The sequence below is a fragment of the Euleptes europaea genome, chromosome 10, assembly GCF_029931775.1.
Source record: "Euleptes europaea isolate rEulEur1 chromosome 10, rEulEur1.hap1, whole genome shotgun sequence".
Classification (NCBI taxonomy): domain Eukaryota; kingdom Metazoa; phylum Chordata; class Lepidosauria; order Squamata; family Sphaerodactylidae; genus Euleptes; species Euleptes europaea.
Genome location: NC_079321.1, coordinates 12,692,147 through 12,835,431, shown reverse-complemented (window position 1 = coordinate 12,835,431; position 143,285 = coordinate 12,692,147). Strand labels below are relative to the sequence as shown.

The 143,285-nt window shown below is 44.0% G+C and overlaps 4 protein-coding genes across 4 annotated transcripts in view; 2 read left to right on the top strand and 2 right to left on the bottom strand.

Annotated features, from left to right (window-relative positions):
* The window catches only part of PCNT (pericentrin), a 72,955-nt gene extending 27,262 nt beyond the window's left edge, over positions 1-45,693 (bottom strand). Inside the window, exons 1-31 of the mRNA XM_056856853.1 lie at positions 44,729-45,693; positions 43,465-44,656; positions 41,899-41,991; positions 41,170-41,334; positions 37,826-38,081; positions 37,278-37,336; positions 36,328-36,502; positions 35,474-35,598; positions 32,322-32,433; positions 31,454-31,718; positions 30,730-30,817; positions 29,715-29,931; positions 26,988-27,226; positions 24,133-24,596; positions 22,405-22,981; positions 21,320-21,541; positions 20,281-20,429; positions 18,092-18,318; positions 17,439-17,647; positions 16,998-17,130; positions 15,728-15,940; positions 14,701-14,930; positions 14,428-14,544; positions 9,652-9,879; positions 8,937-9,104; positions 6,935-7,087; positions 6,591-6,755; positions 4,941-5,999; positions 3,595-4,131; positions 2,134-2,236; positions 662-813 (exon numbers count right to left, since the gene is read on the bottom strand). Coding sequence (XP_056712831.1) covers positions 662-813; positions 2,134-2,236; positions 3,595-4,131; positions 4,941-5,999; positions 6,591-6,755; positions 6,935-7,087; positions 8,937-9,104; positions 9,652-9,879; positions 14,428-14,544; positions 14,701-14,930; positions 15,728-15,940; positions 16,998-17,130; positions 17,439-17,647; positions 18,092-18,318; positions 20,281-20,429; positions 21,320-21,541; positions 22,405-22,981; positions 24,133-24,596; positions 26,988-27,226; positions 29,715-29,931; positions 30,730-30,817; positions 31,454-31,718; positions 32,322-32,433; positions 35,474-35,598; positions 36,328-36,502; positions 37,278-37,336; positions 37,826-38,081; positions 41,170-41,334; positions 41,899-41,991; positions 43,465-44,656; positions 44,729-45,693 — 9,057 coding nt within the window. The remainder of the gene's footprint in view (positions 1-661; positions 814-2,133; positions 2,237-3,594; positions 4,132-4,940; positions 6,000-6,590; positions 6,756-6,934; positions 7,088-8,936; positions 9,105-9,651; positions 9,880-14,427; positions 14,545-14,700; positions 14,931-15,727; positions 15,941-16,997; positions 17,131-17,438; positions 17,648-18,091; positions 18,319-20,280; positions 20,430-21,319; positions 21,542-22,404; positions 22,982-24,132; positions 24,597-26,987; positions 27,227-29,714; positions 29,932-30,729; positions 30,818-31,453; positions 31,719-32,321; positions 32,434-35,473; positions 35,599-36,327; positions 36,503-37,277; positions 37,337-37,825; positions 38,082-41,169; positions 41,335-41,898; positions 41,992-43,464; positions 44,657-44,728) is intronic.
* A 9,159-nt stretch (positions 45,694-54,852) lies between these two features.
* C10H21orf58 (chromosome 10 C21orf58 homolog) lies at positions 54,853-68,210 on the top strand. Its single transcript, XM_056856775.1, has 8 exons — positions 54,853-54,967; positions 56,701-56,758; positions 61,353-61,426; positions 62,458-62,619; positions 65,328-65,439; positions 65,737-65,876; positions 67,122-67,330; positions 68,159-68,210. The coding sequence occupies exons 1-8, from the start codon at positions 54,908-54,910 to the stop codon at positions 68,199-68,201; spliced, it is 858 nt and encodes a 285-aa protein (XP_056712753.1). The 5' UTR covers positions 54,853-54,907; the 3' UTR covers positions 68,202-68,210.
* A 6,083-nt stretch (positions 68,211-74,293) lies between these two features.
* Positions 74,294-91,762, top strand: KMO (kynurenine 3-monooxygenase). The gene is made up of 15 exons (XM_056856852.1): positions 74,294-74,347; positions 75,831-75,900; positions 77,747-77,844; positions 79,139-79,228; positions 79,615-79,663; positions 80,635-80,722; positions 82,571-82,724; positions 82,862-82,933; positions 85,257-85,378; positions 86,688-86,835; positions 88,950-89,007; positions 90,400-90,482; positions 90,560-90,661; positions 90,753-90,812; positions 91,592-91,762. Exons 1-15 carry the CDS (start codon positions 74,294-74,296, stop codon positions 91,760-91,762), a joined length of 1,419 nt encoding a protein of 472 aa, XP_056712830.1.
* A 2,728-nt stretch (positions 91,763-94,490) lies between these two features.
* Positions 94,491-120,770, bottom strand: ITGB2 (integrin subunit beta 2). Its single transcript, XM_056856461.1, has 13 exons — positions 120,707-120,770; positions 118,318-118,488; positions 114,215-114,456; positions 111,315-111,470; positions 109,968-110,063; positions 107,884-107,973; positions 105,035-105,175; positions 103,347-103,534; positions 102,203-102,447; positions 100,997-101,216; positions 97,059-97,261; positions 96,528-96,694; positions 94,491-94,556 (listed from the first exon to the last, which is right to left on the bottom strand). Exons 1-13 carry the CDS (start codon positions 120,753-120,755, stop codon positions 94,491-94,493), a joined length of 2,034 nt encoding a protein of 677 aa, XP_056712439.1. The 5' UTR covers positions 120,756-120,770.
* Positions 120,771-143,285: the final 22,515 nt, after the last annotated feature.

The following is a 143,285-nucleotide window of genomic DNA, read 5'->3' as shown; positions in this document are numbered from 1 at the left end:
GTGATGTTTCTACTATACTGCTGGAGCATTTCACCTTCAAGGTGAAATGCAGAAAGGCCATGTAAAAAAAGAAATGGGAAAGATCTGGTACACCGTTCCTGTCCTGATTGCCCTCATGTCCCGCCCTCCTACTTCAAGATTTAGGTAAGGCCTTGTCTACAAAAAAACAATCACTGCTGGAAGTTTTAAGAAACCCTATCAAAAAACAAGCCAAGCATATTGTTTTCTTAAAATGCTGTAGCAAAGTGGTTAGACTAGGACCAAGAGACCAAGGTGCAAATCCCCACTGATCTATGAAACACCTTGGGGCAGTTGATTTTTCTCCGTCTAACCTGCCTCACAGGGTTATTTTAAGGATAAAACGGAAGATGGGACAACCATACATTCTGTCTTGATATCCTTAGTGGAAGGACAAGATTTTTTTTAAAATGCAAGTTTTACTTAGTTTTAAATTAATATTTTTCTTTGGCTAGAGGAATTAATACCCTCTTGTTGAGGAAATGTTTGAAAAATAAATGGAATTTTCTATTTAAAGTAATCATTCCATGTGATTTAAGTCAGTGAATTAAACTGAATCAATGCTTTATATTGTCTTGATTTAATCAATGTATTTTATTTTAGACCTTGCAGAAAGGAATTCAGCAGTCTTCTTGAACATTACCTTTATCTGTTGTGAAAACACTTCTCTGTCTTTCATTCCTGGTTGAGTGACATCTGCAACCATTCCAAGACACTGCGTGATGTTGCCATCTTGGTGTACTGTCCTTTCTGTAATTTCGTTATTATGTTGAAATACTAAATCTGAACTGGTACCTGAAAAAACAAAGTGGCAACCATGTTAAAACTATGGACAGAGAACCAGCGGGAATGGAATTCCCTCTTGGGGGGAACCAGCATCCTGCCATTATTTGTCCTAAGGCACTGGTTCTCAAACCCCAACTATTTTAAACAACATTAAAGGTTGGACTATCTAGAACAGAGACTAAGATTTAAGATGGACGCTAACCATGCAATCCTGAATGGGGCGAGCCGCAGCTGCATAGGAGCCAGTGTGACACCTATGCTGGCGTCCGTGCCACTTTGCATAATACAAAGTGGCACCAATGCCGGCAAGGGGGCACTTACACCAGCCCCTGAAGAGCAATGCAACAGCGTGGGCCTTGGACTGCCGCATTCCTGGAAGCAAGTAACTGCGCCGGTGTCCGAGGGGGCGGTCGCAGGTGTTCTCAGGGGCGGAGCTGCCTTTAGGCAGCATCCAATCCCGTTTTGGCCTGGGAACGCCCCTTTGCGCTGTGGCGGGTTTTTTTTAAGAACATTATTCATGTATTTTCCAGCTGGGGAGCCTCTGAGGAGGAGGCACAGTGGCGTCATTCCCGGCCATCACCTATCTACCCCCCCTTCAGGAATGTCCTAGGGAGAGTTACTCCAGTCTCTCATTCATTTCAATGGGCTTAAACTGGAGTAACTCTCCTTAGGATTGCAATGTAAATGTCTTTAACTTTAATTGCAGACAACGCAACGTCTTAATTAGCAAACAGCAAATAACTTCATGACTCAGAACATCAGTCTAAGCCAGCAATTCCTAAATTACCATTTTGGGCACACGAATACGCCAGACCCATAGTGGGATGCCCCATGGAGCAATGATCCCCCTACATATGGGCAGCAATCATTCTAAGGAAGTAAATGATGCATTAAGATTCTCAAATGCAACCCACCGACATGGAGGAATCCCATGTCACTATTACTCAGAAAACAATGGGCAGGTAGCACAAAGGAAGATGCCTGCATACTGTTCTCGGAGCTGACTGAAACTATATACACTTCTACTTGGGCAAAAGAAGCAGCTTCCCTTCAATTTCAGTTCAGCAAAATCTCCTGGTGCCCCAAACATTAAGAGTTCAGGAATCTTTGGGATACATATACAAGATCTCCCGACAGGGATTTTCCATTAAAATAAGTGTAAGATCTTCCAGCTCTCGAATTACTTTCCATTTCCAATTCAGAGAGAAAAAGAGGAGCATACAAAACTCAAGGCTTTCAATCTATGGCCGAACAGTAGTGTCCAAACAACATTTGACCTGGCCCATGGAAGCAAAACAAGCAAACAAAACAACCCAAAAGTTAACTTACGGCAGCCATAGTCGGTGCTTGCACCCTCAAGCCTGGACATAGTTGATCTTAAATCATTTTGCAATTCAGACGGCATCAGAGTGAAGTTTTCACCATTTCTTGCCTATTCATCAACAGACATATAAAAATGGATTATCAAATATATGTAAACTGTTATATACCAAAAGAAGAAAAATAGTACTTCATTTTCCCTGTCCTTTAAGGACTCACTATTAATTTCTTCATCTATCCTACCAATTATGAAAGGTTTACCCTTATATAAATTATTGTTCTCCTCCAAAATACAGTGAGCAACTGGAAACTGACCATGCTCCCCACTGTTGACTATACTGAAGGAAAATGCTACAATCTATTCACACATACACTGTTCAAATACTGTGCCAAACAATACTATTGAGGAAGTGACCTCAGCACCAGCAGGGAGAAAGCACATTTCATCCCATCATCCCAAGGGAGCTCTCCAGGACTGACTTTGAGTTTTGTCACTTTGCAAGTGAACCTGTTGCCAAACCAATCCCCAGCGACCAGTGCTAATACCAGATGGGCTGGTATATGGTGATATTGAACCAACCAAATGGGAGTGAAGGCCTGCTCCCTCCTCACGCCTCCCTGCCCTTTCAATCCTCAGCAGACCCACATCCTCTCCTGTACGGGGAGGTGGTCTGCATGGCCTGAGATCACAAGATTGGCCCCGACAGAAAGTTCATAACTAAACTACTGTGTGTGTGTGTGTCGTCAAGTCACAGCTGACTTATGGACACCCTGTAGCGTTTTCAGGGCAAGAGACATTAAATGGAGGTGGTTTACCATTGCCTGCCTCGCGTGGGCTGAGGGTTCTGAGAGAACCATGGCTGGCCCAAGGTCACCCAGCAGGCTTCATGTGAAGGAATGGGGAATCGAACACGGTCCTCCTGATTACAGTCCGCCGCTCTTAACCACTATACCACGCTGGCTCTGATCTGAACTACTATACGTCAGCATTTCTCATATTAAATTCTATTAGCCCTGCTAATAGAAGGCAATGCCATCCTTGCTTAGCTTGAATCAACAATTACTTCCAAAACTCTATGCTTTGATTCAGGTTTCTGTAACCTTATTTCTATTATTTTGCTTATTAGATCTCTCGACTTACACTGTGTAAATATGCCTTCAGTCTCATGAGAAAGTTGGACTGTAAATATAGAAAATTAAAATAAACAAATAAAATAAACAAATAAAATAAAGACTTACATACAACTGGTACTGAAGGATGTTGCTGTGTAATCCAGAATTACCTCACTGGCTGGCATTCATGACAAAGTGACCAAAACTGGTGACTATGACACAATACCAATTATTATTCACTCTTTGCTCATTTAGTTTCCATAGGAACTTATTGAAGGCACATGACTCAGCAATACACCAACGTGCAATGGAGAAATTTTATGTGTTTGAAAGGGCCTTTATAAAATAAGCACTTACTGAAATGTTTTCCTTCCCACCGTTGAATTCAGCGTCCAAGAAGGTAGGTCCTGAGAATGCTGGAAACTGGAAGGGGGGGCTGTTTGCTGTTTCTTGATTGTCAGAATAGGAATGGTAGCACCTCAACAATCCAGAGGAGTCTGCGTGTATGACCGAGGACTCTGAACTCATGCTTTCAAAACCTACGCTGTGCACATCATCAACTTCTGAGAAGGGCGTTAGATGAACACTTGCCTGGCGCTCCACACTATTACTTTGTTTTCTCATAATCTCAGGAGAGTCCCACAGAGTCTCATCCATAACCATCCTTTGGAAGTTTGCTGGTATTTGTTGAGTGAGCTGCATGCTTTGTGAAAGATTGTTTAAGCCGCACACCAAAGAATTTGGGGTTTGATTAAGCTGCAATCTTTGTTGACCATGCGGTTTTAAATTTGTTGTTCCTGCTTCCTCGATCAAAAGCATTTCTTCAAGATGTTTACCTTGAATATTAAGATTTTTGCTGGAGGTCTTTAGATCAGTCATTAGAACATCTCTTTCCTGCAAAACAGTACAAATGTTCAGTACTTTGCCTTAACATAAAACCACACAACAGTAGAGTGATAATTCTGGAATTATGATCTTCATTGCCCCTGCTTCACCATTCTCGGATCTCCTGATCCCTCAAATGATCCCTTTTTACCTTCCTGTCCCTTATGCCTGGAACAGCTCCCCACCCCCCGGAACAGCTGCAAGATACTGCCCCTCTTACTTCTTTGTTACGCCCTTTTCAATTTGTATAAACTGCTTTGTGCAATACAAAAATTATCCGAGAAAAAAAAATTAGTGAGTACTGCATTACATCTAGCCATTAATTGTCAAAGCAGGAAGAGGCAAAACTTTTTTACTTTAGAGAATTTTTATGGGGTTTTTCTTTTAATTCATCCCTGTCTTCTTTCCCAAAGAGAGAAAACTGCAGTTTTAGAAAGGTGCTTTAAACTGCAAGAGATGTGGAAGGACCACTCTATTTATCATGAATATACATGATGAATGTCATGAACGTGATGGATGTTGCAGCATGAAATTTTCTGGATCCAAGCTCACCCTGTCTTATAAGCACCTTGTGTACAATGGCTGACCATTTAGATCAAGCCAAGAGGGCTGAGTGTGCTACCTTTCAGGAAGGTAGAATGCAGGACAGTTTAAAATTGCAGCTATGGATTGATTGGGGCAGGCGGTAAATTAGAATTGCTTCCTGACTGCGAGTCCCTGCACAAATGAGTTATCCTTAACCAGCTTCAATAAAATACCCTATCCCGTTTCATTCTGACCATTACTGTGACATTAAAAATATTATGAGTGTTACATACCTGTTTATCACTATAAGAAACTTTAACCGACACTGGTGGCTTGTTGCTTAGTTCTTCCTCTTCTCCCCCTTCCTCTGTTTCTAAAGAAAGCTGAAAGGCATCTTCTTCTGGAATCAATTTATGAAGTTCAGTTTCTTTCTGATCATCATATTGGTCCTCTTCCACGGACAATTTCAACTGTAAGTGAAAAAGAGCTCTCTCAGACCTCAGGGCTTCCAGTTCTTCCATGGTCTTCTCAGTCTGAGACCTAAGTTTCGTAGCAGCAGCTTTAAGTTCACTAATCTCACTCTGATAAGCGGCCTCTTTGTCATGCAGGGTGCCCACCAAGACCTTGAGCTCATTTTCAAGTTGCGCGACATTTTCTTTTTCTCTCAGTACTTCAGCTGCTTGCTCTGCCTTCTTCTTTGACACAGTCTGGAGCTCCAAGTCTCTCTCTGAAAGTTTTGCTTCCCTTTCTCTCAGTTTACCTTCAAGGTCCTCAATACAGGAAGTAGCAACTGTTATTTCAGTATTTCTTTCTGTTAAGCGCATTTCCAACTGCTTGTAGTCTTCCTGCAGTTCTTTATACTGTAGTTGTAAGTCTGTCAGTTCTCTGAAGTACTGTCTAGAAGACTCCTGAACATTCTTAAGGTTTTGTTCTAGATTTTTTATCTCCACTTCAAACTGAGATTCTTTTTCTTCAAGCAGTTGCTGCAAAGTTTCTCTGTCAGCCAAAACTCTCTCTAGCTGTCCACAAAGTTGTTCCCGGTTGGGCTGAAGGAGCAAAAAGCTGGCATCTCCGTCACTGTTCTCCAGATAATTCGATGATGAGCTCTGCAATTCATTCTGAAGATTCTCTCCCTCCTCTTCTAGTACAAGGGTATTAGAATTGTCTTGGCTGTCATTAGCTTCATCACTAACAGGTTCATGAAGCTCGAGCTCTTTTTGAAGATTCTCAATTACTCCATGGAGCTGTTCTATTTCTTCTGATGTATCCCTCGCCAGTTGTTCCTTATCAGCACGAAGATGTTCTATAACTGATTTCAGGTCCTCAGTTTCAAACATCTGCATTTCCAACACCTGAAAACAAAAAAATACCCGAGACTTAGTTGCTATGATAAGCCATTCGCATACGCAGAGCTGCTATCTTGTGCCTTATTTGGAAGCTCACTTTCATTTTGTTTACTTGGAATCTTTTAGGCTACATTTTCTGTTAAAATTGTTCAAGACAAAAAAAAAGCAATACCCTGCCCTAAAACAATAAATAAGTCAAAATGATGAATGTAATAGCAAAAATGAATTTAAAGTAGCAGATAAAACATCGTGTTAAAGCAACTATGGGGAGGGTCCATGGTTCAGTGGTAGCGCATCTGCTTTGCACCAGAAGGGCCCAGGTTCAATCCCTAGCATCTCGAGTAAAAAGGATTAGGTCAGAAGCTTTGTGAAAGACCCTCTTAACTGGAAACCCAGTATTTCTTTGGAAGTCCCCTGAATATTTAGCAACCTCTTCCCCTTCTTGTGGATGGCCTGGTTGTGTTGCACCCACTTTTAAATATTATTATCAAATGCATACATGCCAATTCCCATTATAAAAACAGAACTCTTTTTAACCAAAATCCTGATACATATTAACATTTTGTCATCAAAGAATGCCCAGCCTCCATTTGTTACCTTGTTTTCCTTGTAGCTTTCAAGCTCATGTTCTAGTTGCACAATCTGCTTATTCAAATGGTCTGTTTCTTGATTCTTTTCTTCCTGTAAGGACTTGAGAAACTGGAGAAGAGCCAATTCACTATCCCCTGGACTCTGACTTGTGTGAAGTTTTTCAGTGTTTTCCTAATGAAAAGAGTTGAACACACTGAACATATGGCATTGGCCTAACATCACCCAGCAATTCTCCATGATAATGTGGAAATTTCAACCTAGGTCTCCTAGATCCTAGTCAAACCCCATAGCTCAATAAAATAAGCAAGCCAGGGTTATAGATCTGGAATTTTAAAAAAAATCAGACCTACTTTTAGGTATGCATTTTCTTCTTGGAGCTGGATTATCTTGGAGACATAATCACTTTTTTCCACTTCAAACTTTAAACTCAGGTGCAATATTTCCTCATTTTTATTTATCAAATCCTCTTCAAATTGTTTGAGTTGCTCTAACAAGTTTGCAACCTAAATTAAAGCAAAAATAAATCAATTTTGTTTAACAAAACACCTCTCTGAAGAAAATGCTGCCTTACTCTTCTGTCATAACGGAACTGCAAAAATCCACACATGACAATTCAGACACTCCACTGCCAAAACTGAACTAACAATACAAAAATAGCTTCTTAATAAGAGGAAGAAAAGATTTATTCTAAAAGGTCAAGGTAAACAGGAGGTCTAGGTTGTGACAAACCCTAAAATTTAAAATAAGGTTCCCCCCTAGAGATTTTATGCTCTTGGACCCCGCGGGGTTACATCAGAATAACCCATTAATTCCCATTCAACAGTGGGCCACTTTGCCAAACTTTATCCCTTTTTAGATAAAAGAAAACCATTTTGGATAGAACCAACTGGTTGTCATGGTAGTTCAGAGTTATTAACAGGTACTTGGAGGGAGAGAGTAATTTTCTGATTGGTATTGTTAGCCTGTGACATCAGAGATGGGACTTTACATTGCATTGGCTAGATCGGCTAATTACTCTTAGGACTAGCTCACCAACCAACATCTACAAACCCATTACTATTGTTGCTAAGAATATATCCTGTAGAACTTCAAGATGTACTATACATGGACCTAATATTTTCATTGTTAGTAGCTAGATAAGCTTTATCCTTATATTAAATAGGTCTGCCCCAAAAACACGACCTAAGAGGCGCTAAGCATGAATAAAACTGGTTGGCAAAAGAACATGTCACCCTCTAAATTACACTGACCAGTCTTCGAATATGCAATGCCTTTCTTATTGAAAGAAATCTTGCTTCAAAACTATTTAGTAACATGTTCTTTTATAGTTTATTTCACAGGTAATGTTTATGCTCTTCTCTCCCTCTCCTCTGTTATCCAAGGTTATATCTTACAGCCTTGTAAATATCATTATCACAGTGTAATGGCTAATTTATATACCATATCATTTATCTTATTTACACAATTTTTGGAACTTGGATTTCTATTTCACAAACCTTTAAAATCAACATTTTTTGGAAAAAAAATCAAGACTATCTACATATATTGACATGAGAAAAGTAATGAGGACATACTTTCTGCTTCTTGGCATATGCATGTATAAGAGAACCAATTTGCTAAAAATCCCACAAAATCAGAGAAGTAAGAAATTCTCCCACCCCACTATTTTGGGCAGAAATTACCAAACGGACACATGAGAAAGGCAAGAGTGATACATTTCACATACTCCTTAGGATAGCATTTTAGAGATATCCCAACTTGTCTCTCTAATCCTGATACAGAAGTGAAAGGTAGTTCAATCTAGCTATTCACTGAAGCCCCATATACTTTCCAGTAATATGGAAGAGAACAACAGATATATACAGAAACAACAATGAAAGTTCTGAGACACAGCTACCATTTACCAAACTGTTAAGGATTTGAGAGTCTGCATTAAAACCAAATGCCCAGTGGTACTTCGTCACAGAGGATCTATCACCATTTCTTTATACCTGCATCTGTCCAACTAGGGAGACTAGCAGGTGCCCACCCTACAGGGACTCACAGCTTCTCAGCTGTTTAGCAGAAACAAATGCCGGAAAACCCCAAAGCTCTGGGAAATCAGTGCAGTCAGCAAACCTCATATCAAAGATATACAACTCCAAATATCTGGGCATGCAAACCTACAAAGGCCCCTCATGAAAGAAAACTGGGCAACATACAGCTTTACAAAAGATATGAGTGTGAGTTTTTATATACTCTTAAAAAGGGATTTTCAACTTTTAGAACTGAGATTGACTTTCCAAGTGACAGAGAGTCAATACTGTCAATTTTGATCCCACTGGCCCTTTGATTACTTTTGCTGCAACTTACTTCTGTCTTTTTTGTTAAAAGTTCCTCTTGCGCTTTTAACTCTCCCTGTAAGATATGAGCCATACTCCCTTCTGGAATCACTCTGTGCCTGATTTCATCCAGTTTGGATTGCAGAGTAGAAATCTGAATCAAATTATTGTACTGTTGCTGCTGCAATGCTTCCTTATCCTAAAAAAAGGAATACAAGAATTAATACAGATAAGGATGTCTCATCAGATTATTCTGGTTAATGACGTTTGCACAAACACATAGATCAGTGGCAAACATAGCTCTTGTCTACCATGGTCTTTGCAACTCTGCAATTAATCTCCATTCATATATGTACGGTTGAAGCCAAAGTGCTATTGTGGTTCAAATTCAACCATCACACCTTTGATATTCAGTTAACCTGAATCCAACCTGAAAAGAAAGTACAATATTTTCCTGGCCACGCATTTTGCACAGCTGAGTAGAGAAATATCACAGCATTTTTTACAAGTATCACTTAAGAATGTTTAGTTTGAGACAAGGAAGATCTGGCTAGAATTAGCACTTGCAGGTAAGTTCCCTGTCTTATGTCCCTAAAAATCTCCACTTCAAACATGAAGCCTAATGGGCCATGAAAGGTTAAACAGATCTACTACAAACTGATATCTATCATATAATCCACTCACTAGTATCTACACATTATTAAATTACTCCATCCACGTGAAAGATTGTAAAAATCATTAGTTACTTGTTTCCATTCGGCCTCCATTTTTTTCATTTTCTGTACTTCTTGTGTCAGCTGATTGACATTCTTTGCCTCTTCTATTTTCAGGCACTCCAGTTCTCTGACCTTTGCTGTCAGTTTTTCTATTTCTTCATTTCGAACAGCAAGTTCTTTCTGCATCTGCTCTCTATCCAAGAGGAGCTTGTTGTAATCATCAGTTCTTTCTTTGATTTCATCATAGAGGGATTCTACCTATAAGAATGTACAAACAACATGTCACATGCTTTTTGAAAAATGGAAAGTTAATTTAACACACAACAAATTTATTTATAACATTTTAATTTGCCCCAAAGCCCGCAACAAGTACAGTTAAAACCTAAATGTTTTGTTGACATAGAAACCGGGGTGGAGAGCCTTATTGCTTGGGTTCTATTCTCCACGCTGCTAGGTGTAACCTGTCTACATCGTGATGTTTGAGTGTGCCCCATCTGAGCAACCCTGAGTCCCTCGGGAGTGTCTTGTAGTTGCTTCCCGCCAGTTGTAACAGTTGTGTGAACCAAATATGACGGGGCCATAGGGGAGCAATCAGGATGCAGGAGGTACGATCTGCCCTGATCTTGCCCAGCACTCTGGCCAGGAGAGGGAGTGGGGGGAAGGTGTAAAAGAGTGTGCCTGACCAGCGTATCTGAAACGCATCCCCTAGTGATTCTGGGTCGCGTACTGCTAAGGAACAGAACATCTTGGCCTTCCTGTTCTCCTTGGAAGCGAACAGGTCGATTTGGGGAAATCCCCACAGCCGAAATATGGGTTCCAGGAATGTTTCCTGAAGCTTCCACTCGTGATTGGTACGGAATTCCCTGCTGAGTGTGTCCGCCTGGCTATATGCATGGCTCTCAGTTGGATGTCGTTTGCCAAGGCCACCTGCCAGACCCTTTGTGCCTCTCTGCACAGCGGAATGGACCCCATGCCCCCGTTTGTTGATGTAGTATACTGCTGAGGTGTTGTTGGACTGCAGCAACGTTCTGGACCCTCGAAGGATATCTGCAAATGAGGTAAGTGAGTTACGGATAGCACGTAACTCTAATATGTTGATATGCAGAGATAACTCTGCCACTTCCCATCTGCTTTGTACTGACGCACCCCCATAGTGACCTCCCCATCCCTCTAGGGAAGCGTCAGTGGTTAGGGTGAAGTCAGGGTTCCAGTAACCAAAGGGCACTCCCAGGATAAGGTTGGGCTCTGAAAGCCACTACCCTAGTGACCTCAGGACCTTCCTAGGAATGGACCCTAATGGGAGTGGCGGAATTGGTCGAAGGTCCTGAGAAACCAGTTCTGCAAGATTCGCATCTGAAGCCTGGCAAAGGGGTTCACTGCTGCCGTGGAGGCCATTAGGCCCAGCAGTCTTTGAATGGAGATCACTGGCTGATGTCTGCAGCGCATGAAGTGTTCAATCTGGCGTTTGATGGCTATTACCCTTTCAAGGGGAAGGAAGGCCTTCCCCTTACTGGAGTCTAGTACAGCACCTATAAATTGGGCTTTCAATGAGAGTGTCAATTTTGACTTCTTCCAATTGACCATAAGGCCTAGGTTAGCGCAGATGGAGAGAGTCATCTCCAGATGGGAGAACAGTGTCTCGGATTGTCTGCTTTATGAGCCAATTGTCAAGGTACGGGAAAATGCTGCACCCCTTGGCTCTGAGGTGAGACATGACAACCGCCATGCATTTTGTAAAAGCCTATGGGGCTGTAGCCAGACAAAAGGGGAGGACGGTGTAGTGGAACACCTCCTCTCCATAGCGAAACATAAGATATTTTCTGCGTGAGGGGTGGATTGACATGTGAAAATAAGCATCCTTTAAATCCAGGACAATAAACCAAGTGTTTGGAGTAATGAGTTCCATCATGGAAGGTAAGGAAATCATACGGAATTTAAGGGCTCTGAGGTCTATTATGGGCGTAGAACCCCCGTCCTTTTTCTCTACTATAAAAATTCGGGAGAAGAAACCAAAACAAACTGTGGGCACTCTTTGAATGGCACCCTTCAGCAGGAGCTCCTGCAACTGTGGGGAAAACTCTGGGAAAGGGTTGTCCCTTGCCAAACTAGAGGAAAAATACTTAGGGGGGGGGGATTTGAACTCTAGGCGGTAGCCTTCTGAAACAACCTTGTAGACCCAGAAATCTGAACAAATAGAACACCAGGCATCGGCGAATTTTGCCAGTCTCTTGAGAAATGGTAGGTTCTCTTGGACGGCCTGCTGCGACAGTCAGAACCTCTGGGAGGGATGCTGTTGGTCCTTAGGTGTGGACTGTTGGTGGGCCTCTGCCTGTTATTATGCCTACGCCTTCCAGCTTGGCCCTGGTGGTACTGCTGGTGAAACTGTTGAGGGAATTGCTTTTGTTGAAGATATGGCTGGTATCTCCGATGTCTCTGTCCTCTGTAGAAGGACGTATTGAAACCTTTTGGCGTGGCTGAAATCTCTCCCTTTGCAGGGGGTTATTAGGGATGACGCCCAAGGATCTGGCTGTCTGACAGTCTTTCTTCATGTTAGTGAGGAATTCCGTCGTATTTGATGCGAACAGGGAGTCTCCCTCAAAGGGTAGGTCTTCTACTTGTGACCTGGTATCTGGATGCAAGGCGGTGTTGCGTAACCAGGAATGGCAGCGCAGTGTCACTGCTGTGGCCATAGAGCGTGCTGCAATTTCTGCCGCATGCTTGCCCGCGCTTATCTCCTGCTTCAAAAGGCGAGTCGCTTCGGCTTGAATCAGACCAATGGCAGCTCTTGACTCCTCAGGTAAAAGCTCCAGGTGAGGGGCAGCTTTCTCCCAGAGGAAAAGTTGATAGCCCCCCATGATGGTCTGGTAGTTAGCAATTCTGAAGCTGACGGCTGCAGAGGTGTATGACTTCCTGCCCAAATAATCCAACTTTCTGCTCTCCTTGTTGGCAGGGGTGGAGTGGTGGCCCTGTCTCTGGCGAGTTTGCATTTTGTCTGTGACGATAGAGGAGGGGGAGAGGGGATGGTCAAAAATTCGGTGGATTCCAGTTTGGCCCTATAGAGGTTCTCTATTTTCTTGGTAGAGGCCGGGGTGGAGGCCAGCTTCTTCCAGACCGATCTGCCCATTCCAAGACAGGGAATGCCACAATGCCCAGGGAGTCAGGGTACAGGTGACTGAGGATTCTGTCTTTTGGTCTGTTATCTGAAGTGGTGATGTTCAATTCCAGCGCTTCCACCATGCATAGCATTTGTTCACTACAGAGACGTAGATCCTCAGAGGGGGATATGGCTTCCGTGTCCCCTATCTGTTCGTCAGGAGAGGGGTCAGAAGTACACTGCGGGCTGGCTGCTGATGTTAAGGTGTCTAATTCCTCAACATCAGAACCCCACATCGAACCATGCTGGGAGTAGGACGTGGATGGGAGTGGTAGCTGGTGTGCAGCTCCCTGTGCAATCGGTTTGCCCTGTAGTGTGAGCTGTTTGAGTCTGCAAAAATCAGCCCAGTCTTGGAGAAGAGCTGGGGGAATGTTAGGTCTTGGAGTCGGATCCGTGTTCACGGGGGATTAGTCTACCGGGTCCAACATGTTTGGATCCAGCAACTGGAGGGATTCCCCGGATAGGTCAAACTCCACTTCAGAGAGAGAATGCGATGGATCTCGATCGTAAGGATGGGGTTCTCGGTGGAACCATGATCGGATCCAGTGGTAATCTCGGAACCGGAGCCGGTTGCACAGATGGAGACGGGAGAGACTTCGAGCGGCACGAGTCGATGGATTTCTCTTGGTGCTTTGTCTTGCTATTATGTTTCTTAGTCGAAGGGCCCTCCGACTTTGCTCTCTCTCGCTCACGCTTAGAGTGAGATGGATCCGAGAGGGTTTGTCCCGGATCCTACCCTTTTGGATCCGACGTGGATCCTGCTGTTGGGGCAGTTGCCAGGGAGTGAACCGACTGAGCCCTCTGAGGTGTCCTGGATCCGACAGACGGGGACGGAGCCATAAGGGCTTTTCTCCATAGTTCGGCATTCAAGCGGGCAGCTCGAACATTGCATGCCTAGCTAGAGAATTTCTGCCATATCTTGCATGTGGTGACGTTATGGCCTTTGCCTAGGCAGAGTAGACACAGGTCGTGACAGTCCGGGTGCAGAATCTTGGTATCGCACTTGGGACAATGCTTGAAAGGGGATTTGGAAGCCATTACAGCCCTCGGCCGGGGGGACTGGGCTCACAGAAATCGTTCCGCGGAGAGCAGAAGATGGGGCTGATAAGGAAGCCCTGAACGGTAACCCAAAACTCACGAGCAAACAGTTCTGACAACTTTTTGAAGAAAAAGGCGCTGAGGAAGTTTAATTACATTCCACTCCCGGCGGCGGCAAAGAAGGAACTGAGGAGGGAGGGGATGCCCCGCCCAGGAGCACGCGGTGGTTTGGTGGGAAGCCGGCCCGCCTGCCCTAGGGGAGGGGCATCCCAACTAGAGGCCTGAGGCTAGTAAAAGTTTCCGGTGGCAGGCCTGCGCGCAGGCGCAGTCCCAAATGTGGGGTGCAACAAAGACTGAAAATGAACTTTTTTGCTGAACAATGCACAGTTTAGTCCATTACAGATTGTCCGAGGAGAATGAAACACTGTCCCCATTGGTCCCTAGTTTTCCTTTGTTCGTTTCTGATTTGTGTAAAGATAAGGCCACTTAGAGGCTTGGGGTGGGGGCTATCCTTGCTTATAAATATGATGATTAAGAAAGGGGGGGAAGCCCCCCTCCACTTTATTTCATAATAGGAGAAGCTGGTAGAATCAATTCCCTGGTGTTTTACTTACCAATACTCTGGACTTCCCAGAAGCCTGGTTTTTCTCTGTTTGTTTTAACTGCATTTCTAGCTTCTGAATTTCTTCCTGAAATTCATCACGTTCATGCTCTCGTTCAGCTGCTTGTTTCTGTCAAGTAAATTAGTATAACTTTAGAAATATATATATTTCATTTGCGCAATTGAAGGAACAAGAGGAGAAATAACAAAAACACTATTTTAAGGTTACTGATTAAGAGAAACTAATACTTTGTCCTTGCAGCCACAAGCAAAGTTATTGTCTTACATCCATGAAATCCCGTTGACTCTTCAACTGTCTTTCAAGGGCTTGTATCTGCTGTGTTAAATCAACAACTTCTAACGACATCATTGCCATCTTTTGATTTTTGTTCAGCTGCTCTTCAAGTTCCATCTCTAAAATTTTCAACTGAGCATTCAAGGTGGAGCAGTCCTTTTCTGCCTGACACTGCAGCTCTAACTTTGCTTTTGAGAGACGTTCAACTTCCTTCAGTAAGTCTAAAACATATGAAAAAATAAAAATAAGCAGAGATTATTTCAGAGTAAGAACATAGTTTTTAAAAATAATGCTGACCAAAATCCAGCATCAGAGCAAGTGGGGAAATCGTGATACCCACTCCATGGGCTCAGCTGGGACAAACTGCTTCTCCTTCCAGAACTGCTTCCAGCAGCCACTATTCTAAGTAGCAGCATAAGGGGAAGATGCAAGACAGGGAGGCCCCTTCAGTTGAGTGGGCTGAGAGCATTTGAGTGGGCTGAGAGTATTTGGCTCCTTTGCTCCCACCTGGACTGTCCATTCCACCAATTTACTATGTACCCATTACGTGGATTATCTAAGAACTGCTACCAGAGTCTATTTGTTTTCCTCTTCCCTTCCTGTCCCCTTTTGTCTTTTGTGTCATGTATATCATATTGTAAGCAACAATTCAGAATCGCTGTAGCAGAAAAGCAGCATACAAATGTATTAACTAGTTTAATAAAATCTAGAGATTGCCATATTCATTTCTTTCACCAGAGTAACCAAGAAGAGTGGTTTTTATATTACTGATCACTGGAAGGAGTAGTTCAGATAATACTCAGAGATTGCCCCTATGCAAATATCTGCTTAAGAAAATCTATTCTACATTTCTAAAGTACCACATTGAGTGCTCAAATGCATGCACTCCATTTCACAAAGGCGTTGACTACACTTTTCTCTTAATGGAAGTCTTTTCCTTTGGTCTACTTCTCAAGCCTTTTTAACAACCACGTTTCAGCATTGAACAAGCCAAGTAATACAGCACTCTATTTCTTACCAATCTCTCCCTCCCCTAAATTGGCAGCCAAAGCTTTGTTTTGACTTATGATTAACTTCTGCTCCTCAATGCATCTTGTATGTTCTTGGGTTAGATTTTGGAACTGTGTTTTCACACTCTCCAATTCTACAGCAAGACAGCGCTTGGACTCCTCTTTCATATGCAGGGCTGCTTCCAAGGCATCTCTCTCTGCCAAACAGCCTTCATTGAGCCCTTAAATCCAAAAGGGGCATGAAAGTATAATGATCAGACACTGAAAGCATTTAGGCAAAGCAGTATTACAATGACATTCAATGCGTAAAGAAAAAAATGTCAAAATATACTGGTGGTTATAAACATATTTTAAATCAATATGTAATCCTGTGAATGTTAAGCTTTAAAAAGCAGATTTCTTAATTTTTTCTTATATTTATCACATTACATTTAACAATGCTTTTAATTCTTGCACTTGTCAGCTGTTGTCTTATCGTATTACTCCTGAAGCATCAGGAAGCATGAACTGTGGCTGGAAGGTAAAAACGGCACATGTATGTGTACATGGCTCATTGGAACCCAGACAGTGTTCCTAGCAACAATGACCCAAATATTCTTACAGAATACACTGGACCAGAAATAAGTCATTCTCATATACAGTGAGAAGACTCAAGCCACCTCAAATCTAAGATCTAGAACTGGGAGAGATCTGTGGACCCACACTTTGACATGGACTCTATCAAAGTCACTTGGGCATTAGCCTCTTCTATCTGGACCTTAGCAAGGACTTTTGTCAATAGAAGGAAGGAACAGAGAAGGCTCCTTGGCCAGCTCAGGCCAACACATTAATTTCTGGGGACCCAAGTCCTCTAGTTATGGGGGGGGAAGTACAAGCCTTCATGTGAATCGGTAAGGCAAAAAGATCCCAGTGCTGGGATACCAAACCAACCTGTCATTGCCAGGAAAACACCCTGTCTCTTGGATTCTCTCCATCTCCTCAACCTATTCCCTGGACAGGGTCATATGTTCCCATCACTTGAGCAAGGTAAGTGCCATGGACTTGATTTTCAAAACAAACAGTTTGGAATCTGAGGGTGTTGATGCCATGCTAGTTAGTACCATGGTCCCCAATCTTGTTGAGCCAGTGGGCACTTTAGAATTTTGACAACAGGGAGGGTGTGACCACCAAAATGACTGCCATGGGAGGACAATAACAAAATGGCTACCATCACGTGCTGGGGTCAATCACAAAATGTTGGGAAGTTCCAAGCCAAGCATGTCAGTTTATTTTCCCTACCTCTGGCTTTATGAAGCTCCAATGCCAGCTGATTCTTTGCTGCACTCTCTTCATTCAGGCACTCCATCAGCTCATGGTGCTTATTAACCACCTGGCATGCTTCCCAATTCCTACGGTTTAATTCCTGTTCACACTGAATATGAATTGAATATGTCTGAATATGTCTGCTCCAGTTTCAAAAGATTAAATAATTTAACATTCTAAATAAAAGGATACATTGTATTTCCCTAACATTTTAACATATTTTAATGTAATAATAATAATAAACAAATTTTATTTGCGGCTAGATTGCCAGATAATGTGTATTATCCACTTTTCTAGTCAGATACCCACACTAGAAAGTATAACGCTCCGGTCACATGCAAACAATCCATATATGTGGGTACAATATTTAATTATGTTGCCAAACGTTAGATTAATTAAATGTGAATATAACTTTACTTGTTTAGTTGATTCTGCAAGCAGTGCTAGAAGCTTTTCTACAGCACTATGCAAGGAATGAGAAATTTTATGGATCCTCTCTTCATTTTCAAATACCAGGTCTGGGTTTTCAAAAATACTTTCGCATAAATGCTCACTCAGCTCAGATACTTCATCAGGCACTGAAGATTCAAAGCTGTGTTCAAGTAGAGTTTCATCAAGAACTCGCCCTATTCCAGAAACAGATTAATTGTAATAAAATTGTAATTGATTAATCTTTTAAACAACCCAAATGTTATATTGTATGAACAATATTATTATTCAGAACCAAGTCATATATAAAATATATCCCTACATCAGAGAATTTTGCTTGGAAATAATTAGGTACTTATGGAACAAGATGGAAAGCATATCAAATAATTTTATAAAGAAGCATATTAGAAACTTGGAGACAACAGGAATGATGCATTCCTTCCCCACTCCCACCCTGGCAAGGCCCTTCCTCAGAAAATTCTAGAGCTGCTACAAGAAAAGCTCATTTGTTTCTTTTCTTTCTCAGATGTTTTGAAACTGATATTTTTGTGGCATACCAGTGCAACCTTGGGTGTTTTTGTTGTCATACAAATGACAAACATGGCAATGCATCAGAACATTTTTTCACTGAACATAATTACCTTTGTGAACCCTCTCACTTTTCTTCATATCCCATTTCTCCATCATTTTTTGAGAAAGTACAATTTCTCCAATTGTACTATGACTCTCTCTTGAATCTCCAGATGCCAGGCTGTCATCAAGACAAAGGCCCGTCTTCTTGCTGATAAGGCCCTCTATCTCTTTTGTGGCTTTCACCATTATCAGTAGCAATCTTAAAGCCTGCTGGCTACATTCTTGCAGTCTTTTCCTAAAAAAGCAGAGGAATATGCATAACTATCCCACAATTATCGTGGCAACAAAAGATAAAGGCCATAGAAGTAAACGAAAGCTTGCTTCTCAAGTCCATGAGCTGCTCCTTGTTTACCCAGCATTTACCCATATAGAGATATAACACAATTCCTCTCCCAAGGAGTTACAATCTAAAACAGGGGTCCTTGCCCTTATGGAAGCTGAGGGCACATTTGGAATTTTGAAAGCAGGTAGTAGACACAATAAAATGTCTAGCACTGGGTGAGTGGAACCAATCACAAAATGGTTGCCATAGGGGCTGTGTCCAATCCAATTATGTTGCAATGTTCCACAAAATGTTAAGAGGTTCCAACTCAAACATCTTCCTGTCATACGAGGGAGCTATTTCTGAATGGGTATTTTCAGCAGACACAAAGGTGATGCCTCCTGGGTTCTTCTGAAGCGGCTCCTGTTTCAGTGAAGTGGAGGAAAGACAGGGGGAGGCTCTTTGCTTCAATGAGGTGTTTTGGGGAAAACAGCAAGTAGGCCTCAACACATCATTGGGCACCATGGTGCCCATAGCCACCACAGTAGAGATCACTGATCTAGAATTTGTCATAAGGAAGACCCTGAAGGGAGAAGAGGGAGGTACAGCCATTTAAAGTTTATATTCAATTCCACGTCCCCGAATATGATGATGGAAGCCTTGACTCGCAAAAGCTTACATTCCGAAAATCCTGCTGGTCTCTAAAGTGCTACTGCACTCCAATCTAGTTGTTCTACTACAGAGCAGCATGGCTCTGTAGTTGACGGAGAGGGGAAGGACAGTGTTCCGTATCTTCTAGAAGATTTCCATATAACGTTCTCCACAGCTGGCCTGCGCATGTGCAGTTCCCATGTGGGACTGCACAGAGACCATGACGATGAACAACCCAGTTCCACAAGTTTAGGCAGCAGAAGACACAGAACAGTACAATGTGAACCAAGCCAAGCAGGATCAACTGTATCAAAAGCAACAACCAGGTCAAGGAGGACAGTAGCTCAGGCAGACCCTTTGCATGTGGCAGCAAGGACATTTTTAGTGATTTTGATCATGAATGTTTCAGTGGAGTTCAGAGGGTAGAAGCCAGACTGAGGACTGAAGGAAAGAAAGACATTAGAAGAAAACAGTATGCTGATTCAACAGCTCAGAGACGAAAGGTTAAAGTGTGGTAGTAGGAAAACATGGGTCAATTGATGGCTTTTTGAGATGTGCTTGAATGCAGTAGGGAAGACTCCAGAAGAGAGGAGACAGAATCTATAAAGAAGAATGGTGGGGCCTTGCAGAAGTCTGGTGGGGGCAGGATTAAGGGGTCATATGGAAGAGCTGGACAAGAAGGGCAAGAGGGTACACGGTTTTTCAAATGAAACATAGGAGGAGGGAAGAAAAGACTGAAGTAGAAACAGGGAGAATAGAGGTTATTGTGTGCTGTTTCAATTTTGTCATTGAATAAGAATGGGAGGGAGGTGGTAGGCAGGCGCACTAGAGCATCAAAGGAGGAAAAGTGACGCTGAGGATTTGTAGAGTTGTTTTGGACCAGAGAGTTGTAGCAGTATTGAAGTGAGCCAAAGCTGGGGATGAGATAGGCAAATGAGTCAAGAGTTAAAGTCAGGGAAGGGTGCAAGGCAGAAACTGCAGAATCTATTAAGTGAGAGAAAAGAAGACAATGTTTCTATGCAAGTCACTTGTGACAGTGAATTCCACATACACTGCATGAAGAATTCCAGAGGAGTAGTCACATCATTCTGTTGTAGACCACACAAGAGAGTGTCTTGTGGCACCTTAACAACCAGGTTGTTTACCTTTAACAGTGGTTCTTCATTCATTGTTTGAATGATATTCCCAATATTGATACATTCCCAGACTATAGCTTTGGCTTGCTAAACTAACATAAAAATTAAATGCAAAAACTATCGTTGAACTATCCTAAAGTATACTGACCGTTCGTTTTTAGAAAGTTCAATATCAGATTTCAACAAAGCTATTAATGTCTCTCCTTCCTGGTTCTCTCTGTCCCGTTGCTGTAGGTTTTTCAGTTCAGCATTGGCCTCTTCCATCTCTTTGTTTAAAGACTTGATTTTCTCCTCCAGCTGTGAGAAATTAAAGATTAAGGTATCACTTTTGCTCCAGAATCACATAGAATTTTCTTCAAAGGTTCTTCAAATAGACCCTTCAAAATACTGCAACCTTACTCTTAACATATTTGTTGTTGCTATCCATATCCTATGTAAAACTGAATGAGTAAAACATTACTTAAGTGGAAATAATCAGGAAAACTGAAATACGATCTGAAGTGGAGTCTACCACAATAGCTCCAAGACTGATCCTGGACCTGGTGAATTCACCAGAAGTGATCCCTCAGAACAGGATGTGACATCAATGGGCAAAAAACATGCCAATGCTAAGCGCAATTGAGGCTGATGCCTCTCAGCAGAGACACTGAGAAGGTCTCTCGAGTTCTGGGGGGAAAGAGATGAACATGGCCCAAGGCCTTACTACCAAACATCCCAGAGGAATACACTGACATGAAGGACAGCAGGGCCAGTTGGTCCATGACTGAGACATGTGCGCCCTCCATAAAGGGTACTTTGGTGTGACGCAACCCAGAATGCCTCGTTATTAAGAGAACCATGAAAAGGGGAGAAAGGCATCCCACATTATGAGGTTAAGCTACCAGACACTTGTGGGTAGGATCTTAGGCACACTGGACTATATGAGCCAAAGGCTGGGACTGTATTGTCTTAGGTTAAAAAAGGAGGCGGGAGGGAGGCCTTGGAGATCACATATGGTATCTGAATCAATAAATTTATCCAATACAGACAAGAATAAGATATTTTTCTTGCTCAGTTTGTTTCTCATCTATTCATTTTGTTCATATTTCTCGTTTTCAGACCATTTACAAATGCAGAACATAAGCAGAACCAAACTCAAAGTTAACTGAAGTTTTAGTTTGAACTCGTCAGATTTGTAGAATTCTCACCTGTTGTTTGTCTGAGTTTAGCTGCTCTCTCTCCCTCTGAAGCTGATGCCAATGTTCCTTTTCCTTCTGAATCTCTGCAACATGAAGCTCCTGAAGCTCCTGCATTGCTTTTTTATGCTGCTCCTCCATATGGAGGATTTCTCTCCGTAACAAATCCAAGGATTTATGATAATCGTGTTCTAATAAGCATCTTTGTTTTTCTAACTCTGCACTTAAATCTTCCTGCATCATATCAAAGGGAAAACAAAACCCCCAAATTATAGGCAGATCATATTTGGCTCTACCAAAATCCCAAATGTATCATTTAAACATTTTTAATCAGAAAATGGGCAGCCCATTCCTGGGGGAGGTCACACCACTTCCAAACGACTCCCACCCCCCGGAATGCACTGTAAATCATCACAATTCAGCTCTGATGCTCTGTTTAGAGATTACATATCTTAGAATTACAAACCAACAGCTTCCTGTTTGATCTTAAAATGTCCTCCAGTGATCAGATGCTCCATGAACAGCAAGGCCAAAAGGATAAATTTAGAACAATATCTAAATTAAATAATATCATAGCCAGATAATGGAGGAACCAACTCACATCTAGTCCCAGTGGCCTGTGGAACAAGGAATGTTTTCTGTGAAACATGCCAGGAAAGCTAGTCAAGGGTTTTTATCCACTGAAAGGGGAAAAATATTTTCTACAGGAAATGGCCTTTCCTGATCCTAGCACGAAATTACATAGGGACTTGACTATGTGCCTACATGTTGTTTTTCATGTATGTATTCTACACAGCACTGAAACCAAAACTTCATTCCATCATCCCTGTAGAATGATGATTCCAGAATTTTAATCCATTAAGGGTTAGAAGCTTTTTGATTATCTAACCTATAATTACTACTCCCTCTTGTGTTCTTCTGATCACATAAGTACAAACACTAGCATTTATTAGATTATGCAAATAACTGTTAAGATGTTGCCAATCTGTTTTACAAAAAAAAAAATAGATGAGCACACTGTCATACATGCTGCTAATAATCAACTAAAATGTGACCAAACTAAAACCCAAGAGTAATTATTCATTACTCCTATGTACCTTATGAACTTCTTCCAATTCGGCAGAAATTATTTTAAGTTCTTCTATGTGAGCTGTAGCCAGCTCTATTTTCAGATTTTCTTGGCAAACTTGCAGCTCCTCAGCATGTTTCTGTTTCATCCTTGCTAGATTTTGAGCCAGGAGCTCTTGATGTGCCTTATCTTGTCTAAGTAGCTGTTCTTGTAAATCTGCCTGTAAACTATCAACCACTTGTCTGTGCTCGTCCCGCAAGAGCTGAATTTCAGAGAGATATGCAGACTCCAAAGTGTCCAAATTTGATAAATGCTTATTCTCCATCTCCGTCATCTGGGCTTGATAATTTTTCTGCAGATCAGCCACGCTTGTTTCTAAATGAATCTGGTGTTCCCTTTCTAATGTAGATTTGAGGGTCTCAGTTTCAGCTTGGTACTGGGCCTGTAGATCTGCTGCGAGTGATAACATTTGGTTCTTATATTTATCCTCCAGCTCTTTCCCTTGAGAATCCAGATCACCAACATGCTTTTCTCTCAGCTCCTGAAGAAGAATGTCATGTTCTTCAGCTAACTTTTTAGTCATAGCTTTACTGTCTTCCATAAACCTAGAATTTTACGGAAACAGAAGGAAAATACTATCAAGAAAACTCAAAACACAGAAATGTGATGCTCTGACTAAAAAGCATGTTTGCACACGCCCTTCGTATCTTCGGGACTGTCTTTCTCAATATATAACCCAGAGAGCACTACGCTCATCTACGTACAACTTTCTGGTGATCCCTGGCCCAAAGTCGATCTGGCTGTTAACTATAGCCAGAGCCTTTTCAGCCATGGCCCCTACCTGGTGGAACTCTCTGTCAATAGAAACCCGGACCTTGAAAGATCTGGTCTAATTCTGAAGGGCCTGCAAGACACAGATGTTCCCCATGGCCTATAGTTGAGGTCAGCGACAGCTTTACAGTTGATGGTCTGAAATGAACTTTAGACTTCCTCCTGTCATCTGCTACTCATCCCTCATTAGCTTTCTGATTATCATCCAGGCAGCTGAGAATTCTTATTCCCCGAATCTTGTCAGTTGTAAATCATAATTTTAAGTGCAAGGAGGAGGTTGTGGAATTTGTTAGGTACTATCACTTCTGAATTGGTTTCTAGATTTTTCATTCATTCATTCATTCATTTATTTATTCATTCATTCTTTAGATTTATATCCCACTCTTCCCGGTCCAAGGCTTGGCTCAGAGCAGCTAACATCCATAAACATTCATATAACATAAATACATACTATATAAAATATCTTCAATTCAATAAAAACAGAGTTATCTGACATTAATACTAATCTAAGTAGCACCGTTTATCGGTACACCGGTTCGCAGCCAAACCGGGGACGAACAGTCAGGGTCCCCAATTAAAACAGCTTAAATGGAGTAAAAGGCCAGCTAAGATCTCTACCTGAAACTGTGGAGTACTGCTGCCAGTCTGAGTAGACAAGACTGGCCTTGATAGACCAATGGTCTGATTCAGTATACTGCAGCTTCATAAATGTTCATGTTATCTAGCTTCTCCCCCAGTACCCAGCAACTATAGTGCCTTAAAGCTGCACAGGAGGCTGTCCCAAAAGCTTTGCACAGGCTTGAAAACAAAATGTTGGATGGGCAGGAAAGCTGTTTTCAGATTAGAGGTTTTCAAAAGCTTGATTTCATGCTCGGAGCTCGGTCCGTGGTATTTTAAATCTTGGTCCTAGTGTACAATTACAAACCTGTTCTGTGCATCCTGAAGTTTAGCGGTGCATTCCTGTTGGAACAAACATCTCACTTTTTCTAACTCTGTGGCCATGAGAGCCTTTGAGGCAGTTAGTTCACTCTCATACTGAGCCAAAGTCTTCTGTGTGTTTGCTAAAGTATCCTCCAGCTGCCGGGCATTGTTCTGCTGCTCCTTTAGGGATTTCTCCAACTGTGTGATCCTAGCCACCTGCTGCTCTTGAAGGCCAGTCATCTCAGCCTCACGAAGTTCAAACTGCTTTTGCAACGCTTGCTTCTCATATTCTGCCTTGTTTTCAAACTCTTTATATGCCAGTAATGTCTCTTCAGCCTTTATGTTCAAGTCCTCCCATTTCAGTTTCCATTCTTCAGCTTTGGCTTTGTGGATTTTTTCTATCTCATGGACCTCTTCTCTAGCTCTTCTTAATTCGTTCACATGATCTTCAATGAGTTTACATTTAATCTGTGAATATTACGCAAAAATGTTAAGTCATGAATGGAAGTTTAATTTAGCCATACAACCAGTTCTGCTATAATGTGGTAGTTGTGTTCCTGAAGATTGCCATGTTATAGGCAACTGCCTTGTAGCAATGTAATTGCCCCAAAAGAAATAATGAAATAGGAGCTGGAAACTGTCAGGATACTTTCATTCCATCTGCTAGATTAATAATGTCTGTGCTAATATGCCAATATCAGTCACAGTGTAATAAACCAATAAAAGTCTTAAATCAGCTTATCTATAGTACATGAAGTTTGTGGTGATAGGGGAGACAGAGGGTTTAATGTGACACAGCTAGAAGGAAGGCTGCTTCCAGTGAGTGAAGGAGGGTGGGCTGGAATTGCAGTGATGGAAGAGGAGAGGACTGAGGATACTTACTCTCATTGCTTTCACCATGCTTCACAGCTGCTGCTAAACTGCACATCTGCAGCAGAATCCCCTTATCATGAGGTACAAGCACAAAGCACAGATTTTGCCTTCTGCGCCACTGATTTTTCCAGCCCAGTTCATATTCTACTTGTTCTGTTACAGCAATTAGTTCTAACTGATTCATGTTTTTTCAAATTGCATTCTAGCAAAACTGGCTGTTTGAACTCTCACTGCAGAGTTCCCCCAATGTAGCTCATTAATTTCCAATCTGAAAAATCCTGTATCTAAATTCCCAGCCAAGCCATAGATTAAACGATTACTAGATTTACGAAATGGAGCTAGGGACAGAAAGGAGGATCTCTCTACAAACTTGAAGGAAGTACCAGGTTTACAGAAAAATCTGAAATCTAAAACAAGTACACTGGGGGATTAAAAACTCCCCCAAACAATTGAAAAATCTTCAGCTTTAAGAAACAAGTACCCAATGAGCTCTCAGTGGCCATTTCTAGTTTAGGCAACTGCAATAATACTCCTGAATATTCCAAGCCTTGGTTTCTGTAAAGCAAAGTGAGGAGGGGAGCAGGGGTGGATGGGGAGCCCAAACCACCCTTTAAAAAGTCCAACCCTTTCCCCTTTGATGTCCTAAGATGGAGGTGGGCTCATCGGACCCAGTGGCTGGCATGGTGGCATGGTGGCCCCCATGCAACTTTTGCAACTTGGCAAGCCAGACTTTTCTTGCAGAGAAGCTTCCAAAGGAAGGCAAGGAGGGAAACCTGAAGACGGGGGGTGGGGGGGGAGGAAGCTAAAGGTAGGTAGGCTGGTAGGCAGGAAAGAGAGAAGGAAACAGGAAAAGGGGAGAGGCAATATGGGCTTCTGGGGGAAGGAAATACTAAACTGTGGGGGAGAGGTTACAGGGGGAAATGTAGCACTGCACTGTAAGATGCCCCCCAAAAGTCCCGAGTCCCCCATATGTATTTGTATATTTTATACAAATAGCATATTGTTGGCTGTTAATGCATGATATCAAGCAGCTGACAGTGCAGTCCTATGCAGAGTTACTCCAGTCTATGCCCACTGACAGACTGGGCCAACTCTGGGTAGCACTGCACTGTAAGATACGTTCTCTCTCTACTACCTCAGAAAACAGAAAACTGCAGAGCATTCCAAATGGAAAAGAACAAGTAAACTATGGTAAACAGGAAAAAACGGGATCCACAAAAGTCCCATTACAAATTAGGCAAATGTGAACAACAACAAAAATTAAGACTGATGTATAAAAATATGCCTATGATAATGAGGCAGGCAAACACTGCAGCACAGAGTCCCCACATAGCCGGGGTGTGAGGGGGGAGGGTTAGAGAGAATAATGGCCACCAAGCCTCAGGTTAAGGCTGCCTCTCCCAAATCAAGTAGGCCTGCATTATGACACTTTGCAAAGAGCCCATCCCCAAAATGCACATACAGAACAAATGCATGGAGGATGAAAAGATAAAAACTGCATGCATGTACACACAAAGCTCAATTTCAACAGGGATGGCAGCTTAGTGAAGAAGAAACAGCGTCAGGAAGTCACTGGTTCTACACTCACTTCAGCCACTAACCCACTAGGTGACCTAGACTACAAACCTAAGAACACTTTCCTGGGAGTAATATTGAATAAAATGGGGCTCACTTATGAGTAGACCTGCTTATGATTGCTCTTCCTATGGTCACTGTTCTCTCAGTCTAACATCCCCATCCACAACATAGAGATGATAAATATTAGCTTACCTTACAGGGCTGTTTATGGACCATTGAACTTAGTGGAACTTACAGTCAAATAAACATGTTATTTCTAGCTGAGACAGAACTCTAATAATACTGGTCTGGATCCAAAGGTGACTTTTTGCTCACAAAAAGACTCCTTCGGTGAGTAGGATACCTTTAGCTCCAAACCCAGGATTTTTCGTCTTTCCTTATTTCAGTATATTTGCATATTGCACTAACCTGTTCCATCTTGTCTTTCAAGAGAATTTCCTCCTGTGCACTCATTTTCTTTAATTTATAATTTTCCCTCCTCAGTTTTTCTACTTCTTCTTGTTGGGTGGAAGAAGATTCCCTCTCAGCTACAAGAACACCAAATTTAACTTTGTACTCATTTTCCAGTGCTACAAGTCGTTCGGCTACCTCTGCTTCTATTTGACGTGCGGCATCTTGAGCACTCTGTAGGCGAACTTTAGTCATTTCTAAAAACAGGACATTAAAGGGTGGGATGGGGAGGTGAACAAACCCTGACAATTCCAACAGCAGAAAAGCAAAGCTTATCTATTAACACACAAAAAGCAACAAAGATACCTTGATTTCAAATGTATAAATCCTACAGAAAGAGAGGAGAGAGAACAATGCCCAAAACTGACTTATATGTGACTTGCCCTTCCCTCTCATAGGGTTGTCAGCTCCGGGTTGGGAAACAGGTGGAGATTTTATGGTGGAGCCTGAGGAGGGTGGTGTTTGGAGAGGGGAGGGATTTCAATGCCATAAGAGTCCAATTGCCAAAGCTGCCGTTTTCTCCAGGGGAACTGATCTCTATTGGCCGGAGATCAGCTGTAATAGCAGATCTCCAGCCACCACCAGGAGGTTATGGCAAATAAGTAATCAGCCTGCTGTAATGTTGGTTATATCATGACTAATCTGCTTATAGAACCATGAACTTTTATAAGGTGGTTCTTGTGGAGTAAGCTACCTTCTAAAAATTATACTGATAATAATGAACAACTGATTGACAGAATGTATATGTATATTATAGCATATTCTGATATATTCTGATGAAGACCTCGGGTCGAAACTGGGCGTTAATCCGGACCCCTGTTATACACCTTGGACTGTGAAATTTGTATGACCCCAACGTCATATTGTCAGTGCAATCAACAGGATACAATTCCGTGATGCACTTCAACAACAAGGCACCCAAATGTGGCAACCTTGAAAGGATTACTTATGGACAATAACTCCAAAGACACTGGTTCTAAAAAAGAACGTTTAACTTCCGTATATAGTTCTATTTGTCTAGCTAACATCACTGTATATATCTATTCACTGTATTTGACTACTGCACATAGAATATAGCACTCTTTGCATGTAATATTTATGTGTTTTTTTGTCTTATGCTGCTGTGTGCATAAGTTTGTAACCACCAGGAGGTTGGCAACCCTACTCTCACACCACCAGTGACCAACACCCTGGCACAAGGTCACGGAGAGAGAACGAGCAACTGAAAACACAGGGTTAAATATTGTTCATCTGTGTGGCTTCTATGCAAAGTTACCTTAGGAGCAAGTAGATGAAAAGGCTGAAATAACAAATGAACAGATACTGATTATGGTCTATTACTGCCAACAAGGACTCACACATTACATGGATTCATAAGCTAAACCTGCTGTATTAAGAGAAAACTACCATAAGATAACAACGTTCTGTAACAGCTTCAAAGATTCAGTACAGTCTCAGTTTTCCCTCAGGAATTAAAGTCAGTCTAGGAATATTATCCTTTTGCTTGTCATGGGCAGCTGAGAAAAAGAATGTATAGTGAACAAGTTCCTGACATATGAAGCTGGCATGCTTTAACAGAGTGCGTCCATTAAAAGAAGGACCACTCATCAACCCTAAGAATACGGCTGTTTGCTGACTAGAATGTAATGTCAAGACACCCGTTGTTTGCTGCCTAGAATGTGTGGAGAACCAGGATTCAAATTTTTAAACTGGTGGTTGAGAACTGAGCAAGAGACAGAGAGCCTGCAAGAATTCTTGAAAGTATGGAAGATTTTCATTCACAAAATGTATTGACATACATATACAATTACTGCCTGAGTCACAGAATCAAAGAGTTGGAAGGGGCCATACAGGCCATCTAGTCCAACCTTCTGCTAAGTGCTGGATCAACCCTGGAAGGGGCCATACAGGCCATCTAGTCTAACCTTCTGCTAAGTGCTGGATCAACCCAGGGCATCCTTGACAAGTGTTCTGCCAGCTGCTGCTTGAAGACTGCCAGTGAGGGGGAGCTCACCACCTCCCTAGGCAGCCCATTCCACTGCTGAGTGTAGCAAAGCCTTTGGTTAATTCACCCTTTGGCATTCAATCCACTTACAATATGGTAATTATGCTCAACACTGAGATACTAGAATGAAGCTTGGCACACATGTTCAGGGCACAATTTTACATTTTAAGCTAGATAAGAACTCAGCCCACACAACTGTTTTCAAAGTAGGGTTGCCAATAACCTGGAGGGGGAAATGTCATGTCCTTTTCGCAGAGACTTAATCAATGGAAATGGGCAGGTGAAGCTTTTTAATGGCTCAAAGGTAAGCAACACCACCTGATTTATATTCCATGAAGCCTCTATTAAAGGGCAGAACATGCTTTCTCCAGGCAGTTGGCAACCTTATTTCAAAGGGAGGAAGAAAATGCAATACGCAAAGTGGTGCTGTAGCTTCCACGTTGACTGAGATTTTGGAATGAAATAACATGTTCATGTTCAGAATACCATTCAAATAGGAACTCCAGTTTGACTGCTATGTACCTTTTCAAATGGGAAAATTCAAAAACAGTGGAACACATCTAAAGCAAAGCCCCCTGAACATGGTGTCTTGACATTACACCATACAGAAAGCCTTTTCCTTGTAAATATCATTTTGTCAACTGAAAGTTCACAATTATTCGTAGGATAAACCACTGTACCTCTGAGGTGCTCCTCTGAAAGCTTGGCACGGAGTTGTTCAAGATTTAAGCTGTGTTTTCTATTCAATTCTTCAATTTCATGAGTGTATCTATCGGAGAGATCCATCTTCATCTTCAATAGATTCTCTTGGTATTGGAATGTGAGAGAAGAGCTCAGCAACTCTAGCTCACTTTTGTGTTTTTTATCCAATTGCAGCTGTAAACAAGACAGTTCTTCCTGAAGCCAACATGCAGAGATAATATATTATTAGGATTGACAGGAAAAGTTATCTTTTAAAATTTCCAGTGTATCAAAATTTGGAATATTCAACTGTGTGCAAGCTGTTCACGTAAGGGCCGGCAGCAATTGTTCAGGGAAAGATATGCTGCAAACATTCCTTTATGGACGTCGTGGAAAATAAATCATTGTTATTAATCAGTGATAAACTAAAATCCCTAAATTTAAATATGGCCACGACCCTGGAAGGTATTTTAGAAAGAGGAACCAAGTGAAACAAAATTGAAACCACTAGTTTGAAGGAATCTTGCAATATCAATATAGTATATTCAGAAAACTAAGAAGGAATGTATTCGCTCAGTAGGCAACCTAGAAAGGAGGTTGGGATAGAAATAAGGATCAACAAAACCTTGCTGGGCTGCAAAGGAAAGGAAGAAGCATGAGGGGAAAAGAGATAAAGCGGTCAAGAAATGCCAGAAAAAAGGAAGAAGCAAGACTAACAGTCAAAAAGGTGGGGAGAAGTTAGCTGGAAACAGGAGAGTGAGGCAAGTTTGGTCTGCCACTCTTATCGCTACGTATCCTTATACATTTCTAACCATGTTTACTAAATAGCAATAAAATCTTTAAGCAGGTAACACCAAACGTGCATTTAAGTCAACTGTGCAATGTTATTAATGCTACTGTCTTGACAAATATACAGAAACCTCACTGAGGTCAGGCCTCTGTACAGAAGCAATTCTTCTTGAAGGCAAAAATTTACTTTAAAATTTACTTTTATATGGCTTACTAGCCATTTACCTTGTGGTGCTCCAGTTGCACAGTGAGCTGTTCAAAGAGATCCCATCTCTCTTTTTCAGTCATCTCTTCTAAAAGTGTGACAGATGGGCTATGCGGAGGGAAAGACAATTTCAGGAAGGTAATTTTTTTGCAATAAAGAAAGGCATCAGTTGAGCGATGTGCTGAATTTGCAAAGTGAGGGCCCTAAAGCAGCCATAGTCCACAATCACATGGGAAGACGTTAGGCAAAACTGGGCTGTATACGAGGACAGTGGACAGCACACAGCACATGTTCATGACTGCAGCGCCACTTGCCCATTTTCCATAATCATGGGACGACAAAGCAGTATCCATTTACAACCATGTTCACACTGAGTGTTCTCCATATAAATACAGTTGTGTGGCTGCACAGGAGTTGCAGAAGCTCACAAGCAACCCCCTGTAAAGTATATGAAAGAGATCTGCTTGCTTGGACAGCCTTTTCGTGAAACCTTGAAGGAAGGAGACTGCAAGCTCCTGAGTGACCTTGTTCTACGCCTTCACTGTTAGGAGCATTTCCTAATGCATAACCTTAACCCCCGTAATTGAAAACCATCCTTCTCACGTTCTCAGTGGATGTACACTGAGTTCCATCCTGAGTGAATAATGGCCCTGTTAGAGGGGTGGGTGGGTGCTTTATTAAGAGCTTAATATTTGAAGACGAGAGACTGACACAGATCAGTATACTGTTAAATTCTGGCCTTACCCCAAATCCATATGTTCATCTTGGCCATTCTCAATCTCCAATAGAGTCTCATCCTTTCCTTCTTGCAGCCTCTCATGCAGCACTGTTAATTCTTCTCTGTAGTTTTCCTCCAGAGCCTTCAATTTCTCTTCAAAATAAAGTCTCAGTTGTTCCAGTTCATTTTCATGTTCGCTTCTTTTTTTGTCCCATTTAATCTGAAAATCTTTTTTCAAGTTTTCCATTTCTTCCATGTGTGATGTGCGAGCAAGCAGCTGTTCTTTTAACTCTGGAGGGCACGCATTGGGATGGTAAACAGGACACATTTTTCTTTAAATATGTTACTCTATATCAAACAGGGTTATTTAGAAGAAAAATAAAACTACACATACGACAGAAAATACACTCTTGCCTTCCTAGGTACCTGAGCACAGCCAGGGAGCCCCACTGAGGAACTAGGTAAACAGTGCACCAAAATCCCCTACCCTGTTCCTGAAACATAAACATGCGATCAAGGTTGGATCAACAAAACCCTGCTGGGCTGCAAAGGAAAGGAAGAAGCATGAGGGGAAAAGAGATAAAGGGGTCAAGAAATGCCAGAAAAAAGGAAGAAGCAAGACTAACAGTCAAAAAGGTGGGGCAAAGTTAGCTGGAAACAGGAGTGTGAGGCAAGTGAGGAATCTCCAAAAGAAGAAAGACTTATGGAAGATTACCACCACACTGCATCCCCCCCCCAAAAAAAGGATAATAAAGAACTAAATACCTGAGCTGGTACTAGACTGAGGATACTAATCATATCTGAATGGCACAGCATCTAAACCTACCATTCAAAAGTGGACAGAAACTTGGCTACAATTAACAATATGTTCTATTGTCAGAAATATAAACCTACCACTTAGTTCTTGCCGACTTGCTCGTGCACTGTCCAGTTGATACCAGAGTTGTTTGATTTCTTCTTGTGATTCTGCTTTTAGTTTTTCAAGTACAGCATGACATTCTTCTATCTGTGGAAGACACACGTTCATATAGCGATGAGGAAAGGACTATAGCAGAGGCATACCTACCCTTTCATGAATAAGAGGGATGTGAAAAGAGAGCGATGTGTTCGGATGTCAGCTCATTAGGGAGAAGGACAGTATATGCCGGCCTTAATCGGAGCACAGCAAGCTCACTAACAACGACTATTTCTCATTAAAATGTCAAGGAGACAGATGCTAGAGGCCCAATGGGAGACTGTATGAGTGATAACAGAACTGGGTTTAGGTACCAAGAATGATTCCCTATAAGATCCTTCTATAATTAAAGAGTGAATATGGAACAGATGCCAATGGAAACAAACAAACATTAATCCTTTCTGGAGTTGTTCTGCTCAAAAACCCAGGAAATCTTTTTCATGTGGAAACCAGAACAACTCCCAGATGGCTTTCTAGCACCATTAAGTAATGGGCATTGTGTGAGATTAAATTTTCCCTTATTCAGAAAAGTTTATGTTCATCTGCCACACCTACGTGAGAAGGAGCTTCTAACATCTACTCTGCTACATAATACATGACCATTTTTTCAAAAGATACTGATAGTTGATTACATACATCAGAAGAGCAAGGCTTGCTTTCATATAAGGAGCTTGATCTTTTTATTCATTTCCTTTTCAAGATTCCTTGACTAAGAATTAGGGCGAATGTCACACTAAAGCTATCATTCCTAACAAGATGTTATGTTGGAGGCCCTAATCTCTTGTTTAGAATTTCGCAGAAGGTCACAGAAAGGGTGCCTCTATCATCCATTTATTATGCAAACTATGTACCACAGAATTGGCCTGGAGGACATTTTTACAAAGGTCATAGGGCTGTATTAGAATCAGGAGATGTTTCAATCCAAACGCTGTAATCAAATTACAAATACTGAAATCCTTGCAAAAACAATTAATCCAAATCAATTGTTTTCTTTTCCCTTTTCTTTCCCCCCCAGGATGTTCAGTGCCTTGGTCAGGCTAGTTGTAATTTTAACAAAAACAGTATATGGAGTGTATGGCAAAGTTTTAAGCCACTTAGGAAGACTTCATGGCAGAAACACATTTGGTTTTGTTTGGTTTAAATGTATTTTATGTGATTTTCAAATTTACCTGGCCACAGGAATGCTTGTAACCATGTGATCTCCCCTGGCATACAAGTGCAATTTTACCTAAAAGGTTTTATTCACTAGGGGACAGTACATATACATATAACCAAAGATTGTTGTTTTATGATACACAGTTTTTAAGATCTGAAATTTGTTTAAAGCTTTTGGATTATAGTTTTAGCTTTTTTTGTAATCAACAGGCATAACTCTATACACAATCTTTTTTTTCAACCTTTGTGGTTACCCAGCCGGTTCTGGGCTGGAATCCCCTCCTCTGATTTTGTCCGCTTTCTCTGTTTGCATTATCTTGTTTTCAGTGCATTACATCTCTACTCACGTAATACAATTTACAGCTTGTTTCACATATGTCTAATACTTTATACTTCATTTGATATTTCTGTACTTCTAGTCCTATTAAAAAGGTAAAGGTAAAGGTCCCCTGTGCAAGCACCGTGTCATTCCTGACCCATGGGGCAACATCACATCCTGACGTTTTCTAGGCAGATTTTTTTTACGGGGTGGTTTGCCAGTGCCTTCCCCAGTCATCTTCCCTTTACCCTCAGCAAGCTGGGTACTCATTTGACCGACCTCGGAATGATGGAAGGCTCAATCAACCTTGAGCCGGCTACCTGAAACCAACTTCCGTCGGGATCGAACTCAGGTTGTGAGCAGAGCTTTTTACTGCACTACTGCAGCTTACCACTCTGCGCCACGGGGCTCCTCTAGTCCTATTACATTGCTTATTATATGTCTCATTCCAGTGATTGAATTGACTTAAACTGTGTAATACACCTCGAGTCTCAGTGAGAAAGGCAGACTGTGAACCAGGTAAATAAAAATGAAGAAATAAATAATATGAGATTGCTCCAAGCTAAAGTGCAGTTTTGTCACAAAATCTTTCAATAAACAACTTTGAAGTTCATATGTAAATATTTTTTCATTATTTTATTTTAATGTGGGGTTTGTATGTTTGATGCTCTGGTTTAAAAAGGCAGGTGTCTAGAGTTAGAAAGAGGGGGGCTCAATGGGTGACTGTAGTGTTTTATGATTGGATAGTAGCTGTACTGGTTTGGGGGGGGAGGAGAGAGAGAGAGGGAGAGGGAGAGGGAGAGAGGGAGAGAGGGAGAGAGGGAGAGAGGGAGAGAGGGGGAGGGAGAGGGAGGGAGAGGGAGGGAGAGGGAGGGAGAGGGAGGAGAGAGAGAGAGAGAGAGAGAGAGAGAGAGAGAGAGAGAGAGAGAGAGAGAGAGAGAGAGAGAGAGAGAGTTCAATGTGAGGGAAGGGGATTGAGTGATGTTCTGTGCAGAGAGTAAGGAATCTGTGTTCTTTGTGCAAGATATTAGCCTACACGGCAAGTGAGGAAAAGAAGGCTTTGTGGCTAGATCTATTTGAAGAACTTTAGAAAAAGAATAGTACCTATTGGAAACCATTACACTCATGACCTTTACTGAAACCCTTACACTATTAGACTGCTTTTTTAAGAGTGCCATTTATGTTTAAGAGAAAACAATTATTTACAGTAAAGGAACCCCTTTTACCTCACAGCCACCCCTACACGCTGACAGTTCTGTCATTCTATCAAATATAACTAAGCCATCCTATTCTTTAGGCCCAACTAAGAATTCTAAGGCAAGAGCCTTGGTGGCAGTGAAATTAAGTAGGAAACACTGAGACAGGCAAGGAGGCAGCAAAACACGTCACCTCAGAACACTACAAAGAATGTGTTACATGTGTTACATATAAAGGGTCTCAGAAGAGAGCAAAACGTTGCAGTAACTTTAACCAAACATCCAGAGCAGCACACATAATGACAACATTTCCATCTTATAGGAAAAAATTCATCATCATTACCTTTAAACTGGCAATATAAAGAACATTTGATAAAGTGCTTTCACAATATCTATAGACATGGAAAAAATGTGTATTAACCTTCAGCTGTAACTCTTCTTCACGTTTCTTGCTTTTTTCTTTCACGTCTTGCAATTCTTGGGCATGGTCGGTCTGCAGCTTCGTCATGGCAAGCTGATACTGGTTTTCCAGATTTTTATGGTCCACTACAGAATAATGTTCGGTCCAGTTAACTAAGATTATTTTCTTATAAGCCATTTAACACCAAATAAAGACCACCTTGTCCCATATGGACCTACCCAACCTTTCCAAGCATCTTTAGCGACCCTGCTTCGGGTGCACCCACCATGTAAGGCTGGACAGGTGGCAAACTGGGAAAGTGCCTTCTCGGCTGTGGCGGCAAAACTCTGGAACTCCCTCCCCAGGGAGAGTTGACTTTCTCCCTCTACTGTTATCTTCTGCCAGCAGGTGAAGACTTTTTTTGTTTTGTCTGGTGTTCCCTCATTAACTCTTATTTTCCCTCCTCTGTTTGTGTGCCTATGTCCTGTTGTGGATCTACCTATTTACTTACCTACATCGGCCTTCTCCCAGTCTTGTCCACAGCAAAATATGACCATGGTAGGCTGACAACTGAACATACAGCCACATATATAGTATTGATTTTGACTGGAAGGAACACAGTCAGTCTCCAGCATACTGAATCTGAACAAAGTTGTATCAGACACAAGCTTATACCCTCTCCTAGCAACTGCCCATAACTCCATGGCATCTGCCTCATATGTTTGACAGACATGCACCTCAAGAAGTGAGGCGGTCCTCATCCTACTGACCTCAGTGACAAAGCACCAAACACGTGTAAATGAAATAGATTAAATTCTGCATTTGAGCCCTCACAAATACTTTTCACAAACTTTTCCCAAAATAAAAATACCTACATTCAACTTGTTCTTTTGCTAGGGACAAGCTCCGCAGCTTTCCTTTTACTTCTTCAAGTTCTGATTTCAGGGTTTGATTCATCTCATTCAACTCAGCCTGATGTTTTTCAGATAACTCTTCAGATATGTTTTTACAACTGATTTCTGTATTCAACACCCATTCTTTTTTAAGACTCTAAATATAAATGAAGCTTTATTTTAACATTAAAAATTTGAACACAATATCCTGAAAAAAATGAACACTTTTTTCTTCTTCGAGAACAGTAATTCTTCCAGTCTGGGCCTTTGCAACATTCCAGTGGTTTCCCTGGGCCTCTTATCAACTCCATCTCCAACATGACCCTTTCAAAAAAGAAGGCAGCTTTCTGGGTGGACCCAATCCTCAACCCTGAGAACTCTTTTCAGATAATTGAACACATTTTCCTAAGCAACCCTTTTTGCAAAAGGAAGACAACATCTCAGCTTTAGTATCATACTTAGTTCTTTAGCAAGTGCTACATAACTCTTCTATTTCGGGAAGCTAGGGGTTCTGGATGCAGCCCCATTTAGGTCAGCCTTTAGAGATAAGAGAAGTCCGCTGAAAGCAATGACCTGTGAATACAGTGTAGGCATGTAATGAATTGACTTCTTCAGTTTTAGATATATTTCAGATGTTTTAAATATGGGTTTTAGATTTTTAAAATATACACATACAGTGTACATCGATGGACATGAAATACTTATTTATACAGCACACAGGTTTGCAGTGAGGCCTACATTATCTGCATCGCTCTCCCATGAACACACTGTAGACACTTCAGTATAGCACAGTGCCTAAGAACCAAACACATGCTCTCTGTGGGTGGGTGTGAGAGACAGAATAGCCATTTTGAGGAACTCTAAACCAACTCTAAATCAATCAAATAATTGCTATGGCAATTTGATTTATTAAAACAAGTTGAACACATTACCTCTAATATTTTGGCATGTTTTTCCTCCATTTCCAACGCTACTTTTTTCCTCTCTTTATCTGAAAAATGAAGCAATTTCAACAGGATAAAATGTATCACCTAGTGTACACAATGTATACAAACCAGGCTAACTAAGTTCTCTATTCAGCTTAAATGTAAAGCATCTAATAACTTTAACATCAGGACCAGTTCTACAATGAGGCAACCTAAGATGACCACATCAGGAAGCAGATTGGGGGGGGGGGCAACTTTCAGTCCCACCCACCAGCAGCCAGCGACCTACCTGCTGCTCTCAAATGAGAACCAGAGGAGATACCCTCCTTACTTGTTTGGATTCTTTTGCTAAGAAGTATGACTAGCACTTACATACTCAAGTCCACCCAGATTTAATGCACCTCTTGGGCAAAACCTAACATAAGTGATTAATCTCCAGGTATGGTGTACTATAACTGGGTGGCAACCATAATTTTGCCTTCAACTGCCAGCTAGAAAAGAAACAAACAGTTGGTCTAACTGCAACATGAGGCAAAAATCTATCAGCTATATACCCAGGTCACTTTGATACTTCAAAGTCATTTCTTCCTTTTCCTTCAGATTTTGTTCCTTAAGATGCTCCAGCTCAAACTGGCATCGGCTTTGAAGAACGGCTACTTCTTGAGCATGCTTATCATTGAGCATCTCACGCAGCTCCACAAGGGCCGTTTCCTTCTCCTTCCTCAGATTGTTCTGGATCAGCTCCAACTGAGAGGTGTGCACATTATTTGAACTTAATCTTAAAGCTTCCACTTTAAGATTATGTAGAGCCTACAACAAAGAAAGACAATGAAAATTTTTTTGTAATTGCTATAGACTTCTTAAGCCACAAAAGTCCTAAATGCTTCCTTAAATATTTTATTTTATAAAGAACATGTACTTAAACAATGACTAGCCACATGTCCTGAGGCCCCAGTCCGATTCTCAGGCTGCAGACCAGACACAGCACTGCTGCCCATGAGTACTAGAGGACAAGGTATCTGGGGGGTCAAGGTCCTCAAGAAACAGCAAGTTCCAGGCATTCATTCTTTTTTGAACTTTTGGGGAAGTCCCCTCCTACACTTCAAACATCCCACTCTGCTATTCAAAGGATAATCACTGGGGGTCCCAGATGGCCAACCTGCAATGCTACCCTGGCTACCTTGTTCAGGTCACCCAACCAGGAAGCAATCAAGGCTGACTACTATGGAAGCCAGGACAAGCAGCTTGTTAAGGCAGGCAGTTCCTCAGGTGAGGGACAGGTGTCAGTCAACTTCTCTACTTCCAATCCCTGCAACTGATGGTGGCGTCTTTTTTTTCTGCCCCCCCAGTAGCCTTGTAATACCCCAGACTGTCTCTCTATCCCACAGTAGACGTTTAAGTTAGAAGCAGATCTTCCGAAGCCTTACTGAGCTTTTGCCACTACATGGCACTCTATCCTGCAGTGACGTTAGCCTCCATCAGTCCCAGGCTCCCTGCTCCACCATCAAGACCCAACAAGTCTGGGCAGCTTGAAAGTTCTTGCTACTAATCAGGGTAATACGCCTTTTATTTCATTACACGCACTCAAGACAACTCCATGAAGATACAAAAGTCCCAAAGTTAAAAGAAAACCAGTCAAGCACGTCTGTACTTGCCCATAAGTCTTCTGACAGTTAATTTTAGAAAATTCCCCATACAGCCAATGCATACAGAATTATTAAGAGAAACCTGTTAACTGCACTTCTTGTTAGAAGCAGTGTAGTATTTTGAGGCCATGGATGGTCAAAGGGATAGCAAGTCAAACTCCAGGGGCTCTGACAGTTCAAGATGCTGCCTTTCTACTGTTTTATTAATGCTGCTTTTTACTTCACTGCTAGTTTTCGCCCTTTCAGGGTGCAATCCTAAGGCTCACCTGTACACTACTCAGGATAGCATATAAAAAATAGACTGACAAAACTTGGAAGTATGCCATTGTAGGGGCTGGATGCGGGGGCATGTCAAGGGAAGATCAGTTGGCATTCTAATCCTGCTCAGCTTATGTGGTAGCCCTAGCATTAAATATGCCAGCAAAAATCCTGCCAAAAGTATAAATACTCCCACCGAATTCAATGGAAGTGGGGGAAAACAACTCCCCCCTCCATCTCCTGTCATGCCTACACAACCACAGTGCAGTATACACATCTTCCCTAAACCTCCTGTCCTTAGATAACAGGGTATGCAGCATGGGGCTATATTTCTCTGTCTTCATGTAATTCATACTCAGAACACATAAACACAGCGTGTTCTCAGCCTTACTTCTATGTTGAATCATTAAATGTATTATTTAGTAGCAAATGGTTCTACCTCTTAGTGGGAGTACCACACGTCCCACTTGCAGCTTTACTCAACTATACGCTGCTACAAAATATCTTATGTGAGCAAGGAGAAGTCTTATGGTTTCTCTGACAGTTTGCTACAACTGCAATGTATGAATAGTTGAATGTAAGACCATCTGGTCTTACATTCAACTATTCACACATTGCAGTTGTGTCTCGCAATTTCTGCTGAGCACACTGCAGATCAGAACCCAAATCTTCAACACTGCACATTTTGAAGAGCAAATTGCTCTTCAAGGCAGGTTGCTGGATACCAGATCTCTAAGAACCAAAAGGAAAAGTGTCACTGGATATTCTGCAATTCCAAAGAGAATCAAGAGATGCACAGAATGCAAAGAGATACAAAGGCAGTTGGCTTCTGTATAGTAAGCAGACATTTACCATGGAGCCTTTGACAGATTAACCCATCTCATGCTTATCGAAAATACCAACAGCAACAAGCAGGACTGACTGAACAAACCTGCTTGTGCCACGGTTCATACCAGTCCAGACATCTCCAGTGTGTGAGCCAAGCTGCACACCAAGTAGCGCAATGAAGATGATCTGTAGTTGCTAAAGGAGGAATTCTGTCCAGCATGCATAGCCAAGAGTTCAGGAAGTTGTTCTTGGGGACAGACCTCCTCCACCCCTCTCTGTAAGATGAGCAAAGCATGGCATCTCGATATGATCCTCTGGTAACCAAAGCTCAATGCGATATACTGAGTTAACATGAGAACAAAATCTAGCCAATTTATAAAGATCAACCTTTCAAGATGCACATCAATGAGAATCAATGGATCATAGCATTGAAAGGCTTAGATCAGCTAGCCAATTTTTACTTGTAACTAAGAACACGTAATCTCATTCCTGTTCAGATCACCGCTCACTTGCAAATGGCAATCAGCACCCTCAAATGCTCCATGTATATCAGTTTTATTTCACATCAAAAAATGCCTGGAACCAAATCATAAATACTTTGCATACGTGTGAACTCACAATGTTTTCCCACATTTGTCCTAACCCCTAACCTCTCCCTCAAGAAAGGAAAGGCTCCTGGCTGGGGACACAAGGGAAGAGGACTAGATGGAGGAATGCTGCTGACTGCTGCCAGCCTTACAGGCACTAAAGGCACACATATAACCTAACTTGGCTGCTTTAAAGACAGATATCACATGATCCGGGACACAGTAATCAAGCATGCACTGTCAGCAAGTATACAGCAAGCCACCATACTGAATGCTGCCTTTAAAAAATATGCAAAACTGCTCACAATGCTGCTCATCTTTTATTGTGAGCAAATCATTTCAGTTCATCAAAAGTGGATTGACTCAACATACATAGGAATTTTGAACAATGTTCAAATGTCAATCAGCCTTTGTGAGGATCATAAATTCTTCATTATATCAGGTCCAAGACCTGTATATTTATAACAAGTATATGGCATTAACTAATTTTTATATATGCCTTTTTAAACACAGATGGCCTAACGTTTGGCTCCTTCTAATAGCCAGAGACCTTTCAATTTTTAGTGTTTAACCCTATACCTCTGCTTCCTGCATCTCTTCCTCATGTGCAGCCTCCATTTGTTGATGCAATTCATCCAACAACTGCTGTTGCTCTTTCATTAATTTAGCGTGTAACTCTTTCATTTCATCCTCATGCCGAATAACTAGCTCAGCTACTTCACGGTCATGTTCTCGTTCATGAAGCTACAAGGTTAATTAAATGAGAATGATTACGGCTGAAAAACACAATACAAATATTGCAACAAGCAAATATATAACAGTTGGAAAGGGTTAAAACTAGAAACCATTAATATTTTAGTAAACAACAAAAGAAAAAAGAAGCTTCCTTATTTAGACTTTGCTTCCTCATCGTCAGCTTTATCTATAAACAATACAAACATCCGCAACACTAGAGGACAGAGCAGAATTGGTGTAAACATCTCAAGCAACAATCCCACTTTCAAATACTTCCTTTCTGGAAAAACCTAATGTCTACCTATAACTTAACATGATCACAATAGTGTCATTAAATTTGGTCATTATGTTGAGCTTTTCAACAACATCTCTTCAAACTGTGGACAAAACTAACCATTTCCCCCTGTTTTACATATGTTCTCCAGAAGAATTATGTAATTCCACAATATTTTTAAAATCCTGGTGAGTTTTTGAACATTTCTAATAAAAGTTAAATCTACCTTTTTTACTGTGCTCACTGGATTCAGCTGCCATCAAATTAGCTATGCTCACTAAAGAAATTTACTTCAGTACCTTTTTTATTATTCCAATCTGTTCTTTTCGTTCCAGTTCCAACTGTTTCTGCTTTTCCATGTTCTTTTTTATTTCTGTATTTAGATCTTCTACCTGAGAGGAGAAACAAAAAGCAATTTTATGATTCCAAACACCTGAAAAACCCACCAGGTTTTTATCTCCTAATACAGAGACTATAAATGTCATTTTACGCTGTTGTTTTAAAAAAGGACTTCCGGATAAGGGAAAACATACATGCTGCCATCCCAGCATGCACATGCTGTGAAGATTGTTAAGGACAGTATGTGCATCATGTGTCTTGCATGATGGTGACCACTTCTGAGCAGAAACGAACACCATAAGTGCAGATTAAAACATACACAAGAATACCACAGCTCTGGTGCCATGACAGAGAAGGCCTCTCTTGGGTTGCCACCTGCCTAACTTCAGAAGGTGGGAACACCAGAAGCAGGGCCTCCAAAGATGACCATAGTGGTCAGGCAGGTTTATAAGGAAGTGGGCAGTCCTTTAGGTATGTTGGTCCCAAACCATATAGGTAAGACCAGCACCTTGAATTGTGCCCAGAAACAAACTGGGAGTCAGTGTAGACGATCCAAGACTGGAGTGATGTGGTTCCTACGACTCCCTCCAGTCAATGACCTGGCTGCAGCATTCTGTATCAACTGAAATTTCCCAACCTTTCTCAAGGGCAGCCCCACACAGAGAAGATTACAGTCTTCTAATCTAGAGGTAACCAGGCATGCACCACAATGGCCAGATCTTTTATGCCTGGGAAATGCCGCAGTTGGCTAACCAGTTGAATCTGGTAAAAGGCACCTGGCCACAGCTGTCACCTGCTTATCCCGCAATAGGTCTGGATCCAAGGGCACCCCCAAACTATGAACTTACTCCTCCAAGGGAAGGACAACCCCATCCAGAACAGGTGACACCCAGCTCAGACCTTCCACCCACCAGTAGCACTTCTATCTTGTCAGAGTTAAGTTCAGTTTATTAGCCCACATCCAAAACTGCCTCCAAGGCACTGATTCAGGGTTTCTCCAGCCTCTCTGGTATCAGCTAGAAGCATGAGCTAGAGCTGTGACAGCCCAGCCCAAATCTCTGGATGACCGCTCACCCAGTGTTTTCATGTTCAAGAGGACAGGGGACATAGATGCTAACAAGCAGAGGACAATATGGAACCTTGTGGGACCCAACAGGCCAAAGGCCAAGGAGCTGAGCACCAGTCCCCCCCAGGACCACCTTTTGAAACCTACCCTCCAGGTAGGACTGGAACCACTGCAGAACAATGCCTCCCAATCCCGGTCCAGAAGGACACCAAATCAATGGTATTGAAAGCTGCTGAGAGGTACAGGAGAGCCAACAGAGTCACGCTCCTTCTGTCTACCTCCTGATGCAAGTGATCCACCAGGACCACTAAGGCTGTTTCAGTCCCATAACCAGGCCTAAACCCAAATTATGCATTACAAATGCAAAACTACAAAGAACACTGGCTTTCAAAAGAAATCATCATATCATCAATTTATAAACAAAAGTAGAAATGCCCCCTGGGTAGGGATAAATACCTACCATCTTCTGGTGCTGCAATTTTATATCTGAAAGCTCAGACTGATAAAGAGACTCGGTTCTACTAAGCTCTTCCTTGTGAAATCTCCCTAACTCAGCCTGCATCTCTTTCATGTTTGTTAGGGTCTCCTCTAGACGAGTTTCAAGTTCCAACTGAACATTCCTTAAAGAAGCCACTTCTTCGCTCAACTCATTTTCCTTGTGAATATATTCCTTTTCTTTCAGTGTTATTTCAGTGCTAAGCTTCTGTAATTCTAAACTACTGGCTTTCAGTTTCTCTTCAAATGCTAGCCTTTCAGCGTCATTTGAGTCTTGAATGCTTTTCATTTTCACATTAAGCTCATCAACAGTTTGTTCAAACATCATTATTTTGTTAGTACTTTCCTCCAAAGCATTTTCTGCTTCCTTCAGATGCTGTCCTACTGCAAACAGTTTTTCTTCTAAGGCTGATTTTTCCTTAAGTAAAGATGACAAACTTTGTTCTTTGATACTGATTTCAGACTTGAGATCCTCCTGTTCTTTCAGTAAGAATTTTTCTAAAATAGCTTTTTGACCAAGAAGTTCAAAAAGTGTCTTATTCCTAGCCATCTGGGTATCAATTTGGGCTTGCATTTGATCCCGCTGCCTCTGCAAAACGGTCAGCTGTCGTCCAAACAGAGACTGTACTTCACTGGTCACAGAATCAGAGGCTGTCTTTTGCTCCTGAACATCTTTTACTAATTGTTCCTGCAGTCTCAGCTGCGTCATTAAATTTTCTTTTTCCTGCTGAAGGTCCTTCACCATTTCTTCCCATGAATGAGATGTTAAATCTTGCATTGCACACTTGAATTCTTGAGCCCAAACGATTAAATCACTATTATCTCCTTGCTTCTTTTTGTTTTCCGGTTCTAGTTCCTTCTCCATCTTTTGGCTGAGAGATTCATCGTAACTAACATGTGCCTCCTGTTCTTTTAAGTGTGCACTTGTTATTCCAGCTGTTGCATCTTCTCCGGCTTCCTGAAAAGCCTTGTCAAAAATAATTCCTTTTTCACTGCTCTGCTTTATCGGGCTAGTATCTCCAATCCCCAGGTCAATCAGATAATCACTTACACTGTTTTGCTTTTCTATTTCGTTCTTTGGTGAACAATACCCAGAAAAAAGTAAATCTATAGATTTATCACTGAGTTCCATTTCATTTAAAGTCTCCTGTAGCAAACTGTTCGGATAAACTTCCTCATTAAAATTAAAACCTGTCTTGCCATTACTGGAATCTAAAATATCTCTACACTTGGATGTCTGACAAGCAGCTTTTCCTGGGTCTGAATGTGCGGGACTGTTAAATATACCTGACTGATCCTGCCTCTCTGAGGAATCAAAATGTTTAATTAATTTCTCTGTGTTTTCAGTATCAGCCTCTAGCTCTATTTCTGCTATATGATCCTTTAAGTAATAACCAGATTCAAAGCTTTCCATGTCCTTGAGAGCTTTGGCTTTATTTAGGTTCTGCCTTGCATCTTCCAACACGTTCTTCAACGTGTCTATTCTAAAATCATGCAAACCATCCACTTCCCCATTAGCCAAATACAATTCACTTTCATATCGATGCAGTGTACTCTGCATCTCTTCAAGTTTTGTCTTCTGCCTCCCCAATACTTCTTGTAACAGCGTCGTCTCTCGCTGTAAATCTTTTAACTTCATTTTGTAGAAACAGATATCTTTATCATATTTATAATGTAAATCTTTGTTGTTTTCTGTTTCAAGGAGGAGTTTGTCATTTAATTCCTGAATTAAAGAGCTGAGTTTTTCAATCTCTTGATTTAAACATTCCTTTTCATGCTTGGATTCTCTTGCCCTTTCTTCGGTATTAGTAAGCTGTAGTATGAGTTCTTCTACCAGAGTTCTACATTTCCAATCAATTTCTGAGTGTTTCCTCACAAAGTTTTCAATGCTGTTCTCAAGTTCCTTGCAGAAGAAGGGGCTATCAATTTCTAATGCCTGTAATTTATTATTTAAATTAACAATGATATTCAAATTCTGAGTATTTCCCTCATAATTAACAGCATTTAATTCTTTTTTTATCTGCTCAAGATCATTTTTATATTTTGTATTCACTTCTTTTATACAAGTTTCTTTTAATTTTAAAGTCTCTTGTCTATAGCACTCTTCCAGCTCAGCTGTCAATTTCTGCAGTCTTCTGTTAATGTTATTTTCATCATTCTTTTCTAGCTCTTTAATATAACCCTGTTTTTCCATCTTCACAGAATTTCTTAGCTCTACAGCCTCTTCTTTCTGAAAAATAAGTTGGTTATAAATGAAAAATTAGTTCCACTAAAACTAAATCTTTAAAATATTTCATAACAATTACTTTTTTCCAACAGATTTAAAAATGTCTATATTTTTAGCTTTTTTCCTCTCATGTGTACAAACTGTTATCTTTAATAGCCCTCTGTCAAATGTGAGGCGATCCACATAGTGTCCGGGGTAGGCTCTCAACTCAATGATGGTGTGACTGATCATTATGGCTTGTATGTTTAGGGAGTTCAGCCCAGGCTGGCCTGCAACCTTCATAACCCAAAATAGGACAGCTGCAGAACCACTGTGGAATGTAAACATGGAATCTTCAAGGCAAATTATGTTTTATTAGAGTCAACACTTTCATTCAGAAATGATCTGAGAAAAGAGATCTATGTTTTCTACAACCATACCAAAAAAACAACACACCAACTTCAGACAAATAGGTCTTAGAAGAATTTTGTTTCAGCTTGCTGAGGAAGAATCAAAATTAATGCAACGTATGATTTATAGTTCTTCCTCCCACCTCCACTAGATTCAAAACGGGGAAACAGCCACTGTTAAACTTGCCCTCATCAAGGAGCAGACTATAACAATAAAATAATACTTCCCTTAAAAAAAACAGAACAAGTAAAATGGTATATTTCCTACCAATCAAACAGGTTCAGTTGAACACATCATTTAACCCACTTGCATCTTCTACAGCCCCAGTACAGCAACAACCATCTCCTAAATTATACAGCTTGTTCATATTGTCTCACTCATGTTTGGTACACTGTCATATCCTTTACTTATTCCCTGACAATTAATCCAGAGAAGCTACCAGCCCTTGGATGTATATTTCAATAGTGTCCGCCTGAGGGGGGGATAAGAACTAGCCTTCCATTGATTGTAACAGAAGTCCAAAAACTGGTCCAGTTATATTTATTGAATACCACTGAGTACAGCTGTTCATGGAGCATGGCTCTCGTGGTTAACTCCTCCTGCCCCTTTCTCCCAGGCCTTTCCCTCAAGGAAAGAGCCAGCGTGGTGTAGTGGTTAAGAGCGGTGGCTTAGAGCGGTGTAGTCTGATCTGGAGAACCGGGTTTGATTCCCCACTCCTCCACATAAGCAGCGGAGGCTAATCTGGTGAACTGGATTTGTTTCCCCACTGCTCCACATGAAGCCAACTGGGTGATCTTGGGCTAGTCACAGCTCTCTCAGCCCCACCTACCTCACAGCGTGTCTGTTGTGGGAAGGGAAGGTGATTGCAAGCCGGTTTGAGTCTCCCTTAAGTGGTAGAGAAAGTCGGCATATAAAAAACCAACTCTTCTTCTCCTCTGTCTGGGTTCAGGGAACTCTTCCAGCTCCTTCCTGACCATTTCAGCTTCCTTCCTTCTGCTTGTCTCCTGTTTCTTCTCCAATTTTCCCCCTCCCTCTCTCCCCATCGTCTAACAGCCTTTTAAACCTCTTTGTTTTTCCAACCTCCTCCACCATAGCTCTTCCCATACTGCCAGTCAGGGCTCAGCAATGGATCCAGAGTCACACTTCCCAGCCATGCCTCTGGGCAGAGCCCTGGGTTCGGCCTCTCTCCAAGTAGCCTGAATAGCCTAGCTCTGCACCAAAGTACTGGGTTCCACACATCCCAGCTGTCAAGTGGGTTGCCAGGCAGGCACCACGGCCCTGACAAAAGCCCTGCCAAGCACCCAAAACCTGATGGTCCCTTTTTCTTATCCAGCCAAATGCTGGTTCTATGGTGGTGAGGCAGCACCTTGGCCAGGGCAGTAGCAGCACTTCTGTAGTGACAGCAGGGCTGGGCAGTCACAGCATCTGTCATGCACATTAAAATTCTCATGCAGAGTAAACAGCTATCCAATCAACATCCCGACTAGAAGTAAACAGCATTAAAAAGGGCTTTGTCAAGCTCTGAACAAGTTTTCAAAGGGCTCAAAACCCTAGCGTACAACAAAAGAATATCTTCTTTGAGCTCGTCCACAGGGAGTACTGCTCCTCCCCATTATATGATAAATGCCCATAACCTATGATTATGACCAGAGGGCTTCAGATCTAGATATGATACAAGCACCAGTTTTAGCCCCAGTACTTCTCAGCTACTTGCTACAATCAAGGGATAACTGATCTTGAAATTGAAATCTGAGTCCAATGTGTATTTTGTGTGTTGAAGAGTTCGCGCTCATAGGAACATCTATTTGTTTTTGCCAAATATAAGCCTCCCTATTGTAGAAAATATTGTGATCTATGTCTGCACTTCCAGCATGCAAGACAAAGACAGATAGAACTTCTTTTGAAGAAATAACATATGTCCCAACGATCTCTATTTACCAAATAATGTCTCTATATTTCTGGAGAGGTAATTGCTCTAGCCTGCTGTACCAAAACCCGACAGCCTTGTGGCATCAAGCCAACAGATTTACAACATATAAAACTCTCACTTTATTCAATGGGACCTATACAACACAACAGCAGTCTGAATGTAGCAGAAGAATTCATGGAGTACAGCTCACTCCTCTGATAAGACGGAAAGCCTAGTTATGGGGCCACAAGATGCTTTTCCTATTTTGAGTACCTGTCTCTGGGAAATCAAGGACTTTCAGACATGTCTGTTTAAAAGAGTTCTTAGTGTGAACTCTTTTAAACAGACATGTTTAAGAATGGGAACGCCTGCCTCCATGTTCACAGAACCACTAAGTAGAGGGGCTGCATCTTACTTTCTAGCACGATGCTTGAACATAAAGGCACCAAGTAGGGAAGCTTCTCCATCATAGGTCCCAATCTGTGAAATGGGATTCTTATTTTTTATTTATTATTAAAGAATCATAGAGTTGGAAGGGGCCACCAGGGTCATCTAGCACAACCCCTTGCACAATGCAGGAAATCCACAACCACTGGAACCCCCTTCTTGGAGATCATTAGGAGGAGCTGATAGGGCTTTTGATTGGCTATGAATAACATGCATCTTTTGAAGTAGTGTAGATATTTGGGGCTTGTCCTTTCCAACTTGCAATGTTTTAATTATGACTGTCAGCCAATAGGAAAGGCGAAGTATAATGATTTTAATAGATCAGCTCCCCGGGTGACCCTGGTCATAATCTCTCAGCCTAGTCTACCTCACAGGGTTGTCGTGAAGATAAAACGGAGGAGAGGAGAACAGTGTAAGCTACCTTGGGTTCATATGGAGGAAGAAAGCATGGCAAACATTATTGCTAATTTTATCATTATTATTAATGATATAAACATAATAATTACACCACAGAAAGTTGCGGGACGGGTCGAGCGCATACAGAGCAAGCGGGAGTCTTCCCTAGGTTGCTGCGATGGGCTACAGGGACCAACTCGGGACAAGGCGCCGGCCTATGAGCGGGCCTGCCTCCCTCACACCTGGCAGCCCCCTGATCCGCTCTTCCACTCGGCAGGGCGGGCGGGATCGGTTTCTCGCACGCCCAAGAGGCAGGACCGCACGCCGGACTGAGGGGGTTTGGGGAGCCGAGCACGCGCGGAAAGCACACCTGTGCGACGAGGAGCGCCAACCGCCACTTTCGACGAGCCTCCCTCGCCGCAGCTCCGTCTCCGCTTCTACCTGGCGAGGTAAAGAAAATCTCCTCAAGGAAGCCGCTTGCGTCACCGCCCCCTCCAACTGCCGCACCAGAACCCGAAACTTTCAGCCAATGGCGTCCCTCGAGACCCTTCTCCAGCCTAAACTTGTTGTCCAATCAGAGACCGAGTCCGTTAAAACCGTTGCCCCCCGCCTTTTGAAGACCGGCGGCTCCGGGAACCAATGGACGCCGCGCGTTTCTTAGTCCCGCCCAACGCCTCGACTTGAGGATTTCCCCCCTCCCCAAGACTCCCTAAGGTAGAATGAGAAACGGAGGGGACAGAATGCGCATGCTCTGTTGTTTTCCCTTCCATTCCCGCTGGGAGCAAGTCGCCACTAAAGACGGGTGCTGCTGTACATAAACCGTTGATAGGCTGGATTTCAAAACGGGTCCCGCCTCAGTTACGAGGACAGCCAATTAGGAGGAGGAGGCTGCATTTAGGAGTCTTCCGGGTTTAAAGCATTTGCTGCTTACAAAGAGAATCAGAAGTCGTGTCGCGAAGCCTCAAATAATGGCGCGGTTTTATTCTAGGATACTTTAGGCTAGCCCGATCTAGTCAGGTTTTGGAAGCTAAACTGCTAGTTCGTTCTTGGATGGGAGACCATCAAGGAAGTCCTGGTCTGCTATGCGTAGGCAAGCAATGGCAAACCTCCTCTTTTGTCTTGAAATCCCTGGTCGGTCGGCTGTGATTGGATGTTCACAGAGGAGCATGCCTATTATCTTGGGTTCTGTGGAACACAGGCAGGATGCTGCCGCTGCAGTCGTCTTGTTTGGGGGCATCCTAGAGGCACCTGGTTGGCCACTGTGTGAGCAGACTGCTGGACTTGATGGGCCTTGGTCTGATCCAGCAGGACTTTTCTTACATTCTTATGTTATTTGCACCACCATTTTATCTATTTATTTATTGATAAATAAATTATAGTCTGCCTTTCTCACTTGGACTCAAGGCAGATTACACAGAGTTAGTACAATTGGCAAGGTGCATGACGAGGCTTTGCTGAGGTGATTAGGTTATAACAGGTGCTAAGCAGCTTAACAAAACTAGGAAAATCACATCACCGTTTGGCTAATGGACCCTGCATGATTCTTGATCACATCTGAATGTTGCATAACTACATCTCATCCTGTGCATCTTCCATTTCATAGCTGTCTGACTGCTATTTTTAATATTTTTCTTCATAACCTTATATATAAATGTCTCCTCAGAACACACTAGTAGGTAAATAGGTATGATCTTAGCCAATTGCAGGAAAATGATGTTCTGTTAGAAGCTGATCATAGAGATTCTTCAAAGCACGCTTACACTGTGCACTGTTTTCTCCAAGAGACCCCATGCCTTCTCACAATGAAACTGAAAATGGCACCTCAGCATGGTGCTCAAGTGTGCTCTAAGGAATGTTGCATGGGGCAGCAAGGCAACAATTGGCTGCTTGTTCCAGGCGTTGTGATTGGCCATGATGGTTTGTTCATACAATACATAGTACATCTAGACTGGACGATTGCAATGCGCTCTGCTTAGGCTACTGTTGCAGAGTGTTCAGAAGCTGCATCTAGTGTAGAACACTGGCTAGACTGCTAGTTGGGGCCAGCTGTTGGGAGTATGTGTCCCCAATGTTACAGCAAGTGCACTGGTTATTAATCTGTTCCCGAGCCCAATTCAAGGTATAGTTTTTTGACCTTTAAAGCCCTACATAACTTAGGACCAGGGTATCTGAAGGACCGTCTTCTCCCATATGTTCCTGCCTGGGACTTAAGATTACAGGGAGAAACTCTCCTAACTGTCCCGTCAATCAAATATGCTCTGTTGGGAACCTGAGAGAGGGCCTTTTCAGTGGCAGCCCCACAATTGTTGAACAATTGTGCCTAGCCCCCTCACTTTCATTCTTTAGGAGGCAGCTGAAAACTGTTCTATTTTATTTAAACTGCATTTAATTAAAGCAGTCTTAAACTGTGATTTTAAATTTGGTTTTATGTTTTTAAAATATTATTTATGTATTTTATTAATATTGTAAGCTGCCTTGAGCGCTGTGGGAAGAAAGGCAGCTAATAAATATTTTAAATAAAATAAATACTGCTGGGTCATTATAATGCTAGCATGCAAAAAATAATTTTTGAGGGTTCACTGCCAACCTCACCCCAAAACAAAATGGTGAAGTGGGAAGAGCAGTGGGGAAAAACTGGTGGGGACAAAAACCAAAATCTACCCTTTTCAGAAAAAAAGACTGGGGGGAAATAGGTTCTAAAAGTTATTGGGGGGGGGGGGACATAGAAAAACCAGGACAACAAGCGTTTGCTAATGAAGCTGTGTGGAAACAAGGGGAGAAATGGTAATAAAGGGAAATTAAACCGGAACATTAAAATCGTCTGGAAGATTCCTGTGTGAAATGGCAAAATCCACTTGCAAACTATCACTAAAGTGTATTGAAAGTGTGTGAAAGTGCCTGTAAAGCTTCTGCAGGAATAAAAGTGTTTTATTCTTTAAAGTACCATTTGGCTGTGGTTCATTTCTGCTCCAGCAGATCCATGTAGCTGCTTCTCTGGAATTAAATTCGAGCCCAGTAGCACCCTAAAGAGCAACAAAATGTTCCGAGGTATAAGCTTTCCTGAGTCTAGGGTTGCCAGGTCCCTCTTCACCATAGATGGGGTTTTTGGGTGGAGCCTGAGGAGGGTGGGGTTTGGGGAGGGGAGGGACTTCAATGCCATAGAGTTCAATTGCCAAAGCGGCCATTTTCTCCAGGTGAACTGATCTCTATCGGCTGGAGATCAGTTGTAATAGCAGATCTCCAGCTAGTACCTGGAAGTTGGCAACCCTACCTGAGTCAAAGCTCACTTTGTTACCAGAAAGCTTATACCTTGAAGATTTTGTTGCTTCTTAAAGTGCTGCTGGACTTAAATTTTGTTCTGCTCCTACAGACCAACACAGCTACCAACCTGAAACTTGTCTGGCTTTGATACAGGGTTGTATAGGTAGCATTCATTCCTGGCCACAGGGTGTCTCTGTTTGAGCAGAGACATCTCTGTTTCGGAAGCTTAAGGCCACTCACTCTGCAGGGACAGATCTCATGCAACATCAATTGACTCCCAGATGTTCTTATACTTTCACCTTAGTCTTCTGCCCTGACCTGGAGAGCCCCTGGCTAGCCTGATCTCAGAAGCTAAGCAGGGTCGGCCCTGGTTAGTGTTTGGATAGACAACCTCCAAGGAATATCAGGGTCATGATGCGGAGGCAGGCAATGGCAACCTACCTCTGAATGTTTCTTGCCTTGAAAACCCTAAGGGGTCACCATAAGTAGGCTGTGATTTGTTGGCACAAAAAAATTAGCCTGCAGTTCTTCATCACAGGTCACTGGTATCTCTTCATCAGAAGAATACATCCTGCCCCTTCTTCACATGGAGAATTATAGAAATTCAAAGACACCCCCCCCCATATTTTATGTTATTTTTAGTCCCACAATGTAGAAGTCACAGGGTTGCCAACCTCCAGTTAGGGCATGGAGTTCTGGAATCACACCTCCAGACGGCAAGGTCAGTTCCTCTGAAGGAAATTACAGCTTCAGAGGGTGAAGTCTGTTAAGTCCGCGTGGGAAGGATTCACGAGGTCAGAGATGGAGTTCAAACAACAACCGCGCTTATTGATTACAGGAACAGAACTGGTTAACACAACAAGTAAACCCTGTTTACATGCCCCCTTGGCCGCCTGCGGCCACTCCCCCCTTGATCCGTGATAGGGGAACGCAACCTCTTGGTGATCAATGGTACATGTTGGCTTAGAGCCAATGGGGTCCGTTTGCTTGACCAATAGGGTGAGCAGGGTTTAGGATCCTTCGCGCAGAACTCAAGCTCCTAGGTCTCCCCTTGCTTACTCCCCAACTATGTACATACACAACAAAGTCTCTATGACATTACATCCCTGGTGAGTTCCTGCCCCTCCTCAAACTCTGCCTTCCCGAGGCACCAACCGCAAATCGCCAGGAATTCCCCCAGCCAAAGCTGGCAACCCTAATTACCAGCAGATTCACACTTAGGAGCCTCTCATGTGGTCACGTTCTCAACTTGCAGCAACTGTATGCCAATAAAGGTCTTGAATTGAACTTTCAGCAACCCACACAAAATCAACATGTCTTCAAGTTTGTTTGTAATGTATTTGTCCTTAAGTATGAACGGAAATGGAAAAAATCTTCACAACATTCTAGTGGGCCTTGTCCGCTAAGAAATTTGCCCAGTAAGGAATTTTTAAGAGTGCTTTGGGAATTTACATTGCAGTTAGGGTTGCTGCTAACTCTGGGTTGAGACATTCCTGGATATTTGAGAGTAGAGTCTAGGGTTGCCAGGTCACTCTTCGCCACTGGTGGGAGGTTTTTGGGGCAGAGCCTGAGGAGGGTGGGGTTTGGGGAGGGGAAGGGAAGGGACTTCATTGGCATAGAGTCCAACTGCCAAAGCGGCCATTTTCTCCAGGAGAACTGATCTCTATCGGCTGGAGATCAGTTGTAATAGCAGATCTCCAGCTAGTACCTGGAGGTTGGCAACCCTAAGTCTAGGTAGGGTGGGTTTGTGGAGGGGAGAGAGCAAGGATGTGATGCCACCGAATCTCCAAATCAGCCATTTTCTTCAGGAGAACTGATCTTTGCCATCTGGAGATCAGTTGTAATTCTTGGAGATATCCAGGCCCTGCCTGGAGATTGGCAATCATACATGCAATCCTGCAAACACTTTCCTTATTATAGTCCTTAATAGTAAGATCTGAGTAGTAGAAGAAGGAGAGTTGGTTTTTATATGCCAGCTTTCTCTACCACTTAAGGCAGAATCAAACCGGCTTACAGTCACCTTCCCTTTCCCTCCCCACAACAGACACCCTGTGAGGTAGGTGAGGCTGAGAGAGCTCTAACAAAGCTGTAACTTGCCTAAGGTCACCCAGCTGGCTTCGTGTGTAGGAGTGGGGAAACAAATCTAGTTCTCCAGATTACCCTCCACAGCTCACATGGAGGAGTGGGGAATCAAACCTGGTTTTCCAGATTAGAGTCCACTGCTCCAAACAATCGCTCTTAACCACTATACCACACTAGCTGCTTAGGATTGCTCCCTTAACATTGCTATCCTTTGATTGTACAGAGCTGAGAATAGCCTTGCCCGGTTTGATTTTTTTTATTTCCTCGCCCCTCTGTTTCCTGTCCTAGGTGGCTCTGTATGAACTAGAATATACTTGATGTGCTTTGTTTGGACACTACAAACATAGCAACTATGTTAGCTGGGCTTGACGTAGTTTATTCAGCGAAGCCTGCTAGCAACCCACAGGGCTGGGCTTAGTGAACTCGCAAGGAAGTCAGCGACTGTTCGGAAGTATTGGTGTCGTTCAAGCATCTCTTAGTAACCAACTTGAATGTAGAGAGCAGGAAACAGTGGAGGGGACGAAGCATGACAGGATTCCCTTTTCCCTTGCAACTTCAATCTGAAACAATCGCCAAAAGGAAACTTTATGGAAAACTTTGACCAATATGCTGGAAGAAGAAAGAGGCAACGTGTATTAACAATATTTTACTTAACTTTGCCTTTTCATCCGCTCCTTCCCCCAGGATTTCGTCACAATGACAGACTCAGCTGTGGCGGATCACCTGACAAGACTGAAACTCAAACTCCTTGAGAAGGTAGGATTGTTTCCATGGGCTTATACAGACGGCAGGTCCCTAAATGGCTGGTTTTGCACAGTAGCACTAAACTGGTATTGGAGAAACAGTCTCAGTCAAGAGGTACCAAATAGAAGGAAGGTTTTATAGAAGGTCCTCTTTTGCCCTGCGGGCGTCTAGGCAAATTTTGCCTTCTGGGCTCTCAGGAATCAGAAATGGGATTGGCAAAGTCATCCCAATCACTAAGGGCCTAAATACACGATACGCCTAACATGAGTTGAGTTATAGGTGTGAGACATTGAGGAAATTCGACTTGAACAGTGCTCTTTCGCTCGGTGCTGTGAGGGACCACTGGAAGTTGGGGAGAAGGAGATTCCAGTTTTCTTCCTGAGTCATTTAGCCAGTAGAAATGGTGGCAGCAGTAGGGTTTCTGGGAAATTCCTGGAGATTTGGGGGTAGAGCCTGGGGAGGGTGATGTATGGGAAGGGAAGGGACCTCAGTAGGGTCAAAGGCCGTAGAGTCCACCTCCAAATTAGCCATTTTCTTCAGAGGGACTGGACTCTGTCATCTGGAGATCAGCTGTAATGCTGGGAAATCTCCATGTTCCACCTGGAGGCTGGCAACCCTCGGTGGCGGAAGTCTTTTCGCCCCGTTCTCTGGCTCCACATGTCTTTCCTAGAAACTTAAAGTTCCTTCTCCCTCCTCATAGCACTGAGTGAATATGTACTGTTTAAGGTGAATTCCCCCAACGTACATCAGATTGTGAGTCTAGTTAAAAACCCGTGACTAGATTTATGTTGGGAGCTTCATGTATTTTTTCCCTGAGATATTATGTCCAGGCTAGTTAGACTTTGAAATGATTTACTTCTGGAAATATATGAATGGTGGATGGTTTCTTCCTAGATCAGACTTCAGATAGATGATCATGCCTGTTGAGCACAGTATATTCACTTATCCAACATGTCAGCCACAATATGGTATTAACCATCATATCTGCAGGACCGCCTCTCCCAGTATCAGAATCAGATTTATTAGTACAGCATATGCCAGTAAAACATTTGTATCATCTATCCATGAGATAAAAGATTACATGGATTTTAAAAAGACAATACCTGGCTAAAATTCTTGACTAATATTTAAGAAACTAAAATTCACTAAATGCCTCTCCCAGTATGACCCCCAAAGAGTGTTACGCATGGCAAACGACAACTTACTGGTAGTCCCTGGCCCGAGAAGTGTCCGGCTGTCTTCAACCAGGGCCAGGGCATTTTTGGCCCTGGCCCCACCCTGGTAGAACTCTGTCAAGTAAGACCTGGTCCCTGCAGGATCTGGTGCAGTTCAGTAGGGCCTGTATAATTTCCCACCAGGCCTAGTGTTGACCCCTATTTATCTGGGTTTGATTTGACTTGGGGATCCTGACTGTCCCCTGCTGAGTTGGCTGCTGATCTGTGTGTCAAGAAATTGGGCACCAGTTCAGATTTTAGCTTTTATGGAATTATGGTTTTAATTGTGGAACTATATTTTTATTTTAATGTAATATGGACTACACTGTGAATTATATTTGATGTGAGCCGCTCTGAGCCCAGCCTTGTCTGTGATAGAGTGGGATATAAATCTGATAAATAAATAAATAATCTCAGCATCCCTAATTTGATTGTGAGCTTCTCCTTGGATGCTGCATTCTCTTTGCTTGTTGACAGACAAATCTAGGGCTCCTGGTCTCTTGTTAATCCTCATGTTACTTTAATCCACAGAAACTAGAAAATGAACAGGAAACTATGGAGGACTGTGAATCTCCTGTTCCGGAAACACGTAAGAAACTGAAGTTCTCTTACCTCTCTGAAGAAAATGACTATGTGGAATTTTGCTGACAGGGTTGTGCTACAAACATCTATCTAGCAGAAAAGAGCAAGAGTCCAGTAGCATCTTAAAGACTGACAAAATCTCCAGCAGGGTATGAGCTTTTGAGAGACACAGCCAGGGCCAGATCTAGGGGGACCCAAGGGGGGCTCCTGCCCCGGGCAGCATGCAGATGGGGGGCAGTGGCAGCAGCAGATTATATAAAGAAAAAATAGGTATATAATATACGGGCCCCACAATTTGTACTTTTGCCCTCTTCAAAAAATGTAGATCCAGTCCTGGTCACAGCTCACTTCTTCAGATACCTGTAATGTCTATCTAATTTGTCACATTTTTATCCTGCCCTTTCTCCAAGCAGGGCCAGGGCTACTGTGATTAGGAAATGAGAGGGACAAAATTCTGGGAGGGAGGGTGACCTGGTCACACCAGGGGGGCCACAGAGTCAGGCATGTAATATGTTTTGTTTTCATGTGATGTTTGGATTAGGTTAGGAATGTTTGGGGGGCTCGAGGGAGAATCTATGGCAGTTCTCTTTTTTAAAAAAAATTTTTTATTGGTTTTTATAATAGAAATTTTCCATAATAACTAAGAACATATAAATATTACAGAGAGAGAGAGAAAAATAAAGGAAATTTCTTTGACTTCCCCATCACCTCTGTCCGCCTCTTAATAAAGTATTTTATCCCAACTTAATATGGTCTGATCTTAATTATTCTTAAACTCATTTAAATTTCATTTAAATTTCATATAACATACTCTATTGATATAAATGGTTATAATTCTTAATATTAATAGTGTCCTTTAGATCAGATTAAAAGGTATTCTTCCATTTTTCCCAGTTTTAATTCATATTCACAATATTTCATCCAAGCCTCCCATTCCCCCATAAATCGAACATTGTCTTTTTGATTTAAAGTAGCTGTAAGTTTTGCCATTTCCACCAGTTCAAACATTTTCATAATCCAGTCTTTTTTCCCAGGAATATCTGCCCCTTTCCATTTTGCTGCATAGAGCAGTCTTGCAGCTGTTGTAGCGTAAATAAAAAAATTTCTTTGTGTTGACAGGTCATCAGGTATCATACTTAGTAGCATCATTTCTGGTATTTTGGGTATATTTTTTTGTAGTATCAGTCTTAGTTCATTATAAATCATATCCCAAAAATCCTTGGCTTTGTCATAGGTCCACCACATATGGTAAAAGGAACCAACTTCCTTGTTACATTTCCAACATTTAGGGGACTTCATTTTGTAAATCCTTGCAATCTTCTTAGGTGTTAAATGCCATCGATACATCATTTTATAAATATTTTCTCGAACTGATTGCGCATTTATTCCTTTCAGGTCTTTTGACCATAGTCTTTCCCATTTATTTAAAACAATATCATGTCCCACATTTTGAGCCCAATCAATCATTGTTGGTTTAATTGTCTCCTGCTCACAATATATTGTTAAAAGAAGATTATACATTTTAGAAATCAGTTGAGTGTCATTGTCTAATAACATCTTATGAAAGAGCGATTTTTCTTTAGAGAATCCATTTTTCATATCTTGTGCAAAGACTGATTTAATCTGACAGTATTGAAGCCATTGTAAATCATCTTTAAGTAACTGAAAGTCTTTTAGTGAGCATTTTTTCCCTTCCCAGTTAATTAATTCCTGGTAAGTAATAAATTTATCCGGTCTAAGTGGGCATAATGTCAACATTTCTTGGGGTGATATCCACATCGGTGTTGCTGGTTCAAAAATATGTTTATATCTCATCCAAGTACGAAATAAGGCGGATCTGATTATATGATTGCGAAATGATGCATGTATCTTGATTTTATCGTACCATAAATAGCCATGCCATCCACTTATATTGTTGAAACCTTCAAGATCTAACAAACGCACATTGGATAAGTCCATCCAGTCTTTTAGCCATGTTAAAGCTGCCACTTCAGCGTAGAGTTGAAAATTAGGTAGTGCTAAACCTCCTCTAACTTTAAGATCCACCAAATATTTATAAGCAATCCTCGGTTTTTTCCCTTGCCAGATGTAGTTTAATATGTCTTTCCTCCAGGTATCAAAGTATTTGACATGTGATATTATAGGTAAATTTTGGAATAAGAAGAGTATCCTTGGTAAAATGTTCATTTGGACTGTTGATATACGTCCCAATAATGACAACTTTTTATTTGACCAAATGATCATATCAGTTTTTATTTTACTCCATAGTTTAAGATAATTGTTGTTTATCAATTCTTTATTCTTCACAGAGATCCAGATTCCCAAGTATTTGACTTTGTTAACTTTCTCCCAACCTGTATATGAAGTAAATTCCTGCTGCTGTGTTTCTGGTAGATTCTTGAATATTGTCTTTGTCTTTTCTTGATTGACTTTAAATCCCAATATTCTTCCAAAGTCGTCCAGAGTCTCCAATAATATTAACAAGAGGTCATCCGCAAATGCTCTCAATTTGAATTCATGTTTTTTTTATTTTTAATCCGCGAATGTCCTCCATACTCCTTAGCTTACAACATAGTGATTCCAACACCAACAGAAATAATAACGGAGATAAGGGGCAACCTTGTCTAGTTCCTTTCTTGATTGAACAATTGTCTGACATCGATTCATTCACCAAAATTTTTGCTTGTTGGGATGTGTATATGGCCGATATACCTCTCAAAAAACGGTCTCCAAAATTTAATTTTCCAATATCTTTTTCATAAAATCCCAGGAGACCATATCAAAAGCTTTCTCTGCGTCCAAGAATACAAAGGCCGCCGTTTGTTGGATATTCTGGTCATAATATTCCATTGAATCTAATAAGATTCTTATATTATCTTTAATTTGCCTTCCTGGAACAAAGCCTGCTTGGTCTTCGTGTACAAGGTTCTTAATAAAATGTTTCATCCTATTCGATAAGACCGAGGCATAAATCTTATAGTCCACATTTAACAGCGAAATAGGTCTATAGTTTGATGTTTTTTCTGGATCTCTTCGTTCCTTAGGTATCAACGATATAAATGCATGTGACCAAGTCTCTGGGGATACTCCCTTATCCAAAATTGTGTTACAAAGTAATACAAAAAAGTCTACTAAATTATCACTAAATGTTCTATAAAATAGTGCAGTAATTCCATCTGGTCCAGGTGTCTTGTCCGGTTTTTGTTTCGTTATTGCTTCTTGTAATTCTTCCCTTGTAATTGGAGCATCTATCCATTCTCGTTGGGTTGTTGAAAGGGTGTTCATCTGTATTTATCTGTGGCAGTTCTCAATGGCCCTGCCTCCCTGGAGTTTAGGGCACTTGGTTCTCTTCTCCTCCATATTGTCTTCCTGGGTGGGTAGCATAGGGTTTCCAAATCTTGGTTGGGAAATTCCTGGAGATTTGGGGGGAGGGGCCTGGGAAAGGAGGGGTTTAGGGAAGGGAGGGACCTCAAAAGAGTCCACCCTCCAAAGCAGCCGTTTTCTCCAAGGGAATTGATCTCTGTAGTCCAGAGATCAGTTGTAATTCTGGGAAATCTCCAGGCCCTACCTGAAGGTTGACAGCCCTATAGCTTAAGCAGAGAGTGCCTGCCCCAAGTATCTGAATGAGTTTGTTGTTGTTTATATTTATACCCCACCCTCCCCCAATAGTGGGGCTCAGGGCAGTTTTCAACATGAGATAAGAACATCCATCTAGTGACACACAGACAGCAATAGTAAAATCCAATCACTAAATAAGTAATTTACATAAAATGTAACAAAGATGGCGTATAAAGTTACATAATATCTTTCAATGTTAAAACAATCATAAATTGAAGTACGATAAAATTAAGTTCTTGGCTGTGTGAGGATTTGAATTCACATCCACCAGTCCCAACTTGATTCTCTAACTGCTATGCCACATCAGACCTCTATGCATGTCTAGTACTACCCTAGTCTACTCTACACTTGTAGGCGGCTGAATATATGAAGCAGGTTGCAGTAAGTTTTTATCTCGATGGCCAAACTTTTTTTATTTTTATTTTACAAAATTATATCCTGCCTTTCTGCCCTCAAAAGGTCAGCCAAGACAGTTCCTGTTACACTACTTTGAAAGCAAGGTGGGGTAATTAGGATCACAGAAGAGTATGTGTATGTGTGTGTGTGTGGGGGGGGGTTCCAGCCCATGTTTCTTCTCTCCCAAATTGTAGTTTAAAATGTTCACTTTTTAAAATCCAACTTATAGCGTCCCCTGGGGAGGTTTTCAAGGCAAGTCATTAAGTAGAGGTGGTTTGCCATTGCCTTCCTCTGCAGAGACTTTCTTGGAGGTCTCCCTTCCAAGTACTGACATTGCTTAGTTTCCAAGCTCTAGCAAGATTGAGCTGGTCTGGGCTACTAAGCCTGCTCCAGCTGTGTTCTTATGCATACATATAAATACTGTGAAGCAGCAGCAGCAGCAACAACAAAAACCACAGGCATAGTCCAGAAAATGTGTGAAAATGCTATCTGAACAAATAGAGACAAATGGTGCCAATTTTTAAAAAAAAAGCAGAACGGGAATGTCATAAAAAGGAGATAACAGAGGGTCTCCAACTGTTTTGCAGGGAATTACAGCGCCCATGACTATGCCTTACAAAGCGCACTCAGGCGAAGGAAAAACCTTCTTCAGCAACTCAAGGTATGCCTCAAAATTCTTCCCATTGTTTCTTGCAACAAATCCTGATACAAATGGACAACACCCAAGTAGCGGCTGTGTTAGAACTTCTGGGTGTGTCTGAACTTAAGTTAGCCCTCAGTCTGCATGTGTCACAAGACTAGAACAAAATAGACAGATCTGGTCCAAGCTGAAACATGGGTTTTAAGTAGGGCTGCCAACTCCAGGTTGGGAAATTCCTATAGATTTGGGGGTGGAGCCCAGGGAGGGTGGGGTTTGAGGAGGGGAGGGACCTCAGAGAAGTATCATGCCATACAGTCCACCCTCCAAAGCAGCCGTCTTCTCCAGGGGAACTGATGTCTGTACTATGGAGGTCTGTTGTAATTCTGGGAGATCTCCATGCGGCAAGCCTAAGACCTTGAAAAAATTGGAATGTGAGTTGCCTGAATGCTCCCATGACCAGTGTTAGTTTTAAAAGGCTGAACCCCCATTAAACACAAAATGGGTATGTATGCAGTTAATTAATTGAAACATACTTGTTTAACAAACTTTAATAACCCACTACTGACAACTTGGCCAGCCAGAAAAAGTATGGAAGCTTTTTTTTCTAAAATTTAAATAAATATTTTGATAGCAATAAATGCTGGTTCCCGCCCCCTCCCGCCCCACAAGTAATGCTTTTGACAGGGAAATGCCTCCGCTAATGCTGCATCAACATGCCCTATGGGAGCTTTACTTACAGTTGCCAACTCTGGGTTGGGAAATTCCTGGATATTTGGGGCTGGAGAGGGCAGAGTTTGGGGAAGAGGCAGAGTTCAGCAGGGACATGATGCCATAGAGTCCGTTCTGTGAAGATGCCATTTTATCCAGGAGAACTGATCTCTGTATTCTGGAGATCAGCAGTAATTCCAGGAGAGTTCCTTCCAGGCCCCACCTGGAGTTTGGCTGCCCTAGCTTTACTGGAAGTATGCTAGAAATTCCCATTCTTATTTTGCAGGGTTTTTCTTTCGGAAATGTGTCCATCTGAAAAAATAATAATATATCTGATACTATAGGAACAAAACCTTTTGGAAGAATTCTCTAGACCACATGTATCACCACGAATTCAAAGAAAGCACTACAGACAGGAACCAGATTATGTCTACCAAGCTTCTTCTCCCGCTCCTCCTCCTCCACCGCCACCGCCGCCACCACCACCAAGGATTATCCAGCAAACAGTAAGGCCAAATTCACATATGCCACTTAAATAGGGTTGCCAGGTCCCCCCTGGCAACTGGTGGGGGGCAGGGGGGACTTACCAGTGTGGGGGAGGCCCAAGCTGGCAACACAGTGACTTTGCTGGTGACGCAGTGATGTCATATCTGGTGCATGCTGGCAACATTGGGGACACTCTGGTATTTCAGCAAAACTCTATGGTTTTATCACATAGTTTTGCTCAAATGCCAGAGCGTCCCCAGCGACATGCTGATGTCACTTCTGGGAGCCTTACTTCCCAGCCACTGACCCATGTGCTGGTGCATCCTCCCCCCACCTCTTTGTGAGCCCTCTCTCCACCCATGCTCACAGCTGCCTGCACCACTTGTATGCCCGTTCCCTGATAATGCTGGGCAGTGCGTTTGGTTGGAGCTTGGTTCCCAGCTCCAGGTTGGGAAATACCTGGAGAATTTGGGAGTGGAGCCTGAAGAGGGCGGGATTTGGGGAGGGGAGGGACTTCAAAGCCATAGAGTCCAATGGCCAAAGTGGCCATATTCTCCAGGAGAACTGATTTCTGTTGCTTGGAGATTGGTTGTAATAGTGGGAGATCTCCAGCCACCGCCTGGAGGTTGACAACCCTATTGGGGGCACAGATGGCAGAGTGCTTTCAAGCAAGTGGGTGGGGGAAGAACAGGCAAGATAGGCAGTGGCGGAGGCACATGGGCAGCAGCAGTGGGCTCTGCCAGATGTCCTGGACCCTGGCGCCTGCCCCGAACTCAGCGTATGCCGATGCCAGCGCTGCTCAAATGAACAACCTTTACATTTATTCAGAGCAAACCCAAAACAGAGAAAAGAGATCAAGGCCTGGCAGAGTCCTTCATAGCAGCTTGTCAACATGTAGAAAAAGCTGTAAGTTAGCCCTGGCTTGGAACTGTTCCTGATTCTGATTGTCTGGAACTATAATAAAACATGAATATTACAGCAAGCCTTTGTGAAAAACAGGCAGTTCTAAATGCACAAGTATCCGGTTTCTGAATCAATTTGACGGCCAGGGAGAAAGGTTGTTTTACAGTCCTAAGAGCTTCAATTTACATCCCAAGAGGGTGAAATCCTTGCTTGAAAATCTGATAGTCAGAAGCAAAACAAACAGAGAAAAATAAAAGCAAGCACAGTTTATCCCAGGCCCAGCCTTTGGTAAATCATGGGCCATGTCGGATCCATTGGCAATGCCAGCACCAGAGCTTTGAGAGTGGTGCTGGAGTTCCAGCAGGCTTCTGGTCCTTTAACAGCAGCTGGATCTGTAGGCTGTTGCAGGTAATACCACTTCAGGGGTGTATAATAATATCAAAGCCTACCCTACAAAGTAGCCATTTTCTTCTCTACTGATCACTGTAGTCTGGAGATCAACTGTGATTCCAGAAGATCTCCAGGTAGGCTTGCCAACGTGGCACCTGGAGATTGCCCCCTATTACAATTGATCTCTAGATGAGCAAGATCAGTTCCCCTGAAGAAAATGGCTGCTTTAAAAGATGGACTCGATGGGCTTTGGGGAGGGATATAATGCCATAGTCTCTGTTCAGCCAGCCAGCGGGGGCCTTACCAGCAATAAATTGAGGCCTCAGCCTGTCATCTTGATGCCACGTATGGAAGTGACGTCATCACATCGCCGATGATATGGGAGATGCTCTGGTATTTGGGCAAAAATTCTGTACTAGAAGCTGTTTACCGGGAACAGTTTTCGAACAAATCATCAAACAGTCAGTCCTTGAGCATTTAGAAAAGGATGGATCTGATTACTAAGAACCAGCATGTCAGACTACCGTATTTTTCACTCCATAAGACGCACTTTTTTCCTCCTCAAAAGTGAGGGGAAATGTTTGTGTGTCTTATAGAGCGAATGTGCGCACAGAGCCGGCTGGGCGCGCTGGGAGGCGGCCGGGGAAAGCCGCCTCGCGCCGTTCCAGCACGCCCAGCCGGCTCTGTGCGCCCGCCTCCCAGCCCGCTCTGTGCGCCCGCCCACCTCCCAGCCCGCTCTGTGCGCCCGCCCGCCTCTCAGCTGGGAAGCAGGGGGGGGAGCACAGAGCCGGCTTGGCGCGCGCGCCCACCTCCCAGCCCGCTCTGTGCGCCCGCCCGCCTCCCAGGGCATTCACTCCATAGGACAAGTTTTTAGAGGAGGAAAACAAGATTTTTTCTTGTTTTCCTCCTCTAAAAACGAGGTGCGTCTTATGGAAAGGTGGAGCGAAAAATACTGTAATCTTATCTCCTTTTTTGAGAAGTGGTGTCAATGTGCTGATGGTGACCAGGCCGAGGCCTCAAATTATGGCTGGTAAGCCCCCCTTCCCCCTGCTGCCTCAAATTACAGCTGGAAAGCTCCCCCCTGGCTCTTGCCAGAGGGTACCTGGCAGCCCTAGATGTTGAGATCAAATTTGTGCAGCATTTACAGCTTTTCGACAAGAAGTGCAAAATTTGTCTGCGTATCGTTTACAAAAAGGCTTATGAAGCTGAATGCAAGTACACCGTAATGCACGGCTGAAACTTAAAAAAAAAATCCTTGATGAGTCCAAAAAAATTCCTCTGTCCTGAACCTTAAATGGGTGTGATAGTTAAAAAATATAAACTGCTTTGTGCGTTAAACATTGATAGGATTGCATTCACAGACCCAATCCTAGGATGCCTGATGTCGTTCGGTCTCCGAGAATCCTTTTTTTGCTTGCTTGCTTTCTTTTCCAAGTTGCCTCAGCAGCCAGCAACCATTATTCAGCAGATCCCTCAGCACCCGCTGATTACTCAGATTCCTTCCCCACAAGCTTTCCCAGCCCCCCGCTCTGGGAGCATTAAGGAAGGTAAGCATGCATGTTCCGAGAACGAGGCTGCCTAGGTAGGGTTGCCAGGTGCCTCTTCGCCACTGGCGGGAGATTTTGGGGGGCGGAGCCTGAGGAGGGTGGGGTTTGGGGAGGGGAGGGACTTCAATGCCATAGAGTCCAATTGCCAAGGCAGCCATTTTCTCCAGGGGAACTGATCTCTAGCGGCTGGAGATCAGTTGTAATAGCAGGAGATCTCCAGCTAGTACCTGGGAGGTTGGCAACCCTAGCAGTTAGGCAGGAGTGGGCTCTTGAATATTGTCCTCCATGCTTTCCTAGATATGGTGGAAATGATGCTGATGCAAAATGCTCAGATGCACCAGATCATTATGCAGAACATGATGCTGAAATCTCTGCCACCACCGGCATATTCACCAGCTAACGGGCCTGCGGCTCCTCTGCTTCACCACGGACAGCAGGTAAATATTGTTTTCCACAGACTTTGACTAGGAACATCTGATAGATAAAAGGCTAAAGATCTGTATTTTAAAATCTCTCAGGGAATAGAGCAGGGGTGTCAAACTCATTTGTTACGAGGGCTGGATATGACATAAATGTCACTTGGTCAGGCCGGGCCATGCCTCGCCAGCCCAGGTCGGGAGCAGGGCGGGGCGGGGGGCTGCATCAGCTGGCAAATACACAGAGGGCTCACAAGCCCAGATCGGGACTGGGAGAGGCAGACCTAGACCTTCTTAGCTTCAGCAAATTTGCTGGATCCGCTGCCCGCCTTGGCTTTAACATATGAAGCTCTTGGAGATAAACAAGATGTGAAATATAGCTGAAATACTGAGTCAAAACAGAATTACACCGAAGTTTAGTAGCACCTTATAAAGACTAACAACATTTATTTTGGCATGAGCTTATATGTCAGAACTCACTTCCTCAGATACATAGGAGTGTACAACAATTATGTTTGTACGTATGTGCCATCAAGTCGCAACTGTCTTATGGCAACCCCAGCAGGGGGCTTTCAAGTCAAGTGAGAAGCAGAGGAAGTTTGCCATTGCCTTCCTCTACAGAGTCTTCTTTGGTGACCCCCCCATCCAAGTACCCTGCTTAACTTCCGAGAGGTGCAATTGTAAGCTTAGCAAGTTACTTGATTATCTTTAGTGATTCAGAACACAAAAGGCCACAGCGATAGCCTAGTCACTGCTAGGCTACATTATTTGAAAAATCCTGACTCCAATGGCTGAACTTCTGAGTGGTCTTACGTTTTGCCATGCAAAAGTACACAGACTTGCTAAGGCCCTGAAATGACAAAAGGAAGCATCTGAAAGAAATCCGTCTGTCGGTCCTGCGACAAAGAACAGTGAACATATTGAGCTTCTTTAGACCACTGGTCCCTCAAAGTCAGTATTGTCTTCTCCGACTGGATGCTCCTCTCCAGGGTCTCAGGCAGAGGTCTTTCATGTCATTTACTACATTATCCTTTCTACTGGAGATACTGGGGATTAAACCTGGGAACTTCTGCATGCCAAGCAGATTCTCTACCACTGAGCCACAGCTCTTCCATCAGTGGTTTATTTAAGTTGCTTCTGGGACAGAAACTTAGGAAAAGGGAAAGAACTTTGTCTAGAAAGTGCAACCTGGACTTCTTCTGCCCTGTTGGCTAGAATAAAATACCATAAAATGCAGTCACAATCTTTTCTCTCACCTATCTGTAGCTTACTGCCCCTATTGTGGTACGAACCGAGAAACCCCGACCGTCAACTGTCCACCATCATCACTATACATCCTCAGGGGTGCCAGCTATGCCCCCTCAGCTTGGCTTTCCCCTCTGGCCTTCAGTAATGCCACCTGTTCTTGGCACACAACTGGGAGGATTCCCATCCGATTCCCACCATCTGCCCATCCCAACTACTGCAACACACATGTAAGTCAAGAGGTTGCTATGATGGGAGCGTTTCTGCTGCAGCTGGGTTAGGTCTGTCTGAGATACAACTGAAGAAAAAGGGGAACAAAGAAACTCAGGGTGAAACCAAAGTCAGGGGTTGAAACCAAAGTCAGGGGAAACCAAAGGGGTTGAGCTAAACACCGTCTACTGTAACAACCAATCAATCTATTTTATTATATATTGTGCACAATTGTATTTAAAAACACAGGGCCTAAAATACAGGCTTCCTAAAAAGCTCAAACATAGTTACAAATATTACCAACACATAACAGTTGATGTTAGTACATAAATTAACCAAAAATCTGAATAGAAGTGTTTCGGCCTTTTACAGGCCTTCCTCAGTGGTCATACGTAACACAATTTTACAATACACATCCTGAAATATACACAAGCGTTGTACAAGGTAAAAAAATAAAAATAAATCCTTTTATTCTGTGGGGCTTTATGTTAAAATAGTCCATGTGCCTTAAAACATGACTCACATCTCATACCTTGTATATGGTGTCCAGTATTTCATTATGTGTATAACATCAACAAACATGAAGAAAAGAATGATCGTAGGTCTGTCTGAGGTCTGTATGAAAGTCATATCATGCTGGCTAGTTTGTTCTCAAGATGAGATCCAAACCTTTGTAAGTGCATTGCCTTAAACAACTCATATGCTGGACTCTGCAATTATTAGAGCCGTACAGCTGTCTAGCAAAAAAAAAAAAAAAGGGAAGGAAGGAAGAAAGGAAGGAAGAAAGAAGCCATAAACAGATAAACGTGTATCTTGGTACATTTAATCATTCATTCTGTCTTTTCAAGGGTACCAGCCCATGGACTGTATGGATTACCCTCAGGCTTGTAGATTTCTACAAAAAAAGGTAACCAGACCACAGGCTTCCTGTGGTCATCTCTGTTCTAGGTTCATGTCCCTTTAGCAACTCAGCAGGATGTGAGGTTTTCTCCAGGCTCTCTCTCTCTCTCTCTCTCTCTAAGAGTTGCTGCAGCAGCAACACTTTTTCTACGCATCCATTAGAGGGTAAAGGTATGAGGCTTCCCTCCTACCCCACATGATCTTTTCACGTTTTTTTTTCTTTTTTGCTGTCAAGTCACATCTGACCGATTGCGACCCTGTAGGGTTTTCAAGGCAAGAGACCATTTCGAGATGGTTTGCCATTGCCTGCCTCAGCGTCACGACCCTGGTATTCCTTGGAGGTCTCCCATCCAAATGCTAACTAAGGTCAGGTCTGAGAGTGTATGACTGGCTCAAGGTCACCCAGAAAGCTTCCACGGCGCAAGTGTGGATTCGAACTTGGGTCTTAACCCCTACACCACGCTGGCTCTCTTTCACTATGTCACCCTCTTGTTAAAGCTTACAATTAATCCACGCATTAAATGAATATGTGCTATAATGCAAAACAACAATAATATTAAAGCAAACAAACATCCAAAATGTACATCAATACCTATCAGTTTATACATGTGACTACGAATTCAATTGTTCAATAATTACTAAAGAGACAATGCTGCAAATGTCCATATAGTATATCTCACAATGTTGAGACCCAAGAAGGTCATGCAAAGGGGTGTAGCAAATTTTCTTCTGCATATCTCCCTCATGTGTTGCAACAATATGCTCAATCCAACAGTCCTTCAAGGTGATTTCCTGTTACTCAACCTCAGGAAATCACCTTGAAGGACCGCTGGATTGAGCATATTGTTGTAACACATGAGGGAGATATGCAGAAGAAAATTTGCTACACCCCTTCTTTGCCACGACCTTGGGTCTGATCATTGTGAGATATACTATATGGACATTTGAAGCATTGTCTCTTTAGTAATTATTGAACAATTGAATTCATAGTCATGTGTATAAACTGATAGGTATTGATGTACATTTTGGATGTTTGTTTGCTTTAATATTATTGTTGTTTTGCATTATAGCACATATTCATTTAATGCAGGGGTGGGGAACTTTTTTTGTGCCAAGGACCATTTGGATATTTATAACATCATTCGCGGTCCATACAAAATTATCAACTTAAAAATTACCCGACCAAACCCCAAGCAGGCAGCTGCCCCAGATGACACACACCCCCCCGCAAGGGCAAGGAGGCCGGCATCCAACCAGTGGAGCACACGCCCACCTAGTGGCACAGGATGGTCTGTTGCACCAGCCGGGCATAGCCATCCAGCCGCATGCTGGAGTTGCTCCTGCTCTTCATGGTTGGGGCCTGATTCTACATCCAGCTCCTGCGAAATGAGAACACGCTGGCTAAGAACTCGCTGCTCCCCGCGCATTCTGGCCCTGCCCCTTTTTACCTCTCCATTGTCGCCACTTCTGCCCCCAGCCCTCTTGTAGTACAGAGGGAACACGTTTCTCCATGGCTCAGGTGGGAAAGGGTTAACACAGTTTCTTGGGCAGTCCTAGCAGCTCCATAACTAATGACTCTTCTGCAAGTGGGAAAAAAGGTTCCTTTTCTCGGCAAGACAAACTCACATCTGCCTTGAATAGAGGCTATTCCTGTCCGCGGGAGGGGGTGGATCGCCAGTCTTAGATCCTTCTGCGCTAGAGATCTGCCAGGACCCACAAAGGGCCAGACCAAATGATTTTGCGGGCCTTAAACGGCCCCCAGGCCTGACGTTCCCCACCCCTGATTTAATGCTTGGCATTGATGTTGGTTTTGTGTTCTAAACGTACTGAACAGCATGCTAACTAGTGTTTTTCTTACAATTAATCCACAGCACCCATCTGCAACTTGAGAACTCTCTCTCTGTTCCAGTTCTAGGATTTTGTCCTACAGCTGCTCTCCTTTTATGCTGAGCCTTTCACCAAAATTCTCATCTCTAGGGTTGCCAACTCCAGGTTGGGAAATCCCTGGAAGTTTGGGAGTGGAGCCTGAGGAGGATGGGGTTTGGGGAAGGACCTCAAGGGGGTATAGCATGATAGATTCCACCCTCCAAAGCAGCTCGTTTCTCCAGGGGAATTCACCTGTCTGGCAATCAGTTGTAATTCTGGAAGATCTCCAGGCACCACCTGAAGGTTGGCAACCCTACATATTACCAACCTCCAACCCGCCACCGGCAATAACTCCCCTCTCAAAATCCAACTGTCACTTCTTCACCCCACCCCACTTCCCAGCCCCCTGCTGCTATTGGTAGTCTCAGAGCACTACTCCCATTGACTCTTGAGTGGCTAGGCTAATTTGCATTAAACGCATTGACTCCTGAGTTGCTGAGTTGGTTTGCACTGCGCAGTCTATCACAGCGGCTCTAGCAGTGGCTTTATCATAGAATCATAGAGTTGGAAGGGGTCATTCAGGCCATCTAGTCCAACCCCCTGCTCAATGCAGGATCAGCCTAGAGCATCCCTGACAAGTGCTTGTCCAGCCTCTGCTTAAAGACTGCGTGAGGGGGAGCTCACCACCTCCCTAGGTAGCTGATTCCACTGTCGAGCAACTGTTACTGTAAAAACATTTTTCCTAATATCCATCAGGTACCTTTCCGCCCTCCATTTAAACCCATTCTTGTGAGTCCTATCCTCTGCTGCCAACAGGAACAGCTCCCTGCCCTCCTCTAAGTGACAGCCCTTCAAATACTTAACAGTTTTCTGCAAGCTGTTTGAAAGCAAGTGGCAGGATTTAACCACTTTCCTCGGTCTTCACATCTTTGTGGCCGAGCAATGGGATCTTAATAATACAGGTTGAGTATCCCTTATCCAGACTGCTTGGGACCAGAAGCGGTCCGTATTTCGGACCTTTCCTTATATTGGAATATTTTGGAATTTTTGCATAAACATAATGAGATATCTTAGGGATGGGACCCAAATTCATTTATGTTTTGTGTACACTTTATACACATAGCCTGAATGTAATTTTAAACATTTTTTGTGTGTGTACTCTGAACCATCCGAAAGCAAAGGTGTAACTATCTCACCAGAATACCTGTATCAGCTGTTAAACAAGAGCAACAACAAACTAGCTAACAACGGCAGGCTTTCAGTCTCCACCTATGATGCAGTGTACACTGTATTTTATTTTTTTAGGTGAGAGGAAACATTGAAAGCAGGCAGCACGGATCAGCCTGCACGCCGGCTCGAAGGGTCTGGTTTTCAGTTAGTCTGGATATGAGATGTCCAGATAAGGGATATTCTACCTGTCTAATGCCCCCCTTCCTCTACTAATGGATTCCATGGCCATTAAGTGCAGAATGATAAGCTCCCTCTTTTTCTCTCCGCTATTGTTATAGGACATGAGCCCCGTGGCGCAGTGGTAAGCTGCAATACTGCAGTCCAAGCTCTGCTCACGACCTGAGTTCGATCCCGACGGAAGTCGGTTTCAGGTAGCCGGCTCAAGGTTGACTCAGCCTTCCATCCTTCCGAGGTCGGTAAAATGAGTACCTGGCTTGCTGGGGGTAAATGGATGACTTTAAACAAAGTCTACCTCACCCCGTAAACAAAGTCTATCTCATAAACGTCGGGATGTGATGTTATCCCATGGATCAGGAATGACCTGGTTCTTACACAGGGGACCTTTACTTTTTTTAAATTGTTATAGGGCTGCATTATTATTTTCTTCAAATGTGATATAGATATTAACTGTTTTCTCTTACAGGAGGCTAGCAAAGAGATGCTGATCGAGTACCTGGACCTTTCTTCACAGGACGCTGCGTTTTGAGATGACAGTCTTAGTTGGGATCAAGTAGTATTAACCTCTTTCCCTCCTTATCATTTTCTTGTCCCCCTCATGCTCGGCCCCATTCTCAGTTTTGTGGGTGTGTGTTTAGTGGGTGGGAGAGGGTGGTTTTTATTCTGGGTTTTACTTGTGTAGTTGTATTTATGGTCATAAAAGTTAAAGGAAATTTTGGTCTACCTCCAGATGTGTGTCTGAGTGGTAGTAAATAAATATTTCATTTTGTTTGAACTGGTCTCTGTTGCTTTTTCTCTTGTGAATATTACACAGTAATAAAACCTTTGTATACATGGGCAAAAGGTCCCTTGTTTATCTGGCTGGAAACCCCGTAATAAGCTAATTTCCTCCTTTGGGTCCAGTTCAGGTAACTGCCTGGAGCAGTGGCCAGCCTTGGCTGTTTTAGAGCATATGTGTACTAAGCCGTGATCCAGCTATGTGTTCACATTTATTTAGCCCTGGGCATACGGAAGCAGCATGCAGAGCTCAGAAGGAGCCCCATCCTGATCACAAAAGCTTTTAAAGAAATGCTTCTGCCATGGCTCGCTCATTGCTCCAGAAGGAATGCCTTGATTAGTGCTTTATGGCGCAAGAGGCAGCATTTCTCACCCAACAGGCATTTCTCACATGAGGAGGAGGAGGAGAAATGGTTTTTGTATGCCGATCTTCTCTATCTTTTAAGGGGAATCAAACCATCTTACAATCTCCTTCCCTTCCTCTCACCACAACAGACACCTTGTGAAGTAGGTGGGGCTGAGAGAGCTCGAAGGGAACTGTGATTAGCCCAAGGTTTCATGTGGAGGAGTGGGAAACAAACCCGGTCCACCAGATTAGAGTCCGCCACTCATGTGGAGGAGTGGGGAATCAAACCTGGTTTTCCAGATTAGAGTCCACCGCTCTTAACCACTTCACCATGCTGGATCTCAAGTGAGGTGGGCTGGGGACTGCATAAAACTAGGGCAGGAGTGGAAGGATACAGCAGCTGATCCACACCAACCGAAAGGGTGGTGGTGTTTCTTCAAGCATCCTTCAGCTTCATTTCCCCATAAAACACCAAATTCACAAGTCGAAAGCCACAAGTTTCTTTTGCTGTTCCCCACTTCGGAAGAGCTGCTTGTGCTAGGACTGTCAGGTCCCAGATAACCATCATGGTTACACAGTGCGCTCTATATAAGCATAAGAGCTGACCATAGAAAGGTAGTGGCTGAAAGTGCCATCAAGTCACAGCCTACTTGTGGCGACCCTGCAGGCTTCTCAAGGCAAGAAATGAACAGACGTGGTTTGGAATTGCCTGCCTCTGTGTAGCAACCCTGGACTTCCTTGGCGGTCTCCCATCCAAGTACTAATCGGGACTGACCCTGCTTAGCTTCCGAGATCTGGTGAGATCGGGCTAACCTGGGCTACCCAGGTCAAGGCAGAGAAAGGTAGTGCCCTCTTTTTATTGCAACCTGGGAATGGGGACAGGAGAGCCAGCGTGGTGTAGTGGATAAGAAAGGTGGTTTGGAGCAGTGGAGTCTGATCTGGAGAACTGGGTTTGATTCCCCACTCCTCCACATGAGTGGCGGAGGCTAATCTGGTGAACTGGATTTGTTTTCCCACTTCTACACACAAAGCCAGCTTGGTGACGTTGGGCAAGTTACAGCTCTCTTAGAGCTCTCTCAGTCTCACCTACCTCACAGGGTGTCTGTTGTGGGGAGGGGAAGGGAAGATGATTGTAAGCCGGTTTTGAAACTCCCTTAAGTGATAGAGAAAGTCGGCATATAAAAACCAACTCTTCTTCTTCTCTAGGAGGCTTTGCATTAAAAAAGCTATCTGAAAATTGCCTTTGTATGGATGTCCTGGTTTGGAATTTAAAAAAAAAACCTTCATCAGATGCAGAAAGTTAATTGTCAGTCAGCAGACATGCAGAGAGAGAGAGAGAGAAATTACAGACAGTGAGATTAAAAGACCATGAAATGCAAGAGGTGTCATTGGTGACTTTTCTGAGCAAGTCTCAAAAGCAAAGTAGTGGAGCACAAAGACCATTCCCGTCAGCTGCAGTTGTGATAACACTGCCTGCCTAGTTCCCTTAAGCAATTCGTATGCAACAGTCATAGGTCCGAACGGCTTTATTTACACATACCGCTGCAGTCAGATACTGAGTGGTCTGAGTCCTTCTCCACCCCTTTGCGAGGAGGGTACTAATTGAAGGAAAGGGACTGAACCGAAGATGTACACTCTCTCTTCCTGGAGGCAGAAGGAAACCAAGGTTTAAAGAGATATTCAAATCATGGACTCTCCTGATACACTGAAGAAAAAGGTAGCCATTATCGGAGGAGGCTTGGTAAGAAATGTGCATTTTGTTCTCTTGTCATTATTACCCTGTCTAACAGTCCATTGGTACAACACTGCCTGCTTTCTTATCCAAATGTTAAATTCTGTTTACTGGGAGTAAAATTGGAGTAGCTGCCTCCAGTTTGGGCATAATACTTCAGCTGTGCCCTAGCTTTCAGTATCAAACTCTGTACAAACTACAACATTAAATACTTTGATATAACCAGGCATAGCAGCTGACGTCAAGTCAGTCCCCCCACCCTTGCATACATTTATTGTGTAAAATGCTTGCTACCGCTTTACCTTTGACCCAGAGGCTCAACTAGTGTTTTTCAGGAATCAGCTGATCTGCAGGCGGTTCGGTACTGAATTATAAATGTTTATGATTCTGCCTATTCTACCAGTCAAAGAATAAGGACATCAGTCTTTCAGTTCATTGAGAACACTAGTGACTATTATCAGTTCTTGCTTCTGGTTGAGATAGAATAATAGAATCGGAAGGGACTATCAGGGTCATCTAGTCCAACCCCCTGTACAACGCAGGAAATTCACAACTACCTTCCCCCACACCCACAGTGACCCCTACTCTAGGCTCAGAAGATTATTTACTGGGGGTGGGGAGTCATGTAATTTCATGAAGTATATATAATGTTGATAAATAGTAAAAATGTTGGCTTGGAACTGCAACATAATCTCCATACATGTTGTGGGGGGGGTTATTGATTACTTCCTCCTGAGGGAGACCTCCAACTCTTCCCTTTTTATGTTCCAAGACACAGAGTTATACAGGACCCTCTCAGGTTGAATAAAGTTTGACTCAGTTTTTAAGCAATGTGCTTATAGTTATAGGAGCAGTTCATGTGCACTTTCACTAAATTAGTATCTGAATTGTGTGTGTAAAGTGCAGTTGAGTCACAGCTGATTTCTAGCAACCCAGTAAGGTTTTCAAGGCAAGAGATTAAAAGAGGGTGGTTTGCCACTGCCTTTTTCTGCATAGCGACCCTGGTATTCCTTGGTGATCTCTCATCAAAGTACTAACCAGGGCTAATCCTGCTTAGCTTCTGAGATCTGACAAGATCAGGCTAGCCTGGGCCATCCAGGTCAGGGCAGTAACTGAATTACATATGGACATTTTGATTTAAATCATTTATTTAAAGTGATCTTGTGTTGGTAAATTAAATCATAATTTAAACCCCCTTGATTCAGTCTAGCCTTGGTGTCTTACATGGGATAATCCAGCATTACCAAATCTTACTCAACACAGAACAGCTTCTTGAGAGAGGCAGGGATAAGGCGCGCTTTCCGTTTGCACGGGGCAACAGTGAAGCTAACAGCACTGGTTGGACTTTCATGACATTTACTGGGTTATTTGTTTTACAGTGGACACTGTTTTTAGCAATCCTTGTTAGCTGCTGAGTCCTTCAGAGAAAGGCAGTTTTAAAATGTCTTAAATATTTACATTAAATTAAATAATTCTGATGTTTTTGTTGCAGGTGGGCGCTTTAAATGGTTGTTTCTTTGCTAGAAAGGGGTTCTTTGTGGAAATTTATGAAGCCAGGCAAGGTATGCTGTCTTGATAATGTTTACAGCTTTAGAGTAGCAATTAATATCCTGTTTATTTATTTACATAATTTATATCCCGCCTTCTTCCCCAGTGGGGACCCAAAGCAGCTTACATGATTCTCCTCCCCTCCATTTTATCCTACCTTGCCAGAGCCAGAGTCCGGAGGTCAGACCCAGCACTGGCTCCGGCCTCCCCTCCCCCCCCCACTGCAACTAGGGCTGCCAGGTCCCTCTTCTCCACTGGTGGGAGGTTTTGGGGGCGGAGCCTAAGGAGGGAGGTTTTGGAAGGGGAGGGACTTCAATGCCATACAGTCCAATTGCCAAAGCAGCCATTTTCTCCAGGTGAACTGATCTCTATCGGCTGGAGATCAGCTGTAATAGCAGGAGATCGCTAGCACCTGGAGGTTGGCAACCCCAGCTGCAACTCACCCTTCTAGGGGGGTTGCACCATACCGTGGCGCTCCCCCCATCATCCAGCTCTTTGCCCTGGTGAGGCCTCCTCCAGCATTGCCAGGACCAAATTCAGTGTTGCCAGAGGCACCAGTAGGGTTGCCAGCTCTGTGTTGGGAAATACCTGGAGATTTGGGGGGGGCGGAGCTTGGGAGGGTGTGGTTTGTGGAGGGGAGGGACTTTAGTAGGATTTAACGCCATAAAATCCATCCTCCAAAGAAGGCATTTTCTCAGGGTAACTGATTCTTGTCATTGTGGAGATCAGTTGTAATGGTGGGAGATCTCCATTTGGGCAAAACTCTATGGTAAAAACAGCTTCTACCATAGCGTTTTTCAGGGAAAAAAATATCAAACCTGATATATCAAATACTGCAGAGAAAGGACTTACAAAAGTAGAAAACAATCAGTAAGAGTAGGATAATACATACAATAAAATATACTATATACTATAAACGTTGGCATACATTACAATCCTATTCCCTTTATAAAAGTACCTTCCTGAACCATTCCTAAACAACTTGAAATACCTGCTCTGTGGTCTCTTATGCTGTTACAGAGGTGCTCTCAAGATACGCTGCATGTTCTAGGCAGCCGTATTTGTTAATGCTTCCACCTCCCAAACGTTTGAAGTGGAGTGGAGGAGGCCGTGTCTAATGGCGATACCAAAATAGTCATCTGGGTGAAGAAAGTAGAACCTTTTCCCTTCACACATCTCATACCCTGCAGCCTGTCACCAGAATGATATTTTCTTCCAGTCCCATTCTGAGAGGGAAATGGCTGAAGTGATGGTAGTGTGGGATAGGACTGCCAAGCCCCTGGTTGGGCCAGGGGGACGCCTGTCCTTGAGCTCCCCTTGCCTGCCACTGTTCCAAGCAGTGGTGGGTTGTTGTTTTTTAAACTCACCGGTGTTGCAAACGTAATGACATCACTTCCATGGAAAACCTGGAAGCAACGACGGTAGCTCTAGGAATTTGCCCAAAACTCTACGGTTTCCCCCAGAAGTTAGGTCACCATGCTTGCAATGTCACCCCCCATGTCCCATGTCTCAGGTGGAGCCTGAGGAGGGCGGGGTTTGGAGAGGGGAGGGACTTCCATGCCATAGAGTCCAATTGACAAAGCAGCCATTTTCTTCAAGGGAACTGATCTCTGTCGCCGGGCGATCAATTGTAATAGCGGGAGATCTCCAGCCACCAACTGGAGATTGGCAACCCTATTAAAGTTCCTCAATGACTGTGTCTATTTCTGAAATGGGCGGGATTCTTACAGGGAATACAGCCCTATATTAAGTGATGTGCAGAACCACCACTTCAGTTCTGCTTTTAGATGGATGTGGGAAAGAGATCCTTCAGTGGCACAAAATAGATGCAGTATGGCGCCAACTTTCATTTCATTTCAGATATCCGTGCTTCCAGTCTGGCTCGTGGTAGAAGCATTAATTTGGCTTTGTCTCACAGGGGACGGCAGGCCCTCAGGGCTGTTGGAATGGAAGATCAGGTGACGTTGCCATTGGCTTGAAGTATTTTCCATGCTGAGGTAGTTTGAATAGTGTTGGATCGCTAGATAGCTAGAAGAAACCAAGTATTCTCAGCAAACAGCATGATGGTAATTTTGCAGTGAGGACAAGGACAGTTCAAGCAAGCTATGTTTCTTTTAATGAAGGTTATTTCATCTCTTCCTTGGACGTTTTCAAGCAAAAGAATGGACAGGTATTTTACAACAGTTCCCAGTGGAAGTCAGTTTCAGGTAGCCAGCTCAAGGTTGAATCAGCCTTCCATCCATCCGAGGTTGGTAAAATGAGTGCCCAGCTTGCTGGGGGTAAAGTGTAGATGACTGGGGAAGGCAATGGCAAACCAACCCGTTAAACATAGTCTGCCTAGTAAATGTCGGGATGTGACGTCACCCCATGGGTCAGTAATGACTCGGTGCTAGCACAGGGGACTATCTTTACCTTTTTAAAATACCCAGCAGAAGATTATGCTATACGGTTTACTGGACTCCTTCCAAGTTCAACTTTTTGTACACCAACAGTACAATCCTATGGAGAGTTACTCCAGTCTAAGCCATGGCTCAGTAGTAGAGCATCTGCTTGGCATGCAGAAGGTCCCAGGATCAATCCCCGGCATCTCCAGTTAAAGGGACTAGGAAAGTAGGTGATGTGAAAGACCTCTACCCGAGACTCCGGAGAGCCGCTGCTGGTCTGAGTAGACAATACTGACTTTGATGGACTAAGGGTCTGATTCAGTATAACTCAGCTTCATGTGTTCTATTTGTTAATCAAAGTTTCTGTGTGTGTAATGTGTCCTACTAACCACTGAAGAAGGCCTGGGGGCCGAAACGCATTTGGCATGTGGTTTTAGATTATCTACCCTGTGTTTGTTGCCATAAGGGCTTGTTTTTAATATATGCATAGGACTTTGTAATAAATATTAATTTATTGTTTAATTGCATTTTATTTCACTCAACCTTTTGGTTACCCAACTGCTGTCAATCAGAACAGACCAATACTGGGATGGTGGGACCTACATTTATCTCCATTTATCTGATGCTATCAGAACGTCTAGTAAATGTTCATCCTGCCCTTCATCTAAAGCGCTCAGGGTGTTATGCTTGGTTGTAAGCAGCTTTGAGACTCCTTAAAGGTAGAGAAAATCTGGGTATAAAAACCAACTCTTCTCCTTCCTGTTTGCTTTTATCATGCAACATTTATTCCTGTCTGGTAAGGAAGTTGTGTATTGGCCCTTAGGATATTAGTGTTAAGAGAAAACAACTTCTGCCTTTTGGATTTCAGGTTGTGTCTAAAGGCATTCCTATGAGAGCAAGGAGGATTCACCCACTTTCAGGAAAACAATATGCAATTCCTTATGGAACAAAGAGCCAGGTATCTCGGATTTTTGGCTGTTGGTTAATGTAACCTTTAGTGCTGCTTTTCATATATGTCAATCTCTTCTTATGTAGATAACTAGGACCCTGTCATTATGATGAGCAAAGTGCGTGGAGAGAACGCCAGTGTATTGCAGGGACCCATGTGAAAGATGCAGTGTGCATCTCCCCATAGGATGGTGTGCAGGGGTGGAATGGCCCTTGAACTCAGTGGGAAAGTTCCCACTTGCCTGCAGGCCTGCAGTTATTTCACAGATGCTCAAGTATCTCCTATAACTGGGATGCCTGAGAATTTAAATAACAAGTCTGATTTCACTGGATTTTGTTATAAACGCTTAAAACACATCCCAAAATATTCTTGGTCTATATTTTTTTCCCTTGCAGTACATTCTGTCTGTTGATAGAGCAAATTTAAACAGGGAACTGCTAACTGGTAAGTGTGATTTTTCCTATTCTTGGTCCTTTTTTGTTTTGTCAGATTTTAAAAGAATCTAGTGTTAGAGGCGCTAGCTTCAGTAAAATAGAGGTGAGCTATGACCAAATTTGGTGTCAGTGCTATTTACTGTGTAAGGGGAAGGCAGAGGAGACATGTGTGTCAGAAAGGGTTTGAATTAGAACTCGCTGCCCTGAAAACAAGAATATGTTTTCTAACCATTTCGACTTCAGTTTAAAGTTTCATCTGTCTTTAGCCTAATTGGGATGCAATATGCAAGATTCTATACCTGTCGTGAGAAAAAAGAGCAACAGCAATTGCAAAAGCTGCCATATTCTCATTGCGCTTGGATGCAAACTTTTCACTTAGAATGTGACACTAAATAAGCATTTAAAGTTAACTGAGCATGAGGAAACTTCATAGCTGCAAGGAGTAAAAAAGGGAGTGCATGTCACCCATTTTGCCCAAACCTGTTTCGACACCTTGATGTTGGTAGAGTTGTTTGGCCAGCTTTGAATGACACACAACTGACATGTAGCATTTCTCAATGAATGGTGATTGGGGAGGGGCTGTGGCTGAGTGTTAGAGCATCTGCTTGACATGCAGAAGGTCCCAGGTTCAATCCCCGGCATCTCCAGTTAAAGGGACCAAGCAAGTAGGTGATGTGCAAGCCTGAGCCCCAGGAGAGCCGCTGCCGGTCTGAAAAGACAATACTGACTTTCATGGACCAAGGGTCTGATTCAGTATAAGGCAGCTTCCTGTGTTCATTGCTGCAAATCAACTGCAGCCAACAAATTTCCACACAAGGGTAGAACAGGTTACGTTTTAGACGAGATTGCAAACACTTTGCCTGAGAACTAACTGTACAGATCTCTAGGGAAAATGGAATTTGATGAAGCAGCTATGTTTGCCTGAATATTTGTGTTAATGCAGTATACTTATTCCCCACCCCCACCCTGTCCTTTCTACAGCTGCGGAGAAATATCCCAATGCTAAATTGTACTTTGAGCACAAACTGCTGCGCTGTGATTTAGAATCGAGGACGTTGACCTTTACAGGGTAAAAGATAACACGGGCCCTCCTGAGCACTCTAATAATTAATCAGAATCCAAACAAACGAGCCAGTCGTTTTTACCAAATTAGTTTGGGCATTCTGCAATTACTCTGGTATATCATTTGCTTTTTCAGTAGGGACTGTCAAACTGGAAGAGACGATGGGCAGAAGGAAGTCTTCTTTCACCAATAGTTTAATCACCAACAGATAGCTACCTTTTTATTCTGCTGATAACAAAATTATTTGTATTGAGCTGCACCATCTATCTTCAGTTAGGGTTGCCATGTCCCCCCTGGCCACCGGCTGGGGATGGAGGGTAGGTAGGGTTGCCAGGTCCCTCTTCGCTACCAGTGGGAGGTATTTGGGGTGGAGCCTGAAGAGAGCAGGGTTTGGGGAGGGGAGGGACTTCAATGCCATAGAGTCTGGTTGCCAAAGCTGCCAATTTATCTGGGTGAACTGATCTCTATTGGCTGGAGATCAGTTGTAATAGCAGGAGATCTCCAGCTGGTACCTGGAGGTTGGCAACCCTAGGGATAGGGTTGCCAGATCCAGGTTGAGAAACTCCTGGAGGTTTGGGGATTGAGCCTGAGGATGACAGGAAACTCAGTGGGTTACAATGCCATGGAGCCCACCCTCCAAATCATCTATTTTCTCCAGGGGAACGGATCTTTGTAGTCTGGAGATCCGTAATTCTGGGGGTCCCCAGGTCCCACCTGAAGGCTGGCAACCCTATCTTCAGTAGGTGACAGGTACTCTTCAGCAGATACAGTCTCTTTATTAAAAAGTGGAAAGTGTTGGTTCTGGACTTCATCCCTCAAGCTGAAGCATGTAATTTGATGTTAAGAAACATTAGAGGCAAATAAACTTGAGGATCTTTGTGCTTTAAAAATGCAGATGTTGAAGTATTCTGAATTATTATGAATTAGTGGACACATCATCCAATCCTATTGCGCATTAACAGCGTAATACATGCCCTCTCAGAGGTCCAGAGAGGTTTGTGCCACTTCCAGGTTTTGAGGCTCCTAACATACTAAAAATAAAAAGATGACTTAAAAACAAGTTGCAAAACTGATAAAATGCCAAAAATTAACAGGTGTATACATCTGAGTAAAGTTGCCAACTCTGGGTTGGGAAATTCCTGGAGATTTGGGGCCGAAGCCTGGAGAGGGAACTCAGCATGGATGTGATGCCTTAGAATCTGGCCTCCAAAGCTGTCGTTTCCTCCAGGGGAGCTGTTATATTTTGTCTGGAGATCACTTGTAATTCCAGAACTCCAGGACCCACCTGGAGATTGGCAATCCTAAACTTGAGGGCCAGGCCAAATGGCCCCCCTGGCACCCCTCTTTTTGGCCCTAAGCATAAATTATACCAGTCCTTTATTTGTATTGTATTATTTATTTATCTTGTTTATTATTATATAACAATGTTTATAATTATATAATATATTATATAGTATAATATATATAATTTAAAACCCTATTTCAGGGATCCACAAGAAATGTTGATATTTGAGGGGTGATGCCTTACTCTCAAAATTGTTGTTTAATTTTTGGAAAGAAAATGAGACTTCCATGAATCTACCTGAGTAGCCTTCAGTTTTTTGGATTTGGTATGTTAACTAGATCCTGGTAGAATGAAGTCCAAACTTACAACAGGAATGCAAAGCCTTAATTTGTTAAAATATAATTTTACAAAGGGGGGGGGGTCCAAGCAAATTCAGACAATTCTGAAAATTAGTAATATTCACTTAATGAAGGTGGTTTTCGTTATTGGTATTGGAAGGTTGGGGTAACAAATATCCAAATAAGTAAGCCAATGATATCTCTATCTGTATTTTTTAGGCCGGACCTTAGATCAAAAGAGGTTACTTGTGATCTAATTGTGGGTTGTGATGGAGCATTTTCCACAGTTAGGAAGCAGTTCATGAGGCAAACGCGTTTCAATTACAGCCAAACGTATATTCCTCATGGATACATGGAATTGACAATTCCCCCAAAAGATGGAGAGGTAAGTAATGATAACAGGTTCCCTCAGTCATCTCTGCTTTCTTCTGCTTCCAGTTCATGGATCAACATACTTGACTTACTTACATTTGTCGCCTTTGTAATTTCCTTTCTAACTTTTTTGTGTGTGTCTCCATTCAGTTCGCAATGGAACCGAATTTTCTTCACATCTGGCCCAGGAACACATTCATGATGATTGCGCTGCCCAATCTGGTATGAATGAAAGTAATGCCTCTTTAGGTAAAGGTAGTCGCATCCCGATGTTTACTAGGCAGACTTTGTTTATGGGGTGGTTTGCCATTGCCTTCCTCAGTCATCTTCCCTTTACCGCCAGCGAGCTGGGTACTCATTTTGCTGATCTCGGAAGGATGGAAGGCTGAGTCAACCTTGAGCCGGCTACTTGAAACCGACTTCCGTCAAGATTGAACTCAGGTCGTGAGCAGAGCTTTTGACTGCAGTACTGCGTCTTACCACTCTGTGCCACGGGGCTCCTAATGCCTCTCTTAAGATGTCTTTTTCACTGGGATGCACAATTTGAAAATTGGTGATAATTTCAAGAGAGATCAAAGAGTTTTATTTATGTGCTGAATTTGTAGGCCTTTTAAGAATTTTTTTAAAATATAAATATAGTTCTTAAAAACAATTGAAGATTTCTATTGTAGTTTGAACTAGATAACAGCAATTTAAACACAAGAGTGGGTGTGAAGAAGTTCAGAACCAATTCCATAATGAGCAAGTGTTCACCTCTTGGTGAATTGCCTATAAATATGGTGCCGTCAAACCTCACAAGCAAGAGGTCCCAGAGCTCTGGAGCAGCCAGAGAGAAAGTGTTGCATGACACAGCAACTCTGGAAAATTAAACTTTAAGTAGGGCCTCTCCAGGTGATCTCAATTCAGAAGGATTTGAATGGGAGAAGAAGACAGGCTCTGAGATAAACTGGGTCTAGGCTATGTAGGTCTTTGTAGATCAAAGCCAGCATGTTCAGTTTGGCCAGAAACAAACAGGAAAACAATGTCGGTGCTTTAGTATTGGTATAATGCATTTTTTACTACAATACAAACATCCGACAAAAGTCTAACTTCAGTATTCTATACCACCTGAAGTTTCCGAATTGTGTTCAAGGTCAGCCCCACAGGAGAGTGTATTGCAGGAGGTCACCAAGGCATGGGATGACAGTGGCAAGGACTTGCTCTTTTACAAGAGGGTGAAGCTGGCAAATCAGACAAAACTAAAAAAAAAAAAGGTGCCAGGAGCCACTGTCACTATCTTGGAATCTAGGAGTACTGAATGACACAGGATCACCCGCAAGCTGCAAACCTGATGCTTCACTGACACTATGGTGACATCTAATAAAAGTATCTTGGAGCAGGCAGATAACGAGTGTCAGGGGCAAGAAGTGTGATCAGGTCAAGCACAGTTCCTTCAGAGTCCAAGCACCAATGCAAGAGAGGGTAGTCCAAGCCATGAGTCACGTCCAGTCCAAATTAGTCAGGTTCCCAGGAGTTCAAAATGAGGCACAGATACAAAGGCTGATATGTAAGAGGTTGTGATGAGTTGCTCCCACGACATCCATGCTTTGCTGGCTGCTTAAATAGACAATTATTTTGCTGAGATAGATAAGCCAGCTGTTGCTAATTAGGCTGTTCTAGCATTCCAGGCTAGACAGTGCATCAGTCCTGTTCTGCCTCATCACTGCTGTCAGGGAGTGATCTGTGCTGGGCTTGCAACCATGCACTCCGCCAGCTATCCTGAAGTTCTCTTCGGAGCAGCCTCCTCCTTTGTCCTAAAGGCTTTGGTGACTGTTGCTGGGTTTCAGGCACGTCTGGGGTCCCTGAGCTGGAGGTCTGCAGGCATGGTGAAACCAGTTTCTGCCTGTGCTGTTCCTCTGTTCTCAGCTGTACCTTTGTTCTGAGGCTGACTCCCTCCACCTCCTCTTCATCTGTGGAGGTCTCAGCAGGTTGACCCAAGACAAAAAGCCTTTCCCATTCCCTCTGGTCTCCCATGTTGGTAGTGATGTGATGACATCACTTCCAGAAATGACATTAATGCGCCGGCAGTGATGAGGCCTAAGCCTCAATTTGCACCTGGTAACATCTCCCCCTTCCCCGTCAGTTGCCAAGGGGTAGCTGGCAACCCTACCAGGGGAAGCTCTGACAGGGTGGACCTGCTCCCAGACAGTGTTGTTGGCTCTGTATACTGGTTCTAGTTATATTCTGTTGCATTTTAATAAAAAAATAAAAAGAATGCTTGAAGCTGGTTTGCAGCCATAGATGATGCTAGAACAACTGTAGTGTAACTAGTATCTCTAGCAGACTAGTAGTAATATATAATATTGTATTATGTATTGAAAACAATATAGATCTTAAGGATGAAATTGAGAATTGTATTATGTAGATCAGCAGGGAGGGCTGCTTCAAAAATGTTTTTTTAATATAACAATGTAGGGAATTTCTTTTTTCCCCAACTATGTTTCAGGAAACTGGCCAGTGATTTCATTCCTTTGAAGTTCTGTCTTTTTTTCTTTTTCATCTGTAGGATAAATCATTCACATGTACTCTCTTCATGCCTTTTGAAGATTTTGAAAAGCTCACAACAGGAGACCAAGTGCTGGATTTCTTCAAAATGTACTTTCCAGATTCCATTCCCCTAATAGGAAAGTAAGTTTTATTTAGCCACTTTTGTTCTCTGTATTTACAAGTGCAGTAAAATATCAAGGGAATATTGTAGATGACAGGCATTCCTTAATCTATTGATCATATTGAATGTAAAGGTTTGAAGACCTTTAAAGTCAGATTCTGCACAGTGGATCTGAAAGCCACCGACGGTGTAAAGAGCTGCCCTCAAGATCTTGTGGTACACATGGGTCCCTGCCTTGAGTCTTAGTTCCTCTTATTTGTTTGATTCCCTATTTCAATATGTAGCTGTGTATTTATCAAAATGGCTAACTATGAGCCAAACCATGCATGATGTTTGGGATCAGATTCCCATGTATTTTCACTGTGAAAAGCAACCATGTAGGAGATAACGATCAGGACTGAGCACTGGGGAAGGAGGAGTTAACTTTTTTGTCCCTGCTCCATTTTTAGTTAAACTAAATCATATTTGTCCTTTATAGTTGTCATGGTATGATGTCGGGTGTCATGCAGGCTTGCCACAGACAGGAATCTCTTCCAGGGATCCCGCCTTTCTTCCTGCCCCATTCAGGCCTGGAGTAGGCAAGGCCCTTAACTAACTGCCACCACTCTGGTTATAGGGCCTTCCTGGAGAGGGCCCAGAACACCCTCCCTGCTCCCAGGCAACCCACACTTTAGTCAGGGCACATAAAGTAGATGCTTCAGAGCGTGAATTCTATGGCATTATACCCCACTGAGGTCCATCATAAACCCTTCCCTCCACTGGCTTCACCCCCAAATCTCCAGGAATTTACCATCCCACAGTTGGCATCCTATGGCTGGCCTCCAGAGCAGTAGGCCACCAGGAACATTTTGGGCAAGTTCCTGCCAGTCGGCCCCTGCTAGTTCCATATTTGTGATTCTTCATTTTGTTAGCACTTTTATATATCAAGCAAATGAAAGGGCTATATGGAACTTCTCAGCCTACCTATGCAGATTCCTAGTTGCTGAGATTTTATCCCTTCTCTCACAAGCAATGAAATTGTAGCCTGACACAGCCTGCATTTCTGAACACGGTATCTGCAAATCCTATAAAGCAGGGGTGTCAAACTCATTTGTTACGAGGGCCAGATATGACATAAATGTTACTTGACTGGGCCGTGCCATGCCAGCCCAGATCAGGACTGGGTGTGTGTGGCTGCCTTGGTTGGCTCACAGGCCAGATAAGAGATTCTCAAGGGGCCGGAACCAGCCCGCGGGCCATATGTTTGACACCCCTGCTATAAAGCCTTTTGCTGTTTATCCTTGTATGAGTTTTGCATCTGATCCTTGATGTGCTGTTCTTTGGTTTCAGGGACGCACTGATGCGAGATTATTTTTTGCTACCAGCCCAAGCCATGGTATCTGTGAAGTGCTCGATATACCACATGGACTCTTGCTGTGTGCTGATGGGGGATGCTGCGCATGCAGTCGTCCCCTTCTATGGGCAAGGCATGAATGCCGTGAGTGAAGGAGTCAGTTTTGCAGTCCCTAAGCGTTTGCATCTCACCACAGTTCTCTGGCTGGGAATTAAAAAAAATTTGTTATAAATGATTGAAATAACTATTCACCGGTAGAACTAATCAGCTACTAGAACTGGAAAACACTCTCAGAAGCTTCATGGTGTATCTGTACTGGAGGGTACCATGTCACAAATTAGCTATTTGAATGCATCTACACGCTTCAAAACTCCCCCATGCCTGAGAGGAAGTTCTAACATCATTTAACCATTTTTGTTCATTTTTGCTGAATTGTTTTCTGTTACAAAGGGCCAAATGATGCATAATATCGAGTGAATAAAAGCTTTTAAAAAGCATTTCACTAATTTCAAGGGTTTTTGTCAATTTCTTTTGTCAAAATTGCTAGTTTATCTGAAATTGCCCAATTTTTTGGGAAAATGGAATGCTGTACAATTCTCAAGAGTTAACACCTTATATTCAAAGGCATTCTACTCAGTCCAAAGGGGGGAAAGTCATAGGAGTTCCTTCCCACAATGTTCACCAGAATTACCCAATTTTCATTGCAAAAATTGAAGGGGCGAGTCCTCAGTTTTTATTCATGCTATACATGTACCGAGAGCCAGCGTGGTATAGTGGTTAAGGTGTCAAATGAAGACCTGGGAAACCCAGGTTTGAATCCCCGCTTCCCCATGGAAACTTTCTGGGTGACTTTGGGCCAGTCACACACTCTCAGCCTCGACCCTGACAAGTATTTGGATGGGAGACCTCCAAGGAATACCAGGGGCGTGACTTGGAGGTAGGCAATGGCAGACCACCTCTGAACGTCTCTTGCCCTGAAAACCCAGTGGGGTCACCATAAGCCAGCTGTGACATGACGGCAATAAATAAATAAAAATAAAAAAGTACAGTGAATGAAACCTTGTCTGAAAAAGCATTTTATTAATTTCAAAGGAAAAAAAATATTCCATAGGAGATTTTTTTCCAGTGTTCTCCAAAGTTTCCCAATTTTTCTATTGGAAAAAAAATGTATTTGTGGCTGTTCTGATCCTATGACCATGGTTAAGACATAGGCAGAGTTACATTGCTGCTGAGCCTGTGCTTAGTCCCATTGAAATCAATATGAAGCAGAAGTGCTGAGCTAAATCGTGGCTGTTTGCTCTTCATCCCTGTCTTTCTTTTTCCATTTTAACATGTGGCAGATATCAATTGCCTTAGTCCGCTAGTTTTATTTTATTAGATGGGCACTGCACTGTAAGAAAGACATTTTTTATTTGTGTTATTTTTTAATCGATACTCTGCCCTTGTCTTTGACTGGGATTCAAAGTGGCTTACATCATTCTCCTCTCCTCCATTTTATTCTCACAACAACAACCCTGTGAGGTAGGTTAGGCTTAGAGTGTGTGACTGGCCTAAGGTCACCCAGCAAGCTTCCATGGAAGAGTGGGAATTCGAACCTGGGTCTCCCAGATCATAGTCTGCCCTGTAACCACTACACCAGACTGGCTCTCAGGGAGGGAGGGAGAGAACGGCGAGGGGAGGGGAGTTCAGTGACAAAAGTTTAAGAAGCAACATCTATCAGGAACAGCTGGTGTGTTTGTACTGAGACACAAAAGCTAACCAGATACCCAGTCATCATATGCATTATAATGATTACTTGCAGTAGAGTTGCCAGGTCCCTCTTTGCCACCGGTGGGAGGTTTTTGGGGTGGAGCCTGAGGAGGGCGGGGTTTGGGGAGGGGTGGGACTTCAATGCCCTAGAGTCCGATTGCCAAAGCAGCCGTTTTCTCCAGCTGAACTGATCTCTATCGGCTGGAGATCAGTTGTAATAGCAGGAGATCTCCAGCTAGTACCGGGAGGTTGGCACCCCTAACTTGTAGCGAGCATTAATTGTTTTGTGGAACTGCCAAGGACAAAGCAAATCAGAAAAGACTGGCAAGGGAACTGGAAACGTTTCCCTATTTCTGAAAACATTAAAAAACAGTTTGGATGAAGATTTCACACAATTTAGGTGGAGATTTATTTGATGCAGGGGATTAATTAATTACTTTCTGTGCACTTCTGCAGTTCCACAAATTAGAAGTTATTATCCTAAGCTCGCAGTTTTCCTTTGTTTACAGGGATTTGAAGACTGTCTAGTTTTCGACGAGTTAATGGACCAGTGTCAAAACAATCTCAGTGAGTATATATCTGTGGGGAAAGAGGGCACTGTAAGCCTTTGCAGACCCCTCCTCGGGATCACTTGTTAAAACTGCTGCTCATATGAGTGATCGCCTCTGTAGACTGAGAACCAAACAAGATATTCAGGCAACTCGGGTTCCGTTCAGCCACACAGCAGTTGCAGGGGATGGCTTTTTAAAAAGAAAGGAGAGTCCAAATAGGCTCAGGATGCTGCCACAGCGGGAGGAAGGGGAGGAAGGACTCTTGGGGCGAAAACGCACGGTCGCTTTAGCCTCCTTTATTCCCTGTTTCAGCCAGGATTCAGCCAGGATCGAACGCATGCGTTTTCGCCGAACATGTGTTCGACCCTGGCTGAAATAGGGAATAAAGGAGGCTAAAGCGACCGTGCGTTTTTGCCCTTGCTCTCCCCCCCGCCCCGGCATTTGCCCATGCCCAAACAACCCTGGAGGGGGGAAGTTATTTCCCCATTTTTGCTGCTCCACATGCACAGAATCTTCTACACAGAGCAGCAATAACAGGGGAATAGCCCCCTGCCCCCTGTGTTGTTTGGGCACGGGAAACGGCTTGACGAGGAGGCAGGAGCCCTTCCTCTCCTGCTTGGCAGCATTCCAACCCTGCTTGGGCTCTCCTTTTTTTAAAGACATCCCCCACAGCTGTGGTGTGGCTGTGTGGAACCTGGACCCAGCTTCTTAAAAAACACACACCACAAATCTAGTTTTACACTGAGAGAGAGGGGAACCGAGCCGTGAGGCTAGTACAACATGAAACTAATGGTCAGGTCAACATAAAAAGTTTTTACCCTGCCTCTTTTTTTCTTATTTCTGCTGTCGAGCCACATCTGATTGATGGTGACCCCTGGAGGGGTTTTCAAGGCAAGAGATGTTCAGAGGTGGTTTGCCATTGCTTGCCTCCACGTCACGACCTTAGAGGTCTCCCATCCAAATACTTGCCAGGTCCAACCCTGCTTAGCTTCTGAGATTTGATGAGATCAGGCTAGCCTGGAGCTATCCAGGTCAGGGCCTGCCTCTGAGCAGGAAGAAATATAGTTTCCATAGAGTATTTTTTTTTAGGGGCATGCTAGAGCGTCCCTGTTATTTCCGAGGTAAACCCGGAAGGAATATTATTGGGCGTGTGCAATAATCGCTCCCTCCACCACCACAAAGAAGCTCCCACCAGTGGTAAATGGGGACCTGGCAACCCTATCCACACGGGCTTGTGTTTAGTAATGCAACTGTATTTTTATTCCCCTGCTCTTCACTAGACTCTGCAGAGGAGATTGGTTAATGCACATCTAACAAGGTAAAGCGTGAATGTCAGAAAAAGGTGCACCTTCCAGGTACAGGGAGCTCCAAAGTTTACCTGTGTGTAAGGGTCCCATTTCTGCCTCAGGTGTCTGCCTCCCCGAGTTCTCCAGGCTGAGAGTTCCTGATGACCATGCAATTTCAGATTTAGCCATGTACAATTATATTGAGGTAAGTAAATATGGTTTGGGTGATGACGAAGTGACGAGAGACGTCTTTGGATGTAAAGCCTCCCTTGGTTGTTTCAGATGCGCTCCCACGTTAATTCGAAGTGGTTCATATTTCGAAAGCACGTGGACAACTTCCTCCACGCCCTCCTGCCCTCCACCATTATCCCTCTCTACACAATGGTAAGGTACTATAATATGTTGGCACTTTCCTCACTTCCTGTCACCTTGGTTTCTTCCACTCTCACCTGCATGGTTTTGTAACCTGATGCAGGTCACATTCTCCAGAATCCGCTACCATGAAGCTGTGCAAAGGTGGAAATGGCAGAATAAGGTCAGTGGAATTTCAGAGGGATCTTTTTGAAATAGGCATGTGTGTGATAAGTTTTAATTTTGGACTATCTCTTTTTGTTGTGGAGAGATACAAGGGAATTTCCCAATTGCCTTTCTTCTTATAACTCTGCAATAAAAAGGGCTAGGTTGTAATGTTTACTTTTTCAATGATAGATGGGAATAGAAGATTCTGCTCTGTTCAGTGTAGGGTTGCCAGCTCTGGGCTGGGAAATTCCTGGAGATTTTGGGGGTGGAGCTGGGGGAGGATGGTGTTTGGGCAGGTGAGGGACCTCAATGAGGTATAATACCATAGAGTCCACCTTCCAAAGCATCCATTTTCTCCAGGGGAGACCAGTTGTAATTCCAGGATATCTCCACCCACCTCCTGTAGACTGACAAGTCTAGTTCAGCAACCTCTTTATTTGTAAAGCACTGCATACCTTTGCTATAAATTTATCATAAATAGCTATTCTTCTGATCCTTAGAGTTCTAAACATGTCTTTAGAATCATTTACAGTCTTAAATATCCAACTGTATAGCTGGGAAGATGTACGTTCTGAGTATGGACAGATAAAAAGGTAGTCATTTCCCTATGCAAGCACCGGGTCATTACTGACCCATGGGGTGACGTCACATCACGACGTTTACTAGGCAGACTAAGTTTACGGGGTGGTTTGCCGTTGCCCAGATAAACCTATTGCAAAGTGCATTGTTCCTGACACAAATATTTTACCCTTGGACTGAGACCTACTACACAATTAGCTTTTCTTTTTTTTTCAGATAATCAACAGTGGCCTCTTCCTCATTATGGCAGGAGCAACCGTAAGTGGTGTATACCTGATCAGGAACTGCATAAAGCCCAAATCGGACTTCTGTGTCGACAGTCTCTGGAAATGGTCTCTTGGCCTCAGGAAATTTGTAACAGTGGCACAGTTTACACAAGATTGTTAAAACCAAGAGAGACAATGCGGGAGCTTGAAGTCTTAATTAAATCTCTCCATGGCAAGTCAGATCCTCTGAGTCGATCAGCCACTGAGAACAAGGGCGTGCTGCCAGATCATAATTATGTTTCTCTCAGTACTGAAGTCAGCGTGACTTTTGCCAGCGATCTGAGAGGAACTTTGCCTTCACGGTGCCTAATTCTGAGATACAAAGCCTCCAACCACTCTACCTCAGTCCTGTGACAGAGTTGATTATAAGTGTTGTGTTTTTAAAAAATAAATGTTGCTCAGTTTATCTCCTGCCAGTTTAAAAAAAAAATCCTTGGGGGAAGGAGGGGTTCTATATCGTTTGAAGCACCCATTAGAAAAGCCTGCATGCCTCTTAGGGCAATATTGCATCTGGAAGCCTGGTATTTTCTTCTTAAACATCATATACTTAAATGGCGTTTGATTATTGAAGATTCCTGATCCCAAGAAGCAATGACTGTAATAAGCCCCAAATAAGTTTTTCTCCATCTTTTCTTGCCCAAATCTGAAGAAATTCAGGACCCTCTTCTGAGCTCCTGAAATGAAAGAATCCATCTCCAGCACTGCTCTTCCATGTGTGAGAGAAACCAAACGTATCACAGACTTTTCAATGCAGTTCTCTTATGAAAGAGACCTTCCCGCTCTCAGCTTGGAATGTACTAAAATGGTATTTGATGTATGAAAACTGAGGAGCTCTAGGAGACACACCAGTCAGCAGATCACAAAGGCTATGTCTACTGGGAAATAACAGAGCTGGCCCTTCCACTAGGTGCACCTAGATGATCGCCTAGGGTGCCAGTCTGTCTCAGATCTGGAGGGGCATCAAGCCAGCCCTCCCGCATCATCGCAGAATTGGCCAAGGAAGCCAGCACCACGCTGAGGCCTTCCCACTGCACAAATTCACCCAGATGGTGGTGGTGGTAGGGGGACTTTTGCTGTTGCTGGGTCTGGGATATCACACCTGTTTTTTTATCATCGGAAAAAAGCTGCTGCGTAAATCAGCAGGGAAATAAACTAGATTTAATCTCCTGCTATATCGAATCGGCCACTAGAGGGAGTAAAACACATGCAGAACTTTTTAGAAGAAACGAAGAAACAGGAACTTGGAGACGAGGAAAAAGAGAATGCAGAATGCAGAGAAGCCCCTCCGAGGAATACCTGGGCGGTGATACGGAAGCAGGCAATAGCAAGCCACCTTGGAAGGTCTCTTGCCTTGAAAACCCCACCAGGGGTCGCCATAAGTCAGCTGTGACTTGATGGCAAAATAATAACAATTGACCAATCAGGGACTCGGAGGGAGCTGTCAGGACAGCTTCCTATCCAACGAACCAGCATCCTGGTGTGGGTGGGCCTGGATTACAGGGGAAGAAAATCCCCCTACAGGGAGGTGACTTGCCTGCTTGCAGTGCTGAGTTAAACGAGGACAAGACAGAGAGTGACTGAGCTCTAGGGATGCCAACTCTGGGTCGGGAAATTCCAGGAGGTTTGGGGATAGAGCCTGGGGAAGGCGGGGTTTGGAGAGGGAAGGGGGTACAATGCCTTTTCTCCAGGGGAACTGATCTCTGTAGTCTGAAGATCAGATGTAATTCCAGGAGATCTCCAAGCCCCAACTGGAGATTGACAACTCTATTGGGCTGCCAGCCTGCCACCACCTGGACTGTCTGCCAAGGACAGTGCAGGAGGGCCTGGAGGCACCCTGAGTTGGCCGGAGCACTGCCCCATTCACCCTAATGGACCAGGCTCCACTACTGTGATCATTTATTTATTCACATAACGCATAGTTAACTTGTGGAACTCCCTGCCCCAGGATGTGGTGATGGCTGCCAGCTTGGAAGGCTTTAAGAGGGGAGTGGACATGTTCATGTTGGGGAGGGGCCGTGGCTCAGTGGTAGAGCATGTGCTTGGCAAGCAGAAGGTCCCAGGTTCAGTCCCCGGCATCTCCTGTTAAAGGGACTAGGCAAGGAGGTGATGTGAAAGACCTCCGCATGAGACCCTGGAAAGCCACTGCCAGTCTGAGTAGACAATACTGACTTTAATGGACCCAAGGTCTGATTCAGTATCAGGCAGCTTCATGTGTTCATGGAGGAGAGGGCTATCCATGGCTACTAGTCAAAATGGCTACTAGTCATGATGCATCCCTATTCTATCCAGGATCTGAGGAGGAGGCCTATTACATTAGGTGCAGTGGAAGACAGGCAGGACAATGCTGCTGCTGTCATCTTGTTTGTGGGCTTCCCAGAGGCACCTGGTTGGCCACTGTGTGAACAGACTGCTGGACTTGATGGACCTTGGCCTGATCCAGCATGGCCTTTCTTATGTCCTTATGTTTATCATCCTACTTCTTTAGCTACTGTTAATGCTCCCATTGCTCACAGGAGGTGATGGCTAGACACTTGCTCTGTGTGTGTGTGTGTACACACATGCATGTACGCAGTAAAGGGGAGTGCAAGTTGCAGCAATTCCCATGCAGTGTGCAATTAAGCAATCTAGCACCTAGATGTGATGCTTTCATCACTGGGATAGAAGCACGTTTGCAAAAGCCGCACAAAAAGGTTCCTGGAAACGTACAACGTGACATGGACAAATCCGGACATCTTCCTGTGCCCAAAGTACAGGGGATAAAAGTAAAAATACAGTGGCTAATATGGCAGACACGGGGTCATCTTCCATTATTTTCCCTTGGTGCTTCACAGTGCTGCTACAGTTCCTCTTTACTGGCCGCCGAACCTGGGGTTCACAACCGTGGTGGTTGCGCTCTTGAAGAGAGGATTGTCAGCCTGCCAATGAAAGTACCTGCAGTTAGTATAATCTTTACAGATCAGATTTAGAACTAGATAACTGCAACACCTTTGTGAGCCTCTACAGCTGTTAAATCGCTTAGTCTGTGTTATTAGCAGTTCATAGAAATCATAGAAACATGGAGTTGGAAGGGACCACCAGGGTCATCTAGTCCAACCTCCTGTACAATGCAGGAAATTCCCAACTACCTCCCCCCCACACACACACACCCGGTGACCCCCTACTCCAAGCCCAGAAGATGGGAAAAACCCCTCCAGAATCCCTGACTAATCTGGCCTGGAGGGAAATTGCTTCCTGATCCCAAAGTGGCAATCGGCATTACCCTAAGCATGTAAGAAAGGGCCATGAGAGCCAAGCACTGACGCAACCCTTCCTGTCCTCCCTCTCATGATCTGCCTAAGTTCACAGAACCAGCATTGCTGACAGGTGGTCATCTAGCCTCTGCTACCTCAGTGGAGTCATTGTGCACCAGGTAATTGTGCAGCCTCTGTCACTGTGGTCAAAACAGATTTCACCATGAGGTATTTTGGTAGGGCAACCTTCTAACTATATGGCCCAAAGTTACACGTTACCACAAGCAGCATGGGAATAACGTAGCCATATTGATCCTGGCATCATATAAACAGAGCTCATCAGTTGTCTGGGCACTTCTAACATATTTCACTATGTGCCCCAGAGGTAGCTACATCATGGTCTGCAAGTGCATTATCACACAGGTGTGTCAATGTGGATCCTGCAGTTCAGTCCTATCCAAAGTGGCCTTTTATTCAGGGAAGTTTCTCCGTGGTCACCCTGCCGACTGCTTTGGGGCTTCCTTTTGATTATGCATGCTTTTCCCGCCTGTCAGAGGTCGCCTTGTTCTCCCTGCGTGTTTTGCCTGCATTTTCCAGATTGTGGAGCCTGGAAAACATGGGCAAAATGCACGGGGAGAGCAAGGCAACCTCTGACAGGCGGAAAAGGCATGCATAAGCAAAAGGAAGCCCCGAAGCAGTTGGCGGGGTGACAGCAGGGAAATGTCCCTGCATAAAAGGCCAATGACTCAGTCTGCTGAAATCTGAATAGGATTGCCCTTCTTTCCCATATCTGCATGGTGCTGATTAGACCAACCTGCCCTAGGCATGTTGCATGACTTCTGCCCGTGGAAATCCATCTAAGAGGCCAAAGCCATGAGCTTTCCACAGCCCCTCCCTCCTGCCGCCATTTCAGCATCTCCAAACAGGAGACAGAAGGGAAGCCAGCGTCTCTTGACGACACGCTTAAGCTCACAGCTTCAGCAACTAAAACCAGTTGAAGCGAAATGTCTTTTGCTCAACTCATTGTTTCCTCCGGCTATGCGCTGCACCCTATGAATGCAAAGAAACAACTGGTGCAAGGGAAACAATATTTTAATAAGATCTGTAGCCCCAACAAGTTTCGCGTAAGCTTCTTCAGGGGGAATCTTTTTTCTGCTTCAGCGACCCGTGTAAGCAATAAAGCAAATAGTAGAAAAAGATTCCCCCTGAAGACGCTTATGTCTTCATGAACACATGAACCTGCCATATACTGAATCAGACCCTTGGTCCACTGAAGTCATTATTGTCTACTCAGACCAGCAGCGGCTCTCCCGGGTCTCAGGTAGGGGTCTTTCACATCCCCTACCTGCCTAGTCCCTTTAACCAGAGATGCCGAGGATTGAACTTGGGACTTTCTGCATGCCAAGCAGATGCCCTACCACTGAGCCACGGTCCCTCCCATGTTGGGGCTACAGAACTCATTAAAATATTATTTCCCCTGCACCAATAGTTTTTTTGCTGTTGTTTTGTTTTGGTGCCCCCCTCTCTTTTCCTTCCTGCACCCTATGAGCCAGCAGAAGCCATGCAAGAGCTGGGCCAACCTCTTTGGCCTAATCATTTGGAAGAGTCAACATCAACCGAGTGAGCAGGTCTTTCCCAACGCCACCAGCCTCTTACGTCATTCCACTTGGCCTTGGCCTTTTCCTTCTCAAACCGGTGATATTCCCGGCGGTCAATCAGCTCCGTCAAAAATCGCCAAATAATGAGGAGGAGGAGCCCGATGAGAGCTACGCCAGCAATGATGCCGCCCACAATGGCCGCGATATTTGGGGGCTCCGGACACTCTGAGAACAGAAGAAGACCCTGCTTATCTGACTGAGAGATGGAAACCGGAAGGGGTGTGAGTGTGCATCATGCGCCAACAACCAACAGGTTGTGAATCTAGAAAACTGTCACCCTTTGTAGGACAGTAAGCAGTTTTTGCTGCCTAAAGAAAGTCTGAGATCATTAGAAAAGGGACAACCTCTACTGGAAGCTTCCCTTTCTCCCTTGAATACCACATATTTCCAAATGTTTCCGTTTGCCAGAAATGGCAGCCGAACAAATGCCTCTGAAGGAGGCAAATGCTCCTCCATGACATGGTAGCGGAGTTTTCACCTTTAAAAGAAGCCTGACCTCGTCCCTTGTACAGAGATGAGATTTTCATACCTTTCTCTGGATTGAATGTCACAGAATATTGCTCTTCCCCATCCTCCTGAAACATCTTGTAGGAGATCCAGCAGTTTTGAGAATCCTTCTCTCTACATGCTTTGCCGCCCGGTAATGTATCTTTCAGAATAATGTTTGAGCAAGCTTTGGAGCAATTCTTTTCTAGGGGGCCACTTTGAAAGGCTCTGCACTCAACGCAGGAGCTAGAAAATAAAGGAGAAGTCCGTCTCCAAGAGGAACTGCATAACAGAGATGCAATGCTTCAATGCTGTAATGGATTTTAATTCGATAGCGCTTTTCAAGTGTTCAAAGAAATTCACGTTCGTCATCCAGTAATCCTAGGGAGAGCGAGGCTGGGAAAACAGCGTTGCTTATCTATAACTGTTGTTCATCGAGTGGTCCTCTGTGCAGGCACACACGGGAACTACACATGTGAAGGCCAGGCTGCGCATGTGCAGTTCCCATGTGGGACTGCATAGAGGACACAAAGATGAACATGGAGACTTTGGCTGACATGAAATTTGAACTTGCGACCCCTCATGCTCACCACTCCCATCCTTGAATACACTATTCTGATCCAGTATATCAGTGAGGGCTGATCAGGTAATGTAAAATGTAGCTCCAAGTTGTTTGGAGAACGCAGGTTAAGACAGGCCAGTGATGAAGTGGTGTGGAAATCCTCATGTGCAGAATTTAAGGGATCTAAGAAAAGGACTAATGAGTTTATCATAAGAGTATCCTGTGATTCATCATTGTGGCTTATGTGCACGGCAAGACTGGACAGCATGGCAACCAGAGGCATTTGCAGATGAAAAGAGTCCCTCTAAAATGGACAGCAAGCCCTGCGGTACTGTGTGATGCAGAAATATGGGCAATGGAAAGGGTATGTGGTCCTGCTGAAGTACATATGAACCTGCTTTATATCAATTCAGAATCTTGGTCTACTTACTCTGACTCCAGGGATGTGCATTTGGAAATTGATTACAATCCAAATAGCTTCCTTACTTGGCCATACTTAATATACAAAATCTGATCACTAAAAAATAACAACCATCAGAAATCTTTACAAATGACTGTTACTCCGGCCCCATGCTTTCCACTTTTTTGCAATTACATAGGGTTGCCAACCTCCAGGTACTTAGTACAGGAGTATAGCTGTTACCAAAGCCAAATATATTGTAGCTGTATTTTTCACAGTATGTGGCAACACAACCACCCTTAACAATTCTATATACTACAATAAGAGATGTACAATTTTACATAATGAAATGTCAAAGCAAGTAACACATTAATTCCTCCAGCAGGTAAGTAATGAAGTACAGTTTGCAAGAAATGTTCTTATAGGATGCTCTATCCTTATAGCAGCAAGATGTGCATTGAAGGAGAGACACGAAGTATTCTCTTAAGATGCTCTTTGTTCACACAACAGCAAGTTATGCATAGAAGGAGAAAACGATCGTTTCAGGGCATAAAGCCCATTTCTTCATCAGTTCTTCCTATGTAATACAATAAATAAATAAAAAATACTTTTCAATTGTCTCCAATTCTTCTGAATTACTGGTCTCATTTATCAATAAGTTACTAAAATTCTATCACAGTTAGTCATTTAAATATGTACAAAAATACTTACAAAAATATAATGCTTGCAGTTATATTTCATCATCCACAATATCTGGTTTCAAGCGAATAACCATTTACGTGAATAACGCCACTTGAGTCCTTACCTAGAGTGGAAGGAACTCAGCACCTTACTCCTATGGGGAAGCATAATGTATTCTATTTATGATATTTAAATGACTAACTGTGATAGAATTTTAGTAACTTATTGATAAATGAGACCAGTAATTCAGAAGAATTGGAGACAATTGAAAAGTATTTTTTATTTATTTATTGTATTACATAGGAAGAACTGATGAAGAAATGGGCTTTATGCCCTGAAACGATCGTTTTCTCCTTCTATGCATAACTTGCTGTTGTGTGAACAAAGAGCATCTTAAGAGAATACTTCGTGTCTCTCCTTCAATGCACATCTTGCTGCTATAAGGATAGAGCATCCTATAAGAACATTTCTTGCAAACTGTACTTCATTACTTACCTGCTGGAGGAATTAATGTGTTACTTGCTTTGACATTTCATTATGTAAAATTGTACATCTCTTATTGTAGTATATAGAATTGTTAAGGGTGGTTGTGTTGCCACATACTGTGAAAAATACAGCTACAATATATTTGGCTTTGGTAACAGCTATACTCCTGTACTAATTTCCTCATCTTTCTGATACGTGTGCAGAGGTGTCTTTATTTTCCTTCACTTAACCTCCAGGTACTAGCTGGAGATCTCCTGCTATTACAACTGATCTTCAGCCGATAGAGATCAGTTCACCTGGAGAAAATGGCCGCTTTGGCAATTGGACTGCTATGGCATTGAAGTCCCTCCCCTTCCCAAACCCTGCCCTCCTTAGGCTCCACCTCCAAAACCTCCCACCAGTTGTGAAGAGGGACCTGGCAACCCGACAATTACACAAGGCAAGGCGAGGAGTGCAGGAACAGCAGCAAGGGGACAGAATGGATCAGCAGAATGGATCAGCAGATGACCTGACAGAAGCGTGTTCCAACCAGAAGAGTTAGCTGATGAAGACAGACATTTCTGTGCACTGGTTTTCTTCCAATTTCTTCTCATTCCTGAACTGTGTCCACTGCTTGGTGAGGGCTTTTATGACTCTTTATCAGCAGAAGTTGCTATACTGATATCTGCTCTGGTGCTAGAGGGGCTGCTGGGAAAGGAGCAAATATTTTGCTTCTGCTCTTTGAACGCAGGCCCTGCAGCCTCAGGAAGGGGGGCTAGAGGCTGAAGACTGCATTCCTTCCCATGCAGCTGCTTTCTCATCTCTGTCTGAAATCTGGCAGGCAGAAGAAATGCATCCCAGAGAATGTCGTTCCAATTGGTTGGGTGATAGGGTCACCAGGTCCGGGATGGGAAATACCTGGAGGTTTTTGGAGCAGAGCCTGAGGGGGGCAGAGTTTGGGGAGGGCCTTCCATGCCACAGAGTCCAACTGCCAAAGCGGCCATTTTCTCCAGGCGAACTGATCTCTATGGGCTGGAGATCAGTTGTAATAGCGGGAGATCTCCAGCCACCACCTGGAGGTACTATTTCTATCAGCAGCAGTAAATGCAAATACATCTGTAAGTTTAGCCATGGTGTTAATAGAAATTAAGCAACCAAAATAAACACCTCTGTACTACTACTACTACAGGTAAGGAACGAAGTACAGGAAAGGCTGATGATATTCAATCAATCAATCACAAGTTTACAAAAACAAGGTGTATTAAGTGCAGTGAATGACATACAACACACAAATCTATATACAATCCTATGTTAACAGTCCTAAAGGGTACAAGTCTCAAAAGTTCCACTATGAGTAATCTTCATAGAAGAATGGCGAGGGAATTTGGTATAAACAGTCCCATACAGGTACAAGTATCCAACAATGAACTGCAACAAATCTTCATAGAAGAGCAGCAAGGGGGATGATCGTTTCTGTTCTTCCTCAGCCCCGTTTAGTCAAAGCCAATTTGTATGCATTCAAAATTCTCATATTATTTCCTTTCTCCCATAGGGATGAAAAAAGCAGCTATGCCAAATAAATCTTGTAGTGTTCCCCTAAGGGATACTCCATTTCCGATGCATAGTTGCACAGATGCTTAAAGCCGTTCCCAAAGGGATACAAAGAGTTGGAGGTTGGCAACCCTATTGGGTGGGGAGGAGACAGTTCTAGGTTTCTACGGAACGAGCGAAAATGAAAGCCAAATATAGCATAGAGAATGGGTGTATTAACTAAAATAACCACAACACATTTTAAAAAATGTGAAATGGACAGAAACAACTGACAATGGACTGAGTTCATTGAACGCACCTCACTACAGGGCAGGACCCTTACCTGTATCTGGCACAAGGTGATGGGCATCCTGGGCACTCTTTGCAAAACGGGCGCTGGTAGCCATTTTGGCAGAGGCATGTGTTGCATTCGCATTTCCCACGGCCACTACACACGCTCCCCTTCTCGTTCACGCAACCGTCTGTCGTGCTCCTGCAATGGCAGGCACTGCCTTGAAAGCCAGGGTTGCATTTACATACCCCACAGTCACAACGTCCTCGTTCTGGGGAAAGAATGGAGATTTTACAACAGAGTTCTGCTGTTTTGCAAAGCATACCGCTGAAGAATCCATCTGGGCTCCTGGGATCCTGGGCAGGGGCTGTGGCTCAGTGGTAGAGCATCTGTTTGGCATGCAGAAAGTCCCAGGTTCAATCCCCAGCATCTCCAGTTAAAGGGACTAGGCAGGTAGGTGATGTGAAAGACCCCAGCCTGAGACCCTGTAGAGCCGCTGCCGGTCTCAGTAGACAATACTGACTTTGATGGACCAAGGGTCTGATTCAGTAGAAGGCAGCTTCATGTGTTCATGTGACAGTATCCTTAGAGACAGAGGGGTTCAGGAGGAGAACCAAAGCAGCGCTCAGCATTATAGAATACAGTTGAGATAGGGTTGCCAGCTCCAGGTTGGGAAATATCTGGAGATTTTTTTGGTAGTGCAGCCTGAGGAAGGCGGAGTTTGGGAGGAGAGGGACTTCAATGCCATAGAGTCCAATTGCCAAAGCAGCCATTTTCTCCAGGTGAACTGATCTCTAACGGGAGATCTCCAGCTATTACCTGGAAGTTGGCAACCCTAAGTAGAGAGAAAGTAGCCACCAATCTGAATCGGAAAGGCAAACAGCAAAAGGGCTTTGCAGCTAATGCTGACGCTTGTTAAACAAGGGACACAGCAGGTTCTCCCAGCCCCACTCCATAGCAGCTTCACCTTTCTACAGTGTAGACAGGTTGATCTGTCTGTCAGCAGAAACATTTTGTTCACATGGTCTAATGTGCTGTTGTTTTTGTTATAGTTCACATATGTACAGTACAGGTCATTTATTTGTTTTGCACCACCTGGAGGTTGGCAACCCTATTCTAAGATGCAGGGCGTTCAAATGATGAAGGAGCATAACTGAAACGATGCCCTGAAAAGGCCTGCAGCGGAAAAAGCAATCTGCTGGAACAGGGCCAAGTGAAGGCCAAGAGAGGCCCGGGGGGTCTTCTCCCGTCACTCACCTTCCCCTCCACACACCCGGCCATCGTGAAGCTCGCAGTTGATGTTGTCACACTCACAGTAGGTGCCGTAGATCTGCTTTTTGGGATCGTCATTGGTGTGGCAAGCGCACTGCCCACACACGCAGTCCCCTAGGCCAGAACATATGACGGAGGTATTGTCTTTCCGACAAGTCTTTTCCAGTTCCTTGCTGGATTTGCCTCCGGTTTCACAATCGCAGTTCTTTCCAATGAAACCGCTATTACATCTGGCATGAGAGAGAAGAATTTGGGGGGTTGAGTGCTAAAGCAGCTGTGGCGATGTGGCGCTTCTGGAAATAAAAAACGGAAGTGATGTCATCGCATGCGAGCAGTCGCATGTGCACGCAGCTGCTGCTCCAGAGCAGCTGGGTGGATTGGCAGTGTTGCGGGAAAACGGAGGTTTGCGGAGGAGAGAGACCCGAGACCGTTAGTCGAGAAAACTGTTTTATTACAGCTGTGGCCCAGCCGCCTTAACAAGTATAAAAGACTGAGCCCCGATTGTACTGGGTAATGAACTTTTATCCCAATTCCAGGCTAAGACATAACACGTCACCATTTGGTGCTTATCGGATAGTTTCACAGAGTCAGGAGCACAGTTGCACAACGGTTCTATCCAGTCCCCGTTATCATTTACCATGACTTTCCCCCCACTGGCCGTTTATACACGGGAGGTTTTGCCTTGGATTTGCCACTCTCTAGATGCACATTTCCCCCATCTGAATTCTCAGAACTCAACAATAAGCCCCTGTGCAGAGTTTTGAGAATTTGGCTGGGGGAAATGTGCATCTAGAGAGTGGCAAATCAAAGGCAAAACCTCCCATGCATAAATAGCCACTGACTCAACACACAGAGCTGTCTTTTACTGCAGCAGACTTCTTCCCTTGCTGTCTCAATACATTCACAGAGAAGGAGAAAAGGTTATCAAGAACTATTAAATCAAAACACTTAAGTGGATCCTCCACATTCAGAGGAAGTCTACCTTGCTGTCTCAGCAGTCAATTGCCCGCCAAAACCGCCCACCTGGCAACCCTATACATTGTGAGGATGGTTAAAATCTCCCAATAGACCTTGTATGTCCTATTGTCGGGCGGAGGGGCCAACCTGAGAGCCGAAGCAAATGGATTACCTGCAGATTCCACAATCTACTTTGCCGTGTCCACTACAGACAGAGGGATCCAGTCTTTCCTCATCACACTCACAATCACATCGACTCCGTATGTTCACCTTGACGGAGTCGGTGAAACCTAGAGCACGGATAGTCAGGGCTTGGTTCTGAACACACTCGGTTGCTGTAATTTTCACTCGGTAGGTAATCTGTAAGAAGACAAAGAATTCTTCAGTGAATTAGAGCCCCCAAACAGGCTTCCTGACGTAAGACTGGTGTTGCTAGCTGCCATGGTTGTAAGAAAGTCCCTTGCACTCAAAAATATTTTTTTCTGTCTTCAATTGAATGCCCAGAACTCCTTCTGTTGGGTGTGACACATGCGCTGCAAGAATGACAACATTGGTGTCTTCTGCAGCAATGACAACATCATGGTGTAATAGTTAGAGTGTTGAATTAAGATCTAGGAGACCCGGGTTCAAATCTCCACTCTGCCCCCTTGGCTTACTGAGGACTTAGGGACAATCAAGCAATTTGTTATATGTCTGTAAGTGCCAATGGAGGAAAACGTGAATATGGCTGAACACAGCATAGAGCATCTCTGCAGGCCTGTTCTGTGTTGGTGGTGGCAGATGGCTTACTTCTCTACCACTAATGCATCTGGGCAAAGCCTTTCTGTTGGCTTTTTCAAATGAAACGGATTCCCCAGATCCATCCAGCTTCAGACCTTCACATTCTACAAACTGACCACAGAGCACTGAGAGGAACATCAACCATGTTAGTCGGAAACGCCTTGAGGGCGTCAGGAAGCCATCCGATGCATTTGCTTCTGGGAATAGACCATCCTAATCAATAACCTATCTTTACAGAGTCTCTGAGTTCATTTATGCATGGGAGTTTTACTGAGGTTCGTTACTGGCTGGACTCACACTTACCTGTTGGGAATCTCTGCAACGGCCGTCTCCCAAGCTCAAATCAAGTCCCGCCCCTTTAAATGCTGCTCTGTAATTGGCTTACTTCGCAGTGCTCACTGTAAGAGAAGATTTCCTCCCCCACAAACCCAACTGCCACATAAAAAAGCATTTTAAGAACAAAAAAAACAAAAAACGGAGCAATATGAAAGAAGGGGGGGGGGAATCCAAGCCTTGTTTTTTAAAAGCCTTTCTTTTGCTCAGAAAGAGCCCCGAGGAAGCAGGAAGCACTTGAATCCCTGCCTCTTTACATACTGCTATGTGATTGGCTGTGAGAGAAGCCAATCTTCTGTGTTCCCCATGCTTGCCATCTGCCCGGAAACTTGACCCGGGCTAAGCTCAGGGGAGAGGGAAAGTCGGATTAACAGAGGAATGGGAGGGCCCGGGTTGGTTTTGCGTTCGAACAGCATCGAGCTACCAAGGAATGGGATATTGTGCATACTGAAAAGTTAGGTCCTGGCTGAAACAGGGAATAAAGGAGGCTGCAGCATGACCTCTGTAACTCTAAATGTCACCAAGTAATGGTTGATCAATGGAAAAAGGAATCACAGACATATTCTCCACTCGTGAAGATGGCAGGCAGGCTGTACCTTTTAAAAGGATTTGGGGAAGGGGACTTAAGCGGAAAGTGAACACAAGTGGCCTAGCTCTCTATAAAATACAGATTGTCCTGATTTTTTTTTAATCAGTGCACTCAACAATTGGAGCAGAACAGAAACATGGAAGTTGGTATTCTCCTACCTCGTCGTTTTTCTTGACGTTGTCACACTCCCCTCTTGGTCTGCCCTCAGTATTCATTTTGTTAGGGCAGAAGGAGTCATATGTGATTTTGATGCTGTTTGGCAAGGGACCATGGTCCAAAATGATTTTGGAAGACAAGTTCTGTGAAGAAACGAGAACGAGGTTGATTTGAGAAGCAGACAGTAACTGAAGTATCCCATCTTCTACACTATCGTCGAGGAAAAACACAAGGAAGTATCTTAAGTGTAATCCACCCACCTCCTACAGTCTCTTTCCCAAGAGGTGTTTGACACGGATAAGAACATTTGTCCGCAGATGCGTAATAACAACAGCTGACACCGGAGCTGGGATAATCAAAAGGGCCAACTTCATTTTTATTGTTCAAGAGGGATCTGCAGCGCACACAACCAAAACATCCCCAATAACTGACTGCAGTGCGGGCCATTGGGGATGCTGAAGAGTCAGGCCTCCTCTTGTTTTCTGCATCCCCCGTTCTTAGGGCGAGACCTACCCTGGCTCTGAGCTCTGAGCCGTCACGTGTGGTACGGCTCCTGCTCTTCCTTGCCAAGCCTTTTTAGTGCTTGAGGGAGGTGTGCCATGTCCAATCCACCCTAGCTGCAAGGTCTATAGGTAAAGGATAGCGGCACCCCTCAATGAGTTCCTGTCCCAGGTCCCTGCCAGGCACCGAGGCCCCAGTCCTGGTCTGAAGGTTACTCCTTCATCTTCCAAACTGATGCCTCAGGGTGCTCACTGGAGTTGTACCATAATCATGAAACCACCTTTTCCCGCACTGCTCCCGCATACTACCTATCATTTTCAGAGTAGGATAGGCGGGGAAAAAACCCCGGCTAGTCGCCAATTGCGCCAGGGGGGCAAAAAAATCCTACCCAGCCCCCAGAGGGGCGACCAGCTTGCGCCTACTCTGAAACCGAGGGAGGGAGAATGGATGTCTCCTTTGTTCGACTTCCAAAGAGGGTCTGCCCGACCCAGTCCATAATATCCCTTCCCTTGGCTCCGCCCCTCATTGTACGTCAGGTCTGACGATGCCCAGCGCTTGGCTCTCATTCTCGCGACCGCAGCCAAAATTCTTCGAAGGTGGGCTGGGGCGGTCTTCCCCTTCTGGCCCTCACGACGTCATTTACTAGCCCCGTCAAGTTACCACAGTGATGCTTAGGTGAGAAGCAAAGAATAAAAATCTTCCTGTGCCTTGGGGAGAAAACTGAGGAGAATCTCCCAAGGGCAGGAGGGAAATGGTTAGGGTTAGTTTTTTTCCTCCCAATGGCTGACTAGGATTAAAGAGAACGGGAAAATATGTGTATGTGAACTGCTGTCAAATCGCAGACAACTTACGGTGACCCCATAGGGTTTTCAAGGTGAGTGAGAAGCAGAGGTGGTTTGCCATTGCCTTCCTCTGCAGAGTCTTCCTTGATGGTCTCCCATCTGACCCTGTTTAGCTGCCGAGATCTGACAAGATCGGGCTATGATATACCATTCCATATCCACTGGAAAATATAACACTGCACTTGTAAAACACCCAGGCGTCCTAAGGATTAAGTGCTACATGGATAGCACGTTGAGAGCTAGTGGAACAGAATCATAGAATCATAGAATTGGAAGGGACCACCAGGGCCATCAAGTCCAACCCCCTGCCCAATGCAGGAAATTCACAACTGCCCTCCCTCTCATCATCTGCCTAAGGTCACAGAATCAGCATTGCTGACAGATGGCCATCTAACCTCTTCTTAAAAACCTCCATGGAAGGAGAGCTTACCACCTCCTGAGGAAGCCTGTTCCACTGAGGAACTGCTGTAACTTAGAAAATTCTTCCTAATGTCTAGACGGAAACTCTTTTGATTTCATTTCAACCAGTTGGTTCTGGTCCGGCCTTCTTGGGCAACAGAAAACAACTCAGCACCATCCTCTATATGACAGCCCCTCAAATACTTGAACATGGTTATCATATCCCCTCTCAGTTTTCTCTTCAGGTTAAACATACCCAGCTCCTTCAACCTTTCCTCATAGGACTTGGTCTCCAGACCCCTCACCATCTTTGTTGCCCTCCTCTGGACACGTTCCAGCTTGTCTACATCTTGCTTAAATTGTGGTGCCCAAAACTGAACACAGTACTCTAGAAGAGGTCTAACCAGAGCAGAGTAAAGCAATACCATCATTTTGCGTGATCTGGAGACTATACTTCTGTTGATGCAGCCCAAGACCGCATTTGCCTTTTTAGCTACCGCATCACACTGCTGACTCATGTTCAGTTTTCAGTCTACTAAGACCCCAAGATCCTTTTCACACACACTACTGCTCAGACAAGTCCCCCCCAAGGAAAGCATAGTCTTATTTCATTTCCCTCTAAGGCAGAAGATAACTAAGAGAGCAGTAAACTTGGGGAAAGAGACGTCAAGCAGGGCTTCGCTTTCCTTACAGCCTGGCCAACCCAAGGCATCCAGCTCACAACAAATACAATTGGCAGGAGAAAGAGGAAAGAAGCACTTGAAATTATTCAGACTGTTTCTTCCTGCTTCTGATTTAACAAAAGTAATAGGGGAAGAATATCAGCGGTTGACTTTTCTTCCACATTTCTTACATAGCCACAGTTCTCTCCCCCTTTTTCTGAGCACGCCAGTGGCTTTAACCACAGCTGCACTCCCAGTGAAGAAAAAGGAAGTAGAAGAAAAGAAACCGGGCAAGTGGAGAAGGGGCTGTTCAGCCACACCCTGAAAAACATCTTCCCAAAGTTGGAATGAGCTAGCCACGTAAACATCCTTGAAATTATAGCAAGCATTAGTTTAAATAAAATACATCTTCTAAAGGGTGGAAGCAATATTATTAGTAACACTTACGTTGTAAGCATCCTGGATAAGCTGGACGATATTATTGGAATCCTCCCGCAGCTCTCCGACAGCAGACTTGGGGATCATCTCACTGAGTTTCTACCAATGAAGGGCAAAGGACTGAAAAAGGGTCGCCTCGCTCCATTAGATAAAGAACAATAATGTCTATCAGGTTATAATATAAAAGCAAAATGGCTTGTATCCTAGCCTTCTGCTCAGCCCCATTTTAAGACTCCCTCCAAGGAGTTTTTAGGCCAAAGTGATGGATATCTTAAGGTAAGTGAGGTCTTAAATTAAGCAAAGCCCCATGTCTGTGTCTTCCTTCTGCTGTGCCCAAAGAGATCCAGGGCAAGCTTTGAACAAGATGGTGTGAATGCATCCTCAAATTTAATTACATGGTTAAAAAAACCACCCAAGCCCAAAACACCCTCCCTCAGTGCGGTCTCTGTATGAGTCCCTGCTCTGGGTCTGCCTGCTTCCAGCTAGCCTTTGCTTGTCATCGGTAATTTTTGTTGCAGTGTTATCAGTTGCGCAGTTTGATGGAACTGAACGACCAGCCCTTCGGAGGATGCTTTTCTGTTGCATCTCTGGATGAATCACTGTTCTGGGATTTCCTCTTTTCACTAGGGAGAACAGGGAGTCATGCAGAAGCATAGTGGGTGGGCGGGCTCTGAGATGGGTAACACTTGCCCTGAAATAAATCAAACGGAAACCAGCTGGGGGGAAAGGGTGAGGAGAGCTTCCAGTTTTAATTCAGTTCCCTTTAGTTTGATGTGTTAGTTAATGGGAAGAGTTTTATCTAATCAGGAGTGATTTTATTACAAGTCTGTTTGGAAATTATTTGTAAATTATTATGTGATCGCTGTAGGAAGCTGCCCTGAGCACGGCATTGTGTCAGGGGAGGGAGGGGTATAAATTGACTGATAATTAAAAAAAACAATGTCAGCTTTCCTAATATGTCCCACGCGTGTTACATAAGTGCAGTCAAGTTGTAACTGACTTAGGGCAACTCCAGCAAGGAGCTTTCAAGGCAAGTGAGAAGCCTGCAGTGTCTTCTTTGGTGGTCCAAGTACTGACCCTGCTTAGCTTCCAAGATCTGACAACATTGGGCTATACCATACAATTCCACAGCAATGCGTTTTATCCCAATAAAAACCCATAGACGCCTGACAGTACAATCTGAAGCAGAGTCACACTGATCAAAGCTAGGGTTGCCAACCACCAGGTACTCAGTACAGGAGCGAAAAACACATATAGGTGCAAAGACTGTTTATATGCTACTGTGTCTAATATAATATGCACTCAAAAATACACAATGGCTACATTTGTGAATGTTACCCTTCGTGGGAACTAACCTGTATCCAGCACTTTGAAATTCATTATTATTACTATTAAGATGTGCAATATAAGAGAAACATGCTCGAAGGACTGATGAAGAATTCAATTGCAAAGAATTTGAAACGGCCGTATCCTCCATGAAGTTATTCCTCCCTGAATATTAAGTATCTGTTATATGTGCTCACTTACCTGCATGAGATGTATACAAAATACAGAAGTTTGATGTGTATACTTTGAGAGACATTGCACTTTTGAATTGAACTGTTCCTTGTTACCACCATCCCTGAGATGGTTTTGTATGTTTGTGCTTGATATGATTGTACGTGTTGTACACCTTGTGTATTTATGAGTGCGTATTATATTAGACACAGTAGCATATAAACAGTCTTTGCACCTATATGTGTTTTTCGCTCCTGTACTGACTTCCTAATCTCCCGATACTAGTACAGTGGTGTCTATTTTCTCCCCCAACCACCAGGTACTGGCTGGAGATCTCCTGCTATTACAACTGATCTCCAGCCAATGGAGATCAGTTCACCTGGAGAAAATGGCCGCTTTGGCCATTGAACTCTATGGCATTGAAGTCCCTCCCCTCCCCAAACCCCGCCCTCCTCAGGCTCTACTCCCAAAAGCCCACTGACTCCAATGGATTTGGAAGGGTATAACTCTGCTTAGGACAGTACAGTGAACCTTTCATTTTTTTCACCATAGTCAATGCATAACTAACTTTCTATATCTCTGGAAATTTTGCTTACTCGATATGTTTCAGAGACTGTCCTAGTAACTGCAAAAATGGGCTGGATATTATGTTCTTCAAGTTTTTGCACCAACTGGCCAACGGATGGATAGTCCTGTTGACAAAGGAAACATCGGTGAAAGCTACTTTTGGTGTGCTCTCTTTTCAACTCGGCACACATGGTTTTCCAAGATTTGGTCTTGGTTGGCATTCAAGTCATCAGTTTGGTTTACAAGCCCATTTACTATGCCACCATCTTTAAGCGAGATGATTTTTTTAAATATAGACCACACTCTTTTCGACCAGAGAAATCATGCAATCTCAGCCACTGAACACATGAAGCTGCCTTATACTGAATCAGATCCTCAGTCCATCGAAGTCAGTATTGTCTTCTCTGACCGGCAGCGACTCACCAGGGTCTCAGGCAGAAGTCTTTCACATCACCTACTTGCCTAGTCCCTTTAACTAGAGATCCCGGGGATTGAACCTGGGACCTTCTACATGCCAAGCAGATGCTTTACCACTGAGCCACAGCCCCTCCCCATTAGCCATCTTCCTCCTTTCTTCTAAAGAAGCTGTGAAATAAGTAGTATCCGTAATTTTAGATTTTAATTTTGGGTCCTTTTTTAACTTTAAATGATTCTTGTAGTACAGATTATAAATCTTGAAACATAGAAACACAGAGTTGGGAGCTCCAAGATCATCTAGTCCAACCCCCTGCACAATGCAGAAACTTCAAACTACCTCCCCTCCCACACCCCCAGTGATCCCTGGAAGGAAGGCAAAAAAACCTCCAGGATCCCTGGCAAATCTGGCCTGGAGGAAAATTCCTTCCTGACCCCTAAGTGGCGATTGTCATTACCCTGGACATGAGCACCAACTCATCTCTTCCTGCCCTCCCTCCCATTATCGGCTTAAGTTCACAGAATCAGCATTGCTGTCAGGCCATAATTACTTAACCCCAAAATTGTGCAGCCCAAACGGACGGAGGAAAATCATATGCTTTCACATTTTTATACTGTCGGCGGGTATATTCTCTGAGAACGATGAGAAGAAAGAAGCTGTACGAGCTGTTCAGTTCCCACTGTAGCCAGAAATATCTAATTACGATAACACATCAGTGCTCACTAGCAAATACTTTATGGGGTATACTGCAAGCTCAGAGGACTTATGTTGGGTGTCAAACGTATGGCCTGAGGGCTGGATTCGGCCCCTGGAGAGCTCTTATCCAGCCTGCGAGTCAGGCGAGGCGGCTGCTTCTTCCCCGCTCCCGATCTGGGCTGGCGAGGCCTGGCCCGGCCCAACCAAGTTACAGTTATATCATGTCCGGCCCTCGTAACAAATAAGTTCGGCGCCCCTGACTTACATATTCATTGCTTTTTTTATACATGTTTTCCTCCAGGTGGCACTTCCCATCAAAAGGAGTTAAGATGGCTCCGAGTTTTCCATCCCCGGCAAAATGGAAACCATCATCTGTGGCGTACACCAGTAAGCGAGTGGCATTACTCCAGCCAATTTTACTCTGGGTTTAAAAAAAAGAGAGATTTTAAAAGAGGGAAAAAAGTTTACATAAACTCAGAGCAAGAAGGGACCCAATACATTTTCCAATCCCAATTCCTGTCTGGGACGGGATAATCTGTATGCGGCAGTAGCCTTAACAACCTTTCCTTGGAAATCTCCTGACTAAAGATGTTTTTTTGGTGGACAGATGAGAGAGGGCCTTTTGGTTGGCAGCCCCATGATTATGCAACAACCTCCCTAGAATGGTGTGCCTTGCCCTCTCACTTTTGATCTTTCGGAAACAACTGAAGACAGTCTTATTTAGGACTGCATTTGACTAATTTAATATTTTATTTATTGACAGTCCTACTTGGGATTATAAATCGTGGGCTTTTATGTGCTTTTTTTTCCTTTTAAGGAAATCTTTTTGGACCTGTTTCTTATTGAAGTGTTTTTCATGTATTAAATTGTTATTTTATTTGTTCTTGTCTTTAGTATTTATACAGAGAGCCAGCGTGGTGTAGTGGTTAAGAGCAGTGGACTCTAATCTGGAGAACTGGGTTTGATTCCTGGCTCCTCCACATGAGCGGCGGACTCTAATCTGGTGAACTGGGTTGGTTTCCCCACTCCTCCACATGAAGCCTGCTGGGTGACCTTGGGCCAGTCACCATTCTCTCAGAACTCTCTCAGCCCCACCTACCTCACAAGGTGTCTGTTGTGGGGAGGGGAAGGGAAGGAGATTGTAAACTGCTTTGAGGCTATTTAAAAGTAGAGAAATTATATTATATTGTTAGCCACATTAGCAATCTTTTCTGGCCAGGAACCAGAGCATAAATGTAAGGAATGAATTATGAACAATATTTGACTCCTGCCTATGACAGAACTGTAGGCTCACAGCCCTGGCTTTGAACCAGGTAATGTACTGCAATAACACCAAGGGTAGTCTTAATTATTCTGGGCCCTGGGCAAAAGTCCAGGATGGAGCCCTGGGATCACTGCCACCACCACAAGTCATGATGCATACCTATTCTCTCCAGGATCAGAGGAGTGTGCCTATTATTTTAGGTGCTGTAGAACACAGGCAGGACAATGCTGCTGTAGTTGTCTTGTTTATAGGCTTCCCAGAGACACCTGGTTGGCCATTGTGTGAACAGACTGCTGGACTTGATGGACCTTGGCCTGATCCAGCATGGCCTTTCTTATGTTCTTACATTCTTATGAGATTACCACCCTGAACATCAGCGCAGTAAGGGGTCATTAAAAGGTGAATTGACTATTGAATGCCTATTTGTAACTTATAGAATGATGTATTTGCTGTTTGGGGGTTGGTTTTGCTTTTCTGTTTTTGAGGAGTTGGGAGATGAAGATACCTGGACTTGAGGAGGCTTGGTCTGCTGGACTTGAGGGGCCTTGGTCTGATCCAGCATGGTGTTTCTTATGTCCTTATGTTATGTACGAGCACCACCACCTGGGCCACCCCAAACTCAAGCCAGGAGCAGCCCTTGCACTGTACAAGGTGAGCAGGCAGGTGTGGTATGGCGGACGGCCATAGAGTGAGCCTTGGAGGGGGTAGGCAGCCATCGAGTTGACCAGCAGGCTTCATGGTCACTGGCTCTTACTCCTCTTCCCCCTCCATTGGGGGAGGGCAGAGCAGTGTGCAGTTAGGGGCCAGCCCAGCCCATGGCCCAAGGCAACTGCCCAGGTTGCCCATGACTGAGACCACCTCTATATAGCATTAACTTCGGGGCTTGCATATTTGTTACTTCTTTATCATGTATACGCATTTAAGAAGAAGAGTTGGTTTTAATATGCCAACTTTGTCTACCACTTAAGGGAGACTCAAACCGGCTTACAATCACCTTCCCTTCCCCTCCCCACAACAGACACCCTGTGAGGTAGGTGGGGCTGAGAGAGTTCTGAGAGAACTGTGACTAGCCCAAGGTCACCCAGCAGGCTTCATGTGTAGGAGTGGGGAAACCAACCCGGTTCACCAGATTAGCCTCCGCCACTCATGTGGAGGAGTGGGGAATCAAACCCGGTTCCCCAGGTCAGAGTCCACCACTCCAAACCACCTCTCTTAACCATCACACCACGCTGGTAATAGTGTTTTGGTAAGAATATATAGTATGTTTAGCAACCTTGTAGCCATTGTGCTGTTTTGTTTCAATATCAATAATTTATTGCGTTCAAAAGACCAGTTCAGCACGGACTTTATAACTCTACAACATTCAGTTTTCCCCCATATAAAATGTACAAATCCAGTTTTATTTAAAATTCACACACTGCATAACAAACAGATATTAGTTCTAAAAAGGACTGACTAGTAAAATCATAAATCCCTGTCCTACTCTGGGGTAAAAATATGACTCAATTTGGCCTTTCTGGTGATATACACCAGTCTGCAAAACCTGGCCACCTGTTTTGTTATCTCTGGTGAAGCATCATTGAGAAGAAAATTTACTCTATCTATTTAGTTAAAACCGGTGCTTTTCTCAAAAAGAGGGCCTAATATCTTTCCACGCACCTCCTTATAAAAACTACATCTAAAAAGAACGTGCTCCACTGTTTCCAATTCCTCAGAGGCACAAGGACATAACCTTTGTGAGTAGGGGAAGCTGTTTTGTCTTGTACGAGCAGTAATTACTAGCAGTATTAAGACCACTTGGGGAAACTACCATTCTTGATGGCAACACAGCGTCCCCGCACCCAAGTTCTCCCCTCCCCACTTTGGGCCCATTACGATATTCTAGGCACTATGGTTCTTACCCCACAGACAGCAGCTTGCATCATGGCATCCAGCCCCCCCTCCGGTGCGTCAAGATTTCCTGAAATGTACTGGGTCCCTACTTCCTGCTCAAACTGCTTCGCGTTATTTGTGAGGCTGAGCACATGCCTGAAAGCAAATGGTGGCTGGCACAGAGTCTCCTTGCTCGGACAAGGGTTCTGCAGCTTCTCTGGATGCGTGTTGACAAAGGGCAACACGGTCTTATCCACAAAGGCACCAAACCCTGCAGGGACACAAGAGAAGGGGGCATTGAAAAGTTGTGCACAGAAACTGGACATTGCTACTGAACACATACAGAACGAAGGGCTTTAAACCACAGTTGATTACAATGTGAGAACAGAAGATACAGGGTGTCTAACTCAAGCTGGAATTATAAACTTGAAATGGATATAGGAAGATAGTCGAAGATAGCTGGAGCTGAAAAGTTATCATCCACTGATTCAGCTTTGCTGAAAAGCTAACTGTGGGGAGATTTTCCCTTTCCCTTCCCTCAGTCCTTTTACACTGGAATCTCTCTCTGCCTGCTACTCAACAAAGCAAATCCAGAGAAGGTAGAAACACAGACCGTAGACTTAGGGCCAATCCACACACACGCATATAACAGCAAAGCAGATAGATTTATTTGAACTTACAAAGGTTATAAGGCAAAAGAGAAGAATAATACGTGACAGATTTAACAAATCCCACACAGAAACAAATGGACAGACAAACAATAAGTCAGAGCGCTCTGGATCACCCTGAGGAAAGACAAAGATGGCAACCGCAATGGAAAGCCTGATCTCTTTCCCCAGAATGACAAAGAGCTGGTCAAGTTTGAGTTCTTTTGTAGGCTAAACGCTGAGAAAAGGGTTTCAGCCTGACCCCTCCCTTTCACATTGTTCAGGAGATGGGCTTTTTTCACAAATCATGGCTAAATAATGTTTTGTTCCAAATTAGCTACTCAGTTTCAGAGTCTCTGGTACTGCTTGTTCTGTCCGTCTGTGTAGATAAACAATTCGCAAGCAGAAAATCTTGCTGCCTGTCCAAATGGCCTTCCTATCCTTGAACATACTTTCAGACACTTAATGTACCTTCTAAGGTCAGAGGCCCAGTTGAGAGCTGGTTCTTCCTAGCCCAAATATTTAAAATTATTACCACAGCCCCCCATTTTTGGGTTAAGAAGAACCCGAACTAATTAATTCCATCTGTTGATTTTTCGCTGATGGAGGGACACAAGCATGTGATTTGCAGGCTGTGGTCTAAAAAGTGTAAATATTGCTGGCATACAATTTGAGAGGCAACAAAGCATAATCATAACAATAACAGAAATAATTAAGATCAAATTATAATGTACACATGTAAGTTAACCCATCCTGTTAAACTTGGAAATCAATTCTATACATGAAAAATAATCCTGGGGTTTGTGTTTGCTATGCAGGTCGCTTTCATTCATTCTATCAGCTAGCTGCTGAAACCATTCCATACATCCTATTTTCTTAAATTCATTGGGCACCTCCCCTACGTTATCTAATATATTCTCCTGTCCGCATACCGTCGTTCTATGGAGCACTTCTAGAACTCCTCCTTTAACATGTGTGTGAATGCTGCAAGGTGGTATGAGGTTGGTGGGTTTGTGGATAGATGTAATGTGTATTGGAACCGTTTTGTTACAATTTGTTGTAGAGTTAAATGCCCCCATTCGGTCATAACAAATGCTTGCTTTGCATAAACTATGTCCAGAATCAAGAATCCTGGGGTGTATTTAAAATAACTAAATTTGGAATATTTCAGATTAGTTTGCTGGCTAGAACTGTGAACAGGACAGCCCTCTATTTTAAAGCCCTTTCACAGATTTAACAATCTCATACCCAAACCCACACAGAAACGAAAACAACATACCTCCCACCATCATTCGACGGTCATTGCTTAGTACCAATCCGAAAAGCACTGCACACACACGCACCTACACAGTTCCCTAAATTGGTCTGGATTGTGGTGGGGTAATGGGGTTTCTTTTCTCTTTATTAAAGTGTCCTGGGGATTGGTGAGGGATTTTTCCCGGAGTCCTGTTCAGTGGGGATACTCCTGACTATCAAAAAAAAAAAAATTCTTACTAATCTAGATGGGAAAGCAATACTTTGTACATTTATTATCAGCAAGTGTTCATTGTTGTAGATCAGAGACTCATAGCTCAAAACAAAATGAGGACAAGTGTTTAGAACAATGTTCAAAGCAAAGTTCAAAACAAAGGCTTCAATGGTCATGAGGTGTTTCTAGCGGCTGGTGGCGTGGTCGTAGGCAGTATGTTTCTCTCTGGGGCACTGGGCTGGTGGTCGCAGGCAGCTGACTTCTCTGGTGCTTTGTTTTGATTATGCATGCCTTTCCCGAATATCAGAGGTCACCTTGTGCCCCCCATGCGTTTCCACGTGTTTTGCCCGTGTTTTCCAGATACTGTGTTTGCAAAAATCTGGGAAACACAGGCAAAACTCAGAAACGCATGGGGAGAGCGAGGTGACCTCTGACTGTTGGGAAAGGCATGCATAATCAAAACAAGGCACTGGAGTAGTCGGCGGGGCGACCTCGAGGGAAACAGCCCTGCATAAATGGCCCATGTCATTCAAGAAACAGCTAGATCCTTTCTATGGGTACTCCCCCTGCCTGCTGTTTGCAAGGGAAGTGATATCATGGATATGAAATCCTCAACATTAGACTGGATCAAGTTCAGAAAATTAAAAACATTGGCACATAAAATAAATTGACAAGGGTTGTTATAACATTTCATATTGCTCATCGGGAACAAAGGAAATACATAATTCCACATATTAAAAATAAATAATTAAAAGGGGGAAATGATAACGAGAGAACTTTATCTAGCTTTACTTCTGAATGATCACCAAAAAGAAATTAAGCACAGAAAGGGTTTTGCCATGTTGCACCTTGCTAGAATGTCACACCTCAAGGGACAGTGTTATGGACTAGATAGCTTTCTTTTGCTCTTGAGACAGGAAGATGAGTATGACCTCAAGGGGGTACAGATGCCCAACAGGAGATTATAACTTCCCAGTCGTCTGTGCTCGGGAGATAGATACATCATTCTCAGTACTTGTTCTCTCTGCCAGCTACAGATTTGCATAGGGCCTCCTGTGGCATGGGCACAGGGTAATCCAATGGTTGAGTTATTAGAGTGCATTCTTGGGTGGAGGGCAATTGTCCACACCGAGGTTCAAAGCACCACTCTGCTATGAAGCTGACATGGTGGCCTTGGGGCAGTTATTCTTTCTCACTCACCTACCTCCCCAGCTTGTTGCAAGGATAAAATGGGAGTGAGGAACACCACACACTATCCTAAGCTGTGTGGAGAAGGGGAATTGAAATATGCTAGATAGGTAACACTGTAATGTCTGTGTGTGTGTGTGTGTGTGTGTGTGTGTGTGTGTGTGTGTGTGTGTGTGTAAAGTGTCATGAGGTCGCAGCCAATATGGCAACCTTGTAGGGTTTTCAAGGCAAGAGACTAACAGAGATGGTTTGCCATTGCCTTCCTCTGAATGGCGACCCTGGACTTCTTTGGTGGTCTCCCATCCAAGTACTAAGCTGGGCCAACCCTGCTTAGCTTCTGAGATCTGACAAGATCAGTCTAGCCTGGGCTACCCAGGTCAGGGGATACAGTAACGTCTACAGCATATAAATATCTTTGGTTCATTACATGTAGATGTAGATCATGGAAATAGGTGAGAGGAAGATGGGTCAACTTGCACTTCCCTCATGATTCTGTGATGTATGTGAGGTGAAATAATATCTGCATACACTTAAAACATTACAGTAGCCATGGTTATAAGGTGGGTGACTTTATGTGTGCCTACTGAAACTGTCTCGGGTAAGAAGCAGCCCAATTCCCATGCTATGCAGTGGCAGCAGAAAGCCCCTGATTCGAGAGTTCCTTCAATGCAAGACCGACAATTTAACTGTCGCAGCATTTGGCATGCAAGACAAACTCCCCCTTTGTAATGTATCTAATCGGAGTTAAGAAGAAGAATGCCTTGAATCTGGAAACTGGATCTTTAGCGCTGGGAGGTGACCACAACTTATTAATCAGACCAGCACACACCTATCCGAGCGAGGCTCGTGATCTTGTTGAGAGCCTTCAGCAGGTCCCCTCCTAGCTTCTTTACAATCTTCAGGTCATCTTCCATGGAGTAGGAAAGGTCCATCAAGTAGTACAGATCGATCGGGTAATCTTCGCCACGGCGGAACGTCACATTAAAAACAGCGGGTTGACCTGTCGAGTTAAATAGGAGGAAACGTTTGCCTGTAATCCTCTCTCATAGCTGACAAACTCTTCATTTTCCCTTACATCAGAGCCCTTAAGGTACTCATTGTTGGAGAGATCGACTCAGCATGCCTGGACATTGGGGGCACTACATCACTCTAAGAGTGTGTGTTATCTCCTTGAATGGGATGCCCCTTTCTTTGTCTTAACCTGGGAGCTGCCCTCTGACCCCTCTCCCTTCTCTGTATCCATTGTTCTCCTATTCTCCACATGGCTTTTCGTGGGGTCACATGTATCTACAGCTCCCTCCTGTAGAAACAATGCCTCATGCTTCCATACATATGATGCCGGATCAGCTTCAGGGCTTCCTTTTGATTATGCACACCTTTTCCGACATTCAGAGGTCACCTTGCTCTCCCCGCCCGTTTTGCCCGTGTTTTCCAGATGCTGTTTTAGCCAGAATCTGGAAAATGCAGGCAAAACGTGCAGGGAGAGCAAGGCGACCTCTGATGGGTGGAAAAGGCATGCATAATCAAAAGGGTGATCATGGGGAAACGTCCCTGCATAAAAGGCCTTTCTTCCTTTCAACTGCAACCTGAATGTGAGCAGAATCTACTTGAATAAATGTAAGCTTTTAATTTTTGCAATATACTTCTTGGGAGATTTATTACACTTCTATGATTGGGCAAACTTTGCTATATTAACCAAATACCCCAATATTCCTGACCTGCCCCAATTTCAAGATAAAACAATGAAGGAAAATAGCAAATGGTGCAAGTTCAATTTATTGTATGAAGTATATCAGATCCCAATATATTTCAAGTTCTGTCTGTGGTCTTTTATGCATGACTCACTGTCATCCCTCTGACGACTTCGGGTCTTTGTGTTGAGTATGCATGCTGTTCCCCACCATCAGAGGGTGCTCTCCCACTGTGTTTCCCCGCATTTTGCTGTTTTTTCAAATTTGAGATAAACCAGGTCCCTGAAAACGTGGGCAAAATGCGGGGAAACGCAGGGGGAGAGCGAGGCGACCTCTGACAGCTGGAACAGCTTGTATAATCAACACAAAGACCCGAAGTCGTCGGAGGGGTGATGGCAAGTGAAACAGCCATTTAAAGGGTGTAACGTGAGATATTTCATTCAGTCCGTGGAAATCATAGGGCAAAAACACATGGGAGGTTTTGCCTTGGATTTGCCGCTCTCTAGATTCACATTTTTCCCATCTGAATTCTCAAAACTATGCATGGGGGCTTATTTTTGAGTTTTGAGAATTTGGCTGGGGGAAATGTGCATTTAGAGAGTGGCAAATCTAAGGTAAAACCTCCCATGCGTTTTTGCCCATAGAAACACAAAAGTTTAGTCTGGAGAAGAGGAGGTTGAGTGGGGACATGATTGCTCTCTTTAAGCATGTGAAAAGTTGTCACTTAGAGGAGGGCAGGGAACTATTCCTGTTGGCAGAGGATAGGACTCGCCATAATGCGTTTAAATTATGGACAGAAAGGTACCGGCTGGACATTAGGGTTGTTGTTTTTTTACAGTAAGAGTAGTTCAACAGTGGAATCAGCTGCCTAGGGTTTGTCTCATTAAGGTCCATGAGAGTATTTAATTCAGTCAATGGAAATAATAGAATCACAGAGTTGAAAGCGGCCATATACACCATCTAGTGTCCAACCCCCTTCTAAATGAAGGATCAGCTTAAAGCATCCCTGATGTGTTTGTCCAGCTGCTGCCTGAAGACCGCCAATGAGTGGGAGCTCACCCTCCTCAGGCTCCACCCCCCAAAAAACTCCAGGTATTTCCCAACCCAGAGCTGGCAACCCTAGCAACGTCGCTTAACAGTAGCACGGAGTTTCAGGGGAGGGTGGTAGAGAGTTCCTGTGTCCACTCCTGCTGCTGTCTCTTTGTTACTCAGAATGCCATTCATAGGGTTTCCTTCCTTCCGGTCACTTCCCTTTTCTCTTTCGCTCCCTGCGTCTCTATGAGGGCGGGACATGCATTCTGTAACCTCTCTCCATCCTAGCTTTGATAGATAGCTAGAAGCCTTCATTCTGCCTTTGCTATCTAGTAAGGAGTTTTCTTAAAATAAAGAACTTCTATTTCTTTTCTAAGTAACAAACCTTAGTATGAACTTATTCCTCAAAGAGCCAGAATACAGAATTCCACTGTGCGAACTCAGTTCTGCTTTCACTTTCAACTTCTACAGCTAGGGGTTAATAAAAAGTAGCACCTTGTCTTAGCCGTAGATTCACCTCATCCGGGTAGAGTTGTTTCTTCATAGTTGGTGGAGCCGAAGGGTAAGAATCGGTGTAGCTTTTTGGAAAAATAATGTCCCCTTCGCATCCTCTCCGCTGGAGCTCTATCTCGCTGTCACAGCGGACAGAATCCGGTTCTCCCACTTTTGTGAAATTCTGCATTTTGTAAAAATCAAGAAGTGTAAAATAGTCAGCAAGTTTTGCACTAGTGGGGAAGGACCATTGCTTAGTCACAGGAGCACATGCTTTGGCTCCCAAAAGATCTCAGGGCCCGCCCCTGGCATGGCAGTGAAAAGGAACTCAGGCAGCAGGACTAGGGTTTCCAACTGCCCGGTAGTAGCTGGAGATCTCCCTAAAACCCACCCTCCTCAGGCTCTGCCCCAAAAACCTCCCACCAGTGGCAAAGAGGGACCTGGCAACCCTAAGCAGGACTGAAAAGGAAGTGTGACTGAGATGTTGGGAAGCCTCAGCAATCAGACTAGGCAATACAGAGCGAGATGGACCAATGGAACATAGAAGGCGGAAGACAAAACTGGATGCTACAGCTCCAACAGTGCAATCCTAAGCAGGGTGACATTGTTCAAAGCCCATTGACTTCAATGGACTGTAGAAGGAGGGCCACCAACCTCCAGGTGGTGGCTGGAGATCTCCCGGAATTCTAACTGATCTCCAGATGAAAGAGATCAGTTCCCCTGGAGAAAATGGCTGCTTTGGAAGGTGGATTGAATGCAATTATACCCCACTGAGTTCCCCCCCTCCCAAACCCCACTTGGGCTATTCAGGTTATATAAATAGGGTTGCCAGGTCCCTCTTGGCCACAAGCGGGAGGTTTTTGGGGCGGGGTTTGGGGAGGGGAGGGACTTCAATGCCATAGAGTCCAATTGTCAAAGTGGCCATTTTCTCAAGGTGAACTGATCTCTATCGGCCGGAGATCAGTTGAAATAGCAGGAGATCTCCAGCTCAACACATGACACATGAACTCATGAAGCTGCCTTATACTGAATGAAACCCTTGGTCCATCAAAGTCAGTATTGTCTACTCAGATCAGCAGTGGCTCTCCAGGGTCTCAGGCAGAGGTCTTTCACATCACCTACTTGCCTAGTCCCTTTAACTGGAGATGCCGGGGATTGAACCTGGGACCTTCTGCATGCCAAGCAGATGCTCTACCACTTGATGCGTTCATGGGAGTAGCCATTTTGTATAGGACCCTCAGATTCAAGAACAAATCAATTGCACTCACTTTTATCACAGGCCAACAAACCCAATTGCTTTATTACTACACACAACTACTTGAAATTTATTTAAATACTCATTAAGCCTTCATTAAGAAGAAGAAGAAGAAAGAACAAGAGTTGGTTTTTATATGACAACTTTCTCTACTACTTAAGGAAGAATTAAACCGGCTTACAATCACCTTCCCTTCCCCTCCCCACAACAGGCACCCTGTGAGGTAGGTGGGGCTGAGAGAGTGTGACTAGCCCAAGGTCACCCAGCTGGCTTCATGTGGAGGAGTGGGGAAACCAACCCGGTTCACCAGATTAGTGTCCGCTGCTCATGTGGAGGAGTGGGGAATCAAACCCGGTTCTCCAGATCAGAGTCCACTGTTCCAAACCACCACTCTTAACTACTATACCCCACAGCAGACACCCTGTGAGATAGGTGGGGCTGAGAGAGCTCTAAGAGAACTGTGACTAGCCCAAGGTCACCCAGCTGGCTTCATGTGTAGGAGTGGGGAAACAATTCGATTCCACTTTGATTCTACTTGGAAGGCTCGGCCGAGCGATATTGACGCGTATCACCTTGTCGGTAGAAAGGCTGACGATGCATTTTGGTATTGTTTCCCCCCCCCCCTTTGCTAGCATGAAGACAGCAGAGTCTAGGTAATCAGATTTTTTGGGAGCACAGGGTGGGTCATCTTTCAAAATCAAGGAACCTGAATCGGGCAAAGGTTTCCATTCAAAAATAGGACAAGAAGCCAGTAATTTCTCTCCTCAAACAAAAATATATATGTAGAATTCACAACAAACTAGGGAGGCACAGTGCACAGAAAATTTTTAAAACGTTGGGCGGGGGTGGGGCGCTTACCCGCTTCTTGCACCAGGCACAGTCTGGGCCAGAACGGATGCATTCCTCGCAGGTTTTGACATTGTAATTGGTGCACTGAAGGGAAACTGCTGAAGATGAAGGAGAAAGAAAAATTGATGTTAATGAAGATAAGTAAAAATTGGTGTCCAAGTAGGCAAATCGGATCTACGTCTGACAAAGCTGAAATTCAAGGCAAATTAGGAAGCCATCTGAAGCACCGGGGCTGACTCCCAGGAGAAGCCTTGTAGCAGCCTTGGAGAATAGTAATCAAGTAAATGGCTCATACACTTGTAAACCCACAAATGAAAGTGGAGAAGAACAAGCTTCCCCCCACCTCCTCCTCTACCCTGGCGATTAGAATATTTTGTGTGGCACAGCGACTTGCACATCAGTCGCAGCGGGTATAATCCTCCTCTGCTACTGCCAGCCCTGAGTTATTAGGCTATTCACTCTGCAACATGTAGCTGCTAGACAGCATTTTGAGAGAGCCAGTGTGGTGTAGTGGTTAAGGTGTCGGACTACAATCTGGGAAACCCAGGTTTGAATCCCCACTCGTGCCGTGGAAGCTTGCTGGGTGATGGTGGGTTGGTTACACACACTCAGCCCTGACCCTGGCAAGTATTTGGATGGGAGACCTCTAAGGAATACCAGGGATGTGATGTGGAGGCAGGCAATGGCAAACCATTGAACGGCTCTTGCCTTGAAAACCCTGTGGGGGGGTCACCATAAGTCAGCTGTGACTTGAGGTAAACAAAACAAACAGCATTTCACATACTATTAAAAAAGAGTGAAACATTCTCTTAAAGCCGTTTGTGGTCCGCCTGGCTCCTTGAGCCCATCCAGGCCTTTGCACTCAGGCTGCTGCTTGTGAAAGGCAGCCAGTGCCATTTAAAAAATGTGTGTTAGCAATGTTGGCCTTTCATGCAGCGACTTTTCCCCGCAGTCACCCCACCGACTGCTTCGGGGCTTCCTTTGGCTTATGCATCCCTTTTCAGCCCGTTAGAGGTCGCCTCACTCTCCCTGTGTGTTTTGCCCACGTTTTCCAGATTCTGGCTAAAACAGCACCTGGAAAGCATGGACAAAACACGCGGGGAGAGCGAGGGGACCTCTGATGGGCGGGAAAGGGATGCATAATCCAAAGGAAGCCCTGAGTACCGTAGTCAAAGAGGGTGACCGTGGGGAAATGTCCCTGCATAAAAGGCTGCTGTTGCCCCCCACATGACAGCCTCCATGCTTACCTATGTGATATGGTAGGTAAGTACAATAAATCCAGCCTTCGGGTGAATACTTCTACTTACTTTCTTCCCCTCCCAATGGCAGCGCACCCACTCACCTGTGGCCAGGAACAGCACCCCAGCTGCCGAGAGCCAAAGGAAGTCTTTGGGAAACATCCCCTGTGCAACTGAAACAGCATGCAAAGAAATGACAACACTCAGTAACCATTAAGGAGAATTATAGTGACAGGTATCTTCAGAAGCATGCTTAAAATGTGTAGAATTTAACTACAGACGCAGAACGTTATTTTCCTGGGGGAAAGGGAAATTGGGCAGAAAGCTGAATCATACACTCTGTCTGATTATCAAGATGGAAATGTATCATCTACTTCAAAATGAGATTTATTTGCCACATCGTATAAACTCATGGCTCCTTATTCTAGGAGATATGTATTCAAGGGCAGAAATTTGCTGGAGGTTTCATTTTGAGGAGCACAGGGAGGAATTGTAGACAAGCAACAGATAATTTTTAGGCCAAAGTACTTCAAGAAACCTTGCAGGTAACTGACCAGACCTACTACACTATGAGCAGGGCTACCGAAGGGGTTTTGGTGGCCTAGGTCAGCTAAAGGCCAGGCCCCCTGCTAGAGTCCAGGTGGATCCCCCCCCTCAACTGGGACTTGAGCATACCCTGAGCCACCACAACCCCAGCTGGTCTGGCCATGCATGGACTTGGATGCACCATGAGCTGCAGAACAAAATTCACCATAGGTCTTTTATGCACGGGCTGTTTCCATTGCTGTCACCCACCCACACCCCTCGACTACTTCGAGGTTTTGTTTTCATTATGCATATTTTCTTCGACCTTTAGAAGTCGCCGCACTCTGTCCTCATGTTTCCCCCGTGTTTACTAGATGCAGCTTTAGCCGAAGTCTGCCTCAATCCCAAATCTAAAGCTGGTCCTCTGCATACTTGTCAATCCAGGTTTTTCTCCCCATGCCCATTCTCACTTCTCCCACCCACTTGTCTTTCCCTCTCATCCAACTCCCCCCCACCAGCCATCTGCCAGAGAAGCTGCAATACCATAAGGCTGCTTATTTGGTCATTTTCACAGCGAGTGTGTCAGTTTCACACCTGGCCAGATGGAACAGGTTTTTTTTTTATTGTGAGGGCAGGACTAGTGATATAACACTGGAATAATAACAAACGACCTATGTGGATGCTTATTTGGTCAATTTCACAACGACTGTTGGTCAGTTTCAGACCTCCTCCAGATAGGCATGAAAGCCTTTTTTTTTTTTTGCGAGTGCTGGACTATCAATATAACACTGGAATAATAACAAATGATCTATACAGCTGCTTATTACTCCAGTCTCCATTTAACGTCCTCTTCCACTGCCCCCACCCCCAGACAGGGACTACTCGGCTCAGTTAAAATAAAAGAATCCTACCGTAGGGCTGGTGACGTGTTTTTAAAAAACACTACAGCCAATTACAAAGCAGTAAGCCTCACGCGTAAGTGCCTTTTTCCTGCCTGCAGTCTATCACAAGATCCATCTATTGCTAGAGTGCATGGGTGATCAAAAAAATAGGGGTGGCAAGCCACGTAACAACAATGACATCGGTGACCACTCCCCATTTGGTTCAATGCTCTGCATTTTCAATGGCGCATGCAGAAATTTACTCCAAGTAATCCCAAATACTCTGGGAATTTATTCACCCTGTACAGAGTGATTTGAGAATTCGACTGCAAATGCCGTGCATCGAGAGAGCATCATATCCAATGGAAACCACTCGTGCATAAAAAGCCATAGTTTGAGCTGCAATTGGTGTGTATGTACCCAGGTGTGCCTGAGCTGGCACGTCAAACGCACAGTGGCCTCAGGTGTGATCAGACAAAGGTGCTTCCTGATCTCCAGCAGTGAAACAGTCACAGCCCAAGTTGGGAGCACCCGGACTCAGGTACACCCTGAGCTGCCAGGCCAGAGCTGGGCTGAAGAGAAGGAGCTGCCAATTGCCCTGCAAACTGTTCTGGTGGGAAGCCCATCGGTGGCGGAGCTGGCCTGCTCTTCCTCTCTCCTTCACGGGGGCGGGGACAGGGCTGGAGTGGAGGAAGGAAGGCTGGGGAAGAAGAAGAAGAAGAAGAAGAAGAAGAAGAGTTGGTTTTTATATGCCGACTTTCTTCCACTTAAGGGAGAATCAAACCAGCTTACAATCACCTTCCCTTCCCCTCCCAACAGGCACCCGGTGAGGTAGGTGAGGCTGAGAGAGCTGTGACTAGACCAAGGTCACCCAGCAGGCTTCATGTGGAGGAGTGGGGAATCCAACCCGGTTCTCCAGATCAGACTCCACTGCTCCAAACCACCGCTCTTAACCACTACACCACACTGGCCCCGGGCGGCAATGCTGGGATCAGGGGCATCAGAGTTGCATCTTGCTGCCCCGGTGCCCCCTGCCCTTCTAAAGCCCTAGGCAGTTCACCTAGGTCTGCCAAGTGGGCAGGCTGGCCCTGGCTGTGAGAATAGCAAAGCCAGCCTTTGCTTAACTGTGTGTCTGTAAATTGCTGTCAAATCACAGCTGACTTATAGCGACCCCTGGTGGGGTTTTCAAGGCAAGTGATCAAGCAGAAGTGGTTTGCCATCACCTTCCTCTGCAGAGTCTTCCTTGGATAGGGTGGCCAACCTCCAGGTATGAGCTGGAGATCTGCTATTACAACTGGTCTCCAGACGATAGAGATCAGTTCCCCTGGAGAAAATGGCTGCTTTGGCAATTGGACTCTATGGCATTGAAGTCCCTGCCCTCCCCAAATCCTGCCCTCCTCAGGCTCCGCCCCAAAAGCCTCCTACCAGTGGCGAAGAGGGACCTGGCGACCCTGTCCTTGGAGGTCTCCCTTCCATGTGCCGACCCAGCTTAGCTTCTGAGATCTGACAAGATGGGGCTATACGATACCATTCCACATCCCTTTGCTTAACTCAGAACCAATTATTTACCAAAAAACCCTAACTTTGTATGCTGCAGCAAACCAGGACCTGAATGATCATGTGCAAGTCAAGTCCTGCAGGGGATTCACAAGTCCTTGGCTAATGCACGATTCAGGGCTGTGGTTTTCTCATCTAGAAAATGTATTTTCTGCCTTATCTTTGCACCTAGCTCCTTCCTGAGTCCTTGAGATTAAACAATGGCTTCCTACTGACTGAAAATCACAGTGTCTCTTGCTGAACCACAGGTCTACAAGACAGTTGTAAAGCTGCCATAAATAGGGTTGCCAGATCCCCCCAGCCATTGGCAGGGAATGGGTAGGGTTGCGAGATCCAGGTTGGGAAACTCCTGGAAATTTGGGGATGGAGCCTGGGGAGGACAGGGACCTCAGTGGGGTACAATGCCACAGAATCCACCCTACAAAGCATCCATTTTATCCAGGGGAACGGATCTCTGTCATCTGGAGACGAGCTGTATTCCTAGGAGATCTCCAGCCACCACCTGGAGGCTGGCAACACTAGCCATAAAACATACTGCTGGGAAATGCAGTAAGGCACAATGCCCCTCGAGAGCAGACAGCAACTAATTACTGGCAGATGGTCCTGCTTAAATGCCTTGTTTGCAGTGCATTTTGTAATCACCACAAATGTGTACATGTTGCTACCACCATTAGGTTGCAAGACAGGAACCATAACAGTTGTCAAGTAGATATCAATGACAACATGAGGATTCATTGAGCAATAAAACCTAATTCTGCATCAACCTTCAGGTGAAATGTGAAGGATAGATTTCAGGCCTACATACAGATGGGTAGGGTTGCCAACCTCCAGGTACTATCTAGAGATCTCCTGCTATTACAACTGATCTCCGGTCGACAGAGATTAGTTCGCCTGGAGAAAATGGCAACTTTGGCAATTGGACTCTGGCATTGAAGTCCCTCCACTAACCCCTGTTTGGGTGACCGCTGACGGGTGGAAAAGGTATGCATAATCCAAAGGAAGCCCTGAAGCAGTCAGTGGTGTGACAACGGGGAAATGTCTCTGCATAAAAGGCCAACAAGAGGCAACAAAGTCCAGAAAAGTCACCCTATTCATAGACAATGACAAGAGTACTAAAATTTTACCATCAGAAACATCAGGCCATAGATTTTGAAACTCACTTCTTTATTTATGCTTGACGGATTTTGAAATTGTTCTGAATACTCCCCACCCCACCCCTGTTGAATGCTGATTTGTATCATATGGTTACTTTGCCCAATTAGAGCCTCAGGAAATAAAGGGTCTCAAAGGTTTTAGATTTTGCCTGTAAAAGTTCATGACAGATTCCATTTCAAAAACACACGGATCTCCCAGCATCATGCCTTTGTTCTTCAGGTGCTGCATTCACTTATGGCACTGGGCGGAGGTCCACAGGTATTCCCTCCTGGCCCGTTATGGTGATAATGGGCTGGGGGCTGTCTTACTCTAAAACTGGTGTTGGAGGCCATGCAAGACATAACAGCTCGTCAACAGCGATGCCAGCTTCCAGACCAGACCAGAGTTTTGCTCTTCTGACCTTTGGGTTCTGGCTCGAGAGTTGCGTCTTAGAATCACGGTGCAGCTGGTGTGTGGACCGAGAAGAGAAGCAGGTCAGGTGCCTAAATGGAAAGGTGGGAGTGCCTACTGGTACTCCAATAGGGTTGCCAACCTCCAGGTACTAACTGGCGATCTCCTGCTATCACAACTGATCTCCGGCTGACAGAAATCAGTTCACCTGGAGAGAGTTCAGAGAGAAATGTGACTGGCCTAAGGTCACCCAGTAGGCTTCATGTGCAGGAGTGGGGAAACCAACCCAGTTCACCAGATTAGTCTGCCACTCTTAACCACTACACCACGCTGGCTACAGCAGAGACAATATTGAAAATCCTTAAGGAGAATCACCCCAATCGATGAGCAAGATCATGGAGTTCTTAGAGTCCTGGTTCCAGTTGTGGAAACTGCATTTTCCCCAGTCAGATAGGAGACTTGCTAGCTTTGGGCAGGAGACTACTTTAGTACAGGAGTCTTCTGGAATATCTGAAACATAGAACTGGGTCGTCCTAATGGTAAACTCAATACTGTCTCTAGATTGCCAGCATTGAGCGCCTGTCCTTTATAATAGCCGTGTGTGCCAAATGGAGTTTCCACTGTTTTCACTGCTCTTAATCCTGCTTTTGACAGCAACCTGACAAAAACAAAACAAAACAGGAGTATATTTCCTGCCACACGGATAAAGTAGTGAGGAAAATGGCACCTATGTAATTTTTTGTTTCTCTGGCTGCCCTGCATTGCACTGTGAGTTGCTTTCTCTGGATGCACTCAGCTGGAGTGTGAAAAACCAGCTGGCCTGAAAATTGACAAGTGCTTTTACACCCTTCATCACATCCTTACACCTAGGACCTAGCCACAGATAAAAGAGTGAGCTCCGAAACCGCAATCCAGCAAGAAGCCATGAAGAGAGGATGTTAACAGCTATTCTGGAACCCCACAAATACTGGATAGAAAACTGTTTTCCAGCTTCCCCCCCTTTTCCTTCACAGCAATCTCCTCCCAACTACAAAGAAAGACAACAGCCAACCCTACTGCTTTCTGCTTTATACACAGTTGAAGAAATAGGAAATCAGGACAACGCTCACACACTTTAAACAAAAAATTTTTTTTGCTGTACAATGACAGTTACTACGATTTCAAATACAAATGCAAAAGTACATTGGTCACACAATCCGCAACCTATGTCAATCATAAACCATACATGAAAAATAAGACTGCGGAAGAGTTCTCAACCCCAAAACAAAACAACAGAACTTCAGCCTAGCTGCGTGCGCAGCTGAAAGCCGCGCTGTAGAATGGCAAGAAGCCTGTAGGCGTGGACGGCAAGAGAGAGGTGTGCCAGCCGTCCTGTAGAACGGCGAAAAGCCTGTGGGTGTAGTCAGGACAGCAAGAGAGAGGCGTCAAATGCAGTGTGTATGAATGGTTACATTATTACAGCACAGTGGTTATTTGGTTTGGTTATACACAGTTGAAGCAGATTTTGTGGCCAAAAGCTTCCTTCCAGTGCAGCAGCAAATTCCGGTGCTAACTGTAGAACCTAGTGAATAGACATGCATTTTGAACCCGGCATGGGGAAAAGATACCCGGGTAGGTTGATCTGGAGCATGGAAATGGTGGGCTGGGAAAGGGTTAACACACCCTTTCCAACCCCTTCTCTACTCGGAAGCACCTCAAATGGTTTTTGTTTAGTAACAACAACACAACAGACACCTTCAGGGCTGGGTTACATTTGTTGGCACAAAACATGTATTTAGCTCCCTGGTGGCACAGCCTCAATAGAGAGTCCAGTGGCACCCCCGGATGGATGGCACGACATGCTGCCCAATAGATGGCATGGCACACTGTGGCCAGAAGCTCAACAATGATGAACCCAGTTCTGTGTATGTTAAGTGCTACCAAGTCGCTTCCATCTCATGGCGACCCTATGAATCAATGTCCTCCAAAGTGTCCTATCCTTAACAGCCTCACTCAGATCTTGCAAATTGAGGCCCGTGGCTTCCTTTATAGAGTCAATCCATCTCTTGTTGGGTCTTCCTCTGTTCCTGCTGCCTTCAACTGTTCCTAGCATGATTGCCTTTTCTAGTGACTCTTGTCTTCTCATAATGGGACCAAAGTACGACAGCCTCAGTTTAGTCATTTTAGATTCTAGGGTCAGTTCAGGCTTGATTTGATGTATAACCCCCTGATTTGTTTTTTTGGCAGCCGTTTTTTTGGTATCCATAACACTCTCCTCCAACACCACATTTCAAAGGAATCTACCCTCTTCCTATCAGCTTTCTTCATTGTCCAGCTTTCACACCCATGCATAGTAATAGGGAATACGATGGCATGAAATTAACTTGATCTTGGTTGCCAGTGACACATCCTTACGCTTAAGAATCTTTTCTAGCTCCTTATTGGCTGCCCTTCCCAGAAATCCTTCTGATTTCTTGGCTGCACTCTCCCAGTTCTACAACTGCACATATCACCTTTCAGTAGTAGTACAGTGAAGGTTTGGGACTTCCCAAACCCATAAAGAAAAGATAACGGATGGACTGCCATGAGTGGGGTTTCAGAACATTATACAGGATACAAACGACGGGGTACAAAATGACAGTTCATAAAGCAAATTGGGAGGGAGGCTGCAATAGTAGCAAATGATACAGACATATTAATTTATTGTCCTTCCGCAGAGGGGTGGGGAGGGATATCAAGAAGATAAATATTTTTTAAAAAACATACGTTCAGTAGTCTCGACTCGTTGGCTTCTCTCCTCTGTCTTCTTCCCCTGTTGTGAAAGAGTGTAAGTTCTTTCTTTTCTGCACAAAATTATTTCTGCAAAAAAAAGAGTAAAACCAACCCGCTTCTTAGACCGCAGTCGCAGGCTACGCCTCTTCCTTCTTTCTACTGACATTAGACATCTTCTGTGGGCTGCAAAGGAAGTGAGAACTGAAGGAGGGTGGTAAACTTCTTCTGCACTCAGATCCCCAGAATGTGTAAAGTTCAGATGAACCCCCTGGGAAACAAAGTTGCTTTCACACAGAAAAGTTGATCTGGTTTGGCACCCACATTTTGGAGCATCCACATTACATTGTCCCCTTTCTGGGTTTTCCCCTGCTTTGATAAGATCTTTCCCAGGACTGGTTTGGTACGATCTTTTTGACTTTGGCTTATTCCACACAGAACTTATTCTCCTTGCTCTCATGGTTGCTGTAAATGCAGAGGCAGTCACTTTGCAATGCAATAGCCACACAGAAGTTTCCATTGTACTTTCCCTGGCTTTGCCCACCCTAGCTGCCATTTTCTCCTGATTTAAAAAAAAGTAAAAATTGTTGCAATTTATTATTATAATGCTATTGCAATGTTCTAGCTCCCACCTTTAAAAATACTAATCCCCTAGTTCTTTACCTTATGGAGTTATAAGGGTAAGTGTGTAGCCTGGACATTTCCTTTTATAACTTCACAAGAAAAAAGCCTAGAGCCTTACTTTTTTTGAACAAAGCAAGCAAGCTGGGAACTAGCACACTGTCACAATAGTTATAACATTATAACTCGATAGCAATCAAGCAATTCCCAATTTTTTAAAAGCTTGAAATGTCCTCTGGCGAGTGGGGGAGGGAATGGCAGCCAGGCACTGAGACAAGGACACAGAGGGCAAATGGCAGCAGTGGGGATCTAAAGCAAGGAAAATATGGGTGGGAATCCTCTGAGGATACTTTGTTTCTGCTGTAAATGCCTCTGCAATTGCAGCAGCTATGAGAACTGTGCAGAGAATTGTTGCCCTGTGGAGGCAGTCCAAGCAATGCCCAGCGTTGGGCTTTATTTTGCTTTTCCTTCAGCTTAAAATGCCAGAACAGAAAAGAATCTGTCTAAGTTCTCTTCAAACTGGGTGGCACTGCTACAAACCCTACCTCACAGGCTAGTTGTGAGAATAAAATGGTGGAGAGGAGAGCTAAGTAAGCTGCTTTGGGTTCCCATTGGGGAAAAAGGCAGGGTATAAATGAAATAAATAAATAAAATAAGGTGATGAAGCGTTCCACTAACAATGTGCAGACTTGTTCAGACTGTTACAGAATTGCAACCCATCAAAAGGCAGTCAGGTTAAATGCCCTTCTGCAAAGCACAACTATCCATAGGATTGCCAACCTCCAAGTGGAGTCTGGAGATCTCCTGGAATTACAACTTATGTCCAGATGACAGAAATCAGTTCCCTTGGAAAAAATGGCTGCTTTAAAAAGTGGACCTTATGGCATTATACCCTGCTGAGGTCCCTCCCTGCTGAGGTCCCTCCTCTCCAGGAATTTCCCAACCATGAGTTGGCAACCCTACGCAACAGTAGCACATTTTTCTTACCACGGGAAGCCACAATCAGTCCAAATGTACTAGGGAAGGGGGCCGTCCTCCTTTTTAACCCCAGCTGTAACATTTGGGAGGAACTAAAATTCCTCCAGTTACACTGCAAACTTCGGCCTGCCCTGGACAAGGAAGCAAATTGTTGCAGATTTGTGGTGAAATCCTGAGAGCCTGACACAGAAATGACTGCTTCCTCACTGATGAAACCCATGTGGGAGTTAAGCAAAAGCTCCTGACAAGTGAATAAGCATTTCCTGAAGCACTCCTAAAATACTAAGCTAATGTGGGTGTAAAGTATAGTCAAGTAGCAGCCAACTTAACCCCATAGTGTTTTCAAGCCAAGATGTGCCTGCCTCTGCATAGTGACCCCAGACATCCTTGGTGGTCTCCCATCCAAGTACTAACCAGGGCCAACCCTGCTTAGCTTCCAACAGCACTGAACAATGTGACAATATAAATAGTTGCTCCCATACCTGCTTTATGTGGGTGTTTAAAAAGGAAGCAAATAAAAATTTACATCAGTTATCATCAGGACCATACACGAACTTCGTATTGGGAAGAGTAGAGAACTGAACTGACATCCCCTCTACCTAAGCCAGCTCCAGGTTGGGGAATACCTGGAGATTTTGGGGGCAAAGCCTGAGGAGACCCATCAGCTTGACTTCTATACCAGGAAAAGTGTTCGAACAAATCATCAAACAGTCCGTCCTTGAGCATTTAGAAAGGATGGATCTGATCACTAAGAGCCAGCACGGGTTACTCAAGAATAAGTCATGTCAGACTAATCTTATCTCCTTTTTTGAGAAAGGTACTACCTTGCTGGATCAGGGGAATGCTGTAGACATAGTTTATCTAGATTTCAGTAAGGCTTTTGATAAGGTTCCACATAGTATTCTAGTTGACACATTGGGAAAATGTGGGTTAGATCCTATTGTTAGATGGATGTGCAACTGGTTGACAGATCGTACCCAAGGAGTGCTAGTTAATGGTTCCTCGTCCACTTGGAGAGAAGTGACTAGTGGAGTTCCTCAGGGATCTGTGCTGGGCCCTGTGTTGTTCAACATCTTTATAAATGATTTGGATGAAGGAATAGAGGGGATGCTTATTAAATTTGCAGATGATACTAAATTGGGAGGGGTAGCAAATACAGTACAAGTCAGAGCCAAGATGCAGGATGATCTTGACAGGCTGGAGAAATGGGCTAGAACTAATAAAATGCACTTCAACAAAGACAAATGTAATGATCTGCATTTAGGTAGGAAAAATCAAATGCATAATTATAGGATGGGGGAGACTTGTTTGAGCAGTAGTGTGTGTGAAAAGGATCTTGGGGTCTTAGTAGACCAAACACTGAACATGAGTCAGCAGTGTGATGCGGTAACTAAAAAGGCAAACGCAGTCTTGGGCTGCATCAACAGAAGTATAGTGTCCAGATCACGCGAAGTGATGGTATCGCTTTACTCTGCTCTGGTTAGACCTCATCTAGAGTACTGTGTTCAGTTTTGGGCACCACAATTTAAGAAAGATGTAGACAAGCTGGAACGTGTCCAGAGAAGGGCAACAAAGATGGTGAGGGGTCTGGAGACCAAGTCCTATGAGGAGAGGTTGAAGGAGCTGGGTATGTTTAGCCTGAAGAGGAGAAGACTGAGAGGGGATATGATAACCATGTTCAAGTACTTGAAGGGCTGTCATATAGAGGAGGGTGCCGAGTTGTTTTCTGTTGCTCAAGAAGGTCGGCCCAGAACCAACGGGTTGAAATTAAATCAAAAGAGTTTCCATCTAGGCATTAGGAAGAATTTTCTAACAGTTAGAACGGTTCCTCAGTGGAACAGGCTTCCTCGGGAGGTGGTAAGCTTTCCTTCCCTGGAGGTTTTTAAGAAGAGGTTAGATGGCCATCTGTCAGCAATGCTGATTCTGTGACCTTAGGCAGATGATGAGAGGGAGGGCATCTTGGCCATCTTCTGGTCACTAGGGGTGTGGAGGGGGAGGTAGTTGTGAATTTCCTGCATTGTGCAAGGGGTTGGACTTGATGGCCCTGGTGGTCCCTTCCAACTCTATGATTCTATGAGAGGGGGTTTGGAGAGGGGAGGGACTTCAATGCTATAGAGTCCAATTGCCAAAGTGGCCATTTTCTCCAGGTGAACTGATCTCTATTGGCTGGAGATCAGTTGTAATAGCAGGAGATCTCCAGCCACCACCTGGAGGTTGGCAACCCTACCTCTACCCCTCTCTTTTCTGAATCTGTCTTTGTTTTTCTTCTTTTTACACACACACCAATAGAAATGTTCTGCATGTCTCTGACTAGACTAAACGGTCTGTGTTAACACCTATTTTCATCATAATTTTAACTATTGGGTACCAGGTTTACATCCTCTGCATAAGACTGAGATGGATATTTTTTGCAATAGTGACTCTTCATTTAAGGTTTTTTTAAAAAATAATTTTTGGCTACCAACTGACTGGGGGAGCAATCCTAAACAGGTCTACTCAGAAGGAAGTCTCATATTATTAAATAGCACTAGGTTCCAGGAAAGTACCACTAGGATTTCAGCCTAGTTCAGAAAGCAAGATGAGTCCACCCCGGAGACATTGCCTTGAAGTGGGCAGAACCCATTGACTCTCTCTTGGCTGTCTACTGAACATGCATCATGAGAAAGATTCTTGTTATGTATAAGTAATGGGCCAGCCCCTAAGGATGGTGAATCATGACCCTTGCACATAACATCCTGTGAAACATTGGTTAATCAAAGAAACAGGCTGCAAAAGGTTAGAGTGACTCAGAATCAGGGTTGCCAACGCTGGGTTGGGAAATTCCTGGCGATTTAGGGGGTGGAGCTTTGGAAAGGTAAACTTTGAGGAAGGGATGGAGCTAGGGTTGCCAACCTACAGGTACTAGCTGGAGATCTCCTGCTATTACAACTGACCTCCAGCCGATAGAGGTCAGTTCACCTGGAGAAAATGGCCGCTTTGGCTACTGGACTCTATGGCAATGAAGTCCCTTCCCCCTCCAAACCCTGCCCTCCTCAGGTTCTGCCCCAAAAATCTCCAGGTATTTCCCAACCTGGAGCTGGCAACCCTAGATGGAGCTCAGCAGGGTGTAATGCCATAGAGCTCACCCTCCAAAGCATCCATTTTCTCTAGAGGAACTGATCTCTACAGTCTAGCGATCAGCTGTGATTCCAGGTGATCTCCAGGTACCACCTGGAGGCTGACAACGTTCATGACAGATGAGGGTAGACTTTCTAATCATCACTGTCATAATAAAAATATACTTGATGTAATACTTCTGTCCAGTAGGCAGCCTTGATTTAGGATAGATGCCCTCAACCTTTTAAAGCCTGCAGGCACCTGTGGAATTCTGACACAGTGTGGTGGGCGCAAGCACCAATGGCTGCCACAGGAGGCGGAGCCAGCCACAAAATCAGTCACACAATGACGCTTAGGGTGCTGTGGCAGCAGCTACTTCAAAAGCAACATTTTTAAAAATCCGCAGTCAATCAAATCTCCACCACCCAATCAGAAGCCTTGCTGGGCAAAATCCACACCTGGTTCCAGCCACTTTCTTAAAATACATTGTGGGCACTAGGAAAGATGCCTGTGGGCGCCATGGCACCCACAGGCACCATGTTGGGGACCCCTGGTTTAGAAAGACGTGGAATAGCGACAGAGACAACGAGAGAGTGGATAAGTCACCACATGAAAACAAGACTTGTAGTTCCATTTCTCCTCACCAAATTTTCCTTTGCATGCATAAGGATTTCCCTTTCTGGAACAGAAGCTCTCTCTAGACCAGGCTTACGCTCAATGTATCAGAGCGCACATTGCACGTATCAGAAGCACAAAACAGGAACAAAACATTATAACCAACGCAGTCCTCACCTCCTTCTCGCATCTAGGGTGAGCAACACCCTGGTCAGCCTCGTGTGTTTGTGGTGCGTGTAGAGAGACAGGAAGTGCACGGCATTGTAATTGCTCAGAGAGCGGTGCCAGGTCGCCCGGGCCATTGTCTTGAAAGTGGCAGAACTTGTTGGTTGGTTACCTCGCAGCGGTCTCCTCAGCAGTTCTCCTTTTCCTTTCCTTCCAACAAAATTATTCTCAGTCTGGGAACAGTGTTTCATACTCTGAGCTTCTAGAGCACTGGTTCCCAACCAGGGGTCCTTTGACCCCCAGGGGTCCGCAAGAACTAAATTAAGGTCCGCGAAACAAAGTTATAAACCCATAATAAATTAATATTAATTAAAAGTTCTCTATTATCTAAGTTTAATGTTTAACTAACAGTTATGATTAAAGTTTATTTTCAAATTGTTGGAATTTTTATTTTGAACCTTGGGGTCCCTGCACCGAACAAAAAAGTCCTAGTGGTCCCTGGTCAAAAAAAAGGTTGGGAACCACTGATCTAGAGGAAGGGCAGGATAAAAACATAGTAATTTAAAAAACTTCAAAGCCATAATGAAGATGGGTTTGCATTAATTTGTACTGATGCAGCAAAAACCAGGAGCGGGATTTTTAGGATTAGAGGCACAGAGACCCAAAACCAGGATTCTGGAAAAAACAAGTTTTATTCAACGGCTGTTGGTCCCCACACCTTTGCTCTCAGGAGCACTGAAATTAAGTTTGAGGCAGAGAAACAAAAGTGTGCACGATCTTTTATAACCTCTAGCAGGCTCATTAGAATACATTACCTATGCATATTTTCTAATAACGTTTTACTGGATGCAGAATCTTGACTAATAATTCACTGGCTAATAATAATAATCACTTTATTTCTAATTGGCTTACTCATACAGGGATAGCATTGGTTAACATAAATGCATACAAGATTTCATTGGTCAACGTAAGTCCTGTTTGAAGTCCATCTCTGCCCCTGGCATTTTATCTGGCTTACTATTAATATCTTCCCTTGAGATTCTGGCGCCTGTTGATATCCTGGGTAGCCTTGGACTGGCTAAGCAGTACTCTTGTCTGGTACTCCTGTCTAGTTCTGATATCTCTTTTGTTTGTCTCCTTCTGCCTGTCCCTGAATTCTAAATATATCTTTCTGGGAATTTAATAATTTTTGGAATTTAATAATTTTTAGTTTTAGAGGCTTTCTGTCACAGCATTAGGGTGCTTTTATCTTGCCAGAGGGTTCCCAACTGGTCTGGAGAGGGGGGAATAGCCTGTTCCTTTAATAGAGGCTTAATGCATGGAAATGACAGTTGAAACTTTTCAAGGGATGGAGGCAACTTGAAGGAAAGCTTTTTCGACGGTTAAGGAGCCGGGACCGGAGGCGTGCGCAGAGGGGGCGTGGCTAGCGCGGAGGCGTCTCCATAGCAACGAGCCACGGCCGCCCACGCCTCAGTCCGACGCGCCTCTGCACGTGAGGCGGAACCTTAGAGACGGGGCTCGGGGTTTCCTAGGGGGAGGTTTAAAACGTGCTCTCAGAGCTGCTTCCGCCTCTTTAATTCTTGGGGTCTCTGGCTGTGCGTCTCGTGGCCATGGTGGGCAAAGTGGTGAGGCGGCCTCGGTTGCACCTGGTGGCGCCGAAGCCGCCCGGTCCGACCTGGGGCTTTGGTCAGGCAGCGGCGGGGAAAGGAGTCGGGAACTGGCCCGCGCTTTCTGAGAAGGTAAAGAGGAGGAAGGGATGGCTGGGTTGGAGGAGAGGGTGGGGGAGGACAGAGGATGTGCCGGTTGATGCCATGCAGGAATTTTGCATGTGGGAAAGCGTGACAGCGGTGCCCACGTGTTTTGCGCGCCCTGGACCTTTCCACAGCTCTCGGCTGTGCATGTCTAGGGTAGTGACTGCCGGCTTACTGGTGATATGGCAAACGGGGGTTCGTGGGGGGAGAGAGAGACCTGAGATCAATATTTCAAGAAAACAGTTTACTTGCAGCTGCTGACTCAGAGGCCCTAATGGGCAGAAATCTCTGAGCCCCGATCATACTGAGGAAGGGGTATTTATCCAAATTCAAGATATGACTGTTGGATGTAAATACACTCTCCTCTGTGACCAGATTTTATTATCACAAAGCAGAGACGACGCCAGGTTTAAGAAGCAAGGGGAGAAAAAAGCTTTTTTTATTTTGCCAGGCAAAGAGGAGAGAATTTCAGCCCTTTTTGGGTTCAAAAGTGAAAGTCTCCTAACAGACTCCGCCTAGTCCTCATATTTATACTTCTCCAGAGTTCTTTGTTCTAAGAGGATTTGAATATTTCTTCCTCTCAAATCCACCCTAACTTTGATCTTATCTTTGTGGTCACATGCATATGATCTCATCTGTTATTTGGTGATATTCTGTTCCAGATACGAAAAATCACCTGCTTTGTTCAGTTTAAGTTGGACAGGACTATTTTCTACTGACTTATATAAATAACCACAGCTTACAAATATAATAGAAAAATAACATTTTTCTAATATGCTAGAATTAAATTAATTAAAATCTTACACATTCCACATGACAACCCATCAACATTCAGGGTAGCGCTGATAACACTCCAGACATAGAGGCGGCGCAGTACAGTTCAGTTCTATCCAGTTCTTGTTATGGTTTACTGTAACCCTCCATGACTCTTGCCCCACTTCCTTAGCACACAGACATACAGGGATATTCTGCCCAGCAACAAGCTATTCCCTGGCTGTCCTAATACATTTTACAGAAAGGAAAAGAGATTATTACAAATTGCTAAATCAGTGGATCTTCCATAGTCAGGGAAGTCTACCTGCTGTCACACTTGGAAGGCCCGATGAACGTGAGGGGCTACTCCTGAGCAAAGGATGGCTTGGGGAGGGGGACAGAGGATGTGCTGGTTGATGCCATGCAGGAATTTTGCATGTGGGAAAGCGTGACAGCGGTGCCCACGTGTTTTGCGCGCACTGGACCTTCCCACAGCTCTCGGCTGTGCATGTCTAGGATAGTGACTGCCGGTTTTCTTGGAAGACCCGATGAACACGAGGGGCTACTCCTGAGCAAATGTACTAAGTTTCTTTCCTAGCACTTCTTTTTCTTCCCCTTTGCTTGGGAATGCAGAAAGGGCTGGGGTGTGTGTGTCTGTGCCATGCCACAGGCCATCGGATCAGGCCTTCCTTCGTTGCATTTAACTCGTGTTGCTAGGACGCTTGAAAGCCAATCACAAAATATTTCTCTGCACCTATGTGTTTGAGGGCAGAAACACCATGCTTTAACCTCACAGGTGTAAGGGATAACTGTTCCAGTGTGAATGCTGTAAAAAGATTTGGATCCAAGATAGGGTTTTGTTTTGAATTTACAGAAGTGTGAGAACAGGTGTACAGTATTTGAGTGTTAGAATCTTTGTTTCTCTACTCTCCTAGCCCTTGCTTTGTTCTTTGTGTTTACATTATCCTTTCATGTGCAGTTTTCACGTGAGTACCAATGTGGTGTAGTGACTATCATGTCAGATGTGAATCTGGGAGGCCCAGGTATGAATTCGCCATTTGCCATGGAAACTTGCTGGGCTACAGTGGGTCAGATACTCTCTCAGCCTGACCTCCCTCATGGGATGGTTGTTAAGATAACATGGAGGGGAGAGAACAATACTGTTAATTGCATTTGGTTCGCTTCAGCAGTGGAACTTGTGCTCCTTTCACAAGAAGCAACATTTTTGTTGACCTACCACTGCAATAACCCTGAGAGGCAAACATTTTAATTTCCACACAATAGCTGCTGGCGCACAGCTGTATGAGGTATGTTGCATACGTCTCCTAGAATCATAGAGTTGGAAGGGGCCATACAGGACATCTAGTCCAACCCCCTGCTGAATGCAGGATCAGCCTAAAGTATCCCTGACAAGTGTTCGTCCAGCCGCTGCTTGAAGACCCCCAGTGAGGGGGAGCTTACCACCTTCTTGGGCAGCCAACTCCACTGCTAAACTACTCTTACTGTAAAAAATGTTTTCCAAATATCCAGCTGGTATCTTTCTGCCCGTAATTTAAACCTATTATTACAAGTCCTATCCTCTGCTGCCAACAGGAACAGCTACCTGCCTTCCTCTTAAGTGACAACCTTTCAAAGGGAGGGGTTGTGGCTCAGTGGTAGAGCATCTGCTTGGCATGCAGAAGGTCCCAGGTTCAATCCCCGGCATCTCCGGTTAAAGGGACCAGGCAAGTAGGTGATGTGAAAGATCTCTACCTGAGACCCTGGAGAGCCGCTTCTGGTCTGAGTAGACAATACTTACTTTGATGGACCCAGGGTCTGATTCAGTATAAGGCAGCTTCATGGGTTCAAATACTTAAAGAGAGCAATCTTGTGTCCCTCCCCCCAACCTCCTCTTTTCCAGACTGTACATTCCCAAGTCCCTTAGCCTTTCTTCGTAGGTCTTAGTCTCCAGGCCCCTGATCATCCTTGCCACTTCTTCCCCTACAGCAGCTCTCCAAATTCAGTTGCCAGAACTAGTCATCACTATATAGGGTGTCCTGTGAAAACCCTGATCTTTACATGAATGAAAGCTGTGGTCTTTTATGATCTCGATGGTTGTAATTTGGTTTTTTCTCTCCATGATAGATAGTGTGGTATAGTTGTTAGAGTGTCGGCCTAGTGTCTGGGACACTCAGGTTTGACTCCTCACTATTCTGGAAGCTTGCTGGGTGACCTTGGGCCACTCGCACATTCTCAGCCTAACCTACCTCATAGGGGTGTTGTGAGGATAAAGTGGAAGAAAGGAGAATGTTGCAAGCTACTTTGGGTCCCATTGGGGATTAAGGTGGTACATAAATGAAGTATTTTTTTAAAAAAATTGGGTGTGCACACAATTTTAACTTAATCTAGGTCTAATGTAGCTGTTTGATCCTCCCCCTCCCCCCCGGCATTCTCCTTTTTTTGCTTATGAATACTGTTTGCAAGCCAATCTTATGCACATCCCAATGAACTCATTAGAACATAATTTCTGGTATAGATGTGCAAGACTGAGCTGCATTTGACTCTTAAGGTGGGTAGGGGCTGTGGCTCAGTGGTAGAGCATCCGTTTGTCATGCAGAAGGTCCCAGGTTCAATCCCCGGCACCTCCAGTTAAAGGGACTAGGCAGGCAGGTGATGTGAAAGACCCCTGCCTGAGACCCTGGAGAGCCGCTGCTGGTCTGAGTAGACAATACTGACTTTGATGGACCAAGGGTCTGGTTCAGTAGAAGGCAGCTTCATGTGTTCGTGTGTGTTCAAGTGGAGCAAAGGACTTCCATAGAGGAAGTTGGTTCTTCAATCGGCTGTGGCATGTCTCCGGGGCGCTCCCATAGATTTAATACACATTAGAACACCAGGCCTTTGATACAGTATTTTGCTGGTTCTCTGAATGTCCCACACTTTTAACAAGAATTATGATTGCAGCATCTTGGAAAATAAGTCTTGGAAAGACAAATCTGTTATCTGCATATGTTCTCCACCAGATGGTGGTACAGGACACATTTTGAAGACAGCCCTCAAGAATCATCTGTGCCAACTTCAAGTCTAAACCGAACCAGAGGTTCAAAGAAGCAAAGACTTTCAGGGCCGTGCATTCCCCCCCTAAACATTTATTCAAAGGAGACCCTATTCTTAGTGATTACAATTGATTTTATTTATTAACACATTTATAATCCCGCATTTCCTCTTCGTTCAGTGCGGCTAGGGGTTGAGAGGAAAAATAATTATTGGGCTTTTCCTGGCTTCATATGCAATTAGTTTGGTGCAGTGAATTCTAATCAACTGCTTGTGTTGGGCACGGTCCATGACCTTGTGGTGGCAGGGATGTCTTGTTTTCCGTGTTATGTTTTTCCTAGAGCTGGGAAGTTCATCGATTTTTAAAAAGTGGGTTAATTGGACCCATGGTCAGTAAGAGAAAATTTGCTGTGTTGCTAGGCTTGCCCCCTGCTTCCAGCAAAGCTACAAAGTGAAGAGTCCCCTCCTGGCCCTGCTAACAAACAATACCATCATGAAATAAAGACATAAGCTGCCTTCTATAGTGTGACATTCTTGGCTTATTACGGCGTGTTTCTGCAGAGAAATAGGCAGCCTATTGACTGATGGTGCCATTTCTTTATTTTTCTACTTGTGTAAGCAATGTTCTCGGCATAAACACTCATTGTAATTGTCGTTTGGTAAGTGTCTTGTGTGAGTGCCATGAGCCCCCTTTTTGAAATGTGTAGTGAAGAGCAATAGTTAGAGTGTTGAATCAAATCCCCACCCTGTTACGAAACTTGCTTAGTGACCTTCGGCCATTCACTGTCTGTTAGCCAAACCACTCTCCCTGTGGCTTTGTGAAGTTAAAAGGGGCAGGGTAGAGATGTGAAGGCCCAGGGGGAAAAGGCAAAAACAGTAGAGGAGGAAAAAGGAGTTTCTGAGGACTCTATTCCAATGCCTGTTAGAAACATTAAAGGTTGGGGAGCATTGGTGGGGGGAACTATGAAATGTTTT

Excerpts from the sequence above, each read along its gene's own strand:
- C10H21orf58 (XM_056856775.1), top strand. The coding sequence starts at position 54,908 with ATGACAGACTCAGCTGTGGCGGATCACCTGACAAGACTGAAACTCAAA. Across the intron at positions 62,620-65,327 it reads CAAGGATTATCCAGCAAACA|TTGCCTCAGCAGCCAGCAAC; the intron begins GTAAGGCCAAAT and ends TTCTTTTCCAAG. Across the intron at positions 67,331-68,158 it reads CCAACTACTGCAACACACAT|GGTACCAGCCCATGGACTGT; the intron begins GTAAGTCAAGAG and ends TGTCTTTTCAAG.
- ITGB2 (XM_056856461.1), bottom strand. The coding sequence starts at position 120,755 with ATGAAGAAACAACTCTACCCGGATGAGGTGAATCTACGGCTAAGACAA. Across the intron at positions 111,471-114,214 it reads TGCAAGCTGCTGTCTGTGGG|AGTAAAATTGGCTGGAGTAA; the intron begins GTAAGAACCATA and ends TTTTAAACCCAG. Across the intron at positions 103,535-105,034 it reads ACGTCAAGAAAAACGACGAG|ATTACCTACCGAGTGAAAAT; the intron begins GTAGGAGAATAC and ends GTCTTCTTACAG.
- KMO (XM_056856852.1), top strand. The coding sequence starts at position 74,294 with ATGGACTCTCCTGATACACTGAAGAAAAAGGTAGCCATTATCGGAGGA. Across the intron at positions 74,348-75,830 it reads CCATTATCGGAGGAGGCTTG|GTGGGCGCTTTAAATGGTTG; the intron begins GTAAGAAATGTG and ends TTTTTGTTGCAG. Across the intron at positions 82,725-82,861 it reads TTCCCCCAAAAGATGGAGAG|TTCGCAATGGAACCGAATTT; the intron begins GTAAGTAATGAT and ends GTCTCCATTCAG.